At 42.4% G+C, this 144,179-nt stretch overlaps 1 protein-coding gene and 1 long non-coding RNA gene across 5 annotated transcripts in view; both read right to left on the reverse strand.

The window, feature by feature from the left end:
* Positions 1 to 6,359, reverse strand: part of Gm47403 — a 9,211-nt gene extending 2,852 nt beyond the window's left edge. The window contains exon 1 of the long non-coding RNA XR_003948202.1: positions 6,277 to 6,359. This is a non-coding gene — a long non-coding RNA (predicted gene, 47403). The remainder of the gene's footprint in view (positions 1 to 6,276) is intronic.
* Positions 6,360 to 33,363: 27,004 nt separating this feature from the next.
* On the reverse strand, positions 33,364 to 70,043 carry Minar1 (membrane integral NOTCH2 associated receptor 1). Of its 4 annotated transcripts, XR_379408.2 has the most exons (5): positions 68,773 to 70,043; positions 47,198 to 49,550; positions 42,592 to 42,846; positions 42,166 to 42,231; positions 33,364 to 37,456 (listed from the first exon to the last, which is right to left on the reverse strand). XR_379408.2 is itself a non-coding variant. In XM_006510957.4 (4 exons), the coding sequence occupies exons 2-4, from the start codon at positions 49,496 to 49,498 to the stop codon at positions 37,259 to 37,261; spliced, it is 2,754 nt and encodes a 917-aa protein (XP_006511020.1). In that variant the 5' UTR covers positions 49,499 to 49,550; positions 68,573 to 69,730; the 3' UTR covers positions 33,364 to 37,258. The 4 variants fall into 4 exon arrangements, 3 of the variants coding, with proteins under 3 accessions (XP_006511020.1, XP_017168754.1, NP_705729.1); XM_006510957.4 differs by lacking the exon at positions 42,166 to 42,231 and having other exon boundaries at positions 68,573 to 69,730; XM_017313265.1 differs by lacking the exons at positions 42,166 to 42,231; positions 68,773 to 70,043 and adding an exon at positions 55,783 to 55,951.
* Positions 70,044 to 144,179: the final 74,136 nt, after the last annotated feature.

Below are 144,179 nucleotides of genomic sequence, written 5' to 3' on the forward strand. Positions count from 1 at the left end.
TTGTAGTAGGTGTGTCACTGTGTGTGTGGACTTTAAGACCCTCATCCTAGGTTCCTGGGAGTCCGTATTCTACTAGCAGCCTTGATGAAGATGTAGAACTCTCAGATCCTTCTGCACCATGCCTGCCTGCTCCCACCTTGATGATAATGGACTGAACCTCTGAATCTGTAAGCCAGTCCCAATTAAATGTTGTCCTTTATAAGAGTTGCCTTGGCCATGGTGTCTGTTCTCAGCAGTAAACCCTAACTAAGACACTAACAGATGTTACTATTGTTTATCCCATTATATAAAGATGCCCACAGTAGAAATAGGAAGCTGGAAGTCCATCCACAGGGAGCTAAACATGGAGGAAAAGCTCAATTAGCAACTCCGATGACTCTTCCAACTGCCCCAGTTGATTTCAACAGGATGTTTGCATGCCCCCAATCTGATGTTACTTTTTGTTGGTGTTGTTGTTTTGTTTTGTTTTGTTTTGTTTTGTTTTGTTTTGTTTTGTTTTGTTTTGTTTTGTTTGAGACAGGGTTTCCCTGAGCATCCCTGGCTGTTTTAAAACTCACTCTACAGACTAGATGTGCCTCAAACTCAGAAATTCAGCTGCCTCTGTGCTAAGATTAAAGGTGTGCACACCACCACCCAGTGATGATGTTACTTCTATTTGTTATCTCAATTGGGCTACTCCAATAATTGCATGGATGTTGGAAACTCCTGATTTGATGAGGTTTTGCTTTTATCTGTTACTTGGTACTTTATGATTATCTCTATCTGCTACTTGGTTCTTATTAATTATCTCTATCTGGTACTTGCTACTTATTGTTTCTGTTTCCTTTCTATGTACTCAAACTACTCACTTACTCATAAAAACAAAGCATAGCTATTATGTGTAGCTCATCCTTGAAACCATACAGTACATGTAAACCTAAGCATATATCTAACATAGGAATATATACTAGGTATCAGTGCCTCTAATCTTGATTTTGTATAGCAGTGGTGACTTTTATACTGTACTTCAGTAGGAAGAGTGAGTGTTATTCTTGGGGATTATTGGAATAAAAACTGTGTATGTACTCACTGATAAGTGGATAATTAGCCCAAAAGTTCAGAATACACAAGACTCGATTCACAGACTATGTGAAGCCTAAGAAGAAGGAAGACCAAAATGTGGATGCTTCAGTGCTTTTAAGAAGGGGGAACAAAATACTCACAGGAGAAAATATGGAGACAAAGTGTGGAGCAGAGACAGAAAGAAAGGTCATCCAGAGACTGCCCGACCTGGGCATGTATCCCATCCCATATATAGCCACCAAACCCAGACATTATTGTGGATGCCAGGAAGTGCTTGCAGATAGAAGCCTGAGATGGCTGTCTCCTGAGAGGTTCTGTCAAAGCCTGACAAATACAGAGGAAGCTCACAGCCAACCATTGGACTAAGTTCGGGGATTCCTGATGAAGGAGATGGAGAAAGGACTGAAGGTGCTGAGAGGGTTTGCAGCCCCATGAAGGGAGTAACAGTGTCAACAGACCAGACCACCCCCACCCCCGGACCAGAGCTTCCGGGGACTGGACCACCAACCAAAGAATACGCATGGAGTGACTCAGAGCTCCAGCCACATATAAGGCAGAAGATGGCCTTGTTGGACATCAGTGGGAGGAGAGGCCCTCAGGTCTGAGAGTGTTCAATGCCCCAGTGTAGAAGAATGCCAGGGTGGGAGGATGGGAGTGGGTGGGTGAGGGAGCAACCTCATAGAGGCAGGGGAGGGAGGATGGGATAGGGGGTTTCTGAAGGGGAGACTGGAAAGGGGAAACCATTTGAAATGTAAATGAAGAAAATATCCAAGAAAACAACAACAACAACAACAAAACCTGTGATACTATAACTTAAGGATTTTTCTATTACCTCTATGGTTTATTTATTTTCATAATTCTACAACCTCTCTGGTCTTAACTAATTTATTATGTATAATAGTGGGAGATAGAAAATTGACCTGACTTTCCCAAGGATCAAAGACAAGGTAAACAGATGAGTTGCTAATAGAGTCGAACTAAGGTCCTTCATTCAGTAAGTGATTATTGGGTGGTGTTTGTTTGTTTGTTTGTTTGTAAATGGTTTTGATCAGATGTGAATCTATTATCTGTTGTGTTAGAGGAAAGGAATGTAGGAAAGTTAGTGAAGAGAAGTGAAATCAATTAATGAGCTAGTGTTTGAAACTAATATAGTCATTAGTGAGGTACTGCTGCTGTATGTATTGGGGGCCTCAAAAGTAAGAGGCACAATGGATGTTTGAACAAACAGAGCTCAGGATTCAGTGGCAGCCAGAATGGGCATATGTCCCTCTCAGTTGCCCTGCTAGTCGAGCTCCCTCCTCATGTTGCTTCACATGAAGCAACACGAAGATGAATTGAAGAGTGATTAGTTGAATGTAATGTGACACGTAGCCTGCTTAGCTTCATCTCTGGAATATCTAGAGACTGGGAACCTGTACTGCCACATAAGTCAAGTTCTTTGCTTCACTCATTCAGACATCCCTGCATGGAGAGAGGTAAAGGGAGAGCAGGCTTGTCCTTCTGCTTGTGGACAAGCATTGGCTGCCTGCTGTTTAGACTGCTTTTTCCTCTATTTCCAACTCCTAAAGGGGTTAATACTTCCTCAAGAATGAATGGAGTCTCCCTGTGTACATAGTCTCACAGCATGTACATAGTGTCACTGTCACTCCCTCATAAAAAAAAAAACAAAGAAAAAAAACACAGAGACTTTTTTAAAAGGACAAATATATACTTACAAGAGAAATGACATCACCATTCAAATATTACAGGCTAGAAATTATATGTAAAAGGGGCAAACCAGCAGAATACTGGAAGTATATTTTCTAGAGAGAGTAGAAAAAGGTGTTTGGAATGGTGTCAGCGTTTGGAAGCTGATTATGGGATGCATATGGCAATCACTAGATGGTCCATCTTTTTGTCACAGCTCCAAATTTTGTCTCTGTAACTCCTTCCATGGGTGTTTTGTTCCCATTTCTAGGAAGGGGTAAAGTGTCCACACTTTGGTCTTTCTTCTTCTTGAATTTCATGCGTTTAGCAAGTTGTATCTTATATCTTGGGTATCCTAAGTTTCTGGGCTAATATCCACTTATCAGTGAGTACATATTGTGTGAGTTCCTAGCAAAATTTTGCTGAAAGGACCCAGATATAGCTCTCTCTTGTGAGACTATGCCGGGGCCTAGCAAACACAGAAGTGGATGATCACAGTCAGCTATTGGATGGATCACACAGCCCCCAATGCAGGAGCTAGAGATATTACCCAAGGAGCTAAAGGGAACTGCAACCCTATAGGTGGAACAACAATATGAACTAACCAGTACCCCGGAGCTCTTGTCTCTAGTTGCATATGCATCAAAAGATGGCCTAGTCGGCCATCACTGCAAAGAGAGGCCCATTGGACTTGCCAACTTTAGATGCCCCAGTACAGGGGAATGCCAGGGCCAAAAAGGGGGAGTGGGTGGGTAGGGGATTGGGGGGGTGGATATGGGGGACATTTGGGATAGCATTGAAAATGTAAACGAGGAAAATACCTAATTAAAAAATTAAAATAAAAAAAAGAAAGAAAAGGGTGTTTGGATCATAGTCTAAGTGAGTTAACATGAAGAATATGCTAGGTAATGGGGGTGTTTGAAAGACCCCAGTGGGGAGACCCCCACTCAAGTCCTGAGACAGCGTGCGCACCCAAGGAATCACGAGAAACCGTCTTGGTGCAAACACGTGAGGCAGTTTAATGACGGAGCTCTGGGCTGACACATATCTCACGCGGGAGACAGAGGAGTCAACCCTGAGGCTCAAAAGTTAGAGGTTTATATAGGAAAAAATTCGGGAGATAGGAGAAATTGGCGCGGTTACACACAATTGGACAGTTTAAACATCAGCAAATTGCACGTGCAGATCAAGGTAACAGCAATTCTGAAGGGCGGGTGCTTATCTATGTCAGCAGAGCATCAGGTTAATATTTAACCCATGTCAGAAGGGCAGGAGACAGGAGAATTGCTAATCTTTTTATGGCTACTTCTTTGAGAATAGCTAATATTATTTTGGTAGCTGCAGGTTTAATCATTCTGACCACTAAAACTATGTTTTTACATTTGTTTAGTCAGCCAGCTTCCTTATCTGACTCTGCACTTTGCCGGCTAGTAAAGTTTGGAAAGTCCGTTTTGAAGGGGGAAGGTACTGGGTGTTCTTGAATTCATTTTGGATATTACATGTTGACAAAACAGAAACTCCTAAGACCTTACAGTGTGGCTGTCACCATCTAGTCAGGTAAAAAGACCCTTCCTACGTGATCTGACATACTAAGCATAAAGGCACCACGACTAGGCAGTGAGGTCGTCCTGTGGAATCCATAATCAGAGTATTTTAAGGTAAAACTCACTCCAGGAAAGCACTTATAACTTTTGTCAGGTTCTCATTGTCTAGGAGAATAGGAGAGAGTAGGAGACCAGGGAACACCTGATACCATGATAAACACTGAAACATGAAATGGACTTTCATAAAACTAACAAAATATATATTAGAAAACTAAAGGGAACAGATCTACCTCAGTAGAAGGGAGCCTGCTGTTCTCTAGCATTAACAGAGAAGATGCTGTAACCATTAATTGAGAAGAGGACTATTGGAATGGCAAGGAATTCAGGAAATGCACTGGGAAAATGAAGAGATCCCTCAGAAAGTGGTGAAGAGTGATCGAAAGGACCCAGATGTAGCTGTCTCTTGTGAGACTATGACGGGGCCTAGCAAACACAGAAGTGGATGCTCACAGTCAGCTAATGGATGGATCACAGGGCTCCCAATGGAGGAGCTAGAGAAAGTACCCAAGGAGCTAAAGGGATCTGCAACCCTATAGGCGGAACAACATAATGAACTAACCAGTATCCCGGAGCTCTTGACTCTAGCTGCATATGTATCAAAAGATGGCCTAGTCGGCCATCACTAGAAAGAGAGGCCCATTGGACACGCAAACTTTATATGCCCCAGTACAGGGGAACGCCAGGGCCAAAAAGGGGGAGTGGGTGGGTAGGGGAGTGGGAGTGGGTGGGTATGGGGGACTTCTGGTATAGCATTAGAAATGTAAATGAGCTACATACCTAATAAAAAATGGAAAAAAAAAAAAAAAAGAACAAGCCCAGAGTCCAGAAGATGACCAGCAGTTATTTCAAACAGAGAAAGTAAGGGGTGTGGAGGATCTAAATGTACTGGAAATTTCACACCATTTTGGATTGCTATGGTGAGAAAAATACAGAAAAAAAGTTATGGAGAAAAGTTAAGTATGAACTTCAAGCAAGACAAAATATTTTCCAGGAAAGGTTGGGTCTGAGCAGCCTATACACTGTTGTATATAAACACTGGTATTGAACTAAGCTAAGCTGCCACAATATGGTGCAGATCTGGGAAGAACACTCACAAGGAGGGCTACAGAAAGTATAAGAATAAGAGAGAGCTCATTCTTGTTGTCCATGGTGGGATGTTCAGACTAGTGTGGAATTAAAAAGCTAAGAATAAATAACTATACTATTTAGAAGCACCAAGGAAAGCACCAGTGTAAAGCTAGTTGAGTGAAAACAGCTTCCTCTAGACCACAACGCTTTCTGCTCCCATTACAAGTTACTAATTTAATTCTTTCAGTTTATAGATCCACAGAACTGGGGAGAAAAGCAAATGTAAATGTGAAAAGACAAACGGACGAAGATATGTGGGTATTGGTTGAAGAGTGTCAAAGTGACAGCTGAAGAAGAAAAACAGGCGAATAAGGGAAAGTGAAGTAGTTCATACTAGAGAAAATTGGGGTTAGAAAGATGGAACTAGGCAGATATGAGCCTTGAAAGTCTCAATAGCCTACTTCTTTGCCCAGGTTCATTCTGGTTTTGTTGTTGTTGCTGTTTTGTTTTGTTTTGTTTTGTTTTGTTTTGTTTTGTTTTGTTTTGTTTTTTGTTGTTAGTGTTGTTTTGTTTTAAATTTATTTTTATTTTTTACTGAAAATAAAGTTAGGAACATTTGTGTCTGTGTTCATGGGCCATGGGCCAGGGTTAGGTGTTGAGAGACTATTCACCTAGCTTCCTGGTTGTGTGAGTAATGGGCTGAATGTTTTGCTTTGCAAGACTTTATATATTGAAGCCCTAAACCAAATCACATGCCTTCAGGCACAGTATATTCAAAGAAGTTACTAAGGGTTAATACCTTCATAAAGGTGGGGCCACGATCTAGTAGTACATATATGTAGTTTAAGAGACATACCTCAGAGTTCCTAAGCACAACTTCTTTTCTCTCCTCCTTCCCTCCTCCTCTTTCTCCTCTTCTTTCTTCTATAACTCTTTCTTTCTCTCTGTATACATACACATGCAGAGAGACAAGTCAACACAAAAATCAAGCCAGGAAGAGGCCAAATAAAATTTGTCAGTGCCTCAGTAATGCAATCTACTTGCTAGAGCTCTGAGAAATAAATGCCTATTGGGTAAGCTTCCCCAATTTGTACTATTCATCTAAGATAATATAGTCTCCCCAGCTATATAAGCCAATTCTCTGTAGTGAATGACTCAACCTATCTATAATCTATATCAAATAAATATATTTACCCATCTCTCATCTATGGATCATCTCTCTCCTTCCCAGTGGCTACCCTCTCTCTTGTCACTCCATCCACGTCTCATGTACATATATCTTGTGACCCCACTTCTCCAGTTGAGTTCTTGGTGATACACTGGCTAGAAGGAAATAATCTATAGATTTAGGATCAAGAAGAGCCACAGTATCTTATCCAACAGTCCTAGAGATTCCTACTTCACATATCCTAAAATAATAAAGACCCGAGAAAAAAAGAAAACAGAGAACTTAGAAGGCAAAGAAAATCCAGCAGGCTCAATAGCAGTGGGTTGGTTACAAAGCAACTTTAAAGCAATTTCATTAAATTCATTAAAGAGACAATACATTAAAAGGAGCAGATTTTGCCACGTAGTAGAAAAAGTGGTAGGGAACTGAGACTTCTAATTTACAATTGAGGGGCAGTTCCTACCTGAAAGTAGGTAGAAGGATGACGCAGATATGATAAGTCAATACAGGTGAGAACATATATGCTCTGCATATCACCCAGGCAGACATTTGTTCCCAAGGCAAACATTGCTAATCAATCACAACACCCCCTCCTGGTAGACCTTGCAGTAGCAGAAAGGGTGTTGTTCTATTTCTTTTCTTGGGCAGGATAGCTGGAGCAGAGGAGAGCCTGGAGGTGGGAACAAGGAGTAAAGCAGCACTCATACACATACACATGCATACACATATATACATAAATATACACATATGTACACATGTACACATATAAGCACATACACACATACACATATACACACATACACATATACACATACACACATACACATATACACACATACACATATACACATACACACATACACATATACACATATACATATATACATTGTCTCAGTCAGGGTTTCTATTACTGCACAAAACATCATGACCAAGAGGCAAGTTGTGGGAGGAAAGGGTTTATTCAGCTTACACTTTCTACATTGCTGTTCTTCACCAAAGGAAGTCAGGACTGGAACTTAAGCAGGTCAGGGAGCAGGAACTGATGCAGAGGCCATGGAGGGATGTTACTTACTGACTTGCTTCCCCTGACTTGCTCAGCTTGTTTTCTTATAGAACGCAGGACTACCAACCCAGGGATGGCACCACCCACAATGGGCCCTTTCACCCTGGATCACTAATTGAGAAAATGCCTTACAGCTGGATCTCATGGAGGCATTTTCTCAAGGGAGGCTCCTTTCTTTGTAATAACTCCAGCTTGTGTCAAGTCAACACACAGAACCAGACAGTGCATACGTATATAGTGTTTCATCCCCAATGTATACGTATTTATTGTTTCATCCCCAGTGCATACGTATATAGTGTGTCATCCCCAGGAGAGTCAGAAGAGGGCATCTCTGGAGCTGGAGTTTTGCATGGTTATGAGACATCATGTGGATGCTGTGAATCAAACTCTGACCATCTGGAAGAGCAGCAAGTACTCTAAACAGCCAAGCCATCTCTCCAGCCTGCACTTTTGTTTCTTAAATGCTACAGTTCCTGTGTTTACAAAAGCAACAAGATACCAAGTTAACAAGAAAAACCCTGTGCAAAAAACTAATCATGAACTAGAAAACATAATTTAAAAAATTATAGTTGTAAACACAAGAGTACTATACTAAACTCAGCAAGAAAATTATAGAACTTTACTGAACGGCAAAAACATTTGAATCAAAAGCTAGCATTCCATGGATTCCAAAACCCCAGGATAGGAATTTTCTTCCCATTCATCAGTATTTTAAACTCATTCCCAATTAACGATTATTGTTTACACTTATCAATCACTTACATAGCAGACAGACACTCTCATTAGGATTTTTAATTAATATATGAAACTAATTTCAAAAGTTACATAGAACATTTAATCTAAATTATCAGGCATGCCAAGCTTGAAAAAGAACAGCAGGCCAATAATTAGCTCCCTAGATCTCAGTCTGTATCATAAGGCCATGAACGTGAAAACAGTGTAGTGTTTGTGTCTGAATAACAGATCAATGAAACAAAGCAGACACATATAGAGATGGAAGTCCAACAACAAAGAGAGTCACCTGCGACCCATGCTGTCAGCATTTCTGGGAAACAAAAGATACCATGAGTACCCAGTGATCTGCAGGCAGAATGGCAAACCCAAAATCCTTTTAGTGTGTCTAGTGAAATAGCAAATCTGAGAGTGTACAGAACAGGTAGGACCAAAGAGAGGATGGGATTGTGGCACAATTGTAGAGCACTAGCTTACCATATGCAAGGTCCTGATTTTGGTTCTTGGCAACACACACACACACACACACACACACACACACACACACACACACAAGGAGATAAAGCCTAATGTGTTAGTGCCAGTTCTAAGTAAGCATTGTCCTGGGTCCTGTTGTAATGTGACACCATCTGAAGAGAAAGAGCTCCAAGCAAGCAGGAACAAACAAGAAAGACATGGGGAAGGCATGCTCCTGGAAGACCATGAGCGGTACTGAGAAGAGTGGAGCTCCTCAGAGATGTGTCTGTGAAAGGAAAGGAAGAAGAGAGAGAAACCGAAGCCTCTTGCAGACAGGGACAATGCCATCACTGCTCCCAACCCCTCCTCACCCCCACCAGTATTGTCCTTTGTCATTTAAAGAACTCTACTCCTCCTTTGTCAGAGAAGGCTCAAGAGCTGAGCATCTCTTCCTTAAAATGTCTGATTATTTCAAAAACTCACATTAATTCTAAATGAGACATCTATGCTAATAAAAACAAACAAGTAAGCCTGTGTTTCCAACTGATGAGCATTCTCTAAAAGCCAGATAACCACGTAAAATCGTAGTTCAGTCCAGACTGAATCAAATATCTTCCAAGTAGCTTTTTAAGGTGCTAAATGGACACTTAAGAAACAGAGAAGCAAACACTGAGAGCAAGAGAAAGAGCAGGGGGTGGGGAGAGGGAGGGAAGGACTGAGAGAGGGAGGGAAGGAAAGGAGAGCAGGGAGAAGAGAAAGAGATAGAGAGACACAGAGACAGGGAGACAGAGACAGGGAGACAGAGAGAGACAGAGAGACAGAGAGAGACTGTGGTTTGTCTAGACTTAGGCTATCCAACCACAGTATTCGAGTAGGAAGTGAAGAAGAAAATAATCTCCCATCAAAAAAGTAAGTTCCAGGATGCCTAAGGCAGAAGGAAATCCAATGGAATTTTAATCAGGGATATTGAAGATGGGCAGGAAAAGAGCCAAGAAAATGAAATTGAGTTAAAGAAAGAAGTCAAAAGGGGTCAGACGGTGTTTGAAATGGAAGGCAATATAATAGACACACAGCTGAAGTGCCTTAGGAGGAAAACAAGGCCATGAAAATGAGTTACTGCTCAAAACTGCAACCCAGGGAACTTCCTGGGCATTAGAGAAAGCATACCTGTTCAGTAAGTGGGGCTCCTGCACACTTTGGAAGATTCGCCTGTAACAGCCATCTCCTATAAACCAGTGAAGCGCTAGACTTTAACTGAAAAGGAAAATATTCTTGAGGAATCAAGATGGAGTGAGCAACATATTTATGAGGGTGGGGAATTAAACAAACAAGAGGCACAAAAGCCAAGCAGAGCAGCTGTGGAGAAATGGTCTCCAGGAAGTCGAAGAAGGCCAGACGAATGGGAGGGGCATTTTAGATTCAGCGAGCCTGTGAGGGTGACAAGAGGACAGGCTTGGATGTGCAAGAACTTAAGGGAACATCACATACATCTGTGCTTTGGGGGAAAGTCACACTCGATCAGATGACTGAAACATTTTATCAAATGTTTCGCAATGTACTGCAATGAGTAGAAAGCAAAGTTAATGGACAGAGTAAAGGCATGACTCAAAGTGTCTTTCAACCCTATACAACTGTGGGTGCAGGTAGCTTTGAATTTAATCCTGTGGTTGGGTAGCCTAAGTCTAGACAAACTACAGAACCACACACAAAGCCTGAACACTTTGGAACACCTGCATGTGCACACCTGCATGTGGGCACATGTGTGTATGTGTGTATGTGTGTGTGTGTGTGTGTGTGTGTGTGTGTGTCTGTGTCTGTGTGTGTGTGTGTGGTGTATTTTCTTTGTGATTTGGTTTAGAAACTTTAAAATGAACTTATGTATCTTGTGTCAGTGTATACATGAAGAACTGTTGGCTTCTTGGAATTACTATAGTTTTGTAGAATCATAGTGTTATTCTTGTGAGATACACCCTGAAGTACTAAAGAGCTAAAGGGTAGACAGGTAACTGAAACCTGCAGGAAAGAACTTCAAATATATTATAGGAAGGTTTTGTGTTCCCAAAAACATATGGAGGAAAAGGTAATCAGGCTGAAAAAAGTCACATCATATATGCAATAAATGATACAGTAATAATGTTCTTATTCTCTTGCTCTTACTCTCTTGTCTCTGTTACTCTTGCTTCCTGCTTGCCCCCTCTCTCCCCATTCCCTTCCCCCCTCTCTCCACATGGTCATGGCTGGCCTCTACTTCCCTACTCTCTCCCTCTCTCTGCCTTTCTATAATAAACTCCTTAAAACCAAAATAAATAAATAATAGGAAATATACACAAATAAATAATCAACTGGTTTATATTAGCAGAATATACAAGGAGATACCAATCTAAACCACATACCCTGGCAAGGTTGAGTCTGGAAATCTAAAATTTGAGCATTTAAGTGGAAAATAGTGAATCTATACTGTAGTGTGGTTACTTTTAAAGAGAAATGCCCTATGGCCCTTATGTGTGACCAGATTGGCTTCTGAGCATGTCCTTGAGGTATTTTCTTTTTTTCTTTTTTTTTCTTTTTTTTTCTTAGATATTTTCTTCATTTACATTTCAAATGCTATCCCCAAAGCCCCCATACCCTCCCCCTGCCCTGCTTCCCAACCCACCTACTCCTGCTTCCTGGCCCTGGCATTCCCCTGTACTGGGCCATATGATCTTCGCAAGACCAAGGACCTCTCCTCCCATTGATGGCTGACTAGACCATCCTCTGCTACATATGCAACTAGAGACACAGCTCGGGGGGGGGGGTGTTACTGGTTAGTTCATATTGTTGCTCCTCTTATAGGGTTGCAGACCCCTTTAGCTCTTTGGGTACTTTCCCTAGCTCCTTCTGGGGATCCATCCCATAATCAGCCACCAAACCCAGACACTATTGCATATGCCAGCAAGATTTTGCCGACAGGACCCTGATATAGCTGTCTCTTGTGAGGCTATGCCAGTTCCTGGCAAATACAGAAGTGGATGCTCAAAGTCATCTATTGGATGGATCACAGGGCCCCCAATGAAGGAGCTAGAGGTGTTTTCTTAATTGATGTGAGAGGGCCCACCCCCATGTGAGTGGTACCAGTTTTAGCAGGTTGGCCTGGGCTGCATAAGAAAGGTAGCTGAGCAAGCTGGAAGGAGCAAGCCAGTAAGCAGCATTCTTCTGCGGTCTCTGCTTCATTTCCTGCCTCCCTGTTCCTGCCTTGAGTTCCTGCCCAAAGTCCTTTGATGGTGAATTGTAAAGTATGGGATTAAATAAACCTTCTTCTCCCCATGTTGCTTCTGCTCAGGGTTTTATCAGAGCAACAGAAAGCAAACTACAAAAACATGAATGTATGTAGAGATATGGAGGGAAACTGAAGTGACATCATTGATTGAAAAGACTGTATGCATATTATACAAGCAATGATATGTGTAAGTAAAATGTCCCTGGCAGTAAATGCTCCAAGCCAGGCCTGGTAGTACAACCCAAATTTCTTGCATTTGAGGGGCTGAGGCAGGAGAATTACTCTATTGTTATGAATTCAGGACAAACTTTAATGCCAGCTTGGTGGACATAGTGAAACTCTCATTTTTTTTTTCAATCTACTAAAGAACGATCTGTTTTTATGAATCTCTGTGATGCTATCTCCAAACTGTGGCAGGGTGAAAGGGGGCTCTGACAGACCAGCACTGAAGGCGACCCTGTCACATAGCTTCAGTATCTTATTTTCTGAAAAGTAAATGCATTCCTACAGTGCTTGTACAATTAATGATCACATGTGCAATTAAAGATTTTTTATATATTATTAAGCATCAATTTGAAAAATGTAGGCATTGCATCTTATCACTCTAAGGCAATCGATAAATAATTTTCTTTCTGGTCATCCTCGGAATCAGCCGCTGTCAGCATCATTAGACAGGGCCACTTGCTAGGTGATAGGCTCCTCTAGTCTTCTACCCTCTACTTTGCTCGTCTCTGCCTCCTCTGTGCACTTGAGTTAGTCTGTAATAGCATAATCTAGACATTAAGTTCAGGTAATCACAGAAGAAATGCATCTATAAATTTAAGGAGCTCTAATATTTAGCTTTTCCTTGTTCAAGCACACGAACAAAAGCTTGTTCTGTCTAACACTGTAAAGAGATTAGTGAGAGGCATCAATAGCATATCACGGGTAGAATCTGCATAGGGAAACACATAGGTAATACGTTGGGAAATAACAATATATCTCTTTCCGTGCCTGATGAAAGTCTGTGTCTCCCACGAGACAAGTGACTTTAAGAATATAAGTAATGCCTGCATCTTGGGGCATGTATCTTGTTCCTTCCTCTACCTTGGGAAATGCTCCTCACCCCTCTCTTGCTCACAGATTGCAACTCTCCTACCCATTCCTAATGGCATGTTTACAAATCACAAAGTCACAACCACTTATGTTAGTCATTTTTTCCTGCTGCTGTGACAAAAGCCACTTCAGGAAGTAAGTAAATGTGAGAATCCAGCTAGCCAGTCATGATGGAGGAAGCAGTGCATGGTGGTAGGAACATGGAAGAGGCAGATGGTCATACTGAGACCACAGTCACGAAGCAAAGAGACTTTGTGGTGGTCGGCTCACATTCTCCTTTTCATGCAGCCTGGACAGTTTATTGAAAGTCAGTGTGGTCTCATGTCTCAGTATTAAGATTACTTTAACTGAGTGCCTGTGATAACTCTTCCAGGTCCCTTTGGATTGGGTGGTGGTACAAGCTGGTAACAGATGAAAGGAAGGCATTTATTTCATGGGCTATGAATATGCTCAGTATTTGAGAGCTCTTCAGACCACTTCTACCACTACAGTATTGAGAATAAGATCAGAACATTCTAGTTATAATGAATATCATCAATTTTTAAAGCATTCACTAGTTTCTGTACTACTGCTCAATATCTTGTCTCCAACAACAGAGGCATCACGGAATATTTCCATATGTGCTGTGGTTGAATTTTCAAATGACAAATGGCATTCTCTTAACCACATCTTATTTGTGGATAAGACTCTGCAGTTCTGGGACTCATGAGAGCTTGGGAATCTCTGTGAACTTATGAAGTTTATGTTTGAAATAACCGTATGATAAGAATACTCATGCTATTTCTCTTGATAAGGACAAAGCCAACTGACAGGAATCAAGCTTTGAATATTAATAGAACACAGTTTATACCCTTAAAAAAAAGCTTGTCAACATCTGGTATAAACAAGGATTAAATCTATAGAAACCACGCTTATCATATTGATTAGGGTATGGAAGATTAATGTTGAAGTTAAAGAGACACAAACTTAAGATGACGCCGTGTCTCTTCTCCTTATGAGCTATGTCACCTCAGGCTACAGACTTCACCTTCCTGCATCCCAGCCGAAAAGCTATAAAAAGGAAGACATCACATCTGCCACTCAAGGGCACTGGAAGCAATCTACAGAGCACCTGCTGCACTCTCAGGAAATGGGATTTTCTTCCCCCAAGGGAACACACTGCACACATGCTCTTGTGCAGTCTACGGAAGTCTGAGGGTGTTGTTTGGGAATCTTTAAAACAAAGGAATCGTAAGACTTTTTGTGGGAGTAATTGACTAGCTCAAATCATTGTGATTCATTATGAAGGCCAGGAGAGAAAAGATTGCCATGATGAATTGTTTGGCCTTCTATCTATCATTACAGCATTGCATCTGTCAGCACAAGAGTAAATAAACTAAGAAGCTCCCGTGTGACAGGGGACCGTGGGAGAGGGGACCTCTTGTGATTTGGTTCTGCAGCACATTCTCCTTGAGAGAACAGACATATTGAGTCTGAGTGTGAGAACGGTCTTGTCAAAGTGAGAGAGGATAATGACCAGGGATGTTTGTCCCTCTTCCAACTGTTAGCCCTTTCTTCTCTTAAAGTAGGTGTGTCGGGAAGACAAGGGGGAGGGGGATAATTGAAACTGTATTTCCCTGTTTAATGGTGGTCTAGGTTATGGCCTGGTGCTGTCCTTCAATGCTCCTGGCACTTGATTCCTGCTTTATTATGCCCTCTCCACTCACCAACCAACTCCTTCTATCACCAAATCATATCACCAAACTCTTCAGTGCCCCCACAAAGTAGCATTCTAGGGCTCTAGTCATTGTTGCCCTCTGGAGTACTGGCATTTTTTTTTTGTCAGCCCATTTTACAGGGGAGAAAGCAGAGGCACAGCTCGATTAACATGAGATGGTAGGTATCTGGGCTTTCCACTAGGTCTTTGGGAATCAAAAGCCTTGTTCTTGTCTACTCTGCTTGCTATATGACTGCTCAAATTTAGTTCCAATTTGGTTTCTAAGAGTCCAGGGCAAAGTTTTCTTCATGTTTTGAAAGCTGGGCATGAAGTTTTCAAGGTATCTCAGAAGTGGTGCTGTGTATACAGAGGATTCACTCTGTACACACTCACTGTACATTCATTCAACCATCTTTTAATTACATGCCAATTCTGCATTCCTGGTAGGTGTGGCTTAGAGTCTAACACTCAGTGAATAAAGCACAGTGATGTTTCTTACCTCCCCAAGTTCTTCCTTGTCCTCTACATCCCAGCCCTCTTCACCAGGACTGAGTCAGAGCTCATTACCATAACATTCCCCGTGTGCATCTATCACCCCCTTCTCTGGCTGCCACAGGAAGACACCCTCAGCGCTGTACAGAAATACCCTGGGGTTCAGAGATCTGGAGCCACAACATGGCCAGCCAGACTTCAAGAGCTGGTGGCCAGACTGACTCATGATAGCAATGCACATCAAAAGGATGTGCTTGCTTTGTAGCTCCATGCCCCCAAAAGTCCATGTATATCCCTCCCTTACACTCAGACACACAGATAGACAGACAGACATTCATACACATGTACACATGAACATGTACATACATATCCATACATACATTATGTGTTTTGACAATCATACACATACACACAAATTGTCACACATCCACTCAACATACTTAAAGAGAAGTACATCCTCATACATGCTTATATATACAGCCACATCTATTCACAAACACCTTATATGGACACATGTGGTTTCACTCACATTTTACAAATTCACATATAGAATCACTGCCATAGAAGGAGAAGAGCAACACATGGCTTCCTAATTCCCCAGGGTGGTAATACCATTAATTATTACAACATATTGATGCCCAACAGGTGGCAGGGAGTTGTGGTGCCATTTTGTAGACCTTAGGCGCTGGTTCTACTTCCCAGTCCCATGCTACCAAAAGTAAGACTCAGATTCACAATATATTTACAACTATCTTGGCCATATAGCTAGGCTCTTCTCTAACTAGAATAATAACTTAAGACAATTCATTTATTTTAATCTATATTGTGCCACATGCCTAGCTACCTGTGTTCAGGTACCATGTGTCCATCTCCTCACATCTTCCCAAGGAGGACCTCCCATTTCTGGCTCTATCCCAGAATTCTTTCTTTTCCCAGAAATTCCACCATCTATTTCTTTCCTAAACCTTAGACTGTAGATTTTTTTAATTGACAGGTGTGGCATTCATATAATGGACAAGATATTCTCTCTATACTGGGCTGACTGGGCCCAGCTAACCCATATGGTAGACCAGATTTGCCCCTCCCTGTTTCTGAATCTCTTTTTCCCAACTACTTTGGTACCTCTTCATTTTCTTCCTCTCAACCAATGGTGAGCTCCCTGGCTGTCCTGTCCCTTCCACCTTCCAAATCACTCTCTTCTCTACCTCCCCTCCTGTGCTGTGGTAAGTGACCAGCAAGTCCCATTGGAACAGTGGACAGGCTTTGGGATCAACAGACACCAGTCTGATTGCCTTCTCATTTCCTGGCTTTAAGATTTGGGCCGGCCTTTCCATCCTTTCTGATTCCAAAATTTTCCACCTGTAAAATGAGCTCATTCGCATCTGAGGTAAGTAAACAATGAACTAAGGGATGGAGGAGTGCCAAGGCCAGGACCCAGGACTCCATCAGCTCTACGGGCATCCTTTCCTTTCCTTCTTCAGAGTCAAGCCTTCCCTCCAGGCAGCCCACCCCTGGGCCTGGGTCCCTCTCATTTGTCCACCAACATCCCCATCAAACCACAGGATTTCTCTCAATGGGTTTGCACCCCCTGACCTATGTCTTGAAGCAGCCCTCCTCTGACAACGTTCCTTCCCTGTTCACCCTTTTTCTTTTATTTATAGCCATCACACAGCGTTTGCAGTGGTGTCCTTCACGTCCTCACTCTGGTTCATCCTTTGCTGTCCTCTACGATTAGACTTCCACTTACGGGACCTCCAGCATTAAGAATGGCATTAGTTCTTGACTTAGGCAGAATCTTCATGATTATTCCAGCTTCATGCTTTCCACTACCGCCACTGATCTGCTTCCTCAGACCTGCCTGACCCCTCAGACTCAGGGTAGAGTACAGGGCTAGGGGCCAGAGACAGACAGCTTGCTGTGAGGCCTCAGCTCTTTCCAGCCAAGCAACCTTGGGCATCTCACCTATTCTTCAGGCCTCATCTATAAAGTGAGGCTAGAGGGAGTACTTCCTTTATTGGGGTGTAGAGGACCAAACATGATAATGTATGTTAAGCATTTCCAGGGATAGAGAGCTTAATAACCATGACTTCTTACTTTATTCCATATATCTATCTCCCTCCCTGAGCCTGAGTGTCCAATATCCTTTACTCTACTTCCTGGAGCGCTCACATGGCATTTCTCTAAGGCTCTGTCCTCAGGCTTCTCAGATGTACTAAAAAAAAACCTTACCAGTTCTCTAGTCAATAGCCTCTTGTTCAAGACAATGGCATCTCCATGGCCTCACCCCAGTGCTTCCCTGAGCCCTGCAGTTATACTGTGGCAGAACTTCTGAACATTTCACTGATGACAGGAATCCCCACTGCCTGGTGGTACTTCAGCAAAGAAGTTGACTGAGTGGAGCATTCTCTAGGAAGAGGAAAAGGCAAGGGCTGTGAGCAACAAACAGACAAGGAGATACCTGCCAGTAGGGGAATGGAAAGGAAAGCATCTCTGAGTGTCTTGTTAGATACTAAAGGTCATCTGTAAGGCACCAACCTTGTATCCAACAGAAGGGAATAGATGAACTTGCCTCTACCTCCGCAATCAAAGCATCTCACTGCTCTGAGACAGAGTCTCTTTTCAATATGCTTTGTTACCACCACTATGACAATGTCCTCACAACATTAATCTTTCCAGTGACCTTAGCCTGGAGTCATTCCCGTTCTACAACTGATCTTCAGTGACTATCTCAAGGCATGGCTGATTCTGATTCTGTCCCACTGATGACATGAACTACCTTGGGGGACAGCTGAGCTCCATTTGTTCCTTCCCTCCTCTCTGTACCTGACACGTTTCCTATAAACACAGAGATAACTAAGTGCAGAAGAGGCTCCTTTCTTGGAATAGAAAATGATCCTAAGACAACCTCCCATCAGTAGCCCTGCTGAGAATCTGATGGAGAAGCTAAGTCCACCCAGAGATGCCTTTAACACCAAGGCTCCTTGAGAAAACTCCACTTCTAGGCTACATTACTTTTAGGCTTATTCCAAGAACTCTTTGATCCACAAGGCAGTTCCAGGTTTCATAAGCTAGCAACGTGTCAAGGTTTAGTGAAATCCTCCACAGATAATAGAAGATGCACTCTAGAAGAATGTTCTTCGTTTATGAATCACACACTGCTCTGGCTTCCTCTGGGTAAACAGGCTCCAGCTTCCATAGAAAGAGCAAAAACAATGTGATAATTAGCCCAGGGGACGCAGATTCAGTTTTGATAAGCATGAATAACTTTTGGTATATGACATTGCACCCAGAATCGTCAGGTTTGGGTAAATGGTTGTTGGGGGTAGAGTACTACCCCAGAAAAGAGAACCTCAAATTAAAGCTCTTTTGAACACACGGAAAGAACAGTCCTTTGTAAAATGAGAGTGACATTAATTTCACAAGGTACCTGAGAATGCATTAGAACACTTGGATTTTTTTCTTCTCCTGGTAATACTTTTGGGAGGACTACTTCATGCATTCCCATAATTCAAACTCTAAAAAAAAATTAAATGATATGTCATGACAATTCTTGTTCCCTTGTTTTCTATCTATAATTCCCATCGTTCCAATAAGATTGATCTCTCTGGTTTGTTATGTCTTTGATAATGATGCAATGGTATGTCATCATATTCCACTCCTTTGCTGTTATATAAATTGCAGCATGCTAGACATGATTTCTGCCATGGACTTTTTTTTTAAAGCAATAACAGTGCTAAAGACTTCAAGTTGTGCACAAGTAGGAGAAACTATTCTACTGTAAAAAAGGTTTTAATAATGAAAAATGGTAATTATGATGATTATATATTTTTTTTAAATCTAGAAAAAAGACATTAACATAGTACACATTGGTTGCTTTAATGAAAAGAAGCTACATAATCCAAACTTCTCAAAGTTTAATTTATATAGTGCTTAAGTTATGAGTAACTAGTTGGTGACTACAATTGGTTACCTAAAGGATACTTACTTTTCCACTCAACCTCAAGCTAAACAAAGCTGTCTTTGATTTGCAACCCCCTAGAGGCAGATGAGAATCTCCTCTCTTCATTCTTTTCTCTCTTTCCCTTGTAACCACACACATTGTTGTATACACATTCCTGACTCCTCTTCTTTTAATTCCTTTACTTTTTTTTTTTTTTTTTTTTTTTGTAATTGATAGCTATTAAGCCTGATGGTGTCCGATGGTTTGTATATACTTGGCCCAGGAGTGGCACTATTTGGAGGTGTGGCCTTGTTGGAGTAGGCATGCCACTCTGGGTGTGGGCTTTAAGACCCTACTCCTAGCTGCCTGCCAGTCAGTAATCTGCTAGTAGCCTTTAGATGAAGATGTAGAACTCTCAGCTCCTCCTGTTCCATGCCTGCCTGGACATTGCCATGTTCCCACTGTGACAATACTGGACTGAACCTCTGGACCTGTAAACCAGTCCCAATTAAATGTCCTTTATAAGATTTGCCTTTGTCATGGTGTCTGTTCACAGCTTTAAAACCCTAACTAAGACATGGTGTGTGTGTGGGGGGGGGGTAGACCTAAAAACTTATCTCTTCTCCTGCATTTTAATTTTCATGACAAATCGACCCTAAGAATGCAAAGTTACTTTTATGTCTGGATTTATTAAAAGAAGACACATCAATTTGCAAGCATTATTATACACAGAATCAGAGGCTTCCAACACTTTCTGAGGTACTTGGCCAGAGCCCTCTTTTCAGCTCCTAGCCCTCTTTCAATCCTTCATGTGCATCAGCATATTGGCGGAGAGGGTTTTGAAAAGTACAGATTGTGTAAAAGACCATACTCCCAGAACAGAACAGGATACAGCTTAATAATTGGTAGTTTGAATACATTCCCAGGTAAAGTATTAAGCCCTTCAGGACTCAGGTTCTAGGAGCACTGGGCGCTGAGAAGGTGAAATACTCTTCAGGAATTGCCCACAGCCAAAGACATCATTCTCCTACAAGAGAACAAACTGCTTATGAAGACATCTCTACACAAGCATGAAGGCCCACATACCCATTTCAAAGCAGGACAAGGGCTCTTAGGATGGGATGAAATGTGGCCACAAATTATCATGGTTCAACTCCACCTCCTGCTCAGTCTTGCATCTTTGCTTCTCTAGGTTGTATATTCTGAGAACTCCTGATTTTGTATTTTTTTTAAAAAAATATAACTGTCAGTAAATATTGATCCATTTTTATTTGTTTCTTGAGAACTTAGCCTGAGATACATTCTCAAATTTAAACATTTATCCCTGAAATGCATAGAGAGCCTTGCAAATAGCCATGTAAAGGTGGCTTTGAGATTTATTATGTTGTGTTCATGTAAAGGACTATTTTAAATCACATTTGTGTCATTTTTATAGCACATGCAAACAGCTCAAAATAGTATGCAAAACCTCGTGCACAGGTCCATTGAGCACTCTCATCCCACATTGACACTCTTTCCCAGCGAGCAGTTCTTTTCAATAGCAATGTGCATTAGTTTTCACCTTTAAGACAAAAATTAAGCACTGGGATTCTTTCCTTTCAGTAGAGGTTTCTTGAAGGTCTCTAGGCTTAGTTCTGATGATATAAACCATACTTAGTTCTATTTTCACATTTGAAAAACCAAAAAGAGAGTCCATATCAAAGGTTCTTCAAATTAACTATTATGACTGATGGAATGTTAGGTGATATCTGGGCCTGAACTGATTTTGATATCCAGGATTGTCCCTGAGGAGGTGACATGGTGATGACAGAGTTTAGGGAGAAGAATATGTGTGGTGGGTCAGATACAACCTCGGGTTACTCCGAAGGGCAACACATATTCATGTGAAATAGAAAGGTAAGGGATTTAAAAAGAGATGAGAGTCCAGCCAGACATGCAGACTTTAAGGCAATGGCCCATTGTAGGGTGAGGTCATGTTGTCATCTGAGTAGGGTGAACTCAGATTTCTGGGTGGAAAATGAACTGTAGGGGTGATGGAAAAGCAGAGACATTAAGATGTCATTGCAGCCATTCAGGTGGAAGAGTTTAGATATTTCACTGGGAAATATCAGCAGCCAGTTGCTGCTGATTTCTCTTCCTGGCTGTAAGCATATATTGACTCTTTCATATTATGTAGTAGTAAGCTGTATCAAATCTTTATGTATATTCTCCTGGGTGTTGTGCTTAGGAAAGGCCCTTTTTATTTGATTAGACTTCTTTTTTGCTAGAAACCTTAATGGTTTCTTGTATTTCAACATTGAATTCTTTAGACCGTCTAGAATTCATTTTGGTATTACTGTAAGGCATCATTCTAGTTTTCAGAAGTGGTTAGCCAATTGTGCAAACAATTTACTAGATAATCTGTCCTTTCCTGAGGTATAAAAGCCTTCTTTATATACCTAAATTTACATGTAATTACATCTATATCTAGACTCTGTGTTGTTCAAATAAATTATCCAGTATAGGAAAATTATTCTGAGTACCCAAATACTGTCTTTCAAACTAATCATTAAAGCAAGTGTACTCAAATAGTATGGGATTTGGAGGCAAAAAATATTAGTGCAGCAAAAGTTATTTCTCACTGTCTTCAGTAGCAAAATGGAGACAGTGGTATTTCACTGATTCTGATATATCCTTGAAGCTCTTGACTCTGGGATGTCTGAACTTCTTTGCACTCAGTTTTCTTTTATAGCTGTTCATGTATTGGCATGCTTTTTCTCTGCTTCAGTCAGTTTCCTTTAGCTACAGCAAATAACTTGAGATAATCACTGTAAAAATGAGGAAAGGTTAATGTAGGTTATAGTTTCCATCTGTGATTGATTGGCTACTGTTTGGGGCTGTAGTGAGCACATGGCAGGGGTGTGGGGCAGGATACTTGCCAAAACTCTTCACCTCATGACCAGGATAAGAGAGATGAAGAGATCAGCAGCCCAGCATCTCCATGAACAGTGCCTAGCTAACCTAACTTCCTCCCACTAGGTCCTATTTCTTAAAGGCTCTATTACTACAAGCTAGTGATAAAGACTTACCAAGAAAATAGCACTGAGTTTGGGACAGTGTTTTCATTTTGACCTTTTGGTAAACTCTTGTTCATCCTTCAAGACATAAGTGCCAACATTATTTTTTCTTTGTTGCTTTTTGGGTCCTTTAGAGTCACAGACTCTTTTCTCCCAATGGCCCGTGTTCATGTCTCATTGTGCTAAAATTATTTACTTATGCATCTTTCTACCATGGCTGACTTGAAGCTTCCTGGAGATAAATCTTTTGATTCCATTGTTTTTCTTTGGTCACAATACTTAGCACTTGTATTGGATGAGTGAACAGGCAGATGAATGGATGACCAGATGCAAAGCTAAGTGAATGGTTCAGCAAACTCAGTATCCCATCCTGCTCTTGGTAAGTGTGCCCCAGACAAGATGTTTTGCTCTATGGTCTAGTTCTCTACATTCTTATTGGGTTCCTCATATTGTGCTCTCAAGGACAGAACCTTTCCCTGTGGAGTCTCTGACCCTGGTGCTGGATTCCTGGAAGGCTAGTTCAAGTTCTCCCAGTAACTGTCTACTAATTTTTCAGTATACTGCTCTCTGCTTTCTCTGTAAATTGACATTTTGTGCCCTCTGGACTTATATTTTCAAATATGGTGGGTCAGTCCCTTGTCTTTGAAGTTTAAGGATCATGTTATCTGGAGTTCCTGTCATTGGCTTCTAACTTGACCCTCAGATCCCACAACTAGGTTCCCAGTCTCCCCTAGGTCTATCCCAACCCTTCAAATTAGAGAAAGGCAGCAACATCAGTTGATTAATTGAGAGTTAGGTGCTTTTTGTATGACTTGGTATTTAATTCTCTCAAAATCTTATGAGATCTGGGTTATTTCCATTTATAGAAACCCAGAGAGGATAAGACTTGCTCATATTTAAACAGAAGATGGCAGATTGCAGTAATCAACTTAGAATTTGTCTGATACTAAGCACTATAACCCTTCCACATCTTCCTGTGAATACTAGGTTGTTTCCTGGTAGCTTTTTACAAATGCTATCCATTCATCTCAGCTATTCCAGAGAGTTTCATACCCCACTAAGACTGCCCTGGACTGTCTGGATTGCACTTTTCTCATTTTCTTTTGTTTGATATTTTGGTACCTAGGGCCTTGATAATTATCCCAGAGTTAGTCAATTCTTAGATATAGTAAGCAATTTGTCTATAAGCATATTTGTCGAAAGTTAAACCAACTCCTACAGAGCCCAAACACCAACCACCCCATTTACCAGTTTCTCACACTCTTCTCTATTCTATACTTACCTACATTTAAAGACCACATTATAAATCCATTTGAACTAGCCAATCCTAAACCTTCCTAAGCTCCCTTACCCATCCCTTTCCTTGGGAATCCTGATAAAGCTGCTTGACCAAGGTTCCATTTCTCTTCCTTTGTTTGCTTCAGGGCCAACTCCAACTTCCTCTCATGGTCTCCCTACCATCATGCACTGTAATCCCCTTCTCTTGGACACTTTTTTTTTTCTCAGTGGCAATTATCTTCTTGTCTGTTGGCCTTATGGCTCAAATTTTCAAGCTTGGTGGGGTATGGGTCTAAGATGTAAGATAATAGTGACATAATCTTAGACATGTCTTAGAGCCTCTGTTTACTCTACTGAACAGTGAGGCTACTGTTACTCTACTTAGACTAATTGTAAGGATTAAGAAATAGATTTCCTGATGTATGCTCAGTGTTGAAAGGCTAACTGCTGGTGTAATTGGCACTGCTGAGACTCCGTACTCATTAAGTTCCTACAATGCACAAGTCATGGTGGACAGAAAACAATCTTGATTTGAACAGTGACAATTGGTTAAGACTCCCTTCTCTGTGCATTTTCACATTGATCCAAACACAAATTAGGGGCCCTGTGATGCTGAAGAGTTATAAATTTGTTTAAAAGAGGAAAAGAGTAGACATTTGCCAGTCTTGGGAATAAAACATAGTTGTACTAAATAGCTCACAGTGCCACACCGATACATTCACAAAGGTTTAGCCTTTATCAGATTAAGTAGATCTGAGAGACACCTGGGAGATTGGGTAAAGCACAATACCCTATACATCTGTGAGGACATTTCTAGAAGCAGATTATAAGGACACAGACTTCATAGTTTAATAGACTGATTTGTTAAAAAAATTAAAAATATGTTCTGAAAAAAGTTGCCTAACCCCATATTACTACTGGGCCTCCAAGTTTACTTGTACAGATTTTCTTTTTCAGTAGCTCTAGGGTGAGAGATATGAGCCAAGCACATCTATACCCTCCTCCCTTTCTCCCCAAAGCAAACTGCTTCCCTTCTTACCAAGCTCATTTCTCTCACGTGTTCCATGAATGGAGAATTTGTTTCCACACTGTAGACACCAGACTTGGCTCTATGATTTGGCTTTGCCGTGAGATGTGAATACATAGACTGTGCGCCAAGAACCAGCATGTAATTCTGCCATCTTTCCTCCCCTGAGATGAGGCCAGCATCTCCTAGACACACGCTGCCCATTCAGCTTGGTTTCTGTGATGACGAGATGAAATAAAACTGCATCTGACCACAAAGAACATGCCAGGTGGGACATCAATACACCTTTGCTGTTGTAAGCAACTAAGATTTGGTGACTGTGTGTGAGAGTAAGATAGAATGATTCTGACTGACAGGCAAATGTTTTCAAGGAAAATGATACTGATCAGAATTTCAATGGCAAATACCAGGTTTATACGTGGCAGCATGCAGTATGAACAGTGCACTGAATTCACCAAAGTGTAGAGTTTAGGACAGTTTTATAGTGTAAACAGAGTTCACAGTAATGTATCTCAAAATACAAGGGAGAATTTTGAATGTGCTTGCCATACAGAAATACAGTAAGCATTTAAAGTTGTAGGTATGCTAATCTCTATGCTGAATTATTATGTATTTTAAACATTCAAAATATACAAAGCCATCACAAAGAAACCAAAGGAGGAAAAAAAATCAGATGTGATATGTCTTAAAATCCTAGATACTGCTCCTTCTAGTATCTTCTTTAATAAAGAAGTCGGTATTTGCCCTATTCTTTAAATCTCAAACACCAGAGACATCCTTGATGTTTTTAATTATTTCCCTTCCCTCATGTGTAAGGGCAGTTGGCTGTATTTACAAATATATGTTCAGATCCACTGCCTCACTCAGGTCCTGGGTTATTGCAAGCAGCTCCTGACTAGTGTTTCTGTTCTTGCCCTTGCTTCTGCAACTCCAGAGTTGACACTAAAGACACGTTGATCTGCTACCAACATGTGGATGGTGCTGGATGATATTGATCCATGCTAGCAAACGTCTAATCTTCCATTCACGTTTAAATTGACATTTTACCTCCTTACTATGGCCTAAAAGAAGTATATAAATCGAGCCCCCATACTCTTTTATTTCACAAGTTCAAGCTACCCTGAGCTTCCCTCAGACTTCATAGGTCCTTTGCACTGTAACTAGTTCTTTAGTTGTTCACACAGCATCTCCTCCAGGAGGCTTTGCCTGGCATCTCCAAATTGATTTCTCACACAGCATTTCATTTCCTTCCTTTTGTTGTACATATTGGTGACTGAAATTATTTAGTTTCACTATTAATTGTCTGAACATGCATTCGCACTAAATTTATGAGAGGCCAGAGGAAAGACTTCATTCCTTCCATCACTATATACTCAGGAAACCTTACTAAGCATCTGGTATATACAAGACTGATGGATCTAGAGGCATCACAGGTAACAATTCATCAACAAGCCATGTCTTTGAATATACTGTTTGTTTGGTCAATAAATATCAATTGGCGAAGTGCATAAATGAGCAAGTCCAACAGTGGGGGGTCAGTTCAATGGACATTGTTAGTGGTGAAGCAGGACTGTAATAAGAAAGCAACCAAGTGCTAATTGAGTTTGTGGATACATGTAGATCAAATATGGTTGACAGAAAATGAGCTCCTTCTTGGGACTCTTGAAATTATACAAGACTCTTTAAAATGTAGAACATAACTCTGAGTCGCCAGCATGAAAATGCCACGTCAACTTCTTTATTAGTGTGGTGACCATTCAGGCATATAGGCATAACTTATTAAGTGCTTTCCATGATAAATGAAAGAAAACTGTATTTGTAATAACCACCCTTGCACTGCCGCTTCTAACAATACTTTTATGTGCGGGACTTGATGAATCTTTTAGGAATTTTAATTAAGCCACAATGAGCTGGAATCCAGGTTGAGAGTCACAGAGACTGTTTATCAGGGACATTCTTCCACTGGCTGAATGCAGAGCCTGCTTCTGCCCAGAAATTCACAGGCTGTCTTCCTGTTTTCAGGTTCTAATTTATTTTCCAATACTACAATGGTACTTTTCTTCTTTATTGTTTTGGGGATAGTTAATGCTGTTCTGATGTGGTTTTGCTTCTGGGTTTGGTTAGTTTTGGATTGAGATGGGGGGTCTCAATCCTGGTTGGCTTGGTACTCACTATATAGGGCAGTATTCTCAAACTACTGGCTGTCCTGCTCAGTGCTCCAAATGGTGGAGTTATAAGCATGTGCCACTGCTCCAGCCAAGTGTCGTATCTTCTGTGCAACATAGCTTGTTCTGTTCCTTGACATCACAGGGACTAATGAAGATATAAATAAAATCCAAGTTCAGCAAGAACTCAATGATTCATGTTCATGTTCGAGAAAGCCAGTGGGAAATCGCAAAGCCTGAATTCTAGAGAACTAGAAAGTGATATGTGCTTTTCCAAAAAGTACATTCAATAATGTAAAGTAAATTAACCAAGTATTGACTTTTGCTTCTACTTGGATGGAGGAAGCTAAATTAGTGATAGATTAAAATACCTTTCAGGAGAATATTGCATATTGATTTGTCTCTTAGTGAGGGCCGACATTTATTTTCCTACAAGATAGCTTACATATTTTTTAATTGACTTTTTCAAAGCACTTAGAAAAATGTCAAGCCAGATGCAGCCCAACTAGATGGGAACTTTGGATCAGTACATCTGGATTAATATTTTATTAGTTTTATTATTTTATTTTTAATAATGTTTTATTGCAAAACAGAAATGTATTCTTTGTCTGCCATTATATATGTACCCTAACATTTTTCCAAGCTTGTCTCAGAGATTTCTGTTTAGATGTCTAAGTATTAATTACTTCTTCCAGTGTGTTGTGACTCGTACTTCAAGTAATCACTCTTCTTTAATGACTCAAGCAGGGAAGCCAGTTACATTTGAGAACTCTGGAAGGGAGAAAGGAGCTAGACACACTCTTTCCTCATGACCATCTCTCAAGACGTCATCTCACAGATGGGGACTGAGGCTGATGACCAAGTCAGGGGTCACTCACCTTAGTTCATAGTTGAGGAATAACAAAATTATGTTGAAGCTGCACTCACACAAGTAAAGAGTAAATCAATAGAGCAGGATAAAAGTCCAGAAAACCATATAATCAATAACTTTACATCAATGAGGATAGGTGGTATTTCTAATAAGTGGCCCTGATTAATGGATAGTAAAATGTTAATAAAAAAAACAAAGAAACAATTTGTAATCTTATATCTTATATCAGGTACAAAAAAGAATATAAAAAAGAACACAGACATAACTAGGAAAAAATGCCCTACAGCATCTTCAAAACTCTGGAGTATATACCAAAATACTCCAGAGTATTGACCAAAATCCAATTGTCAATGAGAAAGAAATTATAAATTTTTATATTAATACTAAGACCTTCTATTTATAAAAATGTATCAACAAGACAGTTGAAAAATATAGTTAACTGAGTGGAAAATAATATTCTTATGTATATCTATAAAGGAATAAGTGGACATGATACAGAATAAATTCCTATAAATCAAGAAGAATGGCATACAACTCAACAAGGAACTGGGTGGCTCTAAACATAAAGGAAAAGTTCTCGGTAAAAAGAGAACCAGAAACTGTCTTCATGTGAGCTAGTGGAGGAGAGGATCATCACCATCATCATCATCTCATCACCACCACCATCATCATCACTACTGCAGAGAGAGGAAGAGGATGTGACTGGCTACATGAAAAGAACAGAGGAAAGATGGATGTCTCTGACAGCCACAAGCAGCTTCAGTCATACAGCTCCATAATCTGAAGAAACACAACAGAAGATACTTCCAAGAGCAGCCAATTCTCTCATCACTGATCAGTACAGAGACTTCAAAAGTATCCTGCTGAATACGAGCATTACTCCTCCAAAAAAGAGAAGATGAATAAACCAACAGATGAACACATTGTAACACGACAAACACAAGAAGGCAGGAAAAGCAAGGCAATGTGGCTTTCAAAATGCCATAATTCCTTAACTACGAGTCCACAAATACAGTGAAGCAGAACAAGAAAAAGGCAGAAGATTTAAAAGATGGTAAACGACCTAAAATAGATAGAAAGAAGCAAATGAAATCAATCTAGACCCCAGAGGGGGTCAGTAAAATGGAGGAGAAAATGGAGACATGAATGAAAAAGTTAGCAACATAAATGGGAAAAAATCCAGCCAGGAAATTCAGATTTTAAAAATTAGAAATGTTGGAAATGAAAAACTGAATGAATCAATTTTTAAAACGTTGGAAGCATCCCTAACAAGGCTCAGCCAAGCAGAAGGAAGAACTTCAGGGATGATGAATTCATTTGGTGAAATATTATGCTCAAACATCAATAATAGGAAAAATGAACTAGCATAACATTTACTGTCTTTGGGATACAGTGGAGAAAATAACCCTAAGAATCCATGGGTAGAAGAAGCTGAGATAAACACATCAAAAATGGAGAATCTATTCAATGAATTATACCATAAAAGTTTCCAAATGTAGCGATGAGAATCTAGCTGAGGTAGTTACAGGCTTACCTAGCATGACTGAAGCTCAGGACTAGATCCCCAGATCTAGCATGGTTGTGCTGTTTTGGATTTGAAAGCCAGAGGATCAGAAATTCAAGGACATTGTCAGACTACATAGCATTTTAAAAACAGCATCTGCTACATAAGACCCTATCCCCAAAAAGACAAGAAGAGGACAGAAGAGGAAAAAGAAGAGGAGCAGGAGAAAGAAGAGAAAGAAGAGAGGGAAGATGAAAAAGAAGAGAAAGAGGAAGAAAAATAATTGTTTTAAGTTCTTCCCAAATCCAGACTCAGAAATAGCTATCTACGCACAAGAGGCATTTTAAACCACAGACTTGAGCAGAGCCAAACTGCTCCATGACATGTATTTGTCAAGATGTGAAAAACACACAGGAAAAAATATTAAGAGACATAAGGGAAAAAACAGCAACTCACTTACAAAGACAGAGACATCAGTGCAACCGAAAATTTCTCAACAGTCAGAAAAACATGAACGGGATATTTCAAGTCCTGAAAATAAAGAATTGCCAACCAAGACTGCTATGTTCAGAAGACCCGCCCTTTGAAATTGATAAAGGAATAAGAACATGTTAAGAAGAATACAAATTAAGGAAGCTCGTGACCACCACGTAAGCACTACAGAAGGTACATAGTATCATTCACAGTGGAGGGGGAAAAAAGAAAATATTCAATCAAAAGAACACAGAAAATGATAAATTTCATGCCAGAAATAAATAAGCAAAGAAGTGGAAGGAAATCCATCTTGTCTGACATAGTTAAGCATCAAATCCATAATACTTATAGAGAGACAACCAAAAATATCAGAAAAATTAGTAAACATCTCTCAATAATAACTTTAAATGTAAATGGACTCAACTCACCAAGAGAAAGATCCAGACTAGCTAACTGGATTTTAAAAAAAAATCAATCTAACTATGTATTGTCTCCAAGAACCATACCTCACTAATGAAGATGTCCACTGAAAACACTGGTGAGTGGAAATCAAATACAAGCTGGTATAGCTTTTTGATCTCTGATAAGGTAGATTTCAAAGAAAAGCTCATTGGAAGAGGTAAAGAGACCATTACATATTAATAAATAAATCAATTTATTAATGATATAACAATTATTCACATTTATAATAAATAATAAATAAGATATATATACTGGGACTCCCAGTTTCATAAAAAAAACATTAATGCACATAAAAAAATCATGTCTTATGCAATAACACTGGTGATTTTCCTATCCTACCCTCATCTGTCATCCAAATGAAAACTCAACACAGAAACCTCACGGTGTCATTAAATTTCCTCCCAAGGACTTATTGTTTACCCATAGATTAGTGTATCTCACCACTTTGGCTTTCCAGTAGACGCTTCCTTTTGCTTCTACTCATTTTTGTTTCTAAATGGAGATTACCACAGAGACCCACCCACAACTGGGCAAGATAGAGAGAATAAGAGATTGTGTGATGCTTAGCAGCCTTTAACACATCTACATCACTCCCCTCTTCCTCCTCCTCCTGCTCCTCCTCTTGCTCCTCTTCCCTCTCCCCCTCCCCCCCACCCCCCACCTAAAGCTCAGAGATCATTACAGAGGAAGGACAGAAAGATTTTAAAGCTAGACGTGGATATGGTGGATGACTAAAGGGAAACTGCTTTCCAGTCACGCGCATGAACTCACAGCCATCGTAACAGCATTCACAGACCTACATAAGTTCAAGCCAGACAAAATCCCAGCACAGAGGGGGAAGTTAGTCATGAAATGCCACCCCAGATAAAGTGCTTGTGGCCGCTGCGAGAGGAACAGACGCTTTTCCTTAAGGGAGTGGTTCTTGTTATATTAACCTTATTCCAGTGGAAAGCTACATGTTCAAGAATACATGGGTAGTGAAGCACAAATTTAAATTTATGGGCTTTTATTTTTAAAAAAGACACAAAATTGGGAGTTGTGTGAGTTGGGAGATGAGGGTGGTTCTGGGAAGAATTGGGGGGAGGGGGTGTGTGAAATTCTTTAAGAACTAAAGGCAGAAAAAGTAAAACCAGAATGCACCAAGAAGATCAAACACTATGACCAAGGTGGCTTCACTCCATAGATGCAATTTGATTCAGCATGCACAGACCAATAAGTGAAATACTTCAGTAGACTTAAGAATAGAAACCGTCTCTAGCTGCATATGCATCAAAAGATGGCCTAGTCGGCCATCACTGCAAAGAGAGGCCCATTGGACATGCAAACTTTATATGCCCCAGTACAGGGGAGCGCCAGAGCCAAGAAGGGGGAGTGGGTGGGTAGGGGAGTGGAGGGAGGTGGGTATGGGGGACTTTTGGGATAGCATTGGAAATGTAAATGAGGAAAATACCTAATAAAAAAAAAGAATAGAAATCATGTGATCATCTCAATAGAAGTACAAAAGGCTTTTGATGAACTTTAACACCCTTTCACAACTAAAAACCCTGAATAAACTAAGAATAGAAGGAATACCTCAACATAACAATAAATGTTATATATCACAAGCCTACAGCCAATATTATATAAAATGGTGAAATACTGAGAGCACCTTGCTTAAACTCTGGAAAAAGATGAGGGTACACATTCTCTCTACTTTTATTTAATATAGTTCTTTTAAGTTTCTTTTTGCAAAAAAAAAAATGGATACACTGGAGATTATTATGTTAAGTGAGTGAAGCTACACTCAGAATAATATTGCATTTTCTCTCATATGTAGTTTCTTGATTTAAAATTATACATGCACGTGTATTAGAAGGTGACCATGAAAGGAGTAGATCACCTTATGAAAGGGGGAAAATAGGACCCAATAGCATACATGTGACATGAAAATAGAAAAGGGGACTAGTTGGCCATATGGGAAGCAGCCAGAGTGGGGCAAAGCACGCAGAAGAGGACAATGAGAAAGTAATAATAGGAACACTCTATGGTGGTACACCAGCATGAATGTGTCATAGTCAAACCTACTGCTTTGTGTGCTATCACAAAAATTATTTTAGATTTTTATATCATTTAAAACTATCTAAAGGAATACTTCACAAGATAGGATATCCATTGTGCTAATAGATACAAAACAGCAAATTCCATTATTCATCATGGTAATGATATTTTATTTTACTATGTGCATGGGTCTGTGTGTGTCCAAGTACATGCATGGCACAGTGCACATGTAGAGGTCAGCAGAGAACCTCAGATGTCAGTTACCTTGTATGAGGCAGGATCTCTGTTATTTAGCACTGTGCCATACACCAGACTGGCTGGCCTGTGAGTTTTCAGGGGTTCACCTGTCTCCATCTCCCATTTCACTATAAGAGTGGGACTGGTTACAGATGCTCGCTACCATGAACAGTTCAACAAGTGTTTTACCCGCTGAGCCAGCTTGGTTAAAATTAATGACTGGGCGGGGGTGGATTTAGCTCAGTGTAGGGGGCTTGCCTAGCAAGCACAAGGCCCTGGGTTCAGTCCTCAGCTCTGAAAAAAAAAAAAAAAAAAAGACAAAATAACAAAAACAGTGACGGGCCACTGAATACCCATTGGAATGAAAGAGACTCTACACCCTGTTAGAAAGAATGTAGCAATTGAGCCTCCATATATAACCCAATAATGGCATATTTCAGAACTGTATGTAAGAAGTTGTCAGCACTTAACCTAGCATTTAAGCATCTCTCATGACTCAGAAGTCATATTACAAAAAAAGGTACATCAAGAATATTCATAACCCCAAGCCCTTTCTCCCACAAGCACCAATATTCATCTCTCAGCACATATTGACTGGAACTGTGGGTCAATTCCAATTAACTGCAGTACTCTTGTAGGTTGAGCCTGAATATCCATTCAATAGTAGAATGAAGAGATAAATGATATATTCATCAGTTTCTGAAACAACAGGAAGCTGCTAGTGGAGATATTCTTTGCTTATATCATACTGAGTGACTGATGATGATTTTCAGTAAGGTTTTAGTAGGGGTGAAGTAGGAGGGGGACAAGGCTGCTCACATATTTTGATTTTTACTTCAGAGTCATCCAATTTGAGAAACAAAATCAAGACAGTCAGTTTATAACATGGTTGTAAACTGGAACCATATAGTTTATGGATAAAATAAAGTCTCAATGCAAGTTGCTGCATATTTCCATTTATTTTGATTATATTTGGAGAGGCAGATTTTACATGATAGCTTCAAACCAACATTAACCAAATTTTACACGAGCCATTTGAAAAAAGATCTAAAAATGTGCTTAGTTATTGGTATTATATAACATTTATCAAGCACCAAGAGTGTGCTGAGAGCTGTACAGAACAAACAGAAAGACACAATCCCTGCCTTCATAGAAACCCCCCCCTTTAGGGTCTTCACATAAAACTTTGCCTTACATTTCACACTCTATTGTTCATAAGGCATAAATAAGGAAAGTTGCTGCATTTCTCACGGTTACTTAATAAATATCTCATACTCTTCAGTTATACCAAGAGTTACTCAAATCTTTCCCTTAAAATACAAATTTCTGTAGTACAATATATAGTATATAATGATTTGGTATTCACACAATTGACCACAATATTCTTGTAGGTTTGGCTATAGTAATAATAGGAAACATGTTGATTTCCAACATTCAAAAATTCTCATACTATTTGACCATTAGCAGAGGGGCTTAGTGCAAAAATATAAACAAACAGATAAGATGTCACTGTTCACAAAATGCACACTGCCTGTGTCTGACAAGGAATTAAGACAATGGCAACAATAGTACAGGTATTCAGAATATTGATTGTTTTATCATATCTATTAAGCTATCCTTGCAGTTATTATTCACATGGATGCATGCCCTAAAATAAAAAAACAATTTATGATTAGCTGGCAGCAGATGATGTGTGATTGGCTTCTTTGTGTCAATAGTTTAAACAAGGGAGTACTGGAATAAAGTGCCTGATAGCAGAGAGCGGAAAAGTTCTTTTGATTGGCAATTGCTTTTCTGCAAGGCTGTGTTCAAAACAATTTCAGATCAGTAAAGAAGATGAAATGATTCTGAATTTCATCATTGGCTAGATACATCTGAAAAAATAATCCCTTCAATGGTAAAGTCACCTGATTAGTTATTTAAATACAAAAGAAGAAAGAAAGAAAGAAAAGAGAGGGGGGAGGGAGGGAGGGAGGGAGGGAGGGAGGAAGGGAGGGAGGAAGGAAGGAAGGAAGGAAGGAAGGAAGGAAGGAAGGAAGGAAGGAAGGAAGGCAGGCAAGCCAACAAAAATGGAGTGAATTTGTAACATGCAGTGACTTTAAATTTGGGTGTGAAACATGTACATTTTATAAAGACAGAAGGCCAGTCAGTCACCTTTACCTTGGGGCTGCTGCATTGCAACAGGAGCTGAGGGAAACTTATTATATTGAGGGTTGTATACTTTTTTGTCAAGTAAACTTTGTCTTGCTTGATTATGAGTCTTGAGGGGTTAGGGGAACTAGGGGGTGTCGAGGATATAAGAAAATCAGGTTGGTGTCAAAAGGAAAAATATCTTAACTATAAACATCATCTTTTATGGATCCTGAGACCAGGTTTCCATGACCTCATAAGCACAGCAAAGGTGTGGTTCATCAGCACTAGACTTGGTGCTACCTGCTTGAAGACGCCACTTTCCAGAGAAAACCTCCAGTCTTACTTTGACCTTTATGGTCTGGATCGTGCTTTCAGTATGGGACAACACTGAGTTGGACTTAGAGCAAGATTGGATTTCTTTGACTACTTCCCCAGAAATGAAAAGGATATTAGAAAGTTCTACAGAATCCGTTCACTTCTATTCTTGAATTAGGCTTACAGTCATATGATCCACATAGGGCCCATTAGAAATAGATTTTTTCCCTAGGGCAGTGACAATGAATGGACTGTGATTAGCTTCATTTTATCAGCAGTTTCATCTGGCCTCCATAATCCCACCTGTCAAAGGAAGGAGTCAGGTTGGGATTTGACAAGACTTATTATCCAAGAAGAGTACATCTCAGATGTTGAGCAAGCCACAGAGCAAGAAGTTGAAAACTGCTCTTTCTGATACTTTGATAGTTTAATCTGTGGTGTGGGCAGAATGGTTACGCCACAGTGTGGTATAGAGTCATTGCTTACAAGAGGGTTGGGGTCGATCAGGGACTCCAAAGGATGTAACCTAATATCTTTTTTGGAATGAATAAACAACCTTATTTGAAGTGCCCAATCTAAAATAGAGCACCAAAAGACTAAACTTCTGACAACAGACATGTATGTATGTATGTATGTTTGAATGCATGCATGTATATGTGTGTATGTATGTATGCATTCATTTTCAATGACAAGTCCTCCATTCTAAGGCTTAAGTTTCAGTCACCTAATTGAAGACCATAAGTAAACATATCAATAGAAATAGATACCACGAAGACCTCTAAGAACAAAGGCCCCCTACAGGTGAGAGAACTCATCCCTCATCTGTTAGCATTATAAAATGCACTGACAGTTCTTAACTAGTGACAACAGGGTCTAGTACAGCAAGCTCGGCATTATTTGGAAATATTTAGGATGGATGCTGGACTCCTATTGCTTTAGAAATCAAAAGGCTTCTCAGATTCCACTTGCATAAATTATGCATACTTCCCAAAGTGATTATTCTTACTAGCAAAATGTGTGTACACTCCAATTTGTTATTAAATAGATTAAAGGTTGCTAGTTTCTGACAACCATTTTTTATTTAACCTGTAGTAAGACATTAGACACAGATGTTGAGAAGGAGTCTTTCTACCCAATTATTGTCAAAGCACCAATCAGGTGGGAACAGAGATCAAGCTATAATAAAATTACAACAGCTTCTTGTACACTTGAAAAAATCTTGCTCTCGATATTTACTTAGTAAAGACAAAAAAAAAATGAAACTCAGATATTTAGACATATAGATAGATAAATGATTAAATAGATGCTTTTTTTTTGCACTGCTGACAAATATTTAAAACTGGAGTAAATGTTGTAATTGAAAAGACCTTGGTACCTTTATCTATTGAATAAGCATTCAAAATCTTTTTTAAAGCCACATAAATGGTTGGTACCAGTGGTGGGCGGAAACCATGGTTTATAGTTAGAATGCTAAATTGTCACCATTGTCTCTGCTCTTCAAGGCACAAGGACAAGTTCCAAACTCTTCAGAATAGAGCATCAGGGACCACCAAGAGTTAGAAAATCAAGGAACGGAGCCACATGCCAGAGCTATAACCAGAGATCCTTTAGGGTGGCTGTGAGCTTCAGATGTTGAGCATACCCCAACCGGCAAGGCAAGCTTCCCCACATCATTTTGGGGACAACAAGCAGATTCCCTATCCTGAGTGTCTTGACCCACTCTACAAAAAGGATACTGTATCATCATGCTTGGCCTGGAAGTACAGCTCCCTCTTGCCTGGGCCAAAGAAATTCAGAAAGCTGCTTTCAGGAGCTGCAACAATTCAGATGTTCTACAGACAATGACAGAAGGGCAAGATGGAAGTCAGTAGCCCTTAATAAAAGTCCGAGGAGAAGCCACGTTCTTGTGGACACACATCCAGTCACATCGCCAGCAACAAACGTAGCATGTTAAGGAAAGAGATCGCACCCCTTTGCTTTTGCTCTTTCTCTTTTTTTTTTTAATCATTGTGTCAACGTCAGTCAGCTCCTTCAAAGAGCAGGTATTGGATCTGTTCTGTATAACTTAATGCCCACCACGAATCACCATCCAAATGAAAGAATCCAACTTTTATTTACTGACAATCCATGGCATTCCTTATGTGGAAAAGGATAGTGTACTTTTGGAAATATATTCAGAGTGTAGCTATGTCAAAGCTTAACAGCTAGGCAGATGTCTTTCCAGAGTATATACTCTCTGGAGATGACCTTCGGCACTGTAGAAACGCATCCAGGATTTTGTCTCTATTCCAGCAGACTGTAGCCACAGTGGGGCCAGCTTTTGAAATTACAGAGAAAGACTTTGGGAGTCAGGAGCTGCATGTAATGCTGAGTCCACAGGTTCAGGACTTCATCGTGCAGATTGGCACAACAATGACAAGAATGACCGTGCATGCAGCAGCAGTGATAAGAGCAGCGATCTTGCAAACCTTGGCTCGTCTGAATTCAGCTTCTTTCCGTTTTAGTAATGAATCATAGCCTGGAGTATAAATATCTTCCATCCAGTACTCTAAGTTGTTTGGGTTTAAAGATTCTTGGGTCTAAAAGCAAAGAGAAGGTGTTAGAAGTATGGTTAATACTTGAAACCAGGTCTAAGACATCCTGATGATTGTCACTCCTGGAGCACTTAAAAATAGTCCTCATCATGGTAAGATGCTTCCCCATCAGGCCTGTGCCAGCAATCGGCTGCCTGGGACCCATTCCATACACCAAAGCCTGCACTGGCTCCTCCCTCACTAAAACTGATGCAACAGCTTCAACACAGGGGAGCCTAGGGGTCATCTCTACATAAGTATGCAAAATGGCTGAGACAAACAAGACTCAGTCTCAAGGGTAACCTAGAGTGATTTGCCTCCACTGTAAGGGAAGCAGAGAGAGAGAGAGAGACAGAGAGACAGAGAGAGAGAGAGAGAGAGAGAGAGAGAGAGAGAGAGAGAGAGGAAGAAGAAGAAGAAGAAGAAGAAGAAGAAGAAGAAGAAGAAGAAGAAGAAGAAGAAGAAGAAGAAGAAGAAGAAGAAGAAGAAGAAGAAAAGAAAAAAAAGAAAAAAATTCACTGAAAAATATTTTCTACCAGAAGTCTCTAAGAACAGATCTGTTCAAATCAAGACTGTCTTGTCATTTTCAGTCAGTTCATTTCTCAGAGCTTTTACTGAAAATCAAAGGCACCTCCAGTTTAATCAAAATGGAAAATATTTCCATTTCAAGCATTTGCAAGAGCAAGTTAGAACACTGTTCAAAGTCAAGGACTACAGACTCATAGCAGACGGTCCCCACCCTGTAGTAGGTGGCACTTCCCCCAAAGCCAGCTTCTACAACAAATGCCTAGCCAGGATAAATGTATTGTCTGCAGAAGAAGTATCATATTTAACCTACATTGCCCATGAACCCTACTGCACGGTGATGGCTATAATCTATTTCTATGAAGCAAAGCTGTGCTCTTGGTTTATGTCAAGCATTTAATAATGTGTCACATACAAGAAAGCAACAGCACATTACAGTCCCAAGCGAGGACACCTAAACTTCTAAATCACAGATCAACCATTTGTGAGAAAGGTTCTTGAATTGCTTGAGTTTTACAAACACGAGCACATTAACGTTACACACACAGAATTAAAAAACAAAGCAAACCACCCCAGGCTTGCCACACTTAGTGGAGTAGGGGTGCTAGCGCATCATTCCCCACCTGCCCTGGGAGCTACTTTCTTCTGCATCTTGCTCTGTGCCTCTTGGAGCTGCAGAGTGGGCTCAGTCAAGGGAAACAAGAGGAGAGAAGGTTGGACTGATGGTTCTCCCAGAGTTCTTCCTTCTGGGTAGCACCTGCCAACAGCTGGACTCCTGCCAGAGTCTAACTTGCAGAGCTGTGTGTCATAGTGCGTTTCAGAAGCAGCTCCCTGCCCTTGGCCCTTCAGACCCAAGAAAAGCAACAGCTCTTCTCTCCCTTCAGTGCTAGTGTCTGGGTATCACAGTGGCTATTGCTGGCCCTCAACCTGCTCACGTTTACAGTGAATGGTCCTCTTTACCAGCTTCCCATCATCCCTTTGGGCATGCCATCTGTGTACTGTAGGGGGCTGACAACCCACTGCCATTCAGCCTCAAGATGTCATCTCCCTCCTGTTGATAACCATCCTATATCTGGGGAGAGAGGGAGCCCATAGACTATGGATTGCATGCCAGTTCTAGCTGGCCTCCAACTCTAAGTGGGTTTTCTAGTTTTAAATCACTTAAGTAAATCAAATGGGGATAACATTTAGTGATATGTAAAAAAAAAACTGTATGAAATGCTAAATTTGATGCACAAAAACAAGGTTATCAGAGGGGTCAGGCCCATTCATTTACAGATCATCTGGAGCCACTCTGGTGCTACTGTGAGTAGGCTGGGCAAACTGGATGACACTGTATAGTGGAAAGAGGATAGACTTTACAAGGACTGACTTCATCACTGTTAATAAATTCTGCAAGCTAGATGGAGGGGCAGAAGCCAGTGCAAGCCGCCCACAATACCCCAAATGAATACAGAATGTTTTCATTGTAGGGAAAGCCCATAAATGTTCTTGTAAGAAACTCCTAAGACCTGGTGTCCACTACCTGCATGAAGAAGCCTCTCCTGGAAACTGACCTAAAGAGCTCTGCAGTGACTAAGTTCCACTGCTTAGACTTTGTGTTGTGTGTTTGTGTCATAGCCCCTTGATACACATGCACCCAAACACACACATATGCAAACATAGATTTACATATATATGTGCATGCATAGGTACACACACACACAAGAGAGAGGGAGAGAGACAGACAGAGAGAAATGGAGGGGGAGGGGAGGGAGACGGGGAGAGGGAAAGAGGGAGAGGGAGGGATTGAGAGCTCTGTCCCTTATGAACTCAGTTAGGTCCTGTTTGCTCTCCCTGACATGAAAACCCTTCATTTTCCCCTCTCAGTTTCCCTGACAGAAAACCCCAAGCTGCAACCGGCACCACACCACAGAGAGGTAATCCCCAGACTCCCAGGGACAGCACACACATACTCAGTTGTTAATTAGATCTGCCAAATGATGAAACACTCAAGAAGGAAGCTCCAAGGTGGCCTTGTCTTGTTGGAATACTGACCTGACACATGAGTGGTGTGCCCAGGAAGATGAGGTTTAGGTGGAAGGTTAGATAGAGCCTTCCCTGCCTTACAACCTCAAAGGCAAACTCTGGCTGCTATGGCCAAACAAGCTGCTCTTTCCCCCAGTTTTCCACAACTTGGCCCAGGAAGGATGCAGTGCACACAGGGAACAACAGATCCTGTGCTTCATTCTCCCCATATCATGGGTAGAAGGGAATCAGCCCCTTTTCATAGCTGTCTACATTTTGTTAGAGGTTAAGAGTCTGCCCGTGAAATAAGCTATTTTTAATTATTTTTTTCCAATAACCTCAAGCAGTAATGGCGCCACAGCACAGAGAGGTCATCCCCAGGCTCCCAGGGACAGCACCCGAGTGCATACTCGGTTGTTAGTTAGGCCTGCCAAATGATGAGAGCCAGGGCTACACCAGTGCCTACTTGATCCATGGATATCACCAATGGATTTACAGAAGGACAAACATGGACCTGAGAAAGCTGTTCCAAAGCTAACCTGGACCAGCACTTGAATCTCTACAAAGCAATGCAAACAAACAAGCTGGAGCCTCGCTCTCTGACGTTGTTCCATGTCTGCTCTGCCTTGCTTACCAGCACATCACCAGGCGATGGGTGCTCTGCACCTCACAACATGTACCTGGCATCTCTGCCCTTCCATTGCGAAGCAGTCACCTAAAGCCCTGTGACCCTAATGTCTAGTTTTATTTTATTCTTTCTAATTTTATCGCTATACTTAAAAACACCAACTTACCCAAATTGTGTGTTTGTAAATACAAAATCCCTTCTCTCTGTCTCTGTCTCTCTCTCTCTCTCTCTCTTTCTCTGCCTAACCTTTCAAAATCTGTTTTCAAAGTCACCTTCAGAGCAGTGTGAAATATTGTTTATTGAAACCTGTTTCTAATTCTGAATGTTTTCTAACTGGAGGTTGTGATAACTCAAGACACTGATTCAAGGGTTGCCACATATAGCAAAGTTGCACAGAGGTCTGTTTGTGGGAGACTCAAGACATGGTCTAGCCTGCTTGTCATCAGGAAGATGACAGGAGAAACAGCAGCCCCAGGAGATAAATGGCATGTGGTACGCACGGAGAGATTATATACATAGGGCACGCTGGGGGAGGGGAAGCTTAAAATGTTTCAGCTGCTGCCACAGACCTCTTACCCAGGAATGGGCCAGAGCTCCCTTAAATTGCTACCATTCAGGAGCCCAGATATGCAAGTATGATTGAAAGCCTTTTGTCTGAGATGAAGTTCTGTTGAACTCCTAGCAATAGCAAAGGGGATATAACTACAGAGAGGAAGGGAGAGGAGGGGAGGGGAGAGGTGGGGTGGGGAGGGGAGGGGAGGGGAGGGGAGGGGAGAAGTGGGGAGGGGAGGGGAGGAGATCTATTATCCTATGGTCCAGTATAGACTTAGACCTCTTTAACCTGGACCAATTCACTGAGCTTCCTGCTTCCATTGGTCCCTGCTTGGTAAATTAGAGGTGGTCATAGTAGTGCCTGCCTCACAGACAAATGTGTCTGAAACTGAGAGATAGATGTGACAGTACTGAGTACATTGACTGACTTTAGCATCCACTACCAACTCCTGAGTGCCATGTCTCTCAATATCTACCCAGTGCCAGGTCCTTTATATAGATTACATTCAGTTCTCAAAACGATGCTATTAATGTCAATAGTTAATCCCCACTTCACAAGTGAAAGGACCAAAGCTAAAGTAGGTGACACAGTGTTCTTTAGAAGCTTTGGATTAGGCCTTGATGCTGTTCGAATCCGGTGCCTTTTCTCTGCTGCATGCTGTACCTCCCATACCCTCTTTGTATGGAGCAAGGCCATGACCCAAGAGCCTGGTCACAGCGAGCCTACAGACAGCTGTCAGCAACCATACTTCAAATGCTTAGGCTGTCTAGAGAGAACTCATTCTCTTGGTGCTATGGCCTTGCTATCCACACAGTGAAATCCACAGGAGACCATGATGATTCCCTTACGGTGATGTGGAAACAGACGTGCTGTGAGTGGAACCACCTAGAGCTGCCCACCAAAATAAAAAGTGCAGCCAAAACCCAGTCCTGTGGTGGGTGAACAAGAAAGCATGCCCTCTAGCCATATGGCATTCACAGACCTTCCAGGAGTGGCTCTTACCTGGGGTGGCTCCGTATGGAAACATAATCCATAGCTTGGCTCCCATAAACATGCTTATCCCACGTGCTACATATGGAAGGAGAAATCAGCTTGTGTTTCATTAAACAGTTTGGCTCAGGTCTTTGGAGCAAAGATTAGAATTTGCACTTGGTTTTCATAGCATCATTAGCAAATCAGATGGCCAACAAACACAAAAAGCAAGGACCGTCATTGTTAAATGCTTACAAACAGGCAAGGTATAAACCCCCTTGTTTAAAATAGCAACTACAACGGAAAAAAAAAAGACCTCTCTGCTCTCTTGTTTATTAAAGTTTAGAAATCCACCATAGGGACCCAGGGAGTTTAAAGGTTGAGAGAGAGAGGCCAGACTGACATCATCCATTGCCCATGACTGGGCTCCTCCCACCCAGGAACAGAGAGGCTCACCTGCAGGTCCAGAGCTGTCAGCTTGCCTTTGTCACCGGAGTTCCGAGCATATTCCTCTATGGTCCAAGAAGGCTGGCCCCGCTTCACCTCAGCTAGTTCAGTCAGCCGCATGTCTGTATACAGGGGGTTGCTCTTCATGTGGCCCTTGAGGGAGGTGGGGTAAGGATGAGGGCTGAACACCTGCTCCACCAGGAAGCCATCTTTGGGCTGCTTGGGCAATCTGTGCTGTGGGGGGATGTCATACTGCCTGTCTGCCTGCGGAAGAGCACAAAGATATCCAGAAAAGCCACAGAGATACCATCAGGTCTCACAGTGCATTTGAGTAGTTAGCCAGCTTTTTAATCAATGAGATGCCAGCAGACAGCCATGAAGCAACACGAATTTACTTAGGAACACATGCAACGTCTGCCTGCTTGGGGATTCTCTAAAGAGAGCTTCTGATCTTGATAATACCAATAAAAATCACATGTTTCCACAACAAAAGTAAGTTCTTTATAACCTGTCCCTTATACCATCCTTACCTGAATTGACCCTGCTTATGCAGTTGACCAATGGAGCTCAGAAGAAAAGGCTCCATTATTTGTCCCAGGACACAGAGCTAATTACACTTAGGTTGTAAACCTAATAAGCTGCTTTTGGAGTCTTTGCTTGGCTCCTGCATGTTGACTCCTTTCTTCTCTGTCCCATTTTTTTTTCCTATACTCAGTGAGTAAAAGACATGGGTCACTCTGCATAGCATTACCCAAAAGCACTACTGAAAGCCTGCCCTGGAGGGAGCACTAAGCTGGACATTCCAGGCAGGGAGTGTCTAGTGACTCTCAGGTGACACGTGGCCCTCTCAGTGGATCTGTATCTGTACAACACTTAAGATAAAGGAGAAGCAGTGTGGAGGTAGGAGTGTCTGAAAGGGCTTGATGTCAATCATGCCCTCAGGCCTTGAGACTTATCACAGTCCTCTCTATTCTCGGGGAACCTCTAAGAGCAGTGTCTCTGATCTTTTCTATTTCCACCTTGAGGCCACCGGGTTTCCATATAAACGATCCTCTAGCAAGTGCTCCGTCATAAATGGGATGGTGTTTCTCTGTGATCTAATAGGACTGTGTACAGACACCCTTTGGCCAGAACTTGCCATGCTGACCTGTAACTGTTTGTCTGCCAGACCATCTCTCTCACTGGACTTTGAGTTCTTCCTAGGCAAGGGAATGACTTGTTTATGTTTTAATTCTGGCTCAAAAACAATGAATCCATAAAGATTTGTCCAATGTTAGAGCTCTGGGCATGCGAGAAAGGGAGCAAAGCATTCTGTAATACAAAGAGGGAAAAAACAAATGTAGCGGAGGCCATAGGACACGTGGACACATGATGAGCAAATGTGGTAGCTGTGAGTGTGCCTATCACATCCCTGGATTTGGGCTAGAAACCCACATCTCAGTGCACCTCATCCACCAGCTCAGAAACAATGGGTAAACCTCGGCTATCAAGGCTTTGCAAAGAGACACAGATTTGGGTAAGTCATACAAGATAGATTTAATTCTTATTTTCTAACCTGTCAAGGCTCAGGAGCTTCTAAGAGGCTCCACTGGTTTTCTTTATTCTGCTTACATCCCGTTTCCCAGTCTTTGCAGAGCTTCTCAAAGCCAGATCATGCACAAAGCCAAGGGTGGCAGACATTCTCATGAGGATAGCCTTGGTCATAGCCACTGGGCTGACTGTATATCTGCCACTCTGCCTTGTGCCAGATGTGCAGCATCTCATGCCACTGACTCATTAACATTTCAAGCATCAGAACTGCAACTATCCCCACTGAGGATGTGGAAGATCAGGTCAGAGAGTTTGAAAGATAGACTCAATGCTGCCTGCACAGCTATGGAAGTGACAGAGCCAGGGTTTGGACTCTCATGCTCCTAAGAACATCTCATCAAGGCCAGGCTTGTACCTGCTACTGATGAGTATGAGTTTGTCCTCTAAGATCATAGTCAGTATATGCATACATAATCTGTATGTTTGAATAAAAGATTTTGCCCAGTACATCTGAACAAAGAGAATGAATGCTAGAGCTAGAGCTAGAGCTAGAGCTAGATAGAGAGAGAGAGAGAGAGAGAGAGAGAGAGAGATAGAGATAGAGATAGAGATAGAGATAGAGATAGAGATAGAGATAGAGATAGAGATAGAGATAGAGATAGAGATAGAGATAGAGATAGAGATACGCAACAAACCCTGTAGAAGTATCCAGGTATGTGTGAATGAAGAGGCCTTGAGGAACACACAGAACCCAGAGGCCTGAGAATGCAGAGATCAGCACCAGCCATTCTCACCTTATCCTAAGCACAGAAGAAGTAAATCATATCAGAAATAATGTAGAAATGATGTGAAGAAAACTTTGATCATCTAACAAGGCCTGGGTGTAACAGGTCCTTAAATATTTACTGAGTAGGTGATTGAGTGAATGGCCATAGCATTTTGGGGGAAAATACAAGAAGACTCATGGAGGCAGGGTGGGCTTTGAGGTAAAATACAGCACTTTGGATAGAAATAAGTATGTGAAGTTCAGGCTCTGTGCATATAGGCACTTGTTACCAGGCCTGATGACCAGAGTTCAATCTGTAGGACCCACACAATAGACAAAGATAATCAACTGCTACAAGCTGTCTTCTAACCTCCACATGCATGAACACACACACACACACACACACACACACACACACACATACACAGTGAAAGAAGGAGAGACAGAGAGCTAACAGAAAATCTTCAAATATCTGGGTGAGAATTTTAAGACTTTTTGCTGAAGCAAAAAGAGTGTGAGAGCAAGAGGCATTGCACACCTATAGAGAATTCTTTTAGGGAAGCAAAAACAGAAGCAGTCCGTGAGTTGAGGTGGGAGATGGAGGTAGGGTGTGAAAACTGCATTAGAGGATGCCAACAAGCCAACAAGACAGAAATGCATGAGAAATCGCAAAAGGTAAATAGGGCGACACTGGCAGCTAGACTGAGCATGCATGAGCCACAGCTCATATGGTCGACGCTGGCAGCTAGACTGAGCATGCATGAGCCACAGCTCATATGGTGCTCATCAGCAGGAAACATGGCTGGGTTATGGCCGTCCCCCACAAGTGAAACGAAGAAGAGACACTGGCTACAAAAGGAATAGAAAGTGTCATCTGAGACCCGAGGACTCTGAGAACTGGGCATGGCGATAGGACATTTTGAGGGCCTGGTCTTCAGCAATTTCTGACACTGGATCAAAGCTGAGACAGCGACCAAAGCTGGTTACCCCAAGAAAGATCACCACCAACAGGTGGCAAATAACATGAGGAAAAGTCACAATAAATATAGTCACGCAGTCTAGCAGGGTTACTTCACACAGTAGCTTCTTGATGTGAGACATTTCAAGTGGACCTTACTTAAGGTGGTAGCTAGTTCTGCTGGTTTGGCAAGGTAATACAATCACCTAACCATGTGAGTTCTCTAATGGCCATTTTTCAATGTTATATAAGACCCTAGGTTCCAGACATCTCACCTGAGCCTGGTATTTATGGCAGGTAGTATAGGGGGAAAGTGCCATGGGATACAAGAGCTTCTTTGGGATTGGGAAAAATAATGCTCTTTCAATTTTCCCTTGCCTCTCATTTGGACCCTGAATTCAAACTCATTTTCACAAGTTTTGTCCTTCTGAACATCACTTGGGAAACCCATACGTCTTCTTTGGCTCCTCATCCTTAAAGCCCATCCTTCTCCTTCCTCCCAAAGATAGTCCAGTCCTCAGAGACCCTGGGAGGACATCACATGGCCTGTCCAATGACTATAGAAGCGGAGAGTAGCAGGAAGACAAGCTACAGCCTGAAATGGCATCATGGTGACAGAGTAGAGTCACTGGAACCTAGCTGGAGTGCAGGGATAGGATGTGTGTCCCTGGAACAGTCCCTTTCACCACAGGACAAAACAGGGAAGTCTTTGAACACATACATGCTTGGATTCCAGCACTGGTAGAGTGAGGTCTTTGATAAATGGTCAAAAGTTGCACTCACAGGAGAAGTGCATTGTTAGGTAGGAAAAAGGCAACTAAAGAGAAGAAGGAGACATTTTTTTATGATTGGTTGTTTTTCCTTGGTGGAACAATGACATCATTTCCTTATTCTTAGTAATAAACTATTCATCTTCCATATAGTGGAAGGGCTCATATTTTCAAGAGTAATATAATGCATGCAACAAAGTTCATGCATGAGACCTAACAGCAAGGACACCAGCAAGCCTCTTGCCATGCTTGCCTGGTACAAAGCCTACTTCAGCAAGGACAAGAAGATAACCTTGGTGATGTTTGCCTGCCTTGATGCGCTCCCCCTCCTGCAAAATCCTTCTCACACCACCTGTCCAATATCCCGACTGCACTGTCTACTGGCGGCAGCCTCCCAGCATGAGTGCCACCCAACTGACTGGCACCTTGGCAGAACAAACAGCCTGCTCGTGTTGCCCTCTCTGTTCTAATGTGCAGAGCCTGCCAATTCTGGAAGGGGAACCAGCACGGCACAGTTATGAGCAAGAGGCAAGGGCTTTTCATGGAATGTCTGAGGCTGTGACCAATCACGAGAACTTAAATTTCCATTACCTCCTTAGATTTCCGATGCCAATCTTTGTTATTGGCTGGGCCTGCATCTTTTATCTCCTCCTCGTTGAGGCTCATCCGGTTGGTGTATGTGATGGTTCGCCAGTCTCTGGGAGAGTTCGAGATGCTGGCAATTTTAGACTCTGTGGCACTGTTCTCCTCAGTCAGGGACCTGGAAGATGGCCTGGTAAAGAGGCTTTTCTTTAAGGCCTTGACACGCAGGCTTTCACTGTTACTTCCACTGGCATCTGAGCAGCACCAGTCAGGACTGTTCTCCAGCTTAGGTCCGTGGGAGCCACTGTGTGCACGGAAGACCCTCGGAGAGGCGCTGTCATCAGAAGGTGCCTCACTCGTCAAGGAGTTCAGGTCAATCTGCACATTCACTTTCTCCGGCTGCTGTATTTTCTGATCCAGTTTATTGAGTTTCCCAAGGACCTGGGAGATTTCCTCTCGGACCCCAGACAGCGATTCCAGCTTCCGCTCTATCTCACCAATCCTGAGAACCAGTTTGCACACGCTACTCTTCAACTCTTCCTCGGAGTGATGGACGTTTTCAGGCCGGTTACACTTGTCCCCCTTGCCGCTGGAGACCCCATTGGTGATTTTGGCGAGGTGGTGCTCTGGCGAACTATCACAGTCTGACTTATGAAGCTGAGACAAGGAGCCGGTGCTGTTGTAGCAGGATGACTGTATCACTCCTGTGGAGCCGCTGATGCTCATGTCATCGAGAAACCGGAAAATGTCACTGATGTCGTCGCTGACGATTTCTGAGTCATCGTCCGACTGCTTCATGGCATGCCTGTCACCGTACTTGGCCTGACCCGAAGTACACAAATCTTTGCATTTGGGGGGATCCAGCACATGCTGCTCTGTCTGGGTACCCACACTACTGGTGTCTGAGCTGTGCTGCCCACTGGTGCAGCTGATGCTTTTGTCTTTAAACTTCTTGACTGCTTCGTGCTTCTCTAGGTCAACAGGGGACGAGATCTCTTTCGATTTGAGTCCATTTGGTTTCACTGCATAGCCAGCAGGGAGAACCTTCTGTTGATCCTTTGGCACCAAGTAAACTGGATGCCTGTCTGGGCCTGAGAAATTGGGAGTCTGGCTGCCAGAATTTGGATAGCGTAGCTTCTCTTCAGAGGGATTTCTATTGAAAAAGGAGCGTTCGAAATCAGGCACTTCCTCCGTGTTTAGGCTCCAGCTTTTGGCGGGCCATGGAGTCTGTTTACTGGACCTCCCTGGACAGCGCCTGGTATCTTGTGTTCCCATCACTGGAGTGGGTCCAAAATAGGTAGAGGCTTGAAGGTCATCTAAGCTTTCATGCTTCGCCCGCCTTTTGTCAGGGATGGGGGAATACACCGGATTCAGGTATTGGTTGTGGTAAGGCATCTCAAAGCTGTGGTTGAAGAAGGGTGGCTTGTGGAGCTCCTTCTGACTCTGGGGCTCCCCATGACCCTCTTCTGCTTTGTTAGTTGTACCAACCAAACTGGGGGATACAGTCATGAGATTGTGGAAGTCTTCTTTGAAGATGTTCCTTTTCTGAACACAGGACTGAACCACAAACGGTTCCTCACTGGAGATGAAGGTCTCTTTGATGCCTTGGCTGATGGGCAGAGAGTCCTGATCTGACATGGGCTCGTTCTCAATATTCATGGGGAAATAGGTCCTCTGCATCTCACAGGGCTGAGGGCTGGCCACAGAATAGGGGGACAGGGCTTGCAGCCTATCCAGAGAGGCTGCCCGATTTTTCACCTCTTTGCTAACACCCAACAGGAAGTTGGGCTCAGAGGCAGGGACAAACTGTGGGCATTCCTTACAGTCCATCTTCCGGCATTTGGATGACTGCCTGGTGGGGTAGCCTCGGCTGAAGGGTCTCTCACTCAGCTCACAGTTCAGAGGCTCACAAACTGTCGGGCTGCACACCTCGGTGTCGGACCGGCAAGACTCAAAGGATGCTTCCTTCTTGCGCACCTTGTGGCAACTCATGGGCAGCTTCTCCTTGGCAGTGCCCCCATTCATCTGGATCAGGTTGAAGATTGTTACGATATCTGCTGCCACCATGATTTTCTTTGACTGCTGATTATTTACAGAGCATTTCATCTTGTCTTTGAATAAAGTTGCTGGAAAGTTGGGATCGAGGCATGCTGTATAGAAAAGCACACTTCTCAGTTTGGCAAGCTGAGACAGATCAAACTGGGCACAGAGTGACTTGCACAGGTCTTGATAGGAAACAGTATTTTGTTTACTGTCCAGTTCTTCTAAGATCTTCACCAAAAAGAGGGAAGCTTCCTGATTGGCCTCCATGATTTAGATGTGCAAGCTTACTGACTACACTGCAGCACCAGCCAGTTCTATCCTGACAACAGCAGAAAAGAAAGGGAGGAAAGACAATTAGAAACAGCAGCACAGTTCTAGGTCCAGATTGATTCAAGCCATTTAAAGAAATACAAGGAAAGCATTTTAACAACTAAAAATGGTTCAGGGATTTAAAATGTTAACAGCATTTGACTTAACAATTCTATTCCTAGGAATCGACCTCAAAGAAGCAATCAATGAAAAAAAATTAGACATGTTCACTATATGGTATTCATAATAGCAACAAAATTATTGTAAATATCCAAATGATAAGAGATGAATAAATCAAACAAATTAGGACACACAATGAGCTTTACTGAACATGAAAATTTCATAAATGTACATTCTGATCTGCAACATAGCAGCTAAAAAAAAAAAAAAAAACGAACTACTAGGACATACAACATAAATAAAGCATGACAGGAGCCGGAATTAAAAAACACTGTACTATATGATTCTATTTTAATGCCATTCTGAAATGTAGATCAGTAACTATCTATGATGATGATGATGACTTGATAATTGCATAATATTTGCTTATTGTAGGAATTTTGAAAAGAAAAATTATTAAGAAAGACAAAAGTTGTTTATAAAATAAGAATAGTATTAGGGTCTTTTGTGAGGGAAGCAATGGGGGAACATTCTAGATGAGAGGTTCTCAACCTGTGGGTTGCAACCCCTTGGGGGTTGCCTAAGACCATTGGAAAACACAGATATTATATTATGATTTATAAAGGTAGCAAAATTACAGCTATGAAGTAGCAATAAAAATAATGTTATGATTGGGGGTCACCACAACACGAGGACTTGTATTAAAGGGTTGGGGCGTAGGAAGGTTGAGATCCACTGTTCTAGATTTTTCAACAGGCATCAGTTACTACACTGACATATATATTTGTCAAAACCAGCCAAGATACTGTTAATATTTGTGCTCTTTATTGTATGTAAAATTTATAGGAAAAGAAATCAAACTCACTATTGGACTTGCAACAGTAATCTGCATTAAAACGTATTTAGGGGCAAAAGTATAGATGCCTGCAAGTTACTTTGAAGTATGTAAGAAATCAGACAGCTTGGTGATGGATAGATATGTGATCAACCAAATATAGTAAACCGTTAATGGCTGGATCCAGATGGTGAACGCATGATTATTCAAGATAATATCCCTTCAACTTCGCTGAAAGACTGAAAATTTGCATGATAAGATATTGAGCTAAAGAGAGTACTGTTTCAGAAAGAGATCCGTATTTAAAACCCAAATTTAACAACTGTTTACACTTTAGTACACATCATCTTCCTTCATTTTAGTTTCTAGGAATGCATAATTTCAAATCATGAAGATCTTACTTTATGCAGATTTATTTTCATAGTCTCTACTCAGTAGTGAATCCTACTTTTATTGTAAAAGTTTTATACAATTTTTGAGCCAAGGCATCATTTGTATGCAGTAAAATTCATACTTTTAAGTGTGTCATTGCTTGCACTTGATGGGTGTACATAGCAAACACAACAACCACAATGCAGATTACCATTCTACATGGTTTCTCCATGCCCTTTACATCTTACTCCTGGCAACTACTGATCTATATCTCAGAACGGGAATAAAATGGAATCATATAGTATAGTGTGTAGTCTTTTGACTCTGGCTTCTTTCGTGCTTTATTCATATTGTCTGTCCTGGCAGTTTTGTTTTATTTTGTTTTTTTTTTTTATCTGATAATGTTGCACCGTAAGAATGTTCATTTATGATATTTTCGTGTTCAGTGAAGTTCACTGTATGCTGTAACTTATTTTACTTATGCATTTCTTATTATCTGGATGTTTACAATAATTTTGTTGCTATTATGGAGACCATATAGTGGACATTGTCATTTCTAATTTTCATTGGCTGGCCAAGCCTGCAGAGGAGAGCTGCCCTGGACAGGTGCGGCTACAGAGCTGCGGTCCCTCTGCAGACTTTGTCAGTCCCACTGAAGAGCTTACCGCTAGCCCTGAATTCCAATTAATAATGGTCTGCAAACTTCCCCTATGGAAAAAGCCATGCCTGTGCCTCAGCACCTGATGTCAGTTGCTGACCAGGGAAACCAGTCTAATCAGCCTGCAGGACAAGGCATCCTTCCTCATAGTCATTGTGTTGAGCATATTGTTGGTTCTGCCTTTCTAATAGGCACATCAGTGTGGAGTGTTCTCTCTTTTTCTCCCCACACTGGCCGCCCTGATTGCTGCCCTGAAGGGACTTTAGGTGGGACTTTAGGAAGCAAGGCATGCTTCCCATACCAGACCTAGGCCACATCAGTGTCTTTCTAAGAGATGGAATGGAAGTTTCACCCTTCACTTCCTAGGGTCCACTGGCAGGTGTAGGCCCACGTGAAGCTTCCTTGTGTGTATGCCTGATATCACTACATTCAATTCAACTGGGGAAGAGGAAGGCAAAAAGGAAGAGACTCACAGCATGACCTGATCTGAAACAGGAAAATTTGAAGCATCCAATCGAATCAAATTCCTAAAAGAAAACTCCCTATTGATAAATATAGGCACCAGCTTCTGGGGTTTAAGATGTATCAATGGCACGCACTGTGAGTGCATTTCCCTGGGCTTGTGCTGTGTAGAAAGGGCCCACCGAAGCCAGGTTTGTCACCCTCCTGGGATCCCAACCCCTACAGGGCAAACGCAGGAGGATTACTGCTAGTTCCAGGACAGCCCAGTCTACAAAGTGAGTTCCAGTCCAGCCAAACTCTGTCCCCCAAAGACTAGACATGTTCTAATTGCCATTGATTTTTTAAATTGACAGTGTTCTGGAAGGTCTAGCTCATTTTCAACAAAAGCAATTCATTTCCTCAGACTATACTTAAATAGCAGGAGGCCATGGGCTCTTGCTCTGTCCTAAGGGCAGCTGCTCTTAATAGGCTTGTATAAATCTTAGCATGGTATCTGCCATGAATATCTGGAAACTCACGGCTAGCCTTTACTTGCATGAGAAAAGAAAATAAAGTTTAATGGGCTCTGTTCCTGCCAGGGACAAGCCACCAGGAGATGGACTTCGCCCACACAGTGCCTCCGCCCTGCCCCAGTCCTCGCTTCCCTCGGATGAAAACATTCTGTGTCAGGATGTTCTGGCTTGCTAGAGGCGAGGACAATCTGTCACGCTTGGTCCTGAAGTAAATAAATGGGAGTAGCTATCGGAGTAGAGGACAAATGAACGTAATTTAGAGAATCGTGTGCAGCAAATGTGTACCGTATTTTATGGATTTGGTGGCACAAATTGCATTCATAGCAATTTTTTTTACTTTAATCCCTGTAACCACCTTAAGAGACCTCTTTTACTTTCCCAATTACTATCTGACAGATGAGGAAATGGGACTGGGGAACTCAAAGTGCTACAGCAACTGAGAGCCATTAAGACCTAAATCCAGGGCTGCCGGGCTGAGCTTACTCCAAACTGTGTACAGCGTCTACCTCCCAGGAAAGCCCCAAGATATGACTCCCCAGGGAGGCCTTCCCTGTTCTCACTGTTGCTTTACTTGGCTTAAATGCATCCCCAAAATATCTATTTGAAAAAAAAAAACCTATTTACAAAACTAAGACCCATTGTCTCCTTATGAAAGTATAAAAGCTGTGGGGAAGCCTGGGTCATGTTTTATTGTTATGAAAACTGGCATTAGAGAGTTGGGGAGATGGCTCAGTAGGAAAGTGCTTGCTGCACAGACATCTAAGATCTAAGTTTGGACACCCAGCACCCACATTAAAAAAAAAAAAAAAAAAAAGCCAGGCACTGCAGCGTGCATACATATCCCCAGTGCTGGGGGTTAGGAGGAAAAGGATGGACAGATTCCTGGAGCCCATCAGCTTCCTAGCCTAATCCAGTCAGTGGGTTCAAGGCTCAGTTTAAGACCCCCCCCCCCATCTCCAAAATAAAGTGGAGAGCGATAGGGAAATCACCCAATGGCAAGAATGAATACCTTCATATTGTGCTGGTTGGTGTTTGTCAACTTGACATCAACTACAGTCCTTTGAGAAGAGAGAACCTTAGTTGAGCAAATGTCTCTGTTCGGCTTAGCTCTAGCTGAGTCTCTGGGGCGTTGTCTTAATTAATGATTAATGTGGGAGAGCCCAGCCCAACACGGGTAGGCGATGTCACCCCGAGGCAGATGGTTCCAGTTTTATAAAAGGCAAACCAAGTGAGCCACGGAGAGCTAGACAATAAGCGACATTCCTCCATGACCTCTGTTGGATTCAGTGCCTGCCTCCAGGTTCCTTCTTTGAACTACTGCCCTGACTTCCTTTCAGGCTGACTAAAAGCTGACAGATGAAGTAAGATCTTTCCTCCCCAAGTTGCTTTTGGTTGTGATATTTCAATCACAACAACAGGAAGCAAAGAGACATGTACACAACACACCCGTGTGAACACATCCATATGTCATGCACACAACTGGCATGACATGCTTGTGGATGAGGCAAGGGGACTGGATTTAGGGGTGGCATGCACACAGAGGATGATCAACCATTACAGAAGCTATAAGATTTGCTATGAAACTTTAACATGGCCAGAGAGGAATGGGAGCAGGGGTGCGGGTGCTGAACAGGAAGCTCCCAGGCTCTTTGGGTGACAACAGGAGCCAGTGTTCAATATGCAGCCACTGGCAGACTACCTCCTTGACCACATGAACGATTCTACAGGGTAAGAAGAACAGCCTTAGTTCACAGATGAGGAAACGAAAGAACTGACAGACAAATACCATACTAACGAGAGAAAAGACCTAAGTTGTCTAAAGTCCAATAATGAACAAGAGACCCAAAACCTTCTGACACCGCACCAGATTCAATGATGTATTAAAAGGAGCAGATGTGTCCATATGTGCTGAAGTGGAGGGAAAGGCCTCTCTGGGGCTGACCTACTCTGTGACATCAACTTTGAAAATTGACTCCATTCTGTGTAAAGAGCAGTACACGTCTGCCTGAAGCATGACTTTGGCCTCGCTATTCTTCCATTCCCCAGTTCTTTAAAGCCTTCTGATTTCTCACTGTGGGAAACTCCATTCTCAAATACACATTGCCAGAGACCTTCATTAGTCCCGTGAGTTACTGCTTCTGCCTAGTTTACACATCTCCTCAGAGAGAAAATAACAAGCTGGTTGTGAGACTCATTATTCAACTCTTATTAAATTGGAAAAAAAATAAAAAAGATCGTAAACTCATTCCATAGGGAAGTTCTGAAAGCCAAGGATGAAGTTTCTACTCAGAGTAAGTAGGGATGTCCTCTCAGTCCTCAACACATGTGACTCCCAGGCCAGCCTCCTCCTCCACCATTTCTACTTGGAACTCACTCCTTGCACCTGACTCTTGTCTGTAATTGTTTAGCACTACAGTCCCTTTCTCTGGGGCTGGAGGATGGCTCAATTGATCAAGTATTGGTAGTATAAGCATTAAGAACTGTGCTGGGATCAGCCGGAAAAGCTAACGCTACTCTCTTCTTGGAGCCCATGGTCTCAGGGAAGAAACCAGTCTTTAGGACCAGTGCTGGTTGTGGCTACAGTGGTCATTCATTTTATGAATATGGAAATTGAGGACAAGATGATAAGGCACCAGTGGAAGTAGGGGCAGATCTGGTCCTGGCAGCCATAGCTCCTGACACTCATCCTACTTTTACAAGCTTACATAACACATGCCAGTGGTGAATGGCAAAGGCCAGGGGAGTTTAAGGAAGGTGTCTTAGTCCATGATGAGATAGATGGAATCCAGCCAAAGGGGAGAGGGGAAGATAATTTTGTAGAGATGGTACCATCTCCAGTGGTCTAGAAGACTTAGTATTTGGGTATTTTGAGATCATAAGTAAGGATCAAGAGGTGCTCCAATCAAAAAGAAGGTGGTTAGAAGGTACAGGGCAATGGAGTTTGCTTAGGAAAAGAAAAGGAGAAGGAATGGACATGCAGGTAAATTTAAGTAGGGTGTGCTGTGCTTTGAATAGATGCCTTCAAAATTCAGATACAATCAAGAGATGGGCCATGGTTATAAGAAATGATTATAGGTCATGGTGTGTCTAATGGGTGAGATGACAGACGGTCCCTTTGAAAGACACTTCATACAGCCTGACACATGCTTGCTTTTCTGCCTTCTGCCAGGCTTGAGAGTGTCGTAAGGAAGTCCTCACCAGACATTTAGAAGCTGTTGATTTCCTATATAAACACCTAGCTTGTAGGACCATGAACAATAAAATAACATTCTCTCTAAATTACCTAGTCTCGGATACACTGGGACAGTAGCACAGTTGTCTTTGACAGGCAGGATGCTGGCTCCAGGGAAGGAGGCTGCAAGAAATAGGAGTGGGGATGCTGTCAAAGGCAGTTGCTCTAAGGATAGCACTGGGATGAAGGTAACTATGCCACATATAGGTGCTCAGGTTGGGACCCACATTTTTTTCCCTCCTCTTTCTTTCTTTTCTTAAAAAAATGGATATTTCATTTATTTACATTTCAAATGTTATCCCCTTTCCCAGTATTCCCTCTGCATAGCCCCTATCCTATCCCCTTCCTGCTTCTATGAGGGTGCTCCCCCTCCCAACCACCCACTCCCACCTCACCACATTGCTACTCCCCTACACTGGGGCATCGAGCCTTCACAGGACCAAGGGCCTCTCCTCCCACGGATGCCTGACAAAGCCATCCTCTGCTATATATGCAACTAGAGACATAGGAACCTCCATGTGTACTCATTGGTTGGTGGTTTAATCCCTGGGAGCTCTGAGAGGGTCTGGTTGGTTGATATTGCTGTTTTTCCTATGGGGTTGCAAACCCCTTCATCTCCTTCTGTCCTTTCTCTAACTCCTCCATTGGGGACCCGTGCTCAGTCCAGTGGTTGGCTGCAAGCATCTGTATTTGTCAGGCTCTGGAAGAGCCTCTCAGGAGACAGCTATATCAGGCTCCTGTCAGCAAGCATTTCTTGGCATCCGGAATAGTGCAATAGTGTCTGGGTTTGGTGGTTGTTTATGGGATGGAGCCCCAGGTGGAGCAGTGTCTGTATGGCTCTTCCTTCAGTCTCTGCTCCACACTTTGTCCCCGTATTTCCCCTGTGAGAATTTTGTTCCCCCTTTTAAGAAGGACTGAAGCATTCACACTTTGGTCTTCCTTCTTCTTGAGCTTTAAATGGGGACCCACATTCTTGAATCCACATTCTTTTCTACCTTTCAGAAACCTTGATGTGCCTAGACAAGGGGGGAATCTAGATTCCTGTGTTTCCTGGTCCATGGCTGCTCTCATCATATGCAGGTTTGGAAAGGGCAGGAACCAGATGCCTGACTTCTGTCCCACCCCTACCCCACCCCCCAATTCACTGTGGAGTCTTGTTACTTTTCAAGCACGTTCTATCAGTGATAAAGACTGGTGTGCAATGACTCAAAGTCATAGGGAGCAGGAACTTGGACTGTTCACTGGACTGTTCTCTATCTAACTCAAACCAAAGAATGAAAAGCCACATGCTAGCAGCGATAAAGGCTGGCGTACAAAGGCTGAAGTGAATGTCTGCTCTTTCTCCACCTGAGACATAAGTGCTCACCGTGCTGACATCTGATCTTAATCAAACTAGAGCAGAAAAGAGGCTTCTCTCTGGTTAAGGCTAGCAGTCTCTAGGAGTGCTGTGTGAGATCCCTGGACAGAAGATAAGCTTCTCTATGTCACTCCTGCTCAGTCCTTTAGTGGTTTAATCATCCCTCTGTCACTAACTGCTCAGAAATCTGATGAGAGTAAAGGCATAGCCTTGAACTGGATTAGCAAACGTCAGCTGTAAAGGCATTCCCATATCCTTTTCAGAAGACGAAATGAAATAGCCACCATTATTATTATCTCACCGCATACTCATAAAAGCACACCACCAGAGAATTCATCTATGGGGCGTCACGGAAAATCCTGGCCTATTTTATTTTATTTTATTTTCTTAGATTATGGTTGTTCTTGTGATTTAATGCAGGACTGTAAAAGAAAGGTCTCAGTCTAGAGAACTAAGATGTATGATCTGGAGCAGGAGCCTTCTTTGTGTTACCCCTCATTTAAATTTCAAATCAAAGGAAGGAAAGACCAGGTTTTTCCTTACAGATCTGGCTGAAGAGGATATTAGGGAATTGGGAAGGAAACTGCTGTGCTATTTACCTAGTGTGTACCCCTGAGAAGCTCAGCTTTGTCTCCAAGCCCTTAGTTTAGAATTCAAAATGTTAGAAAGCTATCCCAAGATCCAAGAGAAAAGAACACTCTTAGCATAGTGGTGGGGAGAGAGCTTCCGTTCTGATCTCCTAGAAATGCATTTTCATTGTTGGGAAAGTTGCTGTTGTTAATATGTAACGCTAAACCTGCAAGAGGGCAAGATAAATGCTCAGAAAACCAAAGCAAGATAGCGCTGGGAATCACAGAAGGAGGCAGGGCAGTACCTAAGCTGGAGGATGAGAAGCAGCAAGGGCCTAGGTTCTGTAGTTAACAATGCAGTGTGTATGTGTGTGTGTGTGTGTGTGTGTGTGTGTGTGTGTGTGTGTGTGTGTCTGTGTGTGTGTATCTTAGACACATAAAACAAGGTCATTAGCTTAAATACTCTCGGGTCTAAAGTTGTTGCCCCAGGGTACAAAAATTCTTAATCTAAGGAAACAAAACTTGTTCTATGCTGACAATCTCCCCGATACTAATGTGTAAAACCGCCTTGGACAATTGCAGGTGTACTGTCTTAGAATAAAAATAGTAATAGTCTTAAATTTTAAGCACAAAATAAAAAAAAAAATTCTTGAGACATAAAATAACTAGCAATAAGAGCCTGAGGAAAAAGAGGTGTGGTGACAGGCCCAAAATGGGATCCAGCTCAAGGGGAGGCCCCAAGGCCTGACACTATTACTGATGCTATGGTGTGCTTACAAACAGGGGCCTATTATGACTGCCCTCTGAAAGGCCCAACAAGCAGCTGAAAGAGTCAGATGCAGATGTTTACACCAATGGGCAGAAGCTGCTGACCGCTGTGGTTAAATTAGGGAAAAGCTGGAAGAAGCTGAGGAGGAGGGTGACCCTGTAGGAGGACCAGCAGTCTCAATTAACCTGGAATCCCAAGATTGCTCAGACACTGAGCCACCAACCAGGCAGCACACACCAGCTGATATGAGGCCCCCAACACAGATACAGCACAGGACTGCCAGGTCTGGGTTCAGTCAGAGAAGATGCACCTAAGCCTCAAGAGACTGGAGGCCCCAGGGGAATGGGGAGGTTTGGTGGTGCAGGGGACATCCTCCTGGAGACGGGGGAGGGGGGGCAGAAGGGGTAGGTATGGGATGTGGAACAGTCAAGTTGGAGGGTAGTCCAAAAGGGGGATAAAGTCTGGGCTGTAAAATATGATTAAAGAATAAAGAAAAGAAAAAAGAAAAAATGAAAGAAAAGTGAGATGAAAATAAAATAAAATAATTGAAGCTCAAGATTTTTCCAAAAGGAAACAGCAATTTTAAATATATTGAAAATTAAATACATTGCAATGTATATATACAGATATATGTGGAATAGGTAGTCTAAGCACAACACTGATAGCATTGCATATAATTTGGAAAATAAACAGTACTTATAATAACCATTCCTTAAAAAAACAACAAACAGATTAAATAATATGCTACTTAAGCGAAGTGAAAATTAGTGACCTGAAAGATCTAAGGGAATATAGCCAAGGCCGGACTAAGAAAACAAAAATAAAAGATACGAAATTGAGGCTTAAAGACATCCACATAGAAGGAGAAGTTTCAGAAAATGTCGAGTAGCTGTTCCAGAAAAAAGAGAAAGAGAACAGCAGAAAAATGATAATGTCTAGGAATGTTCCAGAACTTACAGCACAAACCTTCAAAGAGAGAGAGAGAGAGAGAAAAAAAAAAACAAAGCAAAACAAAAAACACAACAAAACCTACCTAAGTGCCGAAGATCGTCAGAAGGTGCTTACCCTTAGATGCCTACACAAATCATACTGAAACTCAAGTCTGCCAGAAACAAAAAGGAAACCTTAACTTAAAAAGTTGAATGTGAAAAGTCTTAGTTTTCAAGAATTAAAAAAAAAGCAATAAGCAGAAATAAAATGTTTAACATGGTAAAGGAAATAAAATGTTCATAATTATAAGATAAACTATTATTGATGAACTAAAGAGTTAAAGAGAAACTCATAAGTTTTTCATTCACATTCCTCAGGAAGAAACTGAATTTAGGTATAAGAACCAAACATGCCGTAATACTGTGCAAGCATAAAATGATTTGATGACTTATAAGCAAAATGGAAAAGGGCCAGATGAGATTTTAAGCTTTTTTTTTTTTTTTTTTTTTTTTGAGTTTCCTTGTATTATCTGGTGTAGAAAAAAAAAGTGGAATAAGGCTGGATGGTAAGTTAACATAACATTAGAAAACATTACAGGTTGCCACTTAAAGAACAGAAATAAAACTGTAGCACTTCATGTAGGACTTCAGAACCAGATGACAGAATTATCACAATAATTGTAAAGAATATGAATCTGCCAGTTAAAAGGCAACGACTCTCAATTTGTATTCTCAAAAAGTAAAATAAAACAGCCCTCTACTACCTGAAATAAAATCCAGAAATAAAATCACATACATAGTGAAACTATAAAGAAGATCAGATGGAACACTCCAAAAAAAATCATAGTGTGGTTTATATTCACTGCAGGTAAAATGACATAAAATGACATACTACTTAAAGATCACAGACTCTGGAAAAAGCTGCCCAAGTTGTCATCTAAGCTATACTGTCCTCTAGATCTGTGATCACAGAACCTACAGGTTTCTCTGTATGTGTCTCCTTAGCTTTAGCATGCAGATGACACAGCACCTATGTCATAGGGCTGAGTTACTTTTGTGACAGTACTTGCCAAATACTAAGCATTCACTATAATTATTTTTACTATATTAACATAAGAGAGATGACTTTAATTTGAACAAAAATGCCTTTAAACAACTATAAAAGAATGATGAAAAGAAAACTCAGCAGAAAACTATAACCTTAAAAATAAATGCAGCAAAATTCGCAAAAGTATAGGAAGCATGCCAAACTCATGATCTCGTCTTGAGATCCTTCTCCTCTCTCTTTTACACACACACACACACACACACACACACACACACACACACACACACACACAGTGGGAGGGGGAGGGGGAAGGAGAGGGAGAGAGAGAGATTTTCTAAAGAAAAAAATTTCGCCTCTTGGTAAAATTTTAGACGGATGTTATAAACAGAACTCTGGACCTAAAAATAGAGTTCTTAATTTAAAGTAAAGTATTTTGCAGTTAAGTTCTAAAAAAACAAATACTCTTTCTTTTATGGTAAGATATTTAACTTAATCATTAACATGGGTTCACAAAGAAATAAAACTGTTCCCAGGTGCTCTTTAATAGGAGGAGAGTGCCATGGAGGAATCGACTTGGAATTACTCAACATATGAATCCATATATATTTAATAAATTTCCATGGAAACATAAGCTTCCATGTGGATCTTCTAAACCACTGTAACTTAGAAACAAATCCCAAACATCTCATAGGAGTGTTTTATTAAAAGAAAATATAAAAACACACATGGAAATGAAAGCAGGGGGCTTGGGGTGGTGGGGACAGAAAGATGTAGTCAAAGTCCTAAGTTCAAGGCCTCTGCTCTCAAGAGCTTGTCCGTGCCTCCGCACCTGGCAAAATCAAGAGAGCCTCAGATAGCCTATACCTAAGTTCCCATTCTGCCCCCATGGGTAAGGTCCTTTAGACAATCTTCCTTACTAAGGAGCACTGCACAGTTCCTACCTATCCCCCAGTAGCAGGGTTTGGCCCCCTTCAGCTCTTTTAAGTATTCAAACAATTTAATCATGTCCTCCTGTGAGAACCATTAAATATTACAGAGCCTATTTGTTCGTACCGCTCTCAAGTTCAATCCCATGTGGCCCTGGGCAACATGCAGTACTCACCAGGCTCCTTAATAAATCTGTGTCAATCCCAATGTCACAAGCTGCATCCTCAATGATTTGGAGGATGGGCACCTTCCTCATTAAGGGGAAGAACAGCAAGTGACTACAACAAAAAAAATTAACAAACTGAAATAGCCCTTTCTGTAAACAAAGAGTCAAGCACTGAAACAACAACAACAAAATGACAGCCATTGCCACCTTTGAAATTGCATTTGCAAGTGGGCATGTTAAATTACTTTATGTACGTCTCTTGATTTTAAAAAATATGTATTAATTTAAAAAAAAGAGTAAAGTCAAGCATGGTGGTATGCTTGAGACACAGAGCAGGACGGTCAGACGTTCAAGGCCAACCTGAGCTACAAAGTGAGTTGCAAACCAGCCTGCTTTATATAAGACCCAGAGGAAAAAAACTATCATTAAATAAAAAATTAAAACTAGAAGATTAAGTTTCTACTTGCCCACTTTCGTTTCCTTGTTTTCTTGTTTCCTTTTACGAGGAAAGCCCTTCATGTTAGAAGTATGAACTAATTATTTCCTCAAGGTAACTGATTAAGAATCCTGGTTGGTAGAGTTGGAGAGAAAACTCAGGGGGTTAAGAGCTGGCACTGCTCTTCCACAGAACCTGAGTCCCATTCCCAGCGCCCACACTGAGGACTCACAACTTCCTCTAATCTCAGCTCCAGGGACCCTGACATCTTCTTCTGGCCTCCTGGGGCGTGTAGTACACCAACACATATACAAATAAATAAAAGTAAATTGTTAAAGATTGAAGAATTCCGGTCAACGTAGAAAATGGTTTGAGTAGTTAAACATTAAATCCTAAATAAATCAATGGCACAGACCGACCAGATGCAGGTGTAGGTCAGGATGCAACAGATGATAGGCAACATTTCAAAGCAGTGACAAAATGGTGTGTTCAAAAAAAGTAAGTGTGTGTATGGCTTGTTGGTTAAATATTACTGGAATACTCAGACAATCAATTGGTATAAAAAAATTGACTTCATCTTTACTCAGAGCCTGTCCATAAAATCTGAAACCAAAAAGCAAAAGTTTGAGTCAAGGGTCAGATAATCTGAGATTCTGAGGGAATCTTCTACAAGACCCCAGATGTTCAAGTCAGGTGGAAAAAAAAAGAGAGATTCATTTATATCCATGAGAAGTGCTTGGTCACCCATCTCTCGGCATTATAAAACCTGGAAAGGGCAGGATGAAGAGGCTTCATGTATCTTACTGAGAGCCCTTAAAAATTAATAAGGAATAAGTAACCCAAACAAACATGGCCAATTTACAAAAGAAGAAAGGCAAAGAAGAGCATATGCTATCACAACAAATGAAGCAGAACAGAATAACAGTTTGATTATTTTATTATTTATAAATATGAGGACCATAAAAATACTTTCTTTGCCAAATGGAAAAGCACTAAGTACTGTTTGGTCTATACCTCCTAATAAAGTTCAGGTAAGTTGCCCCTAAAACCTGTGTTGAAGGCTTGGTCTTGAGCCTACACTGCTGCTGTAAGGTGATAGAACCTTTAGACAGTGAGGTAGAAGCCACGTAGTACCTAACATTCCATACACTACCTGCTCACAGTCATAGCCCACGCTGCACACATACTACTTAACACAAACCCTACACATACCAGTTTCCCATACCCAACACAAAGTACCTTACCCAAATCCAAACACCACCATTTACACACACCACCTGCCCACACCCAACACACATCACCTACCCACACCAACACACACCACCTACCCACACCCAACACATACCACCTACTCACACCCAACATACAATACCTACCCACACCCAACACACCACCTACGCACACCCAACATATACCACCTACCCATAGCCAAAACACACTACCTATCCACACCAACATGGACCACCTACACACACCATTTGCTCACACCAACACATACTACCTACCCATACCCAGCAACCCCATCTATTCACACCAACACACACCACCTACCCACATAAACAAATACAGTCTCCCCATATCCTATACCCTATATTTCTACCCTGAACTGTGACACCACACCCACTATTCACAAACAACACACACTCTACCCATACCCTTCATAACCTTGGCCTACTCATACTCTACGCACCACCTACTCACACTCTGAACCCTGCATACTCCCTACACACTCTCCACACACTCCCACACACACTCCCCACACTGCCCCAAACACTCCCACACACTCCCCACATTCTCCCTACACACGTCTCACACACTCCCCACACACTCCTTACTACACACGTCTCACACACTCCCCACACACTCCTTACACAGTCCCCACACACTCCCACACATGCTCCTTACACACTCCCCACATACTCCCACATACTCCCTACACACTCTTCACACACTCCCCACATTCTCCCTACACACTTCTTACACACTCCCTACACACTTCCCACACACTCCTTACACACTTCTTATACACTCCCTACACACTTCCCACACACTCCCACATACTCCCTACACACCCTTCACACATTCCCCACATTCTCCCTATACACTTCTTACACACTCCCTACACACTTCCCACACACTCCTTACACACTTCTTATACACTCCCTATATACTTCCCACACACTCCCTATACACTCCCTATATACTCCCCACACACTCCTTACACAGTCCCCACACACTCCCACACATACTCCTTACTCAGTCCTCACACACTCCCTACATACTCCTTACACACTTCTTATACACTCCTTACACACTCCCTACACATTCCCCACATGCTCCCACATACTCCCTACACACTCTTCACACACTCCCCACATTCTCCCTACACACTCCTAACACACTCCCTACATACTCCCTACACACTCCTTACACACTCCCCACACACTCTCTACACACTTCCCCCATTCTCCCTACACACTCCCTACACACTCCTTACACACTCCCTACATGCTCCCCACACACTCCTTACAAACTCCCCACATTCTCCCTACACACTCCTTGCACACTCCTTACACACTTCCTACATGCTCCCTACACATTCCCCACACACTCCCTACACACCCCTTACACACGCCCCACATTCTTCCTGCATACTCCCTACACACTCACCACACACTCCCTACACTCCCCACACACTCCACACACACTCCCTACACACTCCACACACACTCCACACACTCCCTACACACTGCCTACCCCTCCATCCCTCTCACCACCAATTATACACACACACACACACACAGAGAGAGAGAGAGAGAGAGAGAGAGAGAGAGAGAGAGAGAGAAACTCTAGTTTCCACAGCTCTGATGAATCTCCCAACAACCTCTCCCTCATTCCTGATGGTGACCCCTCAAGCTACTGGTCACTGCCCTAACAGTCTAGAGTTCTCCAGTCCCTATAAGCTTGTTGACCTCTTATGTTATTTTTTTTCCTCAGCTACTTAATTTTAGGCTTTTAAGATATGCATAAAGCTACATGGTTATCATCTTGCTTGAAACACCTTTTTTTTTTTAAATCCCAGAGTTATCCCAGATGCTGCATTGTGGCCACCAGCAACACCAAGGAATCACTGAGGGTTAAAATGTAAACTGAGTCAGGCCATAGAGTGAACATCACTGAGGAGGTTTCTCAAGTCGGAGCTCAACAGATCCCTCACTGGCAAGCCCCACAGAAGCTCTCATTAAAATAGCATATAGTTAGTATATTTGGAGTTGTTTAAAATTTATATTGAGGAAAAACATATGTATTTTCAGTAGTGCTGTAGACAAACATCTACATAAGACTGTTCAATTGGCCGGGCAGTGGTGGCGCACGACTTTAATCCCAGCACTTTCGAGGCAGAGGCGGGTGGATTTCTGAGTTTGAGGCTAGCCTGGTCTACAGCACTATTCCAGGACAGCCAGGGCTACACAGAAAAACCCTGTCTCGAAAAATAAGCAAACAAACAAACAAAAAAACCAAAAAACAAAAAAGACTGTTCAATTGATTGTTGTTTTATATCAAACAACTTTTATAATACTCAGTTTTATTGTTACAATATTTTATAAATTTTTTAAAGAATATGATAAAAAATGAAAGGTATTACAGGTTTTGAAGGGAGGGCGCTCTCTGGGAGGAGTTGGGGTACAAAAGGGAAAGAAGAATGTGATGTAAGTCTATTTACTCAAAATATGTTTTTAAATGTTAAAAAAATTCAGATAAATTGAAATTAGGTATCTTTTCTCAATAATGCAACAAAAACTTAAATCAAAGAAAAAAAAAGCAGAGGGCATGGAAAAATACTCAGGTCACCAGAAAAGCCAGCCACATTGTGGTCAGAGTCAATAAATTATGCTGGAATGGTGGCATCGAGTCATACAGGCATGCACACACACACACACACCCCACAGTCCATTCTGAAGGTCACTCTCTAATTTAAGTAAAGAATTAAGAAATTAAAAAGTCAGTCCGTATGCCATAGCAACATGACATGGCTCATTTGGCTCATCCCACTCCCCTATCACTTAATAAGACAGGAATTCATGGGAGTCAGAATTCAGGAGAATAAACCCCACATTCAGGTATGTGCTTGTGATTGGGGTAGGTAAAGTGTGCATGCCACATTGACACCACTGCGCTAGAGAGCACAACACTTCTTTGGAGGAGGCTGTGGGCCACATTCTTGAGAGAAGCCTTCCAGTGACTTACAAACTGTTCTGATGAGCCCTTAAGCACTTCAAAGGGGGCCAGACACCACACTGAGAAGGAAAAGGCTGCTGTGGCCCTCCCCCTGATTTTTAATCTGTTTCATCCATTTAAATTTTATGTAAGCTTAATATAAAGGGAAAAGGACATGATTCAAGAATCTGGTTTGATTCTCTCTCTCAATATATATATGTATGTATGTATGTATGTGTGTGTGTGTATATATATATATATATATATATATATATATGTTACATATATAATAGTATGCAAAAAACATGCACAAAGTATCACCCAGATCATACAATGAATTAGAAGCCTACAGCTGCTTCTGCCTGCCTTACATTCGATATCCTTCTTTTCTTCTTTTTCTTTTAATTTACACTGAGCCTGCAGGGTAAGCTCCAAAAACAAACATTTGAATGTCAGCGGGAAAAGCTAATCAGTGAGCATTAGCACCGTATTCACAGAGGAATCTGGAACCTTTGCCCAGCTAGTCTGAGAAACAGCGCATTGCCACTTGGCTGGAGCAGCAGACAGGGCTTTCCCTCCCTCCTCCTGGTCTTCACATCCCAGCTCCCAATGCACAGGCCAAGGCTGCAGCCCTGCTTTCTGCTTCGTGTTGTCCAAGGGTTCTAAGGAGCTTGGTTGAGGGAAAAAGCGAAGGACAGAATCCCATACCCATTCTGTGTGCTATGGACAGATGACTTGCCAGAAGCACAAATCTTTCAAAGGGAACATGAGAGTTTTTAGATGCTGGAAAGACACAGAAATCTTGCCTCTGGTGTTGGCCAAGAAAATAATGACATTATATATCCAAAAATTCCTAAGGAACACAATGGAACCTTTGTCTCTCTTGCAACTATTAAGCGCTATGCAACACTTTCACACACCAAATTCATCAGAAATGCAAATAAACTGTTTGAGCTGCTCTTTCCCTAGCAACTGAAGTTTATTTTCACATAGTTGCAGATCTATACAAATCACTCTTACATGCAATAAGACCCAGACTTTCTTAAGCAGACATTTCAGGTTTCCCTGCAGCCTCTAGTAAAAAAAACAAAAAAACAAAAAAACAAAAACAAAAACAAAAAAAACAAAAAACAAACCACTCTAAACTGGCTGTTTTTTGCAGACACTCCATCATTCCTCATTATTCTCTTATGCTCTGATACATAAAAAGAGACCCAATTCTAAGGGCTTGCTCAGGCCATCCACCCAACTCTCTCCCACTACTCTTGTTTGAGCCATGTCCCCTCTCCAGGCTGTCACTGCTCTGGCAAGGAGCTCATCTCAGAAGGCTCCTATACCCAGAGCAAGTGGCAAGCTTCTACCTGCAAGGAAGATTTCATCAGAAGAGGTGGTAACGAAAGCTTGTTTGCAGGGAGAAGGGGATAAATTACCGGTCAAATGCACTGCCCCTCAATGACTCCTGGAAATCCTTCATGTCATGCTGCATAACACCATAGCAGAGCCAAACAGCCAACCCCCCAAATCCCAGCCGCAATGGCAGCTGCCATGGTCCCACCAGTTCCTAAGAAAATCACCCCATCCTTCAAACAAAATGTAAGTTCTATAAAACCGACCTGTGTTAGCACACAGACTCCTTGTCTCTCCTCCTCTCTGTCTTGGCAAACCTTACTTAATTTCCCACTGAAAAGACTAGCTGATCTCAACTCACCTCACCACCCCACCCCCACCCCGGTGTTTACAACCTTTGACTACTATTTCACAAACAACGTCGGCATGCATGCTGTTAGAGCAAGCTACTCAATTGCTTCCCAGAAGCTCCCTGCACTCTTGCAGAGAGGACCAATGACTACTTGCTGGTTTTGTGGCCTCGCAGAGTACAGGACTTGGCAGGGATGGCGGTAGAGCAGGTGGGAAAGGCTGCTGAGAGGTGAGCTAGTGTGTGAATGAACTCAAGCCCCGCTGCCAGCCAGGCCTTGCTTTGGTGTTTTTCTGGCAGGTGAAGTTGAACGTCTCCAGGAGGAAAGACACCTCCTTTCCACAACAATGTGACTGGAAATCGCAATTTAACGTTGGGATACACTGGTCCGTTTTTCTAGGGTTGGTTCAGTTCTCCACCTTACTCCGATAGGTCGGGGGTGGGGAGGTGTCACACAAACAGTTCACCTACTTGACCCCCAAAACACCGTTGTTTGAAATGAATTCTTAACCAGGAAAACTTGCCCAGAATTTTGTGGTCTTTGGCCATTGTATCTCTACTTTCATCTCTTTTCCCTCCACCAGATATGGCCAAGCCTACTACCTACCGCGCGCGCGCACACACACACACACACACACACACACACACACACACACACGCACACCACACGCAAACACACATACCACATGCGCGTGCACACGCACACCCCTTTTCCCACTACCGTACCGAGCTCAGCGAAAAGGGTCTCCGTGCCCAGGCGGCCTGCAGTCGGGAACCTATCGGAGCCAGGGAGGAGTGCCAGTAGCCTGGGACTTTACACAGAGTCCCTGTGTAATAGCAACCGGCACGTAGCGATCACACCTTGCACGCACATACTTGCACATGTGCGCTCGGGTGCCCATGGGTCTCCCGCTTTCTGAAGTTACCTCTGGGGGCTGCTCCAGCTCTCCGTCCCCGGTCCTCCGCAGCTCTTGCGTGGCTCTGAGGTGGTGGTCCACAGGGCCTCCAACGCAGAGCTTCCCGAAGGTTCCCTAGGCAAAAGAATCCTAGGCTCCAGGGCAGCCCAGGCTTTGCACTTGGGGCAACACCCCTGGCGTAGGTTAACTTCAGCCCCCACAGCACGAGGTCTGGATCTGCAGACTAGGGTCGCACCCGGGCTTTCCTGGGCAGTCGGCAGCCACTGCCCACTTGCATGATGCTGGGGCTCTCAGCGGCTGGAGGATGCGGCCTCAGAGTCCGGATCAGCCCCAATCTCGGTTTCTGAGGCTCAGCCAGTGTCACCACATCACGGTCTTGGATACCGTGGGCAGCTCGGGCCAGGAACTCGATGGCCAGAGACCCAGTTTAGCCTCTCCATCATCTCCCGCCTGGGGAGCAGAGGAAGGCAGGACTCTCCAGCAGTGGGCTCGTGCTCCCTAGGGCGGGAGGGGCAGACTCCAGAGGGGCGCGGCAATAGCGCCGAGGGCGTGCCCTGCCAGAGGCTGCAGCCACCTAGAGAGTGGGCGCCCGCAACCCCAGAGTCCTGAGAAAGCCTCTGCTTCCTTAAGAGTCGCGCCTGCTGAGACCGGGCAAAAGCAAGCAGAGGTTGGAACTGGAGGGAGCCTCGGGCCAGATCCACCCCGGGGTTTGCTTCTCCCTATTTCCGGATGCTGAAGGTGACTGCGGCCCCCAGTGGAGAAGCAGAAGCTAACATCGTCCGCTGCTCTCCTTTTCTCCAGGTGCACTCTGCTCACCCTTCTGGGGCCTCAGACTCTGCAGTGCTTCACCAGGCCAGGGCAAACTGGTCACTTGGCTCATTGATGTTTCCCTCCTGGCCGGTGTTGGCTTCATTGGTACCCAGATTGGAGAGACTAGCGTTCACGTGACCAGCCCTCCCCAAACACGCACTCACACTCTTAACGGAATAGATTTCCAAAAGTCCAATTGGATACATCGATGAGGACTGGAGGCTTTTCCCAAGCCATCTAGGGTACTGCAGTGGGACTGAAATGCAGCAGCCTGCCTGTGGTGCCACCATTTATACAGATTGTCTTCCTCAGCTGGGAAAGTCACACAAACAGCGCTTTAAAGAAACGGAATTATAGTTTCAAACTCGTGGAATCAAGAGAAGAGTAGAGAAAAGAGAGAGAGAGAGAGAGAGAGAGAGAGAGAGAGAGAGAGAGAGAGAGAGAGAGAACCGGAGGGAAGGGGGAAGGAAAGGGAGGGAAGGAGAGGGGAGGAAAGGGAAGCGGGATGGAGGGGAGGGGAGGGAAAGGAAGGGGAGGGAAGGGGAGGGAAGGGGAGGGAAGGGAAGGGGGGGAAGCCTACTATTGGGGAACAAATAACTAAGGGGTGGCACCCTCTTAGGTTACTTTTCCAAGAGTGCAACCAAATGCAGGTTCCTGGCTAACTTTGTGACCTGTGGTCTGTCTTCTGTCCTTGGGAGGTGGTGGGGGCTGGAGGAGGGACACTGGTCTCCATGACAGCTTTCCTGCCTGAGGTTTTTTTGCTATGACTGGAAGCGTTCTAAAAGTGAACCTGTTAATACATGGATACTTTAAATAAAGCCTCATGGGGTAATAAGCTGCCAGCTGGATTTTCCCAGAATTTCACCCTTATTACTTTAGTGCCAGGCAAGACCATGCTCCTCTAGGGAGGACAAAAGCAACTGAGAGGTGAAAGAAAGGTCAAGTTTATTTGATCCACTGTACCTTGCTTGCCTAGGAGTCTAAATTTGTAACCAGTAGTGTCTTGGTCCAAACAATCTGGGGGATAGTCAGCAGTCAAAGATCTGCTAACTGATATGGAAGGCAAAGAGGGGCAGAGGGAGACAGACCTAACCCTGAGGAATAACTGTTAACTGTGCTGAGCAAGAAGTCCATTTGGATTCCAATGGAGAGAACTCTGGAGGCTGCAGCAGCCTGGTTGTTCAGAGAGTAAATAGAGACCTAGCAAACATATTTCTCCCAAAGCCAAGACTGTAAAATCCAAAGAACTGAAGGAGTTGGAACGGGAAGCTAGATGGATAGCGTCTGCCTGCTCCTTGACTTTTAATTTTTAAATGTCGTTCCCCTCCTGTTTCATTCTAAAAGAGCACCTGAGTCCAGACTCCAGAAGGAAACAAGCGGAAACCTTTGAATGGGGAGGGAGGGAGGGCTGTTCTATTTGATCTTGTTTCCCTGTACACTAACATTTTGGGGAAATTTGTAACAGTACAAACTTTTACATTTTAAACAGTATAAAGACACACACAAAGTGCAGGTTTCTGATCCTACACTGCCTCCTCTAGCTGGATTCTGTAAATCTACCCTTCAAGTGACTTCAGGCCCTGCAAAATTCCACTAATGTTCTATTCTGTACCATACTTCTCCCCCAGGACAGAGTATATGTGCTTAGGCTAACTGCCTACCCCAGAGGTTCATGTATTTAAAAACAAAATTAGTGCTGAGGTTGGGGCTACCCAGTGGAAAGAGGAGTGGCCTAGGAAGAGGTCCTTAGGTCACTGGAGCCAAGGAGCTCCTGGGATTCTGACCTTCTCTCTTTGCACCCCAACATCATTGCTGTCCAGAGGCCTGAGCAATAATAGAGTTTTCTGAGCTTGGACTTGAGTACTCAGAACTGTGAACTAAAATAACCCTTTTTTTATTATGAGTTAATTATCTCAAAGTTCTGTCTAGTGGCAGGAAAATGGCTAATGAGCATGGGTGCTGGAACACGGAAGCCAGAGAAGCTCACATGGGACTCTCTCCCTGGAGAGAGCCTGAGGTTTTGCCTCCTGCTATCTCCCTGTACAAACTTGGCAGTCTCGTGCACACACCTTTGTGAAGTGAAGGTCATTTCTCTGCACCACTCACTTCACTGTGCCCAGATCAGAACAAATCATTTATAAATGTTCTAGTTGAACTTAATACTTGAATTGAGAAACATGGGTAGTTCCAGTCTCAGAGACCCTCAGGTGGGAAATTGATAAATCTATTGAGCCCAAGATATGTCTCCACGGGTGTCGCAACCACTGAAACCACACAAAAGATATGCATCAATAGTCACGTTGTTCTTCATTTGGAATTCTCAGAGACTAGCATCTGCCCCACTCTAGTTCTTCTTGCTTCAGTTCTTTCAAAACCTTTCTCTCTAATATGCCCCATATTCTCTCAAAATGCAAAACTATATCTTTCTGCACATTTCCTTTCTGGTCTCCTTCCTAATGTCTTTCATTATCTGTGCACATACTTACTTTCTCCCTTTTCTTCAGAGAGATGATGGGAACAGAGGAAAAATGAGCAAAATCAGAATTCTCCTTAGGGACAGGCAAAGGCTATCTTCATTCACACATGATACTGTCTCTCTCTCTTTCTTTCTTTTTTCTTTCTTTCTTTCTTTCTTTCTTTCTTTCTTTCTTTCTTTCTTTCTTTCTTTCTCTCTCTCTCTTTCTCTCTCTCTTTCTTTCTTTCTTTCTTTCTTTCTGTTTTCTTCCTTTCTTCCTTTTGTCTATCATAATTAGATCTCCTTTGGGTGTGCTATACATATACCTCAGTATTAGAAAGGACACAGGTGAGAAGCATTGGTGTTATTGCTTTTTACCTGATGGCTATATAGGTACTTGAGACTACTTCTAACTCAGTCTCACCTGAGCTTTGGTTTCTGCGACTATAGAAGTGAAACAAGAAGGCTCATAGGGTTGGGAAGAAGATTAAATAAATGCATGTGTAAGCTTCATCATAGGCATTCAGCCAATTTGTATGACAAGAGAGACAAAGAGAGGAAGAAAGGGAGAAGGAAGGAGAGAGATGAACGAAGGGGATGAGAAAAGAAGGCATGGGAGAGAGGAAGAGATAAAGGGCAAGAAGGGAAATAGAAAGGGAAGAAGGGAGGGAAGGAAAACGGGAGGAAGGGAGAAGGAGAGAGAAGGGAGGAGAGAGGGAGGAAGGGAAGGAAAAGAAAAGGGGGAGGAGAAAGGAGAAGGAAGAAAAGAAAAAGCCTTTGAATCTCAGGGATCTAGGCAAAAGCTTGACTGTACCAGTGAACAAGGGAAACTTTTCCCTCCTCTGGGCTGAAAGGGTAAAGTGTAGACTCCTTTAGCATGCTGAAAGATACTGCTTTGCTGGTTTAAAATGTCAAGTAGCACAGTCCAAAGGGCATGGGCGCAGAGGTTAGTGCTCGGGCAACAGCATCCTCTATTGCTCCTCTGAGCAGCCAGAGAATCCTGAAATCCTCACAGCTCCTAGGGGCTCCAGGATTGTCACCTGTCAGTACAGTGCTTACCTGGAGCTTTCTAGGTCCCATGCCATTAAACCTCACTAGTCCTGTATTGTGTGTAAGGACTTAAAGGGATATGTATTAAACAGAAAGAAATCTCAGAGATTAAGACACTGGTTTCAAATAAGAGAAAAAATAGCTTCTACCCTCTAACTTAACCTCCCACTGAAAGTGCTTTGCTATAATACCTGTTCCCAGAGGACCTTCATCCCTGTCAGGAATGTACAGCAGTAGGCTTATGAGACATGAGTTTTGGATTCGGTGAACAGAGTAGCTGTGAGCCCAGTGGGTAGAGACTGCTATCAGTAGATTGCTGATCAAACAAATGATGCCCAGAAGGGGCTATAAACTCCTGAACCAGACTCTGCAGATCTGAAAATAGAGCAGAGCTCTCTCCAATGCAGCCTAGGGTTCAGAGTGGACCCCTCCCTGAATCTCCTCAACTGCATCCTGGTACACAGCAGGATACCTCCACGCTGTCCAGGAGCTTCCCTGAGTCCAGCTGGAGAAAGTGGTATGTTTGGAAGGTCGTAGGATATTTCTTATTATTAATATTATTTCTGTTGCTATTTAAGGCTGTCCAGGTTTTTTATTATCTTATTTTGGAAGAAGCTGACATTGTGAAATGTTGAAGTTTGCACGTCCGAACCTTGGCAGCTAGAGAAGGAGCAGGTGGCCTCAGTTGGCCAACCCCATTCTCTTTCTTGAAGTTGTAAATTTGAAGCCAGCCACATAGCTAAGTTTAGACATTGTTCCACACCCTCGTGGTGTCTACAGTACAGTGGCCTGGGAGTTGTGAAAGCAATAAAGTCTTAGCAGGCCCTTAGTGTGGCATGGCGTCGCATGGGATTTCAGCCACCCTTCCTCTCTCCTCCAGGTTGCTCGGTCCCTGTGCATTTTCCACGCTGCCTCTTCAGCATGACTACTGATTTGTCAGCTTCTGACTTCTTGCAAAAAATTCCTTTGCTGCCCAAGCAGGCAGAGGCAGTGTCTGATGGTGGTAACTCAGAGCCCTGACGGCTTAGTACAGGAAAGATTGGCTTTGCACCCTTGGAAACTCTCATGCTCTGGAAAACCTAGATGGGGGCTCTAACCTGCAGTGGAATGCAGTGTTGGAACTGTATTCACAGGGTCACAAGGGCACCCACTGTTTCCTTCTCCACAGATACACAACTATATTAAATGGCAGATGCATTATATCACCATGTGGTCCACTGAACAAAGAGGCAGGAGGCTGGCCCTTTACTCTCAGCTCCATCATCTCTGACGCTTGTGGCCATGTGCTACAGTCTTTGGCCTTCTGTTTCCTCACTTGTTTCATGAGGGCACTGCACTAGATGTTCCTAGAGATGTGCTACACTGACATCTAAGCAACCTTGGATGTGTAGAACAGAGTCCCCAAACATCCCAGCTTGTAACTTTTTATGATCAAATGACTAATGAGCTGCCATGAGGAAGATATAAGGGAAGGAAACAGAGAATGGAGGAGGAGATCTCCCTTGCCTTATTTGATTCCATCATATGGGAAGGGCAAGACAGGGAGAGTTGCTGTCCTGGTGCTTAGATATGTAAGGAAGAGTCGGGCAATGTACTTTGAAGAACCAGACATTGTCATTACCTGTTAATGTGCAGTATCCAAAAGGGGCCATAGCCATGCGCTGTACTAAGGGGAAACCACAGATTCTCTTCCATTGGTGTGTCATTCACAGATAAAGTTTCCTTAAATTGAAACTTGAATCTCTGAAGGAAGTAACTAGGACTTTCTTCTTTTTCTTTTCAACAGCATGTCAATATTCAACATCCAAGGGACTTGGAAGCCAAACAATGACTTTGCATGAATCTGGGTTAATATATATTAAGCAGGAAAACTGTTCCTAAAGCTTAGGCACTCTGTATACATTCACCTCGTGACTTAGATGACCTTGTCAAAATTACTTCAAACAAATCTCATCCACTCATTAGTCCCCAGAATAAAGTGACCAAGGGAGAGGAGGTGTTTACTTATGTTTGCAGACTCATCTCCGTATTTCCAGGGCATTCCATCTGGGTAGTTCTCTATGAGCCTCCCCCTGAGGGAGAAGAGGTTCCATTTGTTTGTTTCCTTATCATGGCATGACAGATGGGTGAACAAGACCACACACTGAATAAAAAGACTTCACCAAGGTCGTTTGGGAAAGGGGGATTGTCAAATGCTGATCTGACATTTTTTCCATGAGGCTGAACCCTGAAAAGAAATTAGAACGTAATTTTGTACACTAAATACTATTGTCTTCAAGGAGGTCAATGAAAGGGAACTCAAGGAAGAAGAATCGCTACAAAAACCCCTTAAAGCTCTGCATGGATTGCTGGTGCCGTCCGTGGGTGGTGTTTTATGATCAGATAAAGTCCCGCCTGTCTATCAGATAGCCTGAAAACCAAGCCCATGATGTCCCCAGAATTCTCTGGATCTTTGAGATAAACAAATGCATTTTTTTGTGAGTTAATTTTGTATTTATTTATTTTTTATTACGTATTTTCCTCAATTACATTTCCAATGCTATCCCAAAAGTCTCCCATACCCTCCCCCCCCACTTCCCTACCCACCCATTCCCATTTTTTTTTTTTTTTTGGCCCTGGCATTCCCCTGTACTGGAGCATATAAAGTTTGTGTGTCCAATGGGCCACTCTTTCCAGTGATGGGCGACTAGGCCATCTTTTGATACATATGTAGCTAGAGTCAAGAGCTCCGGGGTACTGGTTAGTTCATTATGTTGTTCCATCTATAGGGTTGCAGGTCCCTTTAGCTCCTTGGGTACTTTCTCTAGCTCCTCCATTGGGAGCCCTGTGATCCATCCAAAACAAATGCATTTTTAAGGTTGGCACAAATGTACATGTCTCCAGGTCTCTGCTAAAAGAACCATTTACTTTCTCATCTCAGAATGTTGAAGTTGCTGTTCAGCCTGTTTTACCCAGAACCACCTCTGAGCTAAGCAAATACAGGCCGTTTCATCAGGGTAACATGCATGTAGTCATACCCCACACACTCTGACTGCACCTGAATGCAACAATGTCACCAATAGATAACAGTTATTTAGAACGTATATCTGGAACATCTGTCCTAGGACCTATTTTACTTAATCTGTACAAAAATGTTATCAATCAGGCCATGCCCTTGTTTCCATTGCACAGATGGGAAGTCGAAGCAACAAGAGATTTAGTTCTTACCCAGGGCCACTTTGTTCATAAGCCCTGGACCAGGGATTTGATCCCAGGACATTTGACTCTAAAACAGTGGTCTTCAACCTTCCTAATGCTGCAATACAGTTCTTCATGTTGTGGTGACCCCCAACGATAACATTATTTTGTTGTTATTTCATGACTGTAATTATTCTGCTATTATCACTCATAATGTAAATATTTGATATGCAGTATATCTGATATGTGACCCCCAAAGGGGTCTCAACCAACAGGTTAAGATTGGTTGCTCTAAAACTTGCTCTGTATTTTTTATCATGTGTCTTTTGTTTTTAAGTCTTAGAAGACAAGTTTTCTATATGGTATATATTTCCTTTGGCATTTTGATGTTATGCTCTATTGGAGCAACACAAGACACTTAACAAATATTACCTTATCCTCATTTAGTTCTTGACTTACAAAGTAGGAATGCAACTTAAAAGCCAACAATAAGCAACTTCTGTCTAAGATAAACATAGTATTAACCATTTCTCAGTTTCTGGCTAACAACTGAATAATTAAATCTCCCTTTAACATCACAAAATACAGTGTTTAACATGACAAGACATGCCCCATTTTTTTATAGTATTTTCTCTTTGCCTTTCATTTTGTCTCATTACTTATTTTTTCCAGCAAAGTATTTTTATTGCTTAATTGGGAATTTCACATAATACACCCAATCACACTCACTTCCCAGTTCTTTCAGGTCTGCACCCCACACACACACAAAAAGAAGAGGAGGAGAAGGAGAAAAGAAAAGGAAGAAGAAGAAGAAGAAGAAGAAGAAGAAGAAGAAGAAGAAGAAGAAGAAGAAGAAGAAGAAGAAGAACAACAACAACAACAACAACAACAACAACAACAACAACAAAACTCATATACTCACTAAGGCATGATCAAACTCCCAGAATCCAGCCCCCTTAAGAAACCCCCACTTGCACCTCGGCCAAAAGCCATGAATTGTGGAGAGCATCCTTATTACAATTGTTAAGAATTCTTTGATGGCTTCCTGTCTAAGCTGCTACATTTTTGTGGGGTGGGGTAAGGGTCATAGAATTCTATCTTTACTTGAGTGTGGGTGACAGGTGGCTTCTGCTTAGAGAGACACCAGGAAAGTCCTCAGAACAAGGGGTTATCAGTTAAATATAGAGTGGTGTGGAGACTGGGAGGTCATAGAAATGAAAGGAGTGTCATTTTGTTGATAATTGGTTTATTGCTTTGGATAGGTAATAGAAACAATGCTATAAAAATTTGCAGCAAGTATTAGTTACCAAAAGAGCAATCATCTCCTGAAAAACCATTTTGACAGCTTTTTATATGGCCTACCATAGGTAAACTATGAAAATAAAAGGCGATTAACATAGTGTTATTTTATTCAATAGTATTTTCCTATAGATATTATTTACATATTAATTTTTACCATCACTACAATATTTTGAGGAGCACTATGTATTGGCAGGCACACACACACACACACACACACACACACACACACACACACACACACTAAACTTGCCTTATTCTTTTCCTAAACTTCATTTTGAGATTATACAGATTCATGTGCCTTTGTCTTATTACTTTTAGAGTTGTTTGACATTCCAGTGCAGCGATCACATCCTTTATCTAGTGATTCCTTCTCAGTGGATACCCAGATCATTCCCAGATTTTTACTGCTGGAAAATTTGAAGCAATGAATGTCCTTGAGCATACCATTTCACACATTAGTGATCAAATACCTGTAGGGAAAAAAATCCTTGCAAGTGTAACTGCTGAGTCAAAGGGCATATGAAATTTTAATGTGTCAATATTGGAATATTACCCTTCTTTGAAGTTCCATCAACACACACTGTCCTTCAGTTGGGACTTGAGCAACTGTTTCGTTTCTCCTCCACGGCGCTCTGTGCTCTCCTAACTCACGCTTACCTTCTTTGGAGACACTTCTCCTCGCCTTTCTCTTCTCTTCTTTGAGCTTTGCTTATATATAAGAGGTAGAATTATTACAATTATTTTGGAAACCATGGCATATACTCAGACCCATTTTTTGATGGTATTTTTCTATTAAATTTCTTCACTTGTTTGTGTGTTTGGTTGGAGGGTTGGCTGGATTTCTTTGCTTGTTCGTTTTGGTTCATTTTTCTGTTTGTTTTTCTGTTCCACACTCTACTTTCTTCCTCTAGTCTCCATGCTGATCTTTATTTTTTATTTGTTTCTGACCATTTGTGTTTAAATATCTGAATCTTCTCACTGGAAAGAAACGTTTCCAAGTGGCATTGCCTGACTGTTAACCAAGGGGAGCTTTCTGCTTGAGGAATGTGACTGGAGGCTATTCACAAGGCTGTATGAGACTCAAGGCTATGGTTGGAAAATGTTTCAGTGTCAACCTGTTTTCTTGGAGAGATCAGTTCCTGCCGGGCTGCTGTGGTGCTGGTCTGGCTTCTTCCCTCAGATGACAAGCTGTTTACCTAGCTAGGGTGTGACCCCACGTACTCAGATTGCTACTATTTCTCTCTACATCAGAATCTGCCTGCCTCTTTTGGACTTGGGTGTGTTGCCTTTTGGGGGGAAGTGCTAGTTTTCAGTGGGACATGTAAGGGAGGGGATGTTTCCACAGCTTCTTCATGCAGCACACTCCTATGTCTGTCACAGCACTGAGTAGCCCTCTTCTTCTTTTAGGGTTTCTCTAGGTAGCCCTGGCTTGCTTGGAACTGAGAATTTTCTGCCTCTCTGCCTCTCTGCCTCTCTGCCTCTCTGCCTCTCTGCCTCTCTGCCTCTCTGCCTCTCTGCCTCTCTGCCTCTCTGCCTCTCTGCCTCTCTGCCTCTCTGCCTCTCTGCCTCTCTGCCTCTCTGCCTCTCTGCCTCTCTGCCTCTCTGCCTCTCTGCCTCTCTGCCTCTCTCTCTGCCTCTCTGCCTCTGCCTCTCTGCCTCTCTGCCTCTCTGCCTCTCTGCCTCTCTGCCTCTCTGCCTCTCTGCCTCTCTGCCTCTCTGCCTCTCTGCCTCTCTGCCTCTCTGCCTCTCTGCCTCTCTGCCTCTGCCTCCACCTCCCAGTGCTGGGATTAAAAGCATAAGCAGGAGGAACCTTCTTGGACTTGGAAGGAGAAGACATGCAGTTGAAACTTTTTTTGCTGATAACTCAATGTGAGGTCTGGCATGTCACTAAAGCCTCCACATCACTGTTCCTTAAAATGTAATTCTGCTACTGTGACTCACAGACCACTGCCTTCTCACCACAAGAGAGAGAAACTGAAGTAAACCTTTGAAAACTTTGTAACACCTCAGCAGTGTGGATTGGTTTTCATAAGCAATTCTGTCTGATTTTTGCATATCTTCCTTCATTTTATTGTAATTTTTACTGTATTCATTTTCACAATAATTCATAATCACTGTAATTACTGTTCTAGTAATGTGCTATTATTTTAATACATGAATGTATTGGCTTGAGCAAATTAGAAATTAGAAAACACACAGTGATCTTTAAAGGAGACAGTTTTTACGTCACTGCTTCATAAAATCTTCCCACCTCAAAGGATGTGGGCATCTGTGCCATTGTGTGCTCTGTGGGGCCAGTGCAGGATGACAGAGATCCTCTGATTCTAAGAGAGTGAACAAAGCTTGGACAGGAGATTAAGGTTAGTCCCTTATCACATGGAAGATGCTTGTCTGTGAAAATAGAAGAATTCCAAACTCAATAGTAGTAGAGAATCAATAGAATGATCAGGGTCAGGCATGGATGTAAAGTGTCCAGGAGGGGCTTTTCTTTTTCTTTTACTTCTTTTCTTTTCTTTTCTTTTCTTTTCTTTTACTTCTTTTCTTTACTTTTCTTTTTCTCTTTTGCCTATTGGTCTATTTGTGTGCATCAGTTAAAGGGATGATGAGTTAAGTGACCTGGTTACTTGACTTGTTACTATGACACAATTCCTGACAAAATAAAAGCAAGCAGCATAAGAGTTGTTTTGGTTGTTTGTTTGTTTGTTTGTTTGTTTGTTTTTTAAGGGGGATACAAGTCATCATATAATAAGGAGCAGGAGGTGGCCGGTTACATTGCAATAGGGAAGCAGGAGAAAGAGAGGGGGGGAGAGGGAGAGAGAGAGAGAGAGAGAGAGAGAGAGAGAGAGAGAGAGAGAGAAGCTGCTCATCCCAGGGCCTCTGCACATAGGATGGTACTACCCACATTCAAGATGACTCTTCCATTCTCATTTAAACCTCTCAGGAAATGCAGAGCCATGGCTAAATGTGGAGTGTTGTGTGACTTCTTGTGGAAATATGAACAAGTGGCTGTTCAACTCACAGCACTGACGATAGTTCATAAAAATCAACTGGGTGAAGGTGGATCATGCCTTTAATCCCAGCACCTGGAAGGCAGAGGCAGCCAAATGTCTGTGACTTCGAGGCCAGCCTAGACTACAGAGAGGGGTTCTAGGACAGTCAAGGCTACACAGAGAGACCATGTCTTAAAAAACCAAAATAAATAAATAAATAAATAAATCTTCTATCTAAGTCTAGCTTAATGCACATTTGAATTGATTGTGGTTACTTAGAGCAGTGGTTCTCAACCTGTAGATTATCAAACGACCCTTTCACAGGAGTCACCTAAGACCATATAGAATACAGATATTTACATTACAATTTATAACAGTAGCAAAAATACAGTTATGAAGTAGCCACAGAAATCATTTTATGGTTGGGGGTCAACCATAAAATCTGTATTAAAGGGTTACAGCATTCAGAAGGTTGAGAATGGCTGCTGTAGAGGATAATAATGGATGACCGAAAAGTAACTACATCACCAGAAAGCCTGCCCCAGAATGGGTGAGGACTCATGATAGCTGCCTCCCTGGGGCCCTTCCATGACTGGCAGGCAACTGGCCCATCATAGAACCTCTTCTCCCTAGCAAAGGTTACTGTCTATACAGCCTTGTATCAAAAGTCTCATCTTTGAGACTTGGAACTCTTGACTACTTTATGAATCTTATTAGCCTCTTGGAGGGAATGTTACCATTTAGAGAAAATGACTACAGAACACAAGTTGACAATGACCATTAACCACCAGAGATCCCTAAAGAAGTAATCAAACTATGTCTGTGTCCAAAGCCCTTATGACTATCAGATGAATAAACTAAATATGAAAAACTATATCTCACAAAAAAGGTGTGGTGTTATTTTAGCATAGCTATCACTACTAGGTTTGGCTAGTGTCACCATTTTGGAAGCCTCCTGTGAACCAAATACTTACATGACTGCAAATTCGTTTATAGGGTCTTCAAGCTGTACCTATCACAATATGCTCATAAACACCTCTTAGCCTAGCTGTCCTTGAAGCTCAAAGGAGAATCACAGGGTGAATCCTACCTCTATCCAGTTGCTACACTTATTCTTGGCATTACAGAAAAGTAACTCATCAAGTTGGACAACATGGATCTTAAATATATGATAATTCTGTGACTAGAACAAATGCTTTGTTCGTACTGCATAACTTCATGAGGTGTGCAGATAAACTTTGTGAACAGCACCAATAACCTAGTATTCAGTCTTTCAGAAACAGCTATGTTGCAAGACCCTGCAAACCATTTCCAGCATGTGAATTTTTGTCTACCAGGGATAGGCTTTTGACCCAAACCACCACCCCAAACTGCCTGCTAATCAGGATTCTGCCTGACAAAAACATGGCTTCTTGCCCTTTGGGCCTGCTGTGTGCTTGCTCTACATTTTCAGAAATAGAAAAGAATTCTGTGCCACCTAGAACATTTAGTAAGAAATTAAACAGTCAAACAGGGACCACTGAGCCTGCAGCAACAAATAGAGATGTGTAACTTCCCTCCCCCTGCTTAATGGAAAGGTCAGGGATGCTGAGAGAAGACACTGGAAATGGGCCAAGGAGGGATCACTAGTGATGAAGGAAGAGATCTTCCAGGGGGCACTGGCTATCTGAACTCAACACTAAAGCCTTGCCGTTTTAGAGAGGAGAAAGCTTATCTGAAGGACCCACAGGTTACTGCTACCATGGATGGTTTTGGAGCCCAGCCTTAGTGGAGAACTGCTGTGCTGATTAGAAAGAGTCATTAACTAAATAAGACTTGCTTGTAGGGATTCCTGTACCTGCTTGGGTTTAATGGGCAGGTACTTAAGTCAACAGTTCTCTAACCTGTGTTTTACACACTTGTGACTGTTAAGGACTGAGCTGCTTGGACTGAGCAAGATTTGAACTCAAATCCTCCCATCTGGAGTACAAATGTAAGAAAGGTCTCCCCATCAAGAGATGAACTTGATAGGCCAACTGCCCTATTGAAGCATGCTATCTCTCTCTCTCTTGGGATGAACAAGTTTGTCTCAGCTCACTCAGTGTTACTATGCTGCGTGCAATGCCTGCCAACTGCCTGCCCAAAGGCAGATGTATACTCTGCTACTTTTCCAAAGGAGATGTGAACAAGCATCTATCTACTCACCCCAAATATGGCAATGATGATCGACCAAAGAAACAATTCCATCCAAGCCCAGCTAAACCCATAAGCTTGTTGGGCTTATTTACTGGAGTCTGGATGACCCCAGAGTGGTTGCAAAAAGTTACACCCAAGCATGGATGATGAGCTTCTGAAAGCTGCATAAACACAATGCCCTTATTGGCTATCCTTACAACTAGAGTTGTGTGGGTCATCAGTCACAGATGCTTCATTTTCAAGATGGACATGTATCTTACTATCTTAGGGTTTTACTGCTGTTAACAGAAACCATAACCAATGCAACTCTTATAAGGATAACATTTAATTTGGGCTGGCTTACAGGTTCAGAGGTTCAGTCCATTATCATCAAGGCAGGAGCAGGGCAGTGTCCAGGCAGATGTGGGGCTGGAGGAGCTGAGAGTTCCACCTCTTGTTCCAAAGTCAGCTGGGAGAAGGCTGACTTCCAGGCAGCTAGGACTAGGGTATTATAGCAAATGCCCATAAAGACACACCTATTCCAACAAGGCTCCACCTCTTAATAGTGCCACTCCCTGAGCCAAACCATCACAATATGTCATACCCAGAGGACAGTACTCTGCAACAGAGACTCAATAGTTCCCTGTCAATGTGCAGATTTACCAGATTCCATGGTAAAAAATGTTTCTTGGTAGTTATCATTAATAGAGGCTTGCAAGGACAGATAGAGGTATTTTTATATTCTATATTATAAGGGTACACTTGTACTCTGTATTGTTCAAAAGAATATGCACATATATTATGAGCAGCTCAGGAAACATACACTTTAATGCATTTCTTGTTCTGAGTTAAACCCCACCCAAGCAGACAGTAAGACTGAGACTGCACACACTAACCCAACTCAGAATCTGTGTGTGTGTAAGAACCCAGACAGTTGATAATGAAAGATACATACATGAGATGATAAAGAGAGGATTGCCAAGGCCATGAATCTCAGGGACAAAGCTGACTACTGCTGCGACAAGTCTGAGGTTTTTGGATGATAGACTTCCTTCCCCATCCTTACATATGATCTGCTGGCGAAAGATAGTTAGCTAGCTTTACGACCCAGTGGCTTCTCAGATCACTGGCTCTTTGGGTAAACCACAGCTTCCCCAAAGTTTAATTCTTGTCCTTGTTCATCAGCATTTGTGGTAATCAGTAGTATAAACTGATTTTCTGGGTACAGTGCTACAGGCCACTACTTTATTTATGTGGGTATAGAGGAATGCTGAGACTAGAAGATCACACTTCAGATTCATGGCTTCTCTGTCAGTAGATTATGGTGCTTGGAGATTGAAGTGTCTGTTCCTGTGTGGTCTTCATTAGCCAGCTACCATGCTGTCTTGCAAACTCTTGTGAGTTTGTGACAGAGGTGTATTGTTAGACCTGTTCTCACTTTTCCCACTATCTGTTCCTACTTCCTTCAGTGTCTCAAGCTATTTCCACCATGGGTCTTCCCATCACAACTGTTCACCTTGAAGATAAAAGTCCTCAAGTGGTTGGGGGAATCTCAAACAGGAGAAGAAAAGGAATAGCCCTATCAGAGCATGGAGCCATTATTAATAAGGTGAGTCTGTTCCAGGGAAATGAGACTTGTATCACTTGGAAAGAGATGACAGAACTGGGAAGCTGAGACTCTCTCATTACAGGTAGCTGACACTAACTGGGCCTGGGTCCAAGAAATCTGTGCCATCACAAATCAGTTCCTCCATTCCAGATGTGTCAGGTGAGAAACTTGAGAGATACTTGAAATACAAATGCCAGCTGCCAGTTCTGAGTTGAACTAAGAGTTGCAAGGCATCTTTTAAAAAATGTAATTAGGGAGTTGAGATGTGAGGAACAGCTTTAGCTGTGGTAGGAAACAATTTATAGTGCTAAAGAAAAGATTTTGAAAGTTATGGGACTCATACTTAGGTGGTGTGTTCTTGGATGCCATTGGAAGAAGGAGGAGGAGGAGGAGGAGGAGGAGGAGGAGGAGGAGGAGGAGAAGAAGAAGAAGAAGAAGAAGAAGAAGAAGAAGAAGAAGAAGAAGAAGAAGAAGAGGAAGAGGAAGAGGAAGAGGAAGAGGAAGAGGAAGAAGAAGAGGAAGAAGAAGAAGAAGAAGAAGCCAAATGCAAAGAAAACCCCTCAGTATGTGGACAAGAATGGGAAAGCATAGAGAAGAAACATAATATAACCATCACAAGATTTTCCTACAAAAATTTTTCTAAGAGTATTACTTTGCTGTGAGGGAAATAAGAACAAAAACAGGGCTCGGGAGGAAGAAGGTACTTCCCCATCACACCATGGAATTATTGTGTGCTATGCCATGTCAGCCATCTCCAGGTTTCCAACTGTGTTCTCAACATGCCACCTGTAATAAAAGTTGAGGCTTCATATTTTAGGGAATACTATTTTATTCTGATGACGGCTTACACAGACACACATCCCAGACTGAAGCAAACGGAAGAGACCAGCAGCCTGATCTCAGCACACCTGCACAGACTCATTTGACCCAAATTCATCATAGATTTCTTCTACTTAAGTCCACTGTACAAAAGTGTTAGACACTACTTTTGTTAATTTTTGACTTATTGTTTCCAAAGAATATAGCCTCCTCCTTAGTAGAAAGACAATAGCTAATTAAATCCATCTCAAAATCAGAACTACAAGTGTAACCAGGAAATTGCTTGTAAGGAAATATAGCGATCTGAGCTGAGCAATCTGTAGGCTCTCTTCAAGCTCTAGAATATATTAAGATGGTTTATTGGTTGTTTTTATTAAAAATAAGAGATCTGATTGAAACTTTAAGATCGTGAAATTAAAATAGCCCCATGTGATCAGTTCTGCGAGTCGTGCCTGACACTACAGTTGTGACAAAATGACATTAGGCTCCTCACCCTATAGGGAACTGGGACAGCACCACCAAGAGTTACAATGTATCTCTTCATCCCAACATGATTTTAAAGTTGCTGCTTCAGCCACAGGAAGTCCACTCTAGCATGACCTCCTAGTGTCTGGCACACGATCCATGTGCAATACACATATTTTCAGCACACAAAAAGAATCAATTAATAATGAACTGATACAAAAAGCTCTTTTTTTTTAAAGGCAATTTTCCCTCCTCACATCATCCTGGGTCTATTATGTTGGGATGCTAATTACTCTAAGCAACATGTGTATTGAAAGAGTCAACATAGACTCTTGGATTCCTGATTATTTCTGTAGAGCCACACCCCTTCATTGGGCTCTGCAGAACACCTGCCACTATGCTCTTCGGTGGTCCAATCCCAGGGTGAATCAGCGCTCTAAAGATAACTGCTGATGGTGCAGAATGATCAGCTTGCTAGTGCTTTGGGAGCAGCATGGGTCCACAGCTATATCCCTCCTGGGAATGGCATCATCATTCCAAGGGATGGAGGTACTTAAATCATGACATATGGAGACATGAACTACCCAGGATGAAGCCTTCAATTTGCAAGCTCTGCTTCTATTGTTTTCAGAACTTGACCTTTTCTTTACCTTTAAGGTACCTCAAGTCATTCTCCCATAGGCAGAAGTTTTCTTCATTCACCTGCCAGAAACCAGGAGTTCTTCAGAACTGTAAAGCACATGGAATAGGTACTATGTTTTTCCCTCCGTGTCTACCTAATGCCAGGTGAGTTACCAACCTCTCCTCAACTGTTTCTTTCCACATGCTTTACTTGATTTCACAAAATCATTGGCACTGAGAGTCTACAAATCTCTTTGTTAATGGTAATTGTGAACGACTAGAATGTCTCTTGGGTTTTAAATCAGAAAATCCAATACAAAGAGGATGCTTTGAAGTAGGGAGTCAAAAGGACAGACACACACACACACACACACACACAAACACGGACATAAGCATGACTGTTCCTTTCCATCTATTCTTATTTAAAATGCAGGGCATGCTTCTGGAAATTTATTGTGATAGACGTGGGAAATTATAATTGAGATTGAATCTCTGGCAAATCATCGCTTCTGAGATGTTGCCGCCAGTTTTTATCATCTCATGAGGAAGAAATGTACGCGGCACATTTCTGATTGTCCATCTGTGAGAAAGTGTGTGCATATCACATACATCTGTGAGAAGGTGTGTGCATATCTTCTATTCCCTCCTCCGTAGGCCAGAGTTTAAACACATGTGAGAAATCTTCAGCGTTTCATAGGTCCCAAATGGCAGGCATTTCCTGTTAAATTAAGTTACTGATGTAATTTATTATATTAACTAAACCAACTTCCACTTGATGGCAATAAAAATCCTGTCTGCTGTCCTGGAACTAAAGGCAGTCCTTGGCTGGGCACATTTTGAATGTCCCTGCAAGCGCTGTCACGGATTAAGACGATGCAATTAGATGACAGTGTCACCATCTCCTGTGTCTCCAGTAATAAGGATGGATGCTTCATTCTGACGAAGAGAATTGGCCCTTTTCACACTCATTACTGACCTGAATGAGATTGGAATGCTTCGTCTGTCATTTTCCATGGCTTGCAAGAGAGATAGGATATTTAAAAATCTTATTTATTAGTCTGTAAGAATGATAAATGAAGGAGATGTCATGAATCATCCTATGAATATGGACTTGTGGAGTAGAAATAACATCACAGGTTTTGCTTTGGGGAACAATATACAGGCTTATAGTCAATGAACTTATTGGCATTCTAAATATTTGCTTGCGTGGTGAATAGGTGGTGAATGTCTACTGTGTCAAATTTGTAGGATAAAAAGGGATACAAAGCTACCTGGAAACGTACCAGTCCAATCAAGCATAGCTTTAATCAGACATAGCACATAATGTCCTATAACTTGCTCCTAGGTAATTACTTTATCTCTCTGAGAGTAACTAAGGTCAATGGTTTCTTATAGATGCTCTGGCTTATTTTACAGTTAGGAAAAGTTGAGCTCAGAACAGCAAAATGATTCATCTGCAGTTGCATGCAGCCAGCTAGAACTCCGAGTTCCACTCCAGCCAAATTAGAAAGTTGCTTGGCCCCTTCACTGTAACACATTTTCACCCAGAGTACGTGGCTGTCAATAAACAAGGGGGAAAAAGTCATCTTTTCCTATAGTAAAAATCAAGAATTTTTTTTTAATGAAAGCAGAAGGCTGGAGAAAACATTTGAAACACTTCTATTTGGCAAAATGCTCAATTAAAGTGTGTGGAACAATAGTTTTGAAAGCCGTGTATTAAAATCTGTTCTAACAATCTCAGTCTGTCTGTGAAGAAAACTGAGACTTGTTTGGGAATAATCATCCAGTGGATTAATGTTGAGTGGGCCCATCTGCACGAACACCCAGCGGCAGCTCTGACTCTGCAAACAGCCTGGTTTGCCTTCACTGCTGCCCTAATCATTATCACCTGGTTCGCTGGCTGTCTCTGGGGCCGCGTGCCTGGGTTGGAATGGGAAATAAAGGCTGCACATTGATTTTCTATAATGTTTTTGTCTATAGAGATTTGTATAGACATCCCTTGGTTAACAGCCCTGGCATTGGCTATCTGAACCCCGAAGTGGAGAGCAAAACAGGTTTTAGACTGTGTATAAATGAGACTTTGCTCCTGAGAAATGCCTTACCGGCACCTGCAGATGAAACCCTTTGCCGTGTCCTCCTTCCAGGATTCACAGTGCCGCTGGAGATAGGTTGCTAGGCACCAAGGGCTTCTTGTTGCTTTCTTAGTAATGCTATAGCAAAAAACAATTAGAGACCTAGGCTTCTGACAGGAGCCATGTACTTGACTTAACAAGGAAATCTATGTCCCGTTGAGCTTCCTTTTACCTTTCTAGTCACATTGCATTGGGACACTGTAATTAACAGAGAGCAAAGGGGAGAAGGCCAGCAGGGAGAAATGTAAATACAGAGACCTGGGCACTTGCTCTCTCTGCTCCTACCAGTGACAACTCTGCACATTTTCCCTTTGGAGTTTCACAATCCCGAAAGGCAAGAATTCTCACAAATTCCATTTTAGAGGTGAGAAAAATCAAGAGCAAGGGAGAACTCAAGTGATTTACACCCAGCCACATAGCAAAGATATCCGGTTTGAGAACTAGACCCAGGTTTCCAGGAACCATTTTTCTGTGAGCCCTCTTGCCACCTCCCTCCCACATCTTTTCTAACCGCCCTCCCTCCCCTTCCATTCTCTGACATCCAGGTATACAGTGAAGAACCAACAAAAATATCACATTAAGAAGCTGTTAACCCCTCTGAGTGAGATGCGTGTATCCTCCCTTGAGCCCTACTTGTTACTTAGCTTCTTTGGGTCTGTGGATTGTAGCATGGTTATCCTGTACCTTATGGCTAACATCCATTATAAGTGAAACCATACCATTTTTGTTTATATGTTTTGTTCCTTCTCGTATTCAGGTGTGGTCAGGTGAAATTTTAGTCAGAGAAGGCTAGAGCCTGTGATTGGGCAGTGGAAAAGAAAGCGGAGCTGAAAGTTTTAGGGTTGGGAGGGGGATACGGGGATGGAGATGGAGACTGGAGAGAAGATGGTACCTGAAGGACAGGATGATGAACCAGAACCACATGGTTCTAGGAGCCATAAGTAATTGGGGATTTCACAGACGATTAAGTAAATGTAGGGTACATTTGTCCAATCTAGGTGTGCAGCTTGTACCAATATCAATTGACTTTTGAATTCTTTGTGCAGGCATTTTGGGGGTTGAGGATTTATTGTTATAAATCTGGCTGGTAAATCACAAGCCTCTAGAGTTTTCCTTTTATGAGGCCAGAGGATTAGAGTCCGAAGCAGCCAGTTTCAGCAGGCTAGCAGCAGGGGGTGGATGGCTTGGGAACTGGTGGATAGCAGTTTGGCAACAGCTCACTGCTAGAACCTGGGCAGACCAAGACTTGGCAATCCCCATGGGGGTTGGGGAGACCACAGTTGCCAGCCCATAGCCAGACATAGCATAGACTGTTTTATATAACTACATGCTACATACCATGTATGTCCTTCCAAATCTGGGTTACCTCACTCAAGATGATTTTTCCCTAGTTCCATCCATTTGCCTACAAATGTCACAATATCCTTGTTTCTAATAGTTGAGTAGTATACCATTGTGTATTCCATTCTTCAGTTGAGGGACATCTGGGTTGTTTTTAGTTTCTGGCTATTGTGAATAAAGGTGCTGTGAACATAGTTGAGTACGTGTCTTCATGGTATGGTGAAGCATCTTTTGGGTACATGCCCAGGAATTGTATATAGCTGGGTCTTTAGTTAGAACTATTCCGTTTTCTGAGAAAACACCAGATTGATTTTGACAGCTATTGTACAAGTTTGCACTCCCACCAGCAATGGAGGAATATTCCCCTTGCTCTACACCCTTGTCGGCATGAGCTGTCACTTGAGTTTTTGATCTTGGTCATTCTGACAGGTCTAAGATGGAATCTCAGAGTTGTTTTGATTTGCAACTCCCTAATGACTAAGGACTTTGAGCATTTCTTTAAGTGTTTCTCAGCCATTAGGAATTTCTCTGTTTGGAATTCTCTAACTCTTTAACTGTGTACCCCATTTTTAAATTCAGTTATTTGCTATGTTGATGTTTAATTTCTTGAGTTCTTGATATATTTTTGATATTAGCCCTCTGTTGGATGTAAGGTTGGGAAAGATGGGTGGAGCGGGGAGCAGGGATGGGATTAGGAGTAGGGAAGGGCTAATGCTGAGAGAAAGGACAGAAATTAGTCCAGGGGAGGTCCATCTCTGGGATGGGGTTACAAAGAAGAACAGAGAATTCTCAACAGAGGAATTTCTAATGACCAAGAAGCACTTAAAGAATTGTTCAATGTCTGTCCTTAGTCATCAGGAAAATGCACATCAAAACTCTGAGATTCCAACCAGGAATGTATGGGGATGTCCCTAGCTGAGACCTCTATTAGTGGGGCAATATGGAGCCTGAAGAGGTCACCTCCTATAGCTAGGTAGGACTTCCAGTGGAGGGAGGGGAACACCAATCCACTCACAAAACTTCAACCCAAAAACTTGTCCTGCCTATGAGATGTGCAGAGATAAAGATGGAGCAGAGATGGAGGGAATGGCCAACCAATGACTGGTCCAACATGAGACCCACCCATGGGAGAGAGTCAACCTCAACACTATTAATGACACTTGGCAACTCTGGAAGAAAGAGGCCTAGTATAACTGTCTTCTGAGAGGCTCATCCAGCAGCTGTTGAAAACAAATGCAGAGACCCACAGTCAAACATCAGGTAGAGCTCAGGGAGTCTTGTGGAAGAGAGGAGAGAAGGATTGAAGGAGCAGAGGGGTCAAGGACACCACAAGAAGAACTACAATAAAATAGCCTGGATTCATAGGGCCTCACAGAGACTGAACCACCAACCAAAAATCGTGCATGGTCTGAACCTAGGTCCCCTTCATAGATGTAGCAGATGTGCAACTTTTTCTTCATGTGGGTCCACTAACAATTAGAGTGGGGACTTTCTCTGACTATGTTGTCTGCCTTTGAATTCCTCAGCTGGGCTGCTTTGTCTGGCCTCAGTGGGAAAGGATGCACTTACTCCTGCTACAACTTGTTGTACCATGGGGATGAGGATCCCTTCTCTGAGGAAAAGGAGACTGGGAAATGGAAGAGTGGGTGGTAGGGTCAGGCTATGAGGAGAGGAGGAAGGAGATTGAAACTGGGTTGTAAAGTGAATAAGTAAATTAATAAGAAAAAACATACTGAGGATGTTACAATTGGGAATATGTATGCATATGCATATTCTTATAAGCATGAAATAGACAGTAATACAAATAGAGAACATGAATTTTAAGGAGAATAGGGGGGAGTACACAGAAAAGGTTTGTAGCAAGGAAAAGGAAGGGAAAAAGTTGTAATTGTGATCACAAAAAAAGATGTTACCTAAAATAATAATAAATACAATGTGAAGAAGAAGAGGAAGAGGAAGATGTATTAGTTAGGGTTTTGCTGTTGCAAACAGACACCATGACCAAGGCAATTCATACAAGTACAACATTTAATTGGGGCTGGCTTACAGGTTCAGAGGTTCAGTCCATTATCATCAAGGTGGGAACATGGCAGCATCCAGGTAGACATGGTGCAAGAGGACCTGAGAGTTCTACATCTTCATCTGAAGGCTGCTAGCAGAATACTGACTTCCAGGCAACTAGGATGAGGGTGTTAAGCCCACAGCCACAATAACACACTCTGACAAGGCCACATCTCCTAATAGTGCCAGGAGGAGGAGGAGGAGGAGGAGGAGGAGGAGGAGGAGGAGGAGGAGGAGAAGGAGAAGGAGAAGGAGAAGGAGAAGGAGAAGGAGAAGGAGAAGGAGAAGGAGAAGGAGAAGGAGAAGGAGAAGGAGAAGGAGAAGAAGAAGAAGAAGAAGAAGAAGAAGAAGAAGAAGAAGAAGAAGAAGAAGAAGAAGAAGAAGAAGAAAGAGGAGGAGGAGGAGGAGGAGGAGGAGAACGACGAGGAGGAAAGAAGGACGAGGAAAGGAGGAGGAGGAAAGGAGAGGAGGAAAGGAGGAGAAGGAAAGGAGGAAGAGGAGGAGGAAGAAGAGGAAGAGGAGGAGGAGGAAGCAACTGTTACCCCACTTGGAAGAGAGGCACGTGCACCTCGCCTGGACAGTACAAGTAGATCTGGTTGCAGGGGCTTATGAGCCAGCTCAGAGAACATGAGAGTTGGAGAGCCAGAACCATCTGGTTGAATAATTCAGGTATCTCTTAGGCCCAGATTTAGGGCTTTGAATTAGCCCACACTGTCGATGAACTGATGGAGTGCATGAAATGGGCCAGTCCTACAGATCCAAACTACAACAAAAACAGAATATCCAAGAGGAGTCCCAGAGAGGTTCCAGTATTGATAGAGTATCAAAACCAGAGGCCTTGAACCAGACCAACAAGTCATTGTAACTAGCATTTGCAAGCAAAGAAATGTGGACAGACTATGACATGCTACAGCTTCCATGATGAGATTTTTTTTCCTCTGTTGGGGGAAGGTTGCAAGGGTGAAGGGTGGGGATGAAGGGAGGGGAAGATGAGTGGAATTTGGATGCATGATGTGAAATTGACAAAGAACCGATAAAAATAAAAAATAACATAAAATAAAAAAGCTGTTATCCAAGGTGGAAGTGGATATGATGACGCACAGCTTTAATCCCAGCCCTTGGGAGGTGGAGACAGATGGATCCCTGAGTTCCAGGACAGCCTAGAGAAACACTGCCTTAACCCCATCCCACCTTCCAAAAAAGGACCTGCTATTCTCTTTAATGTAGGTTATTGTACCTTGTCCACATTAACACTGATAATGTATTTTAATATGTTCTTCTGGGTGATGATAGTGTTTGTTTGGAGATTTGAGGGCTTTGGTTTTTGTTATTTTGAAGGAAGTATGTTGAGCCCTTGACTACATTATCTCAGCCCAATTATAAGACGTTCTGGAAGTGTTTCTACTAGGCAAGAATGAAAGAGGATTCTCTTAGCAGATTCCAGCTCACATGAATTTTTACCAAACTCCCAGATAATCATGCCCAATAGGAAAATCCAATAGGGCTGGAAGAATCTGTGGTGATCAAGGATGCTCTTTGGAATTTCTATCGAATCCAACTGGAAAGTTGCAGCTAAAACTCTAGCTCTCTAGGTCTAAGCTGTGTCATCTGCAACAGAGAACCACTTCCCATTTGAAAGACATGTTCTGGCAAACTATCCAGCATTCCCACGTTCCTGCCAGAATTGTAAGCAGTTATGACATTAGAGCTGGGGTACCTTTGTGCTTTTGTGTGTACTAAATTACATTGACTATGGCATGTTCAGAATTAGGTCTAAGGAGGTTCACAGAGAGCTTCAGGGTAAAGTCAAAAGCCCATAGTTTGTAGACCTTTGTTTCACATAAATGCCCATCAGAGAATGCACACCAAAAGGTTATCCAACTGTCAGATTTTGTCTTAAGAGTGGCAGGCAGCTTTTGTCATCTGTGCTTAAGCAATGGCTCACAGATATAGAAGGCACAGATGAAGGGGCGGATATGATAAGCGAGCTCCCAGTTCGGGCTTTCTCTCACCAACACTCTCTGCAGCCGAGTAGCTGTCTTGTCATCAGACAGGGCCTTTGATGTGACACAGTCCCTTAAGACTACTAACCATGCACCATGTGTACCAGGATGATGATACCTCTCCATCTTACAGGGTACCATAATTCAGCCTTCCTGAAATCATCACCTAATCTAAACAATAGATTAGTTTACTTACCTAATGTTGCCTCTTATGGCAACCCCATGCAAGGATTCACAGGATTGTAGGCTGGTACAAAACTGCCTTAAATAATAACCTCTCACTTCAAAGGATATATTTGTTTGTTTTATGACAAAGGAGGCATTTGACTGTGCTTTGGCGTTTACTACATCCTAGGAAAACAATGAAAGTCTTCTTAAAAGTCTGAGTTAGAAACAATGCAATACCTGTGCAATGAACCAAGGGCCGTCCGGTGTAATGGCCCTCAGTATCTAGAATGTTTCGTAATTTTAGAGGCAGAAGTAGCAGAGTTATCTCTCACCTTAATTCCCAAAGCCTTCCTTGTAAAACACGTGCTTCTATAACTAAATTAAGCTGTCAGGATTACATCTAGCGGGAAACTTAATCAGGAACAGGCTCAGATTCCACGGAACTGGGATATTAAGAAAATGATCTAGTCGTTTTGGATTTGTGTGCCAGTTGATTAGAAAGTAATAAAAAAAAAAAACCCCACCATATTGACAGGGTCTATTGTCCCTGATGGTCCCTAGAGGCTAGAGTTATAGCAGTAAGTTCTCAGAGGAGCATCTGTGGGGCAGAGAGGCATGTTTGGATACTCTTGGTGCTTTTAGAACAAGTGAAGTAATGATGCAGAATTCATTGAGGTGAAGACACATAGTCATCCTACAAGAAAACCGCTGGGTCAAGGTGCGGGAATTCTGGAGAACATAGAGTATAAAAACTAATAATACTGCCTATCAGTAATGATTTCAGGACAGTTTACTGCAGCAGGAACTCCAGTTTGCTGAAACGATCTGACTAATTCTCTCTTCCATCTTAACAAGGCAAGACCTGGCTGCCAAAGTGAAGGTTCTGCTACCCAAGTGGTCTGCTGTCTATTTCCAACACCTTTGTATCAGTGCCGCCTACCACTGGGAGAACTACTTGGTCTCGTGACCAAGATATTACCCCAAGAATTCATACAAATACCTGACACAATCCAGCTTTGGCTGGGACAGAGCTTCCTCATCTGACTCTGGGTCCCTCTGCAGCATCAGCATGGGAATTCATCCAAAACTCATCCCCATGTATAACCTTGAATTAGAAGAATGTTAGCATTCTATGAGGGTAACCTTGGCCAATAGGGAACGGAAGCCAGCTGACAAGTACCTTGCATTTCTGTATCTAGGAGACACAATCTGAACAATGCCAAGTGGTGTCAGAATGTGTCCAAAGTGTCTGGATAATCAGGGACAATGACCCCTGCCAATGAAGAAACTTTTCCTTCTGATCCAGGGTCAGAAGAAGCCCACATTTTGAACATATTCACAGGTCAATTCAGCCCTGTTTCTTAGGTCTCTGTGGAGAATGACCAACTCAAAAGTCCAGTGCTGATCAGCTTTTCCTTCTTCCCTTTGCTCTCCTGAGATCATGTCTCCAAATAAGTCACCTTACTGAATGTTCCTTCTGAGGGACTCCAGGCAAGACACTCCTTCCCCTGCCCCCACTTTTGGTGCTTCTGTTGCCTAGTGATGGGTCTAGGAGGATACTCTTAATGAAGAATGTCTGCTCCAGTGTGACTCCCCAGCTTGGGCTGAAAACCTACTGGTGGGTTTTTCAGTCTGTGACCACCTCTGCATGGAAAGGGCCTGAGGCATCCGTGCCTGACATCCCCTACTGTAAAAACTATTTGACAGGAAGATCATTGACCATTCTGCCCCCATTTCTTTTCCTCTCCCTGTCTTTCTCACACACTGACATGCGCAGGCATTTCCTCTGCTCTGCCCATGTTCTTCACCACTGCATCGTCCCTCATTAGTCCCACCCAACACTGCTGACATTTGGATGGGCTCTTTTTTGTTGAAGGACTGTTCTGAATATATCAGGCTGTTTAAAGCACCCTTCACCTCTACCCATTGGATGCCAAATCCTCTGTTATGATGACACTCAATACTGTCTCCAGGCATGCCAACTATCCTTTAGGGGCAAAAGCTCTTCCTGGGAGAGAATCATTGAGATACACACACACACACACACACACACACACACACACACACACACACGTCCTTCCACAGGCCTCTGTCTCTTTCCTATACTCCTGTGGTGGAAAAAAACTTTCTTTTTTTTAATAAATTAAAATGTAATAACAAATATTTCTGAAGTAGCTGGTTTGTTGCTGAACGCATAAATACATTATCCCATTAGAAAGCACTGGTCCCTTAGGACTGATCTTATCCATTCATTCAACAGTAGCTCTTGAGTACATACTCTGTGATTGGAATTTTACCATATACCAGCACTATATCCCTGAAGGGGGATGATACTAATTCCAAAGCTGTCGGCAGTGGTTACTCTACACGGTATGAAAAAAGGCGGCGTGTGGTCTTCAGGAGTGGGCAGACCTGAGTGCAAATCTCACTTTTGTCCCCTTCAGCATTTAGGAAGTCGTTTGGTCTGCCAGCCGGGTAAATCACAATCCCTCCAATGCAAGCTGACTACTATACCATGTGCTCAGACATAATAGAGGTCGCTCACTACTTGGACCTGGTTGTTACTAATCATGGATGTTTATTCCATTGTTGCAGAATGGAAGCAGAAAATCCATTGACATTAAACTATCTGACCTCCTCTCGACATACAGAAGAAAATACAGATCACTCACAAGACAAGTGGGCCTCCAGATGATTACTCACTTCTCATTAGAGAAGCTAATATTTGTAAAAGTAATATAATTGGACAATGTTGCAATTATCTCTCCCTTCCCCATTTTCTGCTTTCTTGGTCATGTCTAATTGTGAACACTTAACTGTACTGATAATTAGGCAGCTCTCATCAACCTCAGACTGAATATCATTTTGCTATTGCTCATTTAATCAGCAAGTGTTTATCAGGTGTCTACTTCTTACTAAACAGTATTCTATCCAGTAGAGACTTGAAGTCCCTGCCTTTGCAGTACTACATTTCAGCAGCAAAGGTGGACGAGAAGTAACTGAATGCCGTCATAGGTGAAATGATTACAGATTACCAAAGGCGCGAAGAAAAATAATAAGCAAACAGTATGATGCAAAAAAATAAAATAAATAAGTGACTTGTTGTGTAAGGTCTTACTAAAGCTGAGACCTGAAAGATTTGAAGAAACCCTTGCTGCAAGGAATAGGAACAGCATGCTTCAGGCAAAGGAAAGGACAGGTATAAAAGAACTGAGGTTAGAACGTGGATTTGGACTGAGAGAATGTGTCTCCTTTGACTAGAACACAAGATGGTGACTAGAGAGAAAGGGGGAGCCGCGTGTGGCCTGGAGGATGGGTGGGATGATGAAACTGCATCGCTGATGCAATGGGAAGTCACAGAAGTTACAGCAAGGATCAGAAGGAGCAGCTCCTGACCTAGTTTCCCTCAAAACCATCCTTGTTGCAGAGATGAGAAGTACCGCAGGCTGTAAGTGGCACTCACAGAGGAGAGAAGGTTCTGCCTTCATGGGACAGAAGAAAACACCAGGCCCAGCCATTGTGGCTCTGCACATGCCGGATTTCAGCTGTCACAGCAGATAAGAGCAGGGTTATATTTGACAATTCTTACAGATACAATTTTGATTTAGCCTTTCCAGCACCCATTTAGGTTGGCATTTGAGTAATGAATACCAGGAGTGTTCTGCCCAATATAGGAAGGCAGGTTGGAGACCTTTCTAAAATGCAAATCAGAACGCGCACCCCCACCCCTCGCTTAGAGCCCTTAATTATATGCTGGGAAAAGGACGTGTTGCCTGGCACGGAATTCAAGTCACTTCAGCACAAGCTCCAGCAGTAACCTTCCAGCTCTTATCTGTCATTGCTTCCAACACCCACTTCCAGACCTTGAACTCCTTATTCCTTTGAATACTTCATCCGGTCCTGAGCCTCAAATTCTTATCATTGTTTCTGATGTTGTTGGTTTGTTTGTTTGGTTTGTTTGTTTTTGTATTTTTTATTCATTCAAGCACAGGGTAAACAAACCTTCCCAACATAAATGCTGGCACACCAGACCAGTCAGTGTCATGGTTAATTCTGTCAATCTTACTTGTGCACAGATACTAGGTTGAGCATAATTTGAGGGGCCTCAGTGAGGGCGTGCCGGAGTGATATAACATTTACTGTGGTAGAATGTGTAATATGAATGGCCTTCCCTAAACTCAGACCTCATTTAGTCAGTTTGTTTTCTGGTTTTGGCTTCTGTTTGTTTGGCTCTATAATACCAGAGATCAAACTAGAGTCTAGTACATGCTAGACAAGTGCTGCACAACCAAGCAACCTGTTGAGACTCATGATGAATGATTTCATGTAGCAGTTTAGTTGGGCCATGGAATGCTCAGATATCTAGTTTAACACTCTTTTTGCATGAATTGCATGAATCCGTTTCCAGAAAAGAGTAACATTTACTTGGTGAATAACGAAGATGGCCCTCCAAATGGGGTAGATGCCAATATTGAGGACCTAAATAGGGCAAAAGGAATAGGGAGGTTTAATGGTCTCTCCCCATGACTGTTAGAGTGGGACCTCAATCTATTGATGACCTCAGGCCTGAGAAGTGGAATCTCCATCATGCACTCTCTAGTTCTCAGGCCTTCTAATTATTCCACTGGCTTGCTTGGGTCTATAGTTCTTGCATCTATCAGAAGCAGACATTGTGGGGAATGGAGAATTGAGAAGCTCGGCTCTCTTTCTTTGACAAGCTTAATACACAAATGAATCTGAAATCAGACAAAAAGGCTGACCCTCTCCAGATGATAGAAAATCCTTCTTGACAGACTGTTTTTAATTGTACACCTGTAATTTTCTTGCCTGAAGACTCAGAGTTAAAGTATCAGCTTTTCTTGGGGCTTCAGACAAGAGCCATGCCTTTGGCTTGCTTGATTCTTTTGTCCTTTCTTAAGAACTATAATTAAATCTTCATCTCTCTTGGACCTTCAGCTTGCTTCTCAACTTGCAGGCCTTGGGACTTAATCATCTGAAGCAACTTCGTATGCTATGTCTCATCATAGGTGCACAACATAAGATTTTATATAGAAATCTATGTATACACCCAAAGACGTGTATCTGGGCATATACATACGTGTTGTATGTACAGTTAGCATCGTTAAGACTTTTCCTGGAGAACCACAAGCAACATTTGCACATCCCATTTGCACAACCCAGATAGAGAGCTAATGACACACCAAAGTAAGGACACCACAAAAGAACTTGACAAACTAATAGGCTTATTATGGATACTTACATAATGGGGTGAGAAGGTCTTAATTACAGGAACATGGACTGTTGGTATTCTGTCTGGACTCTACCCCCAACAGTTCCTGGCAGCAGCCAGGTATGCTCCTCCCCACAGTTAGGCCTGACCCTATAAAAGGGACTGCCTGTCCCCTCCTCTCTCTCTTACTCCTGCTTCTCTTCCTTGCCTCTTGCCCTCTTGCTCCCCCTCTCTCCCCATTCCCCTCCCCCACAATGTGGTCATGGCTGGCCTCTACTTCTCTCTCTCTCTCTCTCTCTCTCTCTCTCTCTCTCTCTCTCTCTCTGCCTTTCTCTTCTTCTATTATTCTCTTAACCTCCCTCCCCATTCCCTAAATAAACTCTATTCTATGCTATGCCATCTTGTGCCTGGTCTCTCAGGGGGAAGAGAAGAGATGCCTTGCCATCTATGTGCCCACTGAGGCACCCCCTCCCCCCACACCCCACCAGAACATATTCTTATAATCACTTTCTCTTTTTCTGATCACAACGTTAGTGCTGTGACTCAGATCTAGAAATTCTGCAGGTTTGCATTCCATCTCAGCCACAACAAGAGGTCCATGCCGGCTAGCTTAAGATCTGGTAAGTCCCCATCCCTTCCCATCTCCATGGTCCCAGGGGAGAGTTCTTGAGCTCGTAGCTACCCCAGTGCTGTCCTTGGGGATGGAAGACATTCAGTTTTTCACTGACCCTCGTTTTAGAGCCTTTTTCCCTTGGGTGAGAGTCCCCTCTCCTTAGAGACAGTTTCTTTCTTGTGGCTGAGAGTTCCAGGCTGGTAGCTCTCTGGCTCAGCAGAGCCTGGGCTTTGAGCCTTAGACTTTCCCTTCCCCCTCCCTCATTTGCAGCCTGCTGCAGACTAGTTCAATTGGTTCACCGGCATGCTGGAGACCCTGCTTGCTGCCCCCCCACCCCCAAATGTGGAGAGCTTTTAATACCACATATAAAAATTTGGCAAGTACTTGTCACTGGGCTCAAGGAAGTAGGCTCATGTAAGAATATTCATATTTGGGCTAAAGCAAGGATCAAGGTGAACACAGACAAGGAAGGTGTGACTTCCCTTTTGTCTTGGTAGTCCTGATAAGCACGCAGACTCAGTGACTTGGGAACTTTTGTTTTTTGTTTGGTTACTACCTGGTGTGATCTCTTTGTTCATTGCCTTGTTTAATCACTTTGTCTTTGCTCTAAGAACTGACCCTATTCTCTGATAATACCTAGAGTGGTTTAAAAGAGGGCTGGAAAAATTTGTGCCACTTCAGCCTCAGCATTGGCTGGAGTAATGTTATAATGCTTGTTTAATTGTCCTTTTCTTATCACTTGCTGCTCTTCCCTTCTGCTCCTTAGCTCTGTTCCTGGTTCTCAGCCTGAAAAGTGGGTCCCTGCCCCTTATATTCTGCCAGAGGCCCCGCCCCGTCTGTTAGGAAAAGTGCCACAGAGTGAATATGTGAGGACAATATGAAACATTGAAACATTTTATTTTATTTTATTTTATTTTATTTTATTTTATTTTATAGTGAAGAAAGGTTTATTTTGCCTCATGTTTCTAAGGGTTTGTCTCTGTGGTCATTTGGCCCTCTTGCTTTGGGGGCTCTTGTGAAGCAGAACATGATGGCAGATTGTATGGCAGAAGCAGGCTGGTCACTTAGTCACTAGGACACCATAAACAGACAGGACAAAGAAACTAGAGTCCCATCACAGCATCATATCCTACTCAGCATGCCTACCCTACACTAGGATCTAACTCCCTTCAATTAGCTCTGCTTTTCCCTTTCTCTCCTTTCTCTCTTTCTCTCTTTCTCTCTTTCTCTCTTTCTTTCTTCCTTTCTTTCTTTCTTTCTTTCTTTCTTTCTTTCTTTCTTTCTGTGTGCACTCATCATTCCCTATATATGTGTACACATGTACACATGTACGGATATATGACACATATGTCAAAGCATACGTGTAGAGATCAGAGAACAGCCTTGGGTATGAACCTTTGCCTTCCATCTTTTTTTTTTCAGTCTCTGTTCTGCACTTTGTCTCCATATTTGCTCCCATGAGTATTTTGTTCCCCTTTCTTGAGCTTCATGTGGTCTGTAAATTGTATCTTGCATATTCGGAGCTTTTGGGCTAATATCCACTTATCAGTGAGTGCATACCATGAATGGATACAGAAAATGTGGTACATTTACACAATGGAGTACTTCTTAGCTATTAAAAACGATGAATTCATGAAATTCTTAGGCAAATGGATGGATCTAGAAAATATCATCCTGGGTGAGGTAACCCAATCAGAAAAGAACACACATAGTATGCACTCATTATTTTATTTTTAATTGATTAAAGATTGATCAAAATAACATTTTCATAATTAAGATTTATGAATATGCATATGCTGTGTGTGCTTAGGGTTACATGAAATAAATGACACCAATGAAAAAGAGGTCAGCAGAGAGTTAAGGATATTTTGTTATGAAATGATTTAGCCACAACTGGAGCAATGTACTGTTATTTGAAAGTAGAAGTGGATTCCCTGTAAATGTATATTGCAAAATCTAAGGCAACCACTAAAGGGGTTCCCTTACAGATGAAATAAAATAGAATCACCTAAAATACTCAATTAAAGTCAGGCCCCCACAGAGTGGCCCACGTCTGTAATCTCCAAAATCAAAAGGCTGAGGCAGGAAGATTGTCGTGAGTTCTTGGGCCTCCTGGTCTACCCAGTGAGTTCCACGTCACTCTAGGCTATAGTTAAATAGGCTAGAAAGATGTCTCAGTGGCTAAAAGTGTGTTCCACTCTTACGGTGGACCCAACTCACTTCCTAGCACTCGCATTAGGCAGTTCACACACACACACACACACACACACACATGTCCATAACTCCAGATCCACAGGGATCCAACCTCTTTAACCTCCACAGGCATCTGCACTAGTGCACATGGCCTTATGACCAACTACAGACATGAGGGTTGTAGTTATTATGAGCATTTATTCCCTATTTGTTAAGAATATTTTTGTACTTGTATATACCTATATTAAGTAGATGACCTCATTTTCTCTCCTCATATTCTTTTATTACATAACATCAACTGAACTAATCTATATGTGTTATTAATGCTGCATCATTGTATTTAAGACAGAAAGTTCTAGAAGAGTAAGCATCCATCAGAAACTTTCCTATCAGTTCAAGCAAAGGATCAGTAAGTTTTGTAACATGCAGTATAGTCATAGCACGTTACATGGAATGATGCCCTCATCATTGTCTTTATTTGGAGATTATTATGGTCTATGGTGACAGGCTCAAGTGTCAAGTTGACAAGAGGTGGACTTGTAATAATCAGTCTTGATCTACTCGGTTGGGCTAGGAGGTGCAGCAGCGAGGAATACCATGCTCTTGTGTTTGCCTGAAAGGGCATTTCCAGAGCCTATTTAGATGTGGATAATAACTGAGGGATAAAGGCCAGCTCTGAGGGTACGTAGCATGATTCAATAGGTTGGGGGTCCAGGTAGACTAAACATGGAGAAAGAAGGAAGCAAGCCAGAGCATGCAAGCTCTACTCTCCCAGAGTGAGTGCACAATTATACCCCCTTGTCTTGTTGGATGCTTCCAGCTTCTTATTTTGAGGAACCACAGGGATCTCTGACAGCCACTGGTAGCCCATCCTGCCTCCAACTGTGCATGCCAACCTAATGTAGGAAAGGATACTGTAAATGTTTGTGTAGTGCTGAAAAAGATGCTTTTCTTCAGACAGTCTAAAAACATTCATTTTATTAAAGTTTACTACTGTGGGGGTGTTTGCTTATTTGTGTTCTAGGTTTTTTGGGTTCTGGTTTGGTTTGGTTTGCACATATATATGTGTGCATACATACATTTGGAGGCCAAAGGTAGAAGTTAGATGCCATATTACATCTGAGGTAAGTTATCTCATTTAAAACCAGAGCTCACTCCAGGCAGCCCCTGTTTTCTGCGTGCTGGGGTTACAAGTGGGCAGGCACACCTACCTGATAATTGTGCATTTACATTATATTTTCATGGCAAGAACTTTCTTTACCCACTAAGTCAATTCCCCAGGGATGGGGGAAGCTGGGCAGTGGTGGTGCATGCCTTTAATTCCAGCACTTGGGAGGAAGGGGCAGGCAGGTTTCTGAATTCGATGCCAACCTGGTCTACAGGAGTGAGTTCCAGGATAGCCAGGGCTATACAGGGAAACACTGTCTCAAAAAACAAAACAAAACAAAACAAACAAAACAAAACAAAACAAACAAAACAAAACAAAACAAAACAGAACAAAACAAAAAATGAATTCCCCAGACCTCTGTCTGTTTGGCTTGTTTTAAAGATTAATTTTTGAATTTTATTAAATTATTTTATTTATTTACATTCCAAATATTGCCCCCCTTACCAGTCCCCCCTCTGAAGTAGAAACTTAAGGGTTCTTGGAAAGTTGGCTGTGTTAGGTGGTGTTTTGCTAGGGCAAACACATGAAGGAGTGTTTTTCCTGATGTGGACACAAGTGAAAGGCTAAGGCAGATTTGTGAAGGGACATTTAGCTGAAGCAGACACAGGTGAAAGGGTGTTCTGCTAAAGCAAGCACATGAAAAGTCACATGAAGAATTCTTTGATAAGAACATGCATGTATTGGTCTGTCTTACACTGTGTGGTTGAGCTCCTTTTGTTAGAGAGAAACACACTGTACTGACTAGTTTTGTGTCAACTTGACACAGGCTGCAGTTATCACAGAGAAAGGAGCTTCAGTTGGGGAAATGCCTCCATGAGATGCAGCTGTAAGGCATTTTCTTAATTAGTATGGGGGGGGGGCTTGTGGGTGGTGCCATCTCTGGGCTGGTAGTCTTGGGTTCTATAAGAGAGCAGGCTGAGCAAGCCAGGGGAAACAAGCCAGTAAGTAACATCCCTCCATGGCTCTGCATCAGCTCCTGCTTCCTGACCTACTTGAGTTCCAGTCCTGACTCCCTTGGTGATGTACAGCAGTATGGAAGTGTAAGCTGAATAAACCCTTTCCTCCCCAACTTGCTTCTTGGTGATGTTTGTGCAGGGATAGAAACCCTGACTAAGACAAATTGGTACCAACATAGTGGGATATTCCCGTGACAACCTGATCATGTTTTGGGAGGACTGTGGAAGGACTTTGGAACTTTGGGCTAGAAGATCCATTCGGTGTTAAGAGCTCTGTGTGATTTTGTGTAGGAGCTTGGAAGATAATGTTGAGAACAGTGCAGAAGATGGAGGCCTGGCTTGTGAAATTTCAGAGGGAAGATTAAAAACTTTTCAGGGCCATTGCTATTTTGATTGTGAAGATTCTGTGATTCTGGTTAACTGGGGCTGAAGAATCAGCTGTGATTAACAAGATACCAGAACTGCTAAAGTGAAAACTTTGCATTACTGGGATTGTTGATGCTGGTTAGCTGGAGCTAAGAAATTAACTGTGATTAAGAAGAGACCTTCATTGTTGAGGTGACATCTTCTGGACATGTTTTCTGAAAGCACAAAGAGGCTGTGTTCCAGAGATAGCCAAGGTTGTACTCCTGCTGCAGAGGGACTTGGTAATGTGTAAGGGTCACCCAGGTGGTACTGGTTTTGAAGGCATGAAGAGGTCATGCAGAGCAACTGAGGTTCCACACTGTGAGAGGCCGTGGAAGACCATTGGTGAAGGTGCAGTCTCAGTTGCAATTGATGGCCCAGGTCTGAAGGGGTCATGCAGTGTTTTGGAGATGCCAGGACCATAAGATGACCACGAAGAACAGCAGCAGCAGTGGAGTACAGGCAGCTGGAGCCTAGAAGACAAGTTGTATGCTACAAAGGGCAGGGCTGAAGAAGTGACCCAAGCCCTTGGAGAAGCCCAGAAGATCGTAAGTTGGATCCCAGATATTGGATGGTTGGAGATTTATTTTTGCTTTGTTTTGATTTATTTATTGTGACTGTGCCCTGATATTTTTCCCTCTTGAAGGAAGAAAGTATTTTAGTGGATCCCACAGTTAAGAGACTTTTAATTGTAAAAAGAGTTTGGATTTTAAAAGATATTGGATATTTTTAAAGGATTGAACTTTTAATATGTAAAGACTGTGGGACTTTTAAAGTTGTTTAGATCTTGGGGATGAATAAGAAACTAAGGGTTGAGGCTTACTAGTGATGTGTTTGTGTGTCAAGTTGACAAGGGGTCAATTGTACTGGCTAGTTTTGTGTCAACTTGACACAGGCTGCAGTTATCACAGAGAACAGAGCTTCAGTTGGGGAAATGCCTCCACCAGATCCAGCTGCAAGACATTTTTTTCAATTAGTGATGAAGGGGGAGGTCCCCTTGTGGGTGGTGCCATCTCTGGGCTGGTAGTCTTGGGTTCTATAAGAGAGCAGGCTGAGCAAGCCAGGGGAAACAAGCCAGTAAGTAACATCCCTTCATGGCTCTGCATCAGCTCCTGCTTCCTGACCTGCTTGAGTTCCAGTCCTGACTTCCTTGGTGATGAACAGCAGTATGGAAGTGTAAGCTGAATAAACCCTTTCCTCCCCAACTTGTTCTTGGTCATGATGTTTATGCAGGAATAGAAACCCTGACTAAGACATACACCAAAACACTTCTGGTGGTATGCTACAGTTTCTTGCTGCTTCTTTGGACTTGGGCTGATTGACAGAGTGATGTCACCTGAGACAGACACATATGCTAAGGCAAGACCTGTGGAGGATAGGTGATGTTTGGAGGGAGAATAAACAAGACTCAACAGACAGTGAGGAAGCTTGGCTTGCTTGCTTGTGTAGATAAATGCTTCTTGACCTCAATTATTCACTGATCTTCGCTTCCTTGTGAGAGAGGCACAGCTAAGAACTGCCCCTTGCATTCCTGTTGGCCTTGGTCCTTCCTGCAAATTCATGTGGATTCCACTAAGGCCTGGCTGTTCCAGTTAGGCTGTGCCACTACCTCTGCTATCCCAACTCTACTGAACTGGACTGCTGATGTATCTGTGAAGGGTTTGTGAGTGGATCAAGCAGCCGCACAGCTGATTTCCTGACAGCACAGATGGGAGTTGCTTCAAAGAATCATTTCTATACAGGTCCACTTCCCCCACATCCTTTCTTTTCCACTACCTCTGTCTAGAAGGAAGGTTAAGCATTTAAGAACCATCATTAAAAGTAGACTTAGAAAGTTGCATCACGCCTTCTGGTTGGCACCAGCACCGGGGCACCTTGGGCGCTGAGTCAGCAGACATCCCCAAGGTCCCCTAGAGGACTCTCCACGCGATCTTAGGACCACCAGTGAGTGGAACACAACTTCTATTCCAATCCAATCACACAGGACCTGAGACAGCATTAGAGAAGCAGGAAACCTGGACTGACCAGGGTCACAAGACCCTTCCGGTCGGCGCCAACACTTGGTCACCTGGGCACAGAGTTGGTGGAAACCCCCAAGGTCCCTAGAGGACAGCTTCTGACATAGACCACGTTTCAGGCTCCAGACATCTGGGCACCTTCCCTGCCAGAGGAAAGGTGTCTGCTCTGCCCGGGAGGGCTTTGCTGGAGCACGTGGGGGAGCCATCTTGGTTCCCAGATCCCTCTGAGACTAGTCTGTGCAGGTGAGAGTGTAGACTACAGAAGCTAACAGCTTCTGTGACAGGCCAAAGTAACACAGCTTCTGGGACAGGTCCTGTTTCGGGCCTTCATCTTCTGCCAGGAGGGAGGTCTGCACGCCAGATATCTGTGCACCTTCCCTCTAAGAAGAGAGCTTGCCTGCCTGCAGAGTGTGCTCTAATCACTGAAACTCAGAGGAGAGAGCTAGTCTCCCAGGTCTGCTGATAGAGGCTAACAGAATCACGAGAGGAAAAATCTCTAACCAGAGACAACTATAACAACTAACTCCAGAGATTACCAGATGGTGAAAGGCAAAGGTAAGAATCTTACTAACAGAAACCAAGACCACTCACCATCATCAGAACACAGCACTCCCACCTCACCCAGTCCTGGGCACCCCAACACACCCAAAAAGCTAGACCTGGATTTAAAAGCATATCTCATGATGATGGTAGAGGACATCAAGAAGGACTTTAATAACTCACTTAAAGAAATACAGGAGAACACTGCTAAAGAGTTACAAGTCCTTAAAGAAAAAGAGGAAAACACATCCAAACAGGTGATGGAAATGAACAAAAACATACTAGACCTAAAAAGGGAAGTGGACATAATAAAGAAAACCCAAAGTGAGGCAACGCTGGAGATAGAAACCTTAGGAGAGAAATCTGAAACCATAGATGCGAGCATCAGCAACAGAATACAAGAGATAGAAGAGAGAATCTCAGGTGCAGAAGATTCCATAGAGAACATCGGCACAACAATCAAAAACAATGTAAAATGCAAAAAGATCCTAACTCAAAACATCCAGGAAATCCAGGACACAATGAGAAGACCATACCTACAGATAATAGGAGTAGATGAGACTGAAGATTTTCAACTTAAAGGGCCAGCAAATATCTTCAACAAAATTATAGAAGAAAACTTCCCAAACCTAAAGAAAGAGGTGCCCATGAACATACAAGAAGTCTACAGAACTCCAAATAGACTGGATCAGAAAAGAAATTCCTCCCAACACATAATAATCAGAACAGCAAATGCACCAAATAAAGATAGAATATTAAAAGCAGTAAGGGAAAGGAGTCAAGTAACATATAAAGGCAGGCCTATCAGAATTACACCAGACTTTTCACCAGTGACTATGAAAGCCAGAAGATCCTGGAGAGATGTTATACAGACACTAAGAGAACACAAATGCCAGCCCAGGCTACTATACCCAGCCAAACTTTCAATTACCATACACAGAGAAACCAAAGTATTCCACGACAAAACCAAATTCACACATTATCTTTCCACGAATCCAGCCCTTCAAAGGATAATAGAAAAAAACCAATACAAGGATGGAAACCATGCCCTAGAAAAAGCAAGAAAGTAATCCTTCAACAAACCTAAAAGAAGACAACAGCAAGAACAGAATGCCAACTCTAACAAAAAAATAATAGGAAGCAACAATTACTTTTCCTTAATATCAATGGATTCAACTCCCCAATAAAAAGACAAGTGACTAACAGACTGGCTACACAAACAGGGTCCAACATTTGGCTGCTTACAGGAAACCCATCTCAGGGAAAAAGACAGACAGTACCTCAGAATGAGAGGCTGGAAAACAATTTTCCAAGCAAATGGTATGAAGAAACAAGCTGGAGTAGCCATTCTAATATCAAATAAAATCGACTTCCAACCCAAAGTTATCAAAAAAGACAAGGAGGGGCACTTCATACTCATCAAAGGTAAAATCTTCCAAGAGGAACTCTCAATTCTGAATATCTATGCTCCAAATGCAAGTACAGCCACATTCATTAAAGAAACTTTAGTAAAGCTCAAAGCACACATTACACCTCACACAGTAATAGTGGGATGATTCAACACACCACTTTCATCAATGGACATATCATGGAAACAGAAATGAAACAGGGACAGAGTAAAACTAACAGAAGTTATGAAACAAATGGATTGAACATATATCTACAGAACATTTAATCCTAAAACAAAAGGAATATACCTTTTTCTCAGCACCTCATGGTACCTTCTCCAAAATTGACCATATAATTGGTCACAAAACAAGCCTCAACAGATACAAAAATATTGAAATTGTCCCATGCATCCTATCAGATCACCGTGAACTAAGGCTGATCTTCAATAACAACATAAATAATAGAAAGCCAACATTCACGTGGAAACTGAACAACACTCTTCTCAATGATACCTTGGTCAAGGAAGTAATAAAGAAAGCAATTAAAGACTTTTTAGAGTTTGATGAAAATGAAGCCACAACATACCCAAACTTATGGGACAAAATGAAAGCATTTCTAAGAGGAAAACTCATAGCTCTGAGTGCCTCCAAAAAGAAACCAGAGAGAGCACACACTAGCAGATTGACAACACACCTAAAAGCTCTAGAACAAAAGGAAGCAAATTCAGCCAAGAGGAGTAGAAGGCAGGAAATAACTGAACTCAGGGGTGAGATCAACCAAGTGGAAACAAGAAGAACTATTCAAAGAATCAACCAAAGGAGGAGCTGGATCTTTGAGAAAATCAACAAGATAGATAAACCCTTAGCCAGACTCACTAGAGGGCACAGGGAAAGCATCCTAATCAACAAAATCAGAAATGAAAAGGGAGACATAACAACAGATCCAGAAGAAATCCAAAACACCATCAGATCCTTCTACAAAAGGCTATATTCAACAAAACTGGAAAACCTGGATGAAATGGACAAATTTCTAGACAGATACCAGGTACTAAAGTTAAATAAGGATCAGGTTAATGATCTAAATAGTCCTATATCTCCTAAAGAAATAGAAGCAGTCATTAATTGTCTCACAACCAAAAAAAAGCCCAGGACCAGATGGGTTTAGTGCAGAGTTCTATCAGACCTTCAAAGAAGATCTAATTTCAGTTCTGCACAAACTATTCCACAAAATAGAAGTAGAAGGTACTCTACCCAACTCATTTTATGAAGCCACTATTACTCTGATACCTAAGCCACAGAAAGATCCAACAAAGATAGAGAACTTCAGACCAATTTCCCTTATGAATATCGATGCAAAAATACTCAATAAAATTCTCGCTAACTGAATCCAAGAACACATTAAAGCAATCATCCATCCTGACCAAGTAGGTTTTATTCCAGGGATGCAGCGATGGTTTAATATACAGCAATCCATCAACGTAATCCATTATATAAACAAACTCAAAGACAAAAACCCCATGATCATCTCGTTAGATGCGGAGAAAGCATTTGAGAAAATCTAACACCCATTCATGATAAAATTCTTGGAAAAATCAGGAATTCAAGGCCCATACCTAAACATGATAAAAGCACTCTACAGCAAACCAGTAGCCAACATCAAAGTAAATGGCGAGGAGCTGGAAGCATTCCCACTAAAATCAGGTACTAAACACGGCTGCCCACTTTCTCCCTACCTATTCAACATTGTACATGAAGTCCTAGCCAGAGCAATTCAACAACAAAAGGAGATCAAGGGAATACAAATTGGAAAGGAAGAAGTCAAAATATCAATTTTTGCCGATGATATGATAGTATATATAAGTGACCCTAAAAATTTCACCAGAGAATTCCTAAACCTGATAAAGAGCTTCAGTGAAGTAGCTGGATATAAAATTAACTCAAACAAGTCAATGGCCTTTCTCTACATAAAGGATAAACAGGCTGAGAAAGAAATTAGGGAAACAACATCCTTCTCAATAGTCACAAATAATATAAAATACCTTGGTGTGACTCTAACTAAGGAAGTGAAAGATCTGTATGATAAGAACTTCAAGTCTCTGAAGAAATAAATTAAAGAAGATCTCCAAAGGTAGAAAGATCTCCCATGCTCATGGATTGGCAGGATCAATATAGTAAAAATGGCTATCTTGCCAAAAGCAATCTACAGTTTCAATGCAATCCCCATCAAAATTCCAACTCAATTCTTCAACGAATTAGAAAGGGCAATCTGCAAATTCATCTGCAATAACAAAAAACCTAGGATAGCAAAAATCTTCTCAAGGATAAAAGAATCTCTGGTGGAATCACCATGCCTGACCTAAAGCTGTACTACAGAGCAATTGTGATAAAAACTGCTTGGTACTGGTATATCGACAGACAAGTAGACCAATAGAATAGAATTGAAGACCCAAAAATGAATCCACACACCTATGGTCACTTGATCTTTGACAAAGGAGCTAAAACCATCCAGTGGAAAAAAGACAGCATTTTCAACAAATGGTGCTGGCACAACTGGCGGTTATATGTAGAAGAATGCGAATTAATCCATTCCTATCTCCTTGTACTAAGGACAAATATAAGTGGATCAAGGAACTCCACATAAAACCAGAGACACTGAAACTTATAGAGGAGAAAGTGGGGAAAAGCCTCGAAGATATGGGCACAGGGGAAAAATTTCTGAATAGAACAGCAATGGCTTGTGCTGTAAGATCGAGAATCGATAAATGGGACCTCATAAAATTGCAAAGCTTCTGTAAGTCAAAAGACACCGTCAATAAGACAAAAAGGCCACCAACAGATTGAGAAAGGATCTTTACTTATCCTAAATCAGATAGGGGACTAATATCCAATATATATAAAGAACTCAAGAAGGTGGACTCCAAAAAATTCAAATAACCCCATTAAAAATGGGGTGCAGAGCTTAACAAAGAATTCCTACCTGAGGAATACAGAATGGCTGAGAAGCACCTGAAAAAATGTTCAGCATCATTAATCATCAGTGAAATGCAAATCAAAACAACCCTGAGATTCCATCTCACACCAGTCAGAATGGCTAAGATCAAATACTCAGGTGACAGCAGATCATGACAAGGATGTGGAGAAAGAGGAACACTCCTCCATTGTTGTTGGGATTGCAAGCTTGTACAACCACTCTGGAAATCAGTCTGGTGGTTCCTCAGAAAATTGGACATATTACTACCGGAGGATCCTGCAATACCTCTCCTGAGCATATATCCAGAAAATGTTCCAAGTGATAAGAAGGACACATGTTCCACTATGTTCATAGCAGCCTTATTTATAATAGCCAGAAGCTGGAAAGAACCCAGATGCACCTCAACAGAGGAATGGATACAGAAAATGTGGTACATTTACACAGTGGAGTACTACTCAGCTATTAAAAAGAATGAATTTATGAAATTTCTAGGCAAATGGATGGACCTGGAGGGCATCATCCTGAGTGAGGTAACTCAATCACAAAACAACTCACATGATATGTACTCACTGATAAGTGGATATTAGCCCAGAATCTTAGAATACCCAAGATATAAGATATAATTTGTGAAACTCATGAAACCAAAGAAGAACGAAGAGCAAAGTGTGGACACATTGCCCCTTCTTAGAATTGGGAACAAAACACCCATGGAAGGAGTTACAGAGACAAAGTTTGGAGCTGAGACGAAAGGACAGACCATCTAGAGACTACCATATCCAGGGATCCATCCCATAATCAGCCTCTAAACGCTGACACCATTGCATACACTAGCAAGATTTTGCTGAAAGGACAGTGATATAGCTGTCTCTTGTGAGACTATGCCGGGGCCTAGCAAACACAGAAGTGGATGCTCACAGTCAGCTATTGGATGGATCACAGGTCCCCCAATGGAGGAGCTAGAGAAAGTATCCAAGGAGCTAAAGGGGTCTGCAACTCTATAGATGGAACAACAATATGAACTAACCAGTACCCCTCCCCCGACCTTGTGTCTCTAGCTGCATATGTAGCAGAAGATGGCCTAGTGGGCCATCAGTGGAAAGAGAGGCCCATTGGTCATGCAAACTTTATATGCCTCAGTATAGGGGATCACCAGGGCCATGAAGTGGGAGTGGGTGTGTAGGGGAGTGTGTGGGGGAATGTATGGAGGACTTTTGGGATAGCACTGGAATTGTAAATGAGGAAAATACCTAATTTTAAAAAAAAAGAAAGTTACATCACCCTCCTAGAGCTCTTCACCCTATTCCCCATCACCTTAGCCCCAGAGAAAGTGTTCCCCCACCACTCCTTTATCCTTCCATCTACCCACCCTCCCACTCCCACTTTACCCTCCCTGCCTCCAATATTCCCCTTCTCTGGGACATCAAGTCTCTACAGGATTAGGCACATCCTTTACTACTGAGGTCAAACAAGGCAGACCTCTGCTACATACGTGTCAGGATTTTTATTTAAATGTAATTGCATTGCTTCCTCCTTCCCTTTATGTGCATACGTGGTGTGCATGGGTTGGGGGAGAATGTACACATGAATGCTGATGTTCACAGAGGTCAGAGACATCAGGGGTCTATGGTGACAGGCTCAAGTGTCAAGTTGAGAAGCGGTAGACTTGTGGTGGTTAACCTTGAGCAGCTTGGTTGGTTTAGGAGGTGCCTGGAGCTGAGTTGTGAGCCACCCAGCATTGGTCCTGGGAACCAAACTCCAGTTCTCTTCACAAACAATACATGCTCCAAATCACTGAGCCATCGCTGCAGCCCCCAATCCCCTTTGTCTGTACTGAAATCAAGTATCCTAAAATTAGCATTGCTTTCTGGACCTGATATTTGCTCATATTAGAAGGTGCAACATTTTCTTTCTAGTTCAAATGCATTTTATAATTTCAATTATTTTCATTGCATTATTGTTTCTTAGTGTTCAGATATTTTTTTCTCAGTGAAGGCCAAGGTTCTTTCCTGGTCCCTGAGCAATTTGCAACAGCTGGACTCCGAGTGGCACTGCTGACTGCTTTTGGGGCAGACTTATTGCTTGGTGGCCTTGTAGCTCAGCTTCATCAGTCTTACAGTGGAGGGACTCTGGAAACTCAAGTACATGAAAGAGTTCTGAGCCATCAGTATTCAGCAGTGTGTCAGAGCTTTACCAGCAAGAAGAGAGTGTGCAGCTTGAGTAAGAGGAAACAGCTGTTCACCCAGCTTTTGCTCTTGGTGGGGGACAGATGCTAACATAAAAACAGTCTGAGGTTTCCGACCTTGCACAAGAATGGGACCCTGCCTCACAGTGGCTTACAGCTGAATATAAAGAACTTACTGGGGACTGCAGACTCCCATCGCTTATTTATACTGGGAAATAGTGTGGCTAGGAGGAATAGGTGCAGAACTGTTGGTAACACATTGCATTAGTATGACTCATAGAGCCCGTGTTGGAGCTGGTGTCACTAAAAACAGAGATCTGGGAACAGCTGGGCAGATAGTGTTGAGCAAAGCTTGGAATGGTGAGGTTTTGCACCTTAACTAGCCAAGTGAGGACATAGTCAAGCAAGTTGGCTGGGGTAACAGTAAGAGAATTCAGTTCTGTATGTATGAAATAGCTGTGATGGAATAACACCACTGTCAGCCCAAACCTACCAAAGACGCCCTTAAAGTATTCACCCCCATCTCTCTTCCCAAATTCTTGCTGTACATATGGATGAACACACTTGCCCATGTTCCAAGTTCTGCTCCTCATCCTTTATGAGATTCAATCATGCAACAAGTACTGTGTGACCATTACAAGCCCATCAGTCAGCTTTTCAATGGCTCTTGCAGCTGCTTCCTGTATGTCCAAGTGTGCAAATCTGTAGCCCTTGGAGCCATTGTTCAATCGTGAGCCACCTTACATGAAAGGGTCTTACCAAAAGCAGAATGTGTACCCTACAGTGCTTTATGGTCAACGGATCTGTCCATATTTTAATGACTGTATAGCTCACTCCAAATGACAGACCCTGCACTGGCTTGCCCTTTATAAACACCAAGATGCATAGCCCAAGACTCAGCTGGTAATCTCATCCCTGTGGGCTTCATGGAGAGGATGGGATGCCCACACTTAACTTTTCCTATAGCATTTCTCAGTTCCATTAGGATGTAAGTTTTCTATGTAGAGTAAAGCCATACTGTAGCTAGGAGCACTGGGATTCATCTCCAGGAGACTGGTTAAACCACATAAAGATGTCAAAAATAGATCTTTGGGGTAAATTTTCTATCAAGTGTGGCCATTGAGTTTTCCCACATTCCCAACATCTGAGTGAAGATTCTCGTATCCAACAGCCAAGGCATATCTGAGAATTCAACACTTCCTAGCTCAGGCCTCAAACTCAGTGGAGCCATGACAAGCCATTTCCCTGAAGAAGCACATGACTCAAAATCAGCAAGGATTCTATAAAATAATTATAGTTTTATGCTACAAAATTTTGGAAGTGACTAGCCACAGATATCCGTATCACACAAATAAAAGTTAAAGAGAAGCAATGATTTGACCAGAAATAAAATGAAATAAAAGACAATGGTCTTTAGAATCTGCTCTGAAATTCAGAAGAAGAAGAAAAACCATACATGAAGCAATAAGGATATTAGATATGAAAGGCAAGGACAGAGGGACAGTGTACTTTTCCCCCTCGAGGGGCTCCTTAAACAGAAGCAATGTCAGTGAGCACTAGAAAAAATATTTTCCAAGCAGGCTGATGGGCAGGTTGATCAGGACGTCTCAGAAACAATTTAGCCAGAAGAGAATTCAGTGATATATTCAAGATTTTCACATGCAATTATTATTTTTAGTAAACACTGAAAAGACAAAAGGTATGGCCTTTCAAGCATTCACAGGTTGAGTCTAGTACACATTCCACCACAAGGTCTCATAAAGAATGTGTTCAAACACAATTGGAAGATTGGCAGAAGTAACAACTGAATATGCTGATGAACTTGCTTGAATGTCTACTTGAAAATCTCTTATTTCATACTAAGAGCAAAAGTGGTGGGTACTCAGAGAATCTCATGGTGCATTAAGAACCCTCTCATGTCATGTGAGCAACAGAAATAAAGGTCCTATTTTCAAATAAACTTAGATCTATATATGCTGTAGACATAGATATGCTTAAATTAAGTATAAACATTTATAAGTGGAAACTCTCTATTGTTCCCAAAGCCAAACTGAGAAACAGAAATCATAATCAAGACAATAAAAATAGAGGCTGGCTGGAGAGATGGCTCAGCTGTTAAGAGCACTGAATGCTCTTCCAGAGGCCCTGAGTTCAATTCCCAGCAACCACATGGTGACTCACAACCATCTGTAATGAGATCAGATGCCCTCTTCTGGTGTGTCTGAAGATAGCGACAGTGTACCCATATACATAAAATAAATAAATATTTTAAAAAGAATATATATATACATATATGTGTGTGTGTGTGTGTATGAAAAAGAAAGAAGCAAGCAATAAAGATGGTGAGGAGAAATAAGTCCATTATATCATAAACATTACTCCATTAATATAGAGTCTGGGTAAGGTTTTAAATGCTGAGTGAAATCCTCTCATTGACATTTCAATGGAGTAATGGATACTCATCAGACTGGAACGCCAGCCTGTGGATCTGAGAACTGCTCCTGCAGTCCTGATTGGGCTTCAAAATACAAAATTGGTTTGCAAACTTTACTCCCCCTGTATTTTTTTTTTGAAACACTCATATTGGCTGCAGAATGATGAGTCAGTTTCACAGGCTTCTGAGCCAGAGAAACACCAGAGCCAAGACAAACGTGTCACAGAAAACACATGGGGCTCACAGGCTGGTTGTAGGAGCTGGCATCCTGCTAAGCCGACCACACAAGCTTTCTGACAGTGTGTACGCCAAATAACTTCCTCAAGAGAGCCTTTTTATTTTTGGAATAATTTTTTTAAAGACTTACTTTTAGGTCTCAAGTGATGGCTCAGCAGTTAAGAGCACTGGCTGCTCTTCCAGAGGTCCTGAGTTCAATTCCCAGCAACCACATGGCATCTCACAACCATCTGTAATGGGCTAGAATGCCCTCTTCTGATGTGTCTAAAGACAGCTGCAATGTACTCATATGAATAAAATAAATAAATTTCTTTTAAAAGATTTATTTTTATGATTTTAAGTATATATATGGTACACGCTCACAAATGAAAGTCCCCACAGGGGTTAGAAGTGTTGGGTTCCACTCCAGCTGGGGCTAGAGGCCGTTGTGAGCCACCTGATGTGGGTGCTGGGAATCAAACTCAGGTCCTCTGGAAGATATGTGCTCTTAACCACTGAGCCATCTTCCCAGCCATGAACTCATTCTTTGAAACTTAAACATATTTGTTAATATAACATAGAAATGTCACTTAGGACTTCGAATATCCATTGTTCATGTGGCCATCTCCATAAGAATACTTTCAGAAACCAACATTGCTCACTCTTCTACTGGTCGGATAGCTCTGTAGCACTCAGTATCCTAACAGTACAGTTAAGTTCGCACTGGAAGTCGGGGGTAGGGGAGGGTCCCTTCACAAGCATTGGGCTCTCTGTGTCCCTGGCAGGAATTCATCATCTGCTGACCATTGATTTCTCTTGTGTTTCCAGCAGAGTCGGACTAAGCCTTCCCTCCTTTCACACCTGGGCTAACAATCACCTCTGCTTCTCTACCTACCCAGATACTTACTGTGAGGCAGCTGTGAGTTCCCAAAGAGGATTGTCTACACCTGCCTTTCAGGATGGTTTGCTTTGTATCAGCAGTGTGCGGAATGTCTGCCCAGCTGCTCCAGCGCGGTTAGAGGATGGGCTCTTCAGCAGGGTTATTTCCATATTGCTCATGGCATTTAACAGAGAAGCCTTCACATAAAGCTATAAACAGTTACATTATTTTATTGATAGCATTCAGCTCTTAACCCCTAAAGCATAAAACCAGTTACGCCCCGTTCCATTCCCTGGAACTTGAACTTAGCAAGAACTTCCAATTCTGTTAATAGGCCAAATAGTTCTAAAATTCTACACAAAACTTCCTCTAAATACTTCAAAAATTGAACAATTAGGGAGATATAATTCCGTGATAAACTTTGCACTTAGCATGAGAAAGGGTCTAGGTGAAATCCCCCACACTAAATACAATATCAAAAAAAAAAAATCCAAGTAGCTTCTCTTTTAGGGACCAAAGAACTGATCCATCAAAAATTATTATACTGAAACCTTAAGAGAAAATGAAAAGCCAAAGAGGTAACTCTGGCACTCACAAAGGTCATTTGTTAATGGTATAGGATGCATTTGCGGCTGCAAACTTTTCTATTAAGGAAAATTCACTCTCCTCCCAACAACTATCAGTGACCCAGTATCTCCTCAGCTCGGGCTGGGAGCTCAGGCTCACCTCCCGCCTCTGTGCCATGATCTTGTCAGACTTGACCTTGTGCAGACATTGTGAGGCCTGGCACAGCTGCTGAGTTCATATGCGCACTGCCCAGTTGTATCTGGAAAGCCCGGCTTCCTCATAACCATCTCCCAACTCTGGTTCTTACACTCTTGCAGTTCCTTCATCCCTGATGATCCCTGAGCCTTTAAAGATGGAGTTGACCACATACCTAAGAGAATATGAGCAGCAGCACTAGTTGGTCTCTATGTGATTTTTAAAAATAAGAACACATAATCTAGTGGGTATGGAAGTAGACATATCTGGAAGGAGATAGGGAAAGGAAAGTAATGTTCAAAATACAGCGAATATTATCAGATAACTAATAAAAGTATTTTAGTTTAAAATTTTTCATCCAATATATTTTGATCATATTCTTTCCAGATCTTCCCCACCTCTCTACCCACCTAACTACATGTTCTCAGCATTCTTTCTCTCTAAAAGAGAAAAGAGAACCAAGGCAAATAAAAGAGATGAAAGTACAAAAAAATACAAACACACAAAAACAAACAAACCAACAAAAATCACCCCAACTACTCCCGGGCATTGCATGGTGTCTTCCGTGAAGTGTGATGGATAAACCTGTGGCATCCCATTGAAGGAAACTTCTTTTTCCCTTTCCCAGAAGGTGTTCATTGCAAATAGCTTCTTGATAAGAGGTGGGACATTGTGCCTACTTTTCCTTCTCTATGCTATGGTTCTGTCTGGTTTGAAGCTGTACAAGACTTGTGCTCGCCCTTAGGCTTCATCTGTGACTCATAACTTTACTTAAGATGCTGTGTTACTCAAGGATAAAACTTAACTCTCCAATTCACGGAGCTCATGCAGGAGGCCAACAAGCAGCCAGAACGTGTGAGCATCACTTGGTGAGCTTCCTGCAGCTCTTTGCGATGGTCTGGGTATTGCGAACAATCGGGTTCCTTGGAAATAAACTCAGCAACACTGGTGCCCTTGCATTTGACTTTCACCAACTAGGAGAAAGAATACACTTTTGGGGTAGGAACAAGTCTATGGTACCCAAGAAAGATAGTAGAAAGTAGAAAGGAGGTTCCCTGTCCCCATAGCTAAAAGCATTCCTCCCTAAGTGTGATATGGTCAGAATTCTGGGACTCAGGCTGGCCAACAGAACAGTGGGCTGGCAGTGCTAGTAAGAGTTTAGAGTGAAGAGAAAGCAGGGGTGGGGATGGGAGATGGAGATTGCCAACTAATAATAGATAGAGAGGGGAACTGTGCAAAGGAGACATGACTGGCCTCTGGCAGCTTAGGAAAAGACAGGGTCCCTCATAGAATTGGTGCTACCAGTGCAGGCTGGGTGCCCACAGCAAGATTTCCCCAAACCCTGAAACATTACATTTATTGTGAATTGGGCAGTGTGCTGATATGGACATTGGCATGTGGCAGCTCTAGGCAGACACTACTGTCAGCTATGAGAAGATAGGGCTCATCATGGCTTATATTATTGTGTAATTGTTGTAGCTGTTAGAATAATTGTGGGGAGAGCCTGCGGTCCTCCCAGATGCCAGCATCCATAGAAAGAAGCTGTCTCTAGGAACAGCACCTACTAAGCTGGCCATTTCATTCCAGTTCCCAACTCCTGAGACATAAGCCATCATCACAGTAAACCTACAAGCTGCAGGGATGCCTGCAGGGTGGCCTCAGAGTCCATCTTCCTGAGACAACCTGCCCTTCCTTTACCTTGACAAAGGCTTGGATGATATAGGGGAGACCCTTTACGATAATCTAAGCCCTGATTTTGTAGGAAGTGTTGAAGATAGAGACTCCATCCAAGGGGTTACTTTGGGCACAATGCAAATAATTTTACAGTTAGGGAAATGGGGGCTCAGACCAAACCACTTCCTGCTTAGTAGCAGAAGTGGTCACCTCTTAACCATGGTACAGTGTTCTTTAATGTTTGGCTTTTGAAACATCTTTCTATATAGTCCTGATGATTTGGTATTCACTATGTGACTCAGGCTGACCTTAAACTAATGGCAATCCTTCTGCCCCCATCTCCTGAATGCTAAGACTAGAGGCATGAACTACAACAGCAGGTGAACTGTGTGGTGTCCCTAAGGATGCAGCCTCTGATAGCATCAAGATTTTGACAAGCTCTCTGAGGGAGAAGAGAAGTAGTTTGGAAACAGTAAGAGCAAGTCAGAGAGTTGCCTGGTGGTAAATGTGAGCCTGTGAGTGTGCTGAAATGACTCTACAATCGCACAGCATCGTGCCAGGCCCCTTTGAGGCGCTGCGAAAGAATCAGGCAAGCGATATGACCATCCTGACAATATACCAGAGCCAGAGCAGAGCAGCTGTAGAAACTCTTGTCCTCCAGGAGGCATTCTGATGACGCTCCAAGCCTGGTCTTCCAACCTGGGCACCCTAGGGCCGGGGAATAACCTCCATGACATTCAGCAGTTGCTCTAGACCCAAGACACCCAAGGGGATACTCTAGTGCTACTGATACAACCTGGTCTTCACAGGGGGTTATGGTTCTATGGATCACCTGCTACCTCTTGACTATTGTTCTGCTGAGTGTGCATGTCCCAGACTGTCCCTGCTGAGGTTAGCAGGAAGCAAGGCTGAGACAGTCTCATTAGCTCCTGTCCATTGTGGGATTTTCTACTTCTGGTTCATGGGGGTCTGTGTGAATTGTTGCCTTTGTTCAAGCTGGCTATGCAAGACAGGTCACACCAACTGGCCAGAGTTTTAGCTCTGCTGCCACCTGGTGGTAGGAATTGCCTTTCACAGGAATTAGAACTTTCTGCAGCCTTACAACTGCTTAAAATGATCATATAGATCTCCTTCCGTGTCTTTTTAAAAAAATCAACTTGCTTTATTGATACACACAAGAAAGAAAAATCTGAATGTGCATTGTCTTGAACATACAGCATCCAACCCCACCCGAGGTGCCAAACAAAAGAATAATTTGAAATAACATCATGAAAAATAAGTTCTTTAATAAAGGCATCAGTTAGGTTCATCTAAGGCTCTGCTCTTTCAAGTATCGGAGGAATTTCCACGATGCTGAAGTGAGGTATAGGAGCCTACCTGTGTTGGCCTGGGTTATATCTGATTATATACAAACACCATGACAGGGAAAGATTTCTCATCTGCCAAAAAATTGTATTACTTTCACAGATGTATTAAAATTTGTTTAGATTAAATGAAATGTTAAGATTGTTCATAAAATTATCTCAGGGAGAGGGATTTCTTCAGTTTTGATGTATCTTTTCTTACCTTCTGATAAAAGAAACATCCTTCTCAATTTAATTATTTAGTGTCAGCATAACCGTTTGCTGTTGCATATGGTGTGCACTAATGCACACAGCTTTATGCCAAAGCTCCTCCACTGGTGAGAAGCCATGCTAATGACTGGATGGGGACCATGGTGGCGGATTGCCATCTTCCACGTGGTACAAAAGTTTTACAGATTTGGAAACAAATGAACAGAAACTAAACCAAAAAGGATGGCTAAAACAATCCTGGATAATGAAAGAACTACTGAAGGCATCACTACCCCCAATCTCAAATGATGCTACAGAGCTATAGTAATAAAAACAGAATAATATTGGCATACAAACAGACAGGTGAATAAATTGAGTCAAACTGAAGCCTTAGACGTAAGTTCATACATCTCCATATGTGATATGTGTGTGTGTGTGTGTGTGTGTGTGTGTGTGTGTGTGTGTGTGTGTTTATGAATGACCTGGAAACACACGTGGATAAAAGGTAGCATCTTTAACAAACTGTGCTGATCAAAGTGGACTGCTGCTTGTGGATGTCTCCAAATAGGTCCACATTTATCACTCTGCATAAAAACCTCCAAATGGATCAAAGACACAACATAAGGCCGAATACACTGCATCTAACTCCACTCTTTGTCTACTTTGAAGATAGCAAGGTGCCTTGGTCCTGAAGAATCCTGTATAAGTAAATCAGGAAATATTGGGAAATTCTTTAACCATGATTGGACAAATGAGAAGAGAATCCATAGCCTGGAATTCAACTAGAGAAAAAAAGAAAGTTGGATGCATTGTGGGTATAATGCAGGCAAATTAAAGTAATGGTCAAGAAAGGAGAATACTCCTGAATAGCATTGTAGCCCATTGGTAGAGCACTCGCCTAGCATGCACAGGGTCTTAGATTCAATCTCCAGAAGTACAGAGGAAAAGGGGAGGCACCACAAGGTTTAACTGAGGCTACCCAGTTGATTCCATGGTTGTGGAGGAGAAGGTCTCTGGGGAAGGAAAATCCTGAAGCCCAATAAGAATTTATTTTGCTTATCTCCATCTCCCCTCTCCCCTCTCCTCCCCTCTCCCCTCTCCCCTCTCCTCCCCTCTCCTCCCCTCTCCTCCTCTCTCCCCTCTCCTCCCCTCTCCCCTCTCCTCCCCTCTCCTCCCCTCTCCTCCCCTCTCCTCCCCTCTCCTCCCCTCTCCTCCCCTCTCCTCCCCTCTCCTCCCCTCTCCTCCCCTCTCCTCCCCTCTCCTCCCCTCTCCTCCCCTCTCCTCCCCTCTCCTCCCCTCTCCACTCTCCTCTCTCCCCTCTCCCCTCTCCCCTCTCCCCTCTCCCCTCTCCCCTCTCCCCTCTCCCTCAAATACACAGCCTCAATGAACCCTTTTAAGGCTACACACATTATATGTATGCAGTGTTCTTGAAATAGGTCCTACTTGGAATAACTCTTGGTAAATTAGTACAGTATTGGTAATTCTAGAGTCTAATACTTAATACAATTTCAAGATATTTAGGTTCATATGCTTTCAATTCATTACTCTCAAACCATTACCAGCTCATGTGTTTCCCTGGAGAAGCTAACTGGGAAAACTTTGCAGATATCTTTCATAGGACCTGGGACTGAGCTCTGCTCTGTGGAAGAACTGCTTGAATGTTCAGAAAATAGAACAACCCTAAAAGAGAAATGTGAGCCTTGTGCATGCCAAGCACAGATATTTTAAATATGACTGTCACTCAGAGAAGCACCAGAAGCTAAAAGGCTCAGCAACACTCCTCTCCTTTATTAACTCATAGATCCCTGAGATCCTGGGGATATGTGGCATTACTTTGAAAAATACTGCATTGACAATTCAGTTCTGTCACTTAGGGGTCATAAAATGCAGCATCATAATTTAATACTAAATGAGAGGACTAGAAATAGTAACAAAGGGAAATTATCAATCAGTTTCCAGGTAAGGAAACTGAAAGGATGCTGGGTGTTTTCAAAATACTAAAAGGGATGGAGGAGCCAAAAAGAAAAGCTAAAGCCAAATGTGATTAGCAAAGCAAAGAGAAGAAAGAGATGGTGTTCAGAGACTTGAATTTAGTTTTTCTGGGACTAAATTCAGCTGTTACAACTGCTTCATCAGATCCCTGGAGCCTACGCAGCATAGCCAAAGCTACGACTGCCATTGGCTGAAAGTGAACCTTCAGGTAAGGGATGAAAGCTGCTTTTCTTCCTTTTGAGGGAAAGCAAGTCTGCCTCTTCTAGCCAGGACCTGGCCCAGCTGGGCCTTCATAGTTCCTGAAGATCAACATCTGATGAAGTTTCCCGGGACTTGTGATGAAGCAAGATAGAAGATGCTTGTGCAATCAAGTATGAGAATACTGGTGTGCCACAAAAAAAACAAAAACAAAAACCAAAAACCAAACAGCAAAAACAAAAACAAACAAACAAAAACAAACAAACAAAAAACCTAACCAAACAAAATTTATCAAACAGCTGTTCCTGGTTCCTGTAGCTAGCTGTTGCTTTTTACTAGTTATGGTGGAAGGAGGGGTTCATGCATTTCTTCCTTCCTGCATTAAATGCTTTGATATACTCAACTGTAGCGTTACCTCCTATTAGCAGAATCTAACAGCTCTTATAAACAGTATTCCCCAAACCATCTACTGCAACCACCCTAGACCCTGAGCAGGCTCTTTCTAACATAACACTCCGCTGCTGAGGGACCCCTGAGCCCAGAATGTGCAAACTTCCTCCAAGCAGCTACTAAGCTCCAGATCTTCAGCCTCAGCTGTTCCTGGTGGTCTTTGGCCACAAAGCATTACACTTCCAATCTACTTCCAATCTAGTTCCAGGCAGGAGGGCTGGGCTCTGGTCATCATTGTAAAAAGGTGACCAAAAAAAAAAAAAAAAATGCATCTTGCCTGCCCTAAGCAATTGAACAATAATATGACTTGGATTTCAAATGTTTCCCCACAGATTCATGCTTTGAGCTCTTCTTCCCCAAGTGATATCGAGTTTAGAGATGCCGTGCAACTTCTAGATGGTGGGGCTTGGCAGGCAGAAGTGGACCACTTGGGATGGGCTTTTAGAGGCTGTAGTCTGGAAACATCCGGTTCCAGATGTTTCCTAACCCACAGCCATGAAAGAGTTTGTGCCTCACACTCTAGCTACCATGGTCCTGGTCAGATCCACTCCACCCTGTTAGACTGAGGCCTCCTGAAACCACATTCCCTACTTCAGATTGCTTCTGTCAAGTATTTAGTCCTAGCATGGCAGAACTAATACAGGTTTTTGTGTAAGATGTAGACAAGAGGCCAATCTCTGAGTGAGCTAGTGAACGGGCCAGTCTGAATTTTTGTTTGCTTGTTTGTTTTCAGAAGAGAAGGAAATAAAGAATGGGCATGAGTTGGGTGGGTAGGGAAGAGAGGACCTGAGAGGAATTTAGGCATAGGAAACTGTGATCAGAATATATTGTCTGAAAATTAAAAAGTGTATAGATAGATAGTGATATATACATATAGATGATGTAGATACAGATATTTAGCAATAGGTATATAGACCGTATTCTGAGAGAGAGAGAGAGAGAGAGAGAGAGAGAGAGAGAGAGAGAGAGAGAGATGAAAGAGAGAGAGAGAGAGAGAGCGCGAGCGAGCTTCAGAAACCCAAGAGTCCTGGAAACACACAAAGGGAAAAGTGGCTACCAGAGAAATCCACAAACCAGCCCCAGCCATTGGGGCAGTTCTCTGGTGGAAGGTAAAGAAAACAGAAGCCATGTCCAGAGTATAAGTCAGACAATCCTGCTTTCAGAATCACAGTCCTAAAAGCTGGATGGAAGTTTTAATGGATTAAAGATCCTCTAGCAGACAAGTTAATGGTAGAAAGCTTTTTTAAATTTTTAATTGTTTATTTTTGTCATGTTCTATGAGTCAGCTTATGACATCTGAGGGATACTAATGTGTTTTTTTAAAAAATTAAAGCTAGTTTACATCAGGGGCCTAAGGAGCAGATGAGATCCACATATTGAGAAGCCTCAGTTTAGCCACAAGCCCAGGGTGAGGGAAGGCCCAGAGAGGTAGATGTGGAAGGCAGAGCTCATCACTGATGAGCTGCAGGCAGAAGAGTGTGGACTCAAGCCAGGAAGTGCAGGAGAGGTTGTGCCCTCCTCTCTCTTGGTGGCAGCTAAACAGATCTCATCAACTGGGAATAACACTGGAATTTGACAGCTCTAAGTCAGAGGCCAGTCAGTAGATTGGATTCTGGAGCCACCTATTGGTCACTCTCTGCCATGTATCCAGAGAACTCTACCCTGCTCTCTTATCCTCCACCGTAATTTAAACTTTTCTGTTCCATTATTCCTGATATCTATTCACTCAACTGGTTTTTCTTTTCTTTTTTTTAAATCTCTTCTTCCTTTATGGTACCTTCCCCCAATTACTAAATTACTGACATGCATTGAAAATGGAGCACACATATCTGGCCAATAGGACATGTCATACCACTGCACACAATGCATATTCTTGTACATATTATATACACATTTTCTCATTTAAAATTGGCTCATGGGCTGAGGAGATGGATCAATGAGTGAAGTGCTTGCTGGGCAAGGATGAGAACCTGAGTTCAGACCTCCAACACTCACATAAAAAAAAAACAGACATGGGATGTGCACTTGCAATCCCAGAGACACCTGGATCTCCAGAGCTTGCTAGCCACCCAGTGTAGCTAATGGGTGAGCTCCAGGCTCAACAGTAGACTCTGTCTCTGAAAATTATATTCAGGGCCCAGGAGGAAGATACCCAAAGTCAACCTCCAGCCTCTACATGCACACACACACAGGCAGGAACACTTACACACATGCGCGCGCGTGCACACACACACACACAGGCACACATGGACCTCACTACATGTAATACTCTGTAATTTTGTTTACTTTTTCATGAGACAGGTTGATCACATTTGTTTGATTCATATAAACTTGTATTTATGTGAATAATGCACACTTGTATTTATATGGATACACATAAATGTTCTTCCTTGTTAATGCTCTCACTTTGGAAAGTCATAGCAACACTGCAATAAACATCTCCACACAGGTCGCCATGCACTGCTGAGCTCTGGTAGGTTAAATTCACAAGTGAGGAGGATAAGGAGGTGGACAGGGGTATGAGAGGAGGTAGCAGGAGGAGTGGGAGTGAATATCATCAAACGATATTATATACAACTCCCAAGGGATTCATAGAAAAACTAATTTCCAAGGGGACAAATGAAAACCAATGAGCACATTAAACTCATGTTTGGAATGGTCGTCCCTGGCCTTCTCATTTAAGGTCTTTGCACCCCTTCATTCTCTGACACCTACATAGATAGGTCTTTCATTTTTTGAGTGCTCATGACCATTAGAGGAGGCAGATCTTGACTTGCTAATTGTTCATTTTTCTAGGAACACAGTAACTTTGACTACTGATTCACTGTCACAGCCTGATTGCCAGTGCTTCCATTTACTGTGTGTGTGTGTGTGTGTGTGTGTGTGTGTGATCATTTATGTATGTGCACACATGATATGGTGTGCAGTAGTCCTGTTGTCAGTTCTCTCCTCTACCATGTGGGTCTCAGGAATATCACTCTAGTTCTCAGACTTGGCAGCAAGCCCCATTACCATGAAACCATCTTGCTGCACCACAAACCTGTGTCTAAATAAACATTTGTGCTTACTAAATAAACATTTGTCATGAATTTTTTCCTTCGCCTGTTTATGAAGTATACATTGAGCATCCATTTCAGGCCAACAGATCTAAATTCTGGGGAGGCAGTACTGAAGATACAGGACAAACCCTCTCGCCTGGTTGAAAATAAAGAAAAGGGATTTGTTCTGAGTGGCATAACAGCTAATCTTGCTTGTCAACTTAGCTACACCTAGCATCAACTAAAACCGGAGCTGGTAGGAATTTTAATAATCAGATTATTTGAGGTGGGAAGATGCAGCCTTAACCTGGGCCACACCTTCTAGCGACAGCCCACGTAAGAGGACATGGAGGAAGGAAGCTTTGCTTTTTTACTAGCTTGCTCCAATCTCACTGGCATGTGTACCTACCCTGTTTTTGCAGCTGGTATCCCAGCATAGACTGAAGACCAGCAGCCCTCCAGGAATCCTCGTGGACTCCAGCACCAGATTATAGCCTCATGGACTGAATAACTACTGGGTTCTCAGCCTTTCTGTTCTTAAATAGCCATTGTTGGCCTACCTGGACTAGCCCTGTGAGTGGGTCTAATAACACCGTTTGTTACCAGTTTTATTCTTTAGAGAATTCCTACAACTAACCCAGGTCGGGTGTTCTTGTGGTTTAATCATGCCGAAGCCTACTCCATTTGCTCTTCCAACTAACAACGCCTTGGTCAATTGTTTCCTCATTGCAGAAAAACATCACATGGCTCTGGATGGATCCTGGCTGGAAAGACAGTCTATTCTTATATATGTGGCTGCCCAAGCCACACAGGGAACAAGAATGCAGCTTATCAGAACGTTGCTTGAAGGCCTCCTGCTAATGAAACGAAGCTGGGTGAGACAACTGTTATTTCCCTGACATCTCTGACATTTAACTTGTAATAATGATGTTTACTGAGGCCCAGACATCTAAAATTAAACCTCTCATTTAAAAAAAATTTTGAACATTGTCACTTAATCTGTTAAAAACTAGCTGCACTGTGGGCAGCATATGCTACTCGGGAAGCCACAGATGGGAAAGGTTCAGAAAGGGCTGAGAAAGGAGGGGCTGCCACACAGGAGAGGGTTGAAGCTAACTCGGCTGAGCATTTCCACCTCAAGCCCTGAGCCTCACACAAAGAAAGGTATGAAAACCCAAGACCTTCCTTCCCCTACCTACAAGTCTGACATCATACCGTGCTTGCCAAGCCAAGAGAAGGTACTTAGTGTGGCCAACCAACATTAGGTAAGTGGTTATGGCAGTTATCTGGTTTAAAACCCCAGCCCTCTTGGAACTAATTCTCTGCCTTTGGTGGGTCACTGGTTTCTAGGATTCTAAGCATCTTTCTGGCTCTGTCACTCACTTAGGTAAGTTGTGTAGCTTTTTTTTTTTTTTTCTGCACAGAATCCTGTCTTCCCAATCAGGCCATCACCTAACCTGTTACAAAGTTCTTCCACTGCAAATGACCCTCTGATTGAACAGCCTTTCCTTGCCGCTCCTATACCTCCAGGTTCTATAGGACCACTTCATCAGTTTAGTGATGTGTGTTGTTAAAAAGTAACTGCTGAACAACCCAATAAAGGTGGCATCTTAGACATCAAGTCTGATGTCCAAGATCTCATGCACTGTGAAATGACTTTACATGATCTAGTTTCCTCACTCATTTTCTGAACTCCTCAATAATGGGGCAAAACCTTAAAGGACTATTAGCTTCCTGTGTTTCTAGTACCAAGTGAGAATGTAAATGCCAAAATACGAATTGTTAAAGGTAAACAAGGCACCTGGTAGTCCACAGATCCCCTCCTGACTCACCATAATAAAGATAAATAACTCATCAAAGACAGTGATGGACCTCCAGGGATAATACAATGTTGCCTCTCTCCTGCATCACCACTCCCTCCTAAATAAATTAGAGTGAAGCCAAAATGGATGCAGTGGGAAAACAGAAGACAGATTCAATGTGTAATTCAGCCTTTTGCAGGGAATAGTTCTGTTTTGTTTTGAGCTAAGAATTTTGACATCTTTGCTGTAGCTCCATTTTGCATGTGAGGGAAAAAGCAACTGATCCTGGGACTTCCTACCGAAAGCCCTTTGCTCTCAAGCACCTGCCTCTGAGCTTTTGTTACTGTTGGCTTTTTGCTCCCCTCTAAGTGTTCTTGTAGGGAGTCTAAACCCAGATGTAAGAGATGTAGGGCACAAAGGGCTTGCTTGTCACACATCTGTCATAGGTGGTCCACATGACCACCTCCTTATAAACTCCATGCCTGGAGAGTCTGGTCAGGGCTTAGAGAAAAGCCTACAAGGTAAGGAAATGAGCTTTTTGTCCTTTGTACCAAAACTTCCCCCAAGATCTCTCCAAGACAGAGTCGCTGTCAGAAAAGAAGTGCAGCATCCAAGGTCCTGCCTGAGCACTTGTCCCAGCAGACCTCAGAGAACAGCCAATATAGCTTTCAATTTCTAGAAATTGGTGGCAATAAGGCTGAGAGCTTTGCGTCAGGCAAACGAAGCGTTTTACTTGTTTCTGTTGTGTAATCATCTTCAAAGCCACGAGTCTCTTTAGTGGGATTATTGGTTTCTTTAAAAACAAGAGATATAAGAATGCTTTCATTTTAATTCCAGGTGTGGGATATAGGGCTGCTTCAGAGTGTCCACAGCAGCTGACTGTGATTTGCCTTGTGCTCTAGCAGGGGTGTGGTTTTGATAGCTGAAGTTATCTGCAGCTGTGTAGCATTTGGAATTCTGGGCACTCTTCAGAGGTTATATAAATGCTGGAGTCCCATCGAAGGGGCTGTTTGCCCAGTTGATGATTGGATGCTGTTGGCTGTATTTTGTTTTAGTTTGGCACAGTTTGTCAAGTAGCCATGTGCAAGGAGACAGGAAGAAGAAATTAGTTATCCTGACATCGATGATCAAACTTGCCAAGGAACTTGAAGATCCCTAATCAGCAGGAAGTAGTCTGATGACTGGTGATATCATTACCCCCGCCCCTCCCTCCCTCCCTCCCTCCCTCCCTCCCTCCCTCCTTCCCTCCCTCCCTCTCTCTCTCCTACCAGGAGTTATGGGGTTGAGACGATGGAAGAAGAAGGGTGGTGAAGGGTGAAAGAAAAAAGTAGCAAAAAGTCCAGTTACAAGTCTCCATCTAAAAATTTCTGAGAACACAACCAGGTTATTCATGGTAAATACTCCTCTTGTGATGATACTCTTTCTTTTTCAGTCTGTATAGAAGAAATAAAGAGAGTCCACCCACAATCTAATGTATAATCAATGTGGTAGACTAGGAAGATTAGTAAGTGGTCTGGCTTTGTAACCCCAGACTCAAGCTTACCAGCAAAGCTCATTATTCCCCTGTCGATACTTCCAGGGGAAGCGAATTTGGGGGCAGATAAGAAATGAGGGGAGTTCATTAAAGAGTGTATTAAAGAGTGTATGTTATTTTTTCTCTTAGATTTTGTTTTATTGGGCAATAATATGTATTTGTTTTACAGAGAAAAATACAAACAAGCAGGGAATCAAGACAGAAATCTCTAAGTCACACCTGATCTGTCATCCAGAATATAGTTAAATTTTATTACAAAGCCTTTCCCTCTCCCCTTCCCTCTCCCCTTCCCTCTCCCTCCCCCCCTTCTGTCTCTCTGTATACAAACCACTTTACTGTATTTTGATAGTTCTGATAGGGTTTTAGTTAACTACTCTTGATATTCTTGAGTTTTTTACACTAAGCTACCTTAGCTAGAAATAAAGATAATTTTGTGTGTTTACAATTATCATATATATATATATATATATATATGTATATATACATATATACATATATATATATATATATTTCCTTTGGGGCCCATGTCAAACAAACAAAAAACAATATGCTAGGGCTTTGGCACACCAGTAAATGTCTTAAGCATCCACATCTTTTCTGCATGAGAAGTAAGTCCCCTGTGACACACTTCTGTGGCACAGATCACTGGCTGTGAATCTCCCTTGACGCCTCTCACCCTCTTTGCTGAGCTCTCAGGAAAGTGTATGCACAGGCCCGTGTTTTAATGATGCAGAGGCCTTGGTAAAAATCCAGGCCTCTTTGCTCATCTTTTAAGACACTGTTGCCATTCTTAGAAGAGAAACTGGCCAGCACTGGCCTATTGCCCATCCTTAATGGGGCTGTCGGTACAACCCTACAGGCAGCAAAGGCCAGAATGTTTCAACTAGGCACTAGCAAGTCAATTAGACACTTTTTCTTTTCTTTTAAAATGTGTCTCTGTGGATGTTCAGGTATCTGTTGTGTGTAGGGTGGGTATGGAAGCCAGAAGCCAGAGGAAACATCAGGTGTTGCTCGTGAGGGTGAAGTTGAAGACCTTGTTTTTCGAGACAGGATCTCTCCACAGGACCTGGAGCTCACTGAGCAGGCTAGAACTGGCTGGCCAGTGATCTCCAGGGATCTGACTATCTCCAGTTCGTCACCATTGCAATTGCATGCAAGCACTTGCCACCACAAGCAGGTTTTTTTTTTTTTTCTGTCTTTCTTTCTTTTTTTCCTTTTTTACAACCATGCCAGCATTCAAAATCAGGTCCTGTGTTTGTGAGACAGACACGTCACCAGCTGTCCTCTTTTTGTTTCTGTGGGTCCTGTGCTACTCCTATTTCTGACTTCCTGTACATGTTTTTTGCTTACAACATAAAACTAGGTTTTGCTTTGAGACTCGATGTTTTGTGATTTAGTTGTCTTCTGATAGCTCATTTTCCACTGTCTACTGGCCAGACATGCTTGGTGTTAGGTCTTATGTTACTTTTTAAATATTTATTTATTTATTTAATGTGTGTGAGTACACTATAGCTGTCTTCAGACACACCAGAAAAGGGCATCAGATTCCATTACAGATGGTTGTGAGCCACCATGTGGTTGCTGGGACTTGAACTCAGGACCTCTGGAAGAACAGTCAGTGCTCTTAACCACTGAGCCATCTCCACAGCCCCTTATGTTACTTTTAAGCAGTATATCACTGCTTCAAATTTGTAGAAATTATTAAATAGAATATATATTTAATTATACACTCATATAAATACACACACACACACACACACACACACACACACACACACACACCTTTGTAATTTATCCAGGGCCTTGCACACAGTAGACAACTACTCTACTTCTGAGCTACATCCATCCTAGACCTAGTGATTTTTAAATGAAGAAGCCAGGGTAAGTTTCATTGGAAAATGATTGTGAGCAAAGAATCCTAGACAAAAAAATACAGTAGCCTTGTTTCTTTAAAGGCAGTCCTTAATATTCCATGAAGGTGGTTTATACTAGCCAGTGAACAAGAATGAAATGAAGAAGTACGATGCCGGTAATGAATTCAACGATGCGCCTCCAAGCTGGAGAACAGTGTCACAGCTGTATCTTCTACCAGTGAAGAGCCACATATAAGGAACCTCAGGATTGTCCTCTGTAGACACATAAGAGGGAGTGTTGCTTTTAGAAACATCCTGCAGCATTGCTCCTTCTAGGTTTCTTTTGTTTGTGTGGATTTTCCTGCCACATTCATTGGCTTCCACTCACTACCCCTAACACAGTCAGGGATTTATCCAAAGAGCGCACTGACTTCCTTAGTCTCCTAGGTTCACAAGACATCAGAATTTGTTTGGTTGTGTTTCTTACAGGCTCAGTAAATGTTAAGTGTTTTCTCCCTCGTCTCTCTTCCTTTGTATTTTGTTTTATTTTTCTATACACTTTTTGAACCAAGTACTGTAGATGTTTTGATTATAAGCATCTTTGTTGTGAGCCATTCTGCCTATTATAGGATGTTCAACACTGCCACCCTCTGGCCCTGACTCTACCTACTAATGCCTCTTCCTCCTTCCCAGCTGTGACAGCCCAAAAATATCTCCAGACATTGCTCTATGCCCCTGAAAGGTAACATCATTCCTGGCTGAGAACCATCCTGTGTTTCTTTGCATTTCTCATCTCAGTGAGAGAAGATGAACTTTTGTTGGGGGATGAACTCATGCGCCTAAAGGGGCAGGGCAAGGAATACATGAATTCCAGTATCTTGTATAGCTCTCAGCCAGCTCAGCTTGGCAGGTCACAAAAAATTTCCCATACATTCTCTCCCCTCCATCTGCCTCCCTAAGAGCAGCATCAGTGCTCTGAAAATGATCCCTGGACATGCTTTCAGTAGGTGATGGATGGATGGAGCCCAAGCTCCCTGTTAGCACTGTGCCAAAACTCTTCCACATGCCTTGCCTCTTCTCCATTTTTACTGCTCATCTCATAACTGTTCCCATTGTACTGCTCCACTGGTCCAGCCCATGCAGGCCCTTGTTTCCAGCCCCAAACACCTCTGGAAAACTGTGCCTTGTTCCCACTGATTTTCCTAACATGACTCCCTACTTCAAGTCTCATCTTGGAAACTACCTCTCCTAAGAAGTGTTTTTCTGACCTGCTCAGCTCAATGGCCATGCTCTGTCTTGAACCTGGACCTTTATCATCCTACATACATAATGCATAGATGTCTATATGAAGTGTTCAATGAGTCTGTAAATGGCTAGTTTGTTTTTTCTTGCTGGTGTTGCTCTACACAACATTTTAGCATATTGAAAGTAAATGAATGAATGTTATCACTTACAAACCACATTATAATTGAGATGAATGAGAACAAATGATTGCATTTAATGAGAGAAAACTGGGGTCTGGGTGGGGGTGAAGACTTTGTATTTAAGAGTCATCTGAATAACAATTAAAGTTAACACACACTGACTCTTGTATGTCAGAGGTAATGGTTATTTTTTTGCTGCAATAAAATTTTTTTCCAAGGTTAGCAGCACATAATTTTTTTAAACATCATTTTTTATGATTTTTTTTTTTTTTTTTTTGTGGCTTGGAAATTCACAAGGGACCTATCTGGATGGTTCTGGATCAAGTTTTACCATTAAGTCAGTGAAGGTGCTGTGGGCTAAGGCTGAGAACATTGGACAGATGACTCTAACCAGCTCTCAAATTCTATGACACTCCGTGACACCTCAAATAGTCCTGAGATTCCTGCATTATGCGTCCCTTGAGGGCCATGCTCTCTCTGCAGCTGCCAGAGTGGGGGAAATGCACCCCGCAGCAGTCCTGAGGTGCAGGTGTGCTTTATTGGTGGGTCTCTACTGTCCTCTTGTGGTCATCTCTCATATTGTTGCAGTTCTAAGAAAATGACAAAATTCAAGTACTTGCAGAAAAACCTAATTATAGCCCTAAATGCAAAGCTTTGAAGGATGTTTACTCAGAGCCATGAGAGATACACAGGCTTTGAAAGGTTAGGTTTTCCGAGAGTAAACCACTTAGCCGCCCCCCCCCCAAACTATTAAATGCTATGGTACATGATACGGTACAGTGATAGATGAGAAGTGTACTTCTATTTACTATACACATCACCTTGAACACACCAACACCACCTCCATCGCTATCACCACTATCACCATCACTACTGTTGCCATCATCATCATCACCACCATTATCTCTTCCTCCATAACCACAGACATCAGTGCGTCATCGCACCATCACCACCCTCATTTATCCATACCACCGTCACCAGCATTACTGCCACCATCTTACTAAGAACACCATAACCTTCATCAGTATGACCACCGTGACTACCATCACCACCACTGCCATCACACAAAACACCATCATCATCATTATCCCATCATCACTACCACCTTCACTTTTGTTTGTTTGCTTGATTAATTGATTAACTTTTGAGACAAAGTCTCCCTGTTTAACCCTGGCTGTCCTGAAACTCTTTCTCAAGACCAGGCTGCCCTTGATCCTACAGAGACCTGCCTGCCTCTGCCTCCACATGCTGGGATTAAAGGCATGTACCACCACCACGCAGCTTGTTGTGAATACTTCCATCCCAGCTATCACCACCAACTACTCCATCACTGCTGTCCATCCCCTTTGCCACCACTCTCATGGTTACTGCAAACACCACCCCAAATTTGGAGCTGCCAGACAATGGGGACTTTAGGAATGGAAGTTAACAGAATCAACGCAAATAGAACAGATTAGCTACAGAACTACCATTTTTATGGGAGAGTTTACTTTGTTATGAATGTCGACAAATACCTTGTTATTATCAAAGCCCCACAACAGCCCTAAGAGATGAGACAAAGGAGTTATTCCACTTTTGTGTTTGCCTTGCTTTGGGGATATTTATACAAAGAAATACAAATGGAACATAACAAACACCCACATACCTGCCACCTAGAACTGACAGGTATTAATATTTTGTCATACACATCTCAGTTTTTAGAAGATGGAGGAGGAGGAGGAGGAGGAGGAGAAGGAGGAGGAGGAAATGCTCCACTTTTGAGTGGACATGTCCTTTGTAGCTCTTCCTGCTACTGTTTCTCATCCTCCATCCCAGTGATAACTTTCCATTTGATATGATTATGCACAATCTGTGTTTTATCTTTTTAATATGTATTTGTAGTATATTTTATGTATACACACAAGCATATCTTTCTCCTAAGAGTACAGTCTTCTGCATGCTTTTAGTGAGAAGTGCAAGGTATCACACTGGAACACTTTGCAGGTTTTTTTCACTCTTCAATATGCTTTCAATATCATTTCATACAGCTGTGTTGGGAGCATTCCATTCATTTCCAACCATAATAAAGTATCCCCACATGTAAGCCATCCACAGTTTGTTTATCCAGCCCCCTCCTGACGGGCATTTGGATTGTTCCCAATGTATCATTCCATACACTGTGCTGCAATGAACATCATTATGTATGTCCCTTAATATCATATTTAATTACAAATGAGGAAACTGAGCCTCAGACAGGAGGGACTATATGATCTTGCCATCTTCACACAGCTCTCAAATGACAGTCAAAACTGGATCATTATCAAGCTACTCCATCCTCCAAGCATATTTGTACAGGCCAGTATTTCATAAAGGATACAAGAGGGAACAATGATAACTAACCCAAGCTGTGAAATAACCAAACTTGATAAAATGATGATTCTGAGTAGAATATAATTAATTTTCAAAGCAACATATACTGAGAATTGGATGGTATCTACTCAGAACCACTGGTCATGAGCTGAGCTGTGTTTGTGTCAAAGATGTATGTATCAAGAGAGTTATCTGCAAGCCATAGACAGAGACCTCAGGCTCCTGGTCTGTGAGAACGTGGGTTAGTGATGTTCTGTTGTGTATGCTGGTGCATGTATGCATGTGTATATGTGGAAGCCAGAGACAACCTCAGCTATCATTCATCAGTCACTGTCCACCTACTTTTGAAGACAATGACTCTCATTGGCCTGGAGCACACCAACTCAGCTAGGCTAGCTGACCAGCTCTGGGCATGCAAGTGCACACCACAACATCTGGGTTTTGTGCTGGTTCTAAGGTTCCAAACTTGTGTCTTGTTTCTATGTGTTTGTGAACACTTTAGCAACTGAGCCCCAGATCCTTATCTTTTAGGTGTTTAAACATCTGCCTACTCTGCTCGCAGAAGACAGGACTTTTCTATCCAATACTTCAAAGCGGCCATCGCAGTAGCACAAGACTTAGAAAAGACAAAGCAGACAGCCCCAGCTCCAGCGTCCACCCTTGTCCTTAACCAATACCTCCTTCGTTAGGTGGCATGGGAAGTTGCTGCAGCTAATCTTACTGACTTACTAGAAAGATAAGTAAATAGTTTTTGTCACCTTAGATTTGCTAGCCAGATGGCCCTGTTCAAAGTTGATGACGTTCTCTGTGCTGTGTTCCTCATCCATAAAAAGGAATGTTTACAGTCTGCATTACAGAGCGAGCTAGGTGTTGTGAGCTCGATGCTACCCACAACGCAGTAGAACTGGAGTTGGCATAAAGCAGGAACTGCTTCTGAGTTTCCCTAGTCATTTAAGTTAGTATTTCCCCAAATTCTTGGTAAAAATAAGATTTGCATTTATATTTTCTCCTATCTTTTCTCACTCCTCTATGTTGCTATGCTTAAATTGCTAAGATTTATAAAATTTATTCTTAGTGGATTCTTCCATTGTTGTCTATGGAAATTAGCAGAGGAAATGCTTGTTCACCAGCTGCCCTTTTCTTATTGGCTTACAGTCATTGACACGGTGATGGGTTTCATACAGACATTTTCATTTAATTATGTCATATACTTAGATCATATGCATCTCTATGCATTCTCCCCTGCCCTGCATAACACCTTTTCCCAGACAGTATTACTTCTAATATCATGTAATAATACATAATTAATCACACACATATAAATATATATTATATATAGTCATATATATTAGACAGATAGATAGATAGATAGATAGATAGATAGAATCCAGGATCTATCCTCTACCTTTTATATAATGGCTTACTCTGACTCAAGAGTTTTTCTGGGAAGAAAGTTCATTCAAGAATGTGTTTTGTGTATCCTATGTCATTAATTTCTTTAAAATTTAGGCTGGCTACCCATAGATTTTGCACTGAAATGACACGACTTTTTGTCTATGGGTCTGGCCTGGTAGTGCATATCTGTGATTCCAATACACTGGATGAAGAGGCAGGAGGGTCATGACAAGTTCAAAGTCAGTCTGATCTAACTAGTGAGTTCCTGGACAACCAGGAACAGAGTGAGACTCTGTCTAATAAATACAAAGGAAAAGATTTTAGATCTGTAATAGGCTGAGTTTCTCTTAGTCAGTACTTCAAGGTTTACTCCCAATAATTGTCCAAGAGAACATTGAGTTTCCACAATTTTTCTTCAGTAGAGGACACATTTCTTTTGTTGTTGTTGTTGATAATGGTGATGATGATGATTCGCTGAAGACCAGTAGCTTTACTGTGTCTCGGCCACTGTTTCCTGAAGTGCAAAGTGCCCATTGGAACCAAGGATTGACATCTCTGGTTTTATTAAAGCTTGTTCTGTTTACTTTAGGAACACAAGTTATCTGTATGATGGATCTGTAGATGGTCTGCATGTGCAAATCTTTCTGCCCCTCTCCTGGTCTACTCTGGGCTGGCTCCTTGGGCTTTCTTGGTGTCCCTCCTGTGATCAGTAGTTCTTCTTCTTCTTTGGTGTCTTCAAATTGACTACCATTTCTGCAAGGAAGTATGCCTCATTCACATCACCCCTGGGATTCAAAGGCTCCTTCTTAAAAAACAAAACAACAACACAAAAACATCAACAACAAAAAGATTCCCCGTTTTATTTTATGTGTATGGGTGCTTTGGCCACATGAATGTCTATGTACCAGGTGCATAGCTCGTGTCCACAGAGGTCAGAGAGGGCATTGGATCCCCTCGGAAGTGGAATTATGACTAGTCATGAGCCACTTTATGGATGCTGGGAATTAAGTCTGGGTCTCTTCAAAAGTAACAAGTGCTCTTAACTGCTGAATTAGAGAAATAAATTACTGGACCCATAGTGTATGTCATACAGCCTTAAAGCCTCCAGTACAGCCATGGAACAGATCAGACTGTCTTTCAGATCTTCACCTAGTGGTATTCTAGGAGAGAGTCCATAGTCTGTGGGAAATGGCATCCAAGTCTCTGGACTAGAGCAGGTAACCTTGAGCCTCACACAGTGAGTGGAAAGCTTGGTGAGAATGGGGCCACTAGTTTGACTTGTCAGACAGTACCCAACTCAACCACAACACTCACCAGTGCTTAGAATAGTTGATTACCATAAACTATTTGACTATTACTAGGAATAGTAACTTAGGGTTGTTGTTTGAAACACACAATTTTTGAAGTTTTAAACATTCACTTATTTAATGTGTGTGTGTGTGTGTGTGTGTGTGTGTGTGTGTGTGTGTGTTTGTGTATAAGCTAGCACATGCATCTAGTATGCATGTGCAGAGATTAGAAAATGATTTGTGCCGCTGAGCAGTGGTGGCACACGCCTTTAATCTCAGCACTTGGGAGGCAGAGGCAGGCGGATTTCTGAGTTCTAGGCCAGCCTGGTCTACAGAGTGAGTTCCAGGACAGCTAGGGCTACACAGAGAAACCTTGTCTCATAAAACCAAAAAGAAAGAAAATGATTTGTGGGAGACTGGACCAAACTCGGGACCATAAAATTCCTAGCACCAAGCCTTTTGCCTACTAAGCCATCTTGCTGGCCCAAATTCAATTTAAAAGTATCTTAGAGATGGGGGGAAAAAAAAAACAAACTCTGAATATGCCCCAATGTCCCTCCATCCCATTTCCAATTCATCTGACTAAGTCATTTGACTAAGAAAGAAGCTGCTACCTGGCTCCCTGGCCCATACACTTGATTCTCCTGAATGGCCAAGGCTCTGGCAGGAAACATGCATGCTCCTGTGTGAGTCACTGCAGCTCCCTCCCTCCGTGGCTCTCCAGGTGTTGTACTCTGTCTCAGTTACATCCATTGACCTCTCATGCTTTCAATAGGCTCCTGGATGCAAACGTGTAATATTACAGCCTGATGTGATTGTTCACCAGAGGTCACAATCATTTTTCTCTCTCTTTGTTTACTTGATGTTTCCTGAAGTCTTTTCGTCTTATTTTCAACATTCCTGTGGGGCTTTTTGTATATTTCTTCTTCTCTCATATCCTGACTGCAGTTTCCTGTCCCTCCTCTCCTTCCAGTCCCTCCCCTGATCCACCCCCCTCTTCCCCAGATCCGTTCCTCCTCCATTTCTCTTCAGGAAAAAAGCAGGCTTCCCTGGCATATCAACCAAACATGGTATAAAAAGTTGCGTCAAGACTAGGCACATCCCCTCATATCAAGGCTGGACAAGGCAACCCAGGAGGATGGTCACAAAAGCAGGCAAAAGAGTTAGAGACAGCCCCCATTCCCTGTTAGGAGTCGCACAAGAACACCAAACTGCAAAATCATAACATATATGCAGAGCACCTAGGTCAGACTCATGCAGGCTTCCTGAGGATCGAGCCCTGCTTAGTTGATTCTGTGAGACGTTCTCTTCTGATGTCCTCTCGCTCCTACAACCCTTCATCCCCCATCTTCCTCAGGGTTCATTGAGCGTCACCTAATGCTTGGCCGTGGATCTCTGTATCTGCTCCCATCAGTTGCTGGAGTAAACCTCTTCGAAGACAGTTATGCTAAGCTCTGGTCTAGAAGTATAACTAGGTGCTTGTTTGCGTCAATTTTTGCCAGTCATGTTTGGTTCTATCCTAGGTCTTTGGGTTATCAAGCATCTGGTTCCTGGCCTTCCAGGGAGTGTCTGGCATGGGCTCCCTCTCCTGGCTGGGTTTCAAACTGGGCCATTCATTGGCTGGTCACTCCCACAAGTTCTGAACCATTATTACCCCAGCATATCTTGTTGGCAGGACAAATTATTCATCCAAGGTCTTGTGGTTATGTTGCTGTCCAAGCCCTCCACTGTATGCTGCCTGGTTACAGAAGATGGCCAGCTCAGGCTTCATACCCCCATAGCTTTGCCTGGTTACAGAAGATGGCCCACTCAGGCTCCATACCCCCCATTACTAGAGCTGCATCTTTGTTAGGTGATTTTTTTCATCCCTGACAAAAATCTCTCAGAGACTCAATCTATAAGAAGAAACAGATATTTGAGTTCAGGATTTCAAGCCCTGTCATTTGGTTCCACTACTTTGGGTCACAAGACCATGAAGGGGAAGATCTTGTCTGAAGTCACGGCAAGGGGTTCATTTTAAGCCAGTATCTTAATTACCAGAAACATAACTTCATACATTGAGGTGACGTTTTTGTAAAACTGAAATGCAGTTAGTTCTTCTCTTCTTGAAGGCAAACTGTATAATAAGCCAGGTTATATCCAGTAAGTTGCATAAGGGTCCCAGAGAGGGTTGTGCCTTTTTCTTCCCCTTGTATTACACAAAACACCCACTCCACTTCAACCTATTCGGCTTTGCCATGGAAACAATTGCCAAGATGACTTCTAAATCATTTACATATTTAGTTTGCTTGTAAGAGTGTATGCACACATGTGTATGATGAGATGGGAGGAGGAAGTGAGAAGAAGAGAGGGAGGGAGGGTGGATGGGAGGGAGGGAGAGGGAGAACACACTAAGGAGGGGCATAAACATGTCATGACACACATGTGGAGGTCAGAGAACAACCTACAGGAGTCCGTTTTGTCCCTCTACCATGCGGGTCCCAGGAATTGAACTGAAGTTTCTCAGGTTTGGTAGCAAGCACTTTTACCTAGGGAACCATCTTGGCAACCCCCAAACATGATTTTTTTTAAGCTGCTTCAATAGTGATTTCCGAAGGAAGCAGCACACTTTGGTTGGCATTCACCAGAGAGCTTCAGCAGAAGCTACTTCATTGTCTTTGAATGTTAGAAAAGTAGCAAACGATCGTATAAGCCATCTACAACTTCGTCCCTATATTTCTACAGCTTATAAGTCTTAATCAACCCTTAAACACGTGGGATCTCCTTAGAACAAAAAAGCGGCCAGTTGGCTGGGGGAATGAGTGGTGATAACTCAGTGGCCCATTCATATTTTGAGAGGGGAAGAATGTGTTTAAAGGAAACAAACAACAAAAATAAAATGTCTAGGTTTCTGTAAACCCCTCCAGACCATCTAATTCCTACTAGCCTTGATCTATTTTCGGAACTGCTGTCTTTTTATAGCACAACCTCCTGGTTTACTGACTAGTGTGTCTCAATGTCTTAGAGCTACTTCATAGCTATGAATCAGTGTCTGTTCACTTTTGAATCATTATGAAACCAGACTCCCTACTGATTCAGGAATACAATAAAACCTTTAACATATTGTGGTGGTTGGAACATTCTCCACTTATGGGAAGTGGCATGATTAGGAAGTGTGGCCTTGTTGGAGGAAGTGTGTCACTGTGTAGGTGGGCCTTGGAGGGTTCCTATGTTTAAGCTCTATACTCTGCCTGGCTGCCTGCAAAAGATAGTGTTCTTCTGGCTGCCTTCAAATCAAGATGTAAAACTACCAGCAATTCCAGCACCATGTCTGCTTGCACGCTGCCATGCCTCCCACTATGATGATAGTAGACTGAACCTCTGATACTATAAGCCAGCCCCAGTTAAAAGTTTTCCTTTATAAGAATTGCCTTAGTCCACTATGTTCATAGCAGCCTTATTTATAATAGCCAAAAGCTGGAAAGAACCCAGATGCCCCTCAAACAGAGGAATGGATACAAAAAATGTGGTACATTTACACAAAGGAGTACTACTCAGCTATTTAAAAGAATGAATTTATGAAATTCCTAGGCAAATGGTTGGACCTGGAGGGCATCATCCTGAGTGAGGTAACACAATCACAAAAGAACTCAAATGATATGTACTCACTGATAAGTGGATATTAGCCCAGAAACTTAGTCTAGCGAGATATAAGATAGAATTTGCAAAACACATGAAACTGAAGAAGAACGAAGACCAAAGTGTGGACACTTTGCCCCTTCTTAGAATTGGAAACAATCACCCATGGAAGGAGTTACAGAGACAAACTTTGGAGCTGAGACAAAAGGATGGACCATCTAGAGGCTGCCATATCCAGGGATCCATCCCATAATTAGCCTCTAAACGATGACACCATCACATACACTAGCAAGCGTTTGCTGAAAGGACTGTGATATAGCTGTCTCTTGTGAGACTAGGCCGGGGCCTAGCAAACGCAGAAGTGGATGCTCACAGTCAGCTATTGGATGGACCACGGGGCCCCCAATGGAGGAGCTAGAGAAAGTAACCAAGGAGTAAAGAGATCTGCAACCCTGTAGGTGCAACAACATTATGAACTAACCAGTACCCTGGAGCTCTTGACTCTAGCTGCATATGTATCAAAAGATGGCCTAGTCGGCCATCATTGGAAAGAGAGGCCCATTGGACTTGCAAACTTTATATGCCCCAGTACAGGGGAACGCCAGGGCCAAAAAGTGGGAATGGGTGGGTAGGAGAGTTGGGGGGAGGGTATGGGGGACTTTTGGGATAGCATTGGAAATGTAATTGAGGAAAATACGTAATAATATATATATATATATATATATATATATATATATATATATATATATCTCACAAAAAAAAAATAGAATTGCCTTGGTTATGGTATCCCTTCACAGCAATTGAAACCCTAACTAAGACATGCCTATTAATTTGATACCTGGCAAGAGGCTTAGGATTTGACCCTGTTTAGAAAAAAAAAGAAATGTATCTTAACAAATGTCTACTTGGGGTGGTCCTGTGGAGGGTGTCTGATACCAATGGTTCTTGAGCCTCAAATGTTACAGCTTCTTCATACCACACTGCGGTAGTCTGACTGGCACAGGGCTGTGTCCCAGGGTGGCCAGAACCAGCGTGTAGGGGCCAGTCCCAGACTGTCTGAATTTATAAGGATTCTAGAGTCAGACCTGCAGACGCTCCCCATGTCTCTGAAACCTACCGTATGAAGCAATTCACATTTCACTGGATTTCTCTCCCGTGTCCCTTTCTCCCATTTCTCCCTCCTCTGTGGGACTTAGACACAAGTTCCTGAAAGTGCCAACCTTATACCTTCGGTGTGCCCAGCCCTGTTTTGAAAAGCCTCTCCTCCCTTGAGAATACTAACCCTCAGAGGAAGTCAGAAATCTTCTGTCTCCTCCCATAGGGATTCTCAGTCTCCCGGGTAAGCTGATAACAGCTGTGCCATCCGCCTGCCAGAGCATCCAGGTTTCTACTCAAATAGATTTTGCTAGAAGACAGTGAATTCTCCTCAATAATGATGCATGCAGCTGAACTCCCTGTCCAGTCAGAACACTCTCTCACGTCCACATCACCAGTAAGGGCAGTTTAGAGAAAGCAGCTCGTTATCATCTTGTCCTTGATGACACAATGATGCATGGTAGACCCAGATTCAAGCCCCAAAGGGCCAAACCAACTGAGGATTTCCTACTCTGATGCAACATGGAACACCTCCTTCTGCATGTGAAGTGGGGGTCTCGCCCAGGGAGCCCAGGCTTGAAGTGAGGGAGTTCCTTCTTTTCTTTTTCTTGAATACACAAAGAAGGCTGGAGGAACCACAGGGTCCCCCAACATTTTAAAGTTTGTATCTAAAACCTTTCATAAGGAATACAGGGCCCTGAAAGACACCGTTTAGGCGTTAATTCGTTAGTGGTTATGACTGTTGGATGCATCCAAAGGTATCAGAGGGACTTGAGAGCCATTACCCAGCGTGTGCTCAGATTTTCAATCTTTCCTTTTCCTCCCTAAACTCACATTCCAACTCATCTCTCCTATGCACCACAACTCCTCTATGTTTGACATTCTTATTTGCAGTATCCTATTAGATATCTCTATTTAATGGTCTTTCATTTTAAATGCTGCTTCATTGACAATGTTTAACTCGACAGGTTAAAAATTGTGTCTTTGGGACTAGGTAATTATTAAATTTGTTAGTATATACATGCTCAAAAATATGTGG

The sequence above is a fragment of the Mus musculus genome, chromosome 9, assembly GCF_000001635.26.
Source record: "Mus musculus strain C57BL/6J chromosome 9, GRCm38.p6 C57BL/6J".
NCBI classification, from domain to species: domain Eukaryota; kingdom Metazoa; phylum Chordata; class Mammalia; order Rodentia; family Muridae; genus Mus; species Mus musculus.

Bases quoted from the DNA above. Each gene is read 5' to 3' on its own strand.
- Minar1 (XM_006510957.4), bottom strand. From the start codon at position 49,498: ATGGAGGCCAATCAGGAAGCTTCCCTCTTTTTGGTGAAGATCTTAGAA. The intron at 42,847-47,197 runs GTAATGGAAATT...GCTCTTCCGCAG, and splicing joins GGCATCGGAAATCTAAGGAG to GCAGACAGGCAGTATGACAT. The intron at 37,457-42,591 runs GTGAGCCTCTCT...CTTTGCTTTTAG, and splicing joins TGACAGCTCTGGACCTGCAG to ACCCAAGAATCTTTAAACCC.